Source organism: Scyliorhinus canicula, chromosome 4 (assembly GCF_902713615.1).
Source record: "Scyliorhinus canicula chromosome 4, sScyCan1.1, whole genome shotgun sequence".
Lineage (NCBI taxonomy): Eukaryota > Metazoa > Chordata > Chondrichthyes > Carcharhiniformes > Scyliorhinidae > Scyliorhinus > Scyliorhinus canicula.
Window position 1 is genome coordinate 152,097,692 of NC_052149.1, and position 121,896 is coordinate 152,219,587.

General features: G+C 44.8%; 2 protein-coding genes and 1 non-coding gene across 5 annotated transcripts; 1 reads left to right on the top strand and 2 right to left on the bottom strand.

The window, feature by feature from the left end:
* The first annotated feature begins 6,695 nt into the window (after nt 1–6,695).
* Nucleotides 6,696–39,147, top strand: cdc23 (CDC23 (cell division cycle 23, yeast, homolog)). Its single transcript, XM_038795361.1, has 16 exons — nt 6,696–6,853; nt 10,980–11,052; nt 11,569–11,706; nt 13,280–13,322; nt 16,082–16,187; nt 22,739–22,871; nt 24,134–24,311; nt 26,750–26,847; nt 30,648–30,729; nt 31,803–31,956; nt 34,730–34,849; nt 34,956–35,031; nt 35,541–35,602; nt 35,945–36,023; nt 37,942–38,061; nt 38,829–39,147. Exons 1-16 carry the CDS (start codon nt 6,735–6,737, stop codon nt 38,994–38,996), a joined length of 1,749 nt encoding a protein of 582 aa, XP_038651289.1. The 5' UTR covers nt 6,696–6,734; the 3' UTR covers nt 38,997–39,147.
* A 1,450-nt stretch (nt 39,148–40,597) lies between these two features.
* On the bottom strand, nt 40,598–99,890 carry kif20a (kinesin family member 20A). 3 transcript variants are annotated; one of them, XM_038795364.1, is made up of 18 exons: nt 99,758–99,890; nt 93,319–93,603; nt 89,939–90,058; nt 84,043–84,181; nt 83,752–83,936; nt 79,081–79,198; nt 78,278–78,475; nt 74,629–74,740; nt 73,980–74,048; nt 67,850–67,993; nt 67,220–67,385; nt 60,524–60,703; nt 59,285–59,424; nt 54,644–54,794; nt 50,952–51,150; nt 47,821–47,912; nt 44,209–44,346; nt 40,598–42,302 (listed from the first exon to the last, which is right to left on the bottom strand). In XM_038795364.1, the coding sequence occupies exons 2-18, from the start codon at nt 93,577–93,579 to the stop codon at nt 41,994–41,996; spliced, it is 2,721 nt and encodes a 906-aa protein (XP_038651292.1). In that variant the 5' UTR covers nt 93,580–93,603; nt 99,758–99,890; the 3' UTR covers nt 40,598–41,993. The 3 variants fall into 3 exon arrangements, with proteins under 3 accessions (XP_038651292.1, XP_038651293.1, XP_038651290.1); XM_038795365.1 differs by lacking the exon at nt 99,758–99,890 and adding an exon at nt 96,830–96,847; XM_038795362.1 differs by lacking the exon at nt 99,758–99,890 and adding an exon at nt 95,118–95,137.
* A 10,931-nt stretch (nt 99,891–110,821) lies between these two features.
* Nucleotides 110,822–110,894, bottom strand: trnaa-agc. The gene has a single exon. It is a non-coding gene; the product is annotated as a tRNA-Ala (tRNA).
* Between the last annotated feature and the right edge of the window lie 11,002 nt (nt 110,895–121,896).

Here is a 121,896-nt window from a genome sequence, read left to right on the forward strand (position 1 = left end):
AAAGTCAGCCGGCATGGTCGCGAAGGTCAGCTGGCATGAGTCACGAAGGTCAGCTGGCATGGGTCACGAAGGTCAGCTGGCATGGGTCGCGAAAGTCAGCCGGCATGGTCGCGAAAGTCAGCCGGCATGGTCGCGAAGGTCAGCCGGCGTGGGTCGCGAAGGTCAGCCGGCATGGGTCACGAAGGTCAGCCGGCATGGGTCACGAAAGTCAGCCGGCATGGTCGCGAAGGTTGGCTGACAGCGTGGATCCCGACGGATGACCAGTTGGTAAAAATGGGTCCAGGCAACAAAGTTTGAAAAACACTGGAATGGAAAAACTGACTTAAAGTAAAAGCTGAAGGAGTTTTGGATTGGCATAAATGAACGCTAGGGAAAAGAAATACGTAATAAGAATTAATAGATAGGTAAGGTGAAGGGAGCTTGAGAATCTTTTAGGTCTATGCAATTATACTGCAATTATGTGGTATCACAGCTTTATATGCAATTATACTGTTTCAATTATATTTAAAAATTAGTTGTCAGAAGTGGGGCATGACGGATAAGGAGGTTAACTACCTTGGGCTAAACGGAGGTGAGGTGAGAAGAGGGCTAGTTAGCAGGTTTCGATGGGCCTAGGAGGCGAGCGGTGGGGCGGGGGGAGGGATTGATACTGGGAGATGTTTTTTCGAGAGGAAATGTAGGGTGTGTTTTTGGGAGTGGGGGTAAGGGGTTCAATGTTAATAATGGATAGCAGCGGGTCAGGCTCATGGGGCAGGTCCCGGTGGTATGATGATGGTGGATGAGAAGGGTGGGGGGGTGGGTGAGAAGGCTGGGGTTCAGTTAAGACAGTCACGTGGAACGTGAGGGGGTTAGGAGGTCCGGTCAAGAGATCAAGAGTGCTTGCGCATCTTAAAAGTTTGAAAGCTGATGTAGCAATGCTGCAGGAGACTCACTTGAGGGTGAAGGACCAAGTGAGGCTTAAAAAGGGTTGTGAGTCAGGTGTCTCATTCTAGATTTGACGGAAGGGCTCGAGGGGTAGCGGTAATGGTCAGCAAAAGAGTACGGTTCCAGATGGAGAAGGTGAGGGAAAATCAGAGGGGTAGATATGTGATTGTGACAGGGGCGCTGGAGGGGAGGTTAGTAGCGCTGTTTAGTGGATACGGTCCCAATTGGAATGATGTGGGATTCGCAAAGAAGGTGTTTGGGGCCATCCCCGACTTGGACACACACGAACCGATAGCGGGGGAGGGACTGGAACTTGGTGCAGGAGCCAAGGTTGGGCAGGTCATGGCCGTGCTCACTGGTCCCATCAAGGGGGGTGGGGGGTGGGGGCGAAGGCGTTGGCTGGGCTGGGTTAATGGTAGAAATGGGAGGGGAGGACCCTTGGAGGTTTCTGCATCCGAGGGAACAGCAGTACTCGCTTTTCTCAGCAGTCCATAAGATATACTCGCGGATCGACTTTTTCGTGGTGGGGAAGGCTTTGCTGGCTCGGTTTCAGGGGTCGGAATACTTGGCAATTGCAGTGTCCGCTCATGCTCCGCATTGGGTGGATATGGTACTGGAGAAGGGGGTAGCACAGAGGCCGGGGTGGAAATTAGATGTGGGACTTTTGGGGAACCAAGGGTTCTGTGACAAAATTGAAAAGGTAATTGAGGAATATCTAGGTTTCAACTGTACGGTGAGGTGTCAAAGGCAATTGTCTGGGAGGCTCTCAAGGCGGTGGTGAGGGGTGAGGTGATTTTGTTTAAGGCCAAGGTGGACAAAGAGGAAAGGTTGGAGCGGCAGAGGGTAATAGATGAGATGTTGGAGGTAGATAGGAGTTATGCAGAAGATGCGGACCCAGCAAAGCTGGAAAAGAGGAAGGAACTACAGGCGAGCTTCGACCGACTGTCCACCAGGAAGGCGGTGCGCCAACTGAGATGAGCAAGGGTTGCAGTTAATGAACATGGAGATAAGGTGGGGCATATGTTAGCAGGTCGGTTCCGGAGGGAGGCAGCGGTTGTAGTGATATGCATCACTGTATATACACAAGGGGTTAATGTAAATACACTACAACTAAGTAACCACTAGAGGGAGCACCAGAGATGTCATGACATGCAGACACGCAACCAATGGGTCATTAGAACTGGACACAACCAATGGGTAATCAGGACACGCAGAGGTAGCATTACCACAAGGGGGCACTACACGACCCATATAAAAAGGACAAGGCACACAGGCTCTACCTCTTCCACCGGCAGAAACCAAGAGAGCAGGACAGGGTTGATTATCAACAACATCACATCCTAGCACGTGGTCGAGAGCAAGCTTGTATAGATAGCAGAATAGACTGAGTTACGAGAGGCAGATTAGTAGAGTGTCGAACTCATTTAAGAATATTGTTAATCATTCAATAAATACGTTAAACTTATCTCCGAGTCTGGAGCATCTTTCAGCAGAGCCTACATCAAGTGGCAGCTTATGTTAGTAGCAATAACATAACACAACAGCGGTAAGGGAAATTGTTCAGGTGAGGGATAGGGCAAGGAGGTTGGTGGTGTCTCTGGATCTGATTAACAAGGTTTTTGAGGAATTTTATGAGAGGTTGTACAGGTCAGAGCCACCAGGGGGAGACCGTGAATTGCAGGAATTTCTAGATGGCTTGAAGTACCCGAGGTTAGGGGAGGAGGATAGGGCTGCATTAGAACGAGCGATAGTGGAGCAGAAGATAAAGGATGCAATTGGGAGGATGCAGCCGGGGAAGGTGGCGAGGCCGGATGGGTTTCCAGTGGAATATTACAAAAATTCAAGGATAAGCTGCACCCCTGATGGTGGAGATGTTTGAAGAGGCGATAGGGAGGGGGGTGTTGCCACAAACTTTGGGGCAGGCATCGATTTCCCTGTTGCTAAAAAAAGAAAAGGTTTTGACGGAATGTGGATCGTATAGGCCCATTTCACTTCTGAATGTGGACGCAAAAGTATTGGTGAAGGTACTGGCAGGTAGGCTGGAGGAGTGCCTCCCGAAGGTGATAGGTGAAGATCAGATGAGGTTCATGAGAGGGAGGCAGCTCTTTTCAAATGTTAGAAGGGTATTGAACGTCGCTATGGCACCGACAGAGGGGACGGAAACAGAGGTGGTTGTGGCATTGGATGCTGAGAAGGCGTTTGACCGGGTAGAATGGGGGTACTTGACTGGAGCGGTTTGGGATTGGCCCAAGATTTGTGAACTGGGTAAAGCTACAATATTAGGAGCCGAGGGCAAGTGTCCGCACAAACAACATCATCTCGAGATACTTTTCTCTCCACTGTGGGACTAGGCAGGGATGTCCTATATCCCCTCCCCCCCCCCCCCCCCCCCCCCCCCCCCCGCTGTTTGCACTTGCGATTGAGCTGTTGGCCATCGCATTAAGAAAGGAATAGTGCGGAGAGTGATAGAGCGGAGGGTGATAGAGCACAGGGTGTCCTTCTATGCCGATGACTTGCTGTTATACAAGTCGGAACCGAGTGTATCGATAGGGGGAAATTGGAGCTGCTTCGAGTGTTTGGGTCTTTCTCGGGGTACAACCTAAATCTAGACAAGAGTGAGTATTTTGTGGTGTGTCGGCCGGGGGAGGGGGCAGGGGTGGGGGGGGGCTGCCATTCCGTAGGGCAGGGACTCACTTTAGGTACCTGGGAGTGCAGGTTGCCAGGGAGTGCGGGGGTGCTCCACAGGTACAGCATTTCTAGTTTGGTGGGGAGCGTGAAAGCTGATCTGGCAAGGTGGGATGGTCTCCCTCTGTCACTGGCGGGTTGGGTACAGGCGGTTAAAATGAACGTGTTGCCGCGATTTCTGTTTATTTTTCAATGCCTGCCAATTTTCTGCCAAAGGCATTTTTCAGAGAGATTGAGGGAAGGATTACTTTGTTCATATGGGGAGGGAAGGTGGCCAAAGTTAGAAAGGTGCTGCTACAGAGGGGAAGGCAGGCAGGGGGTTTGGGTCTTCCCAAGAGGTGGAATGCCTCCACCTCGTGCGCGAGGTTGGGGCTGATACAGCTGAAGGTGGTATACAGAGCACACCTCACGAGGGCGAGGATGAGCCAATTCTTTGAAGGAGCAGAAGATGTGTGTGAACGTTGTGGCGGGAGGGCCCTGCTAATCACGTTCATATGTTTTGGTCCTGTCCAAAGCTAGAGGATTACTGGAAGAAGGTTTTTAGGGTAATTTCTAAAGTGGTGCACGTGAGACTGGACCCGGGCCCCAGGGAGACCATATTCAAGGTGTCGGACCAGCCAGGGTTGGAAACGGGTGTGGAGGCAGATGTTGTAGCCTTTGCCTTGTTGATTGCCCGAAGTCGGATCCTAATAACTTGGAGAGCATCCTCTCCACCCTGTGCCCTGGCGTGGCAGGGGGGACCTGTTGAAATTCTTGACTCTTGAGAAGGTTGGGCACGATTCTCCCAGCCCCGCGCCAGGCCGGAGAATTGCCGCAACCGCACCACGCTGCACCGACGCTGGCGCGCAATTCTCCGAGATGCAGAGAATCGGTGCCATTCGCGCCGGCGCATTTGACGAGGCGCTGGACACGGGCCGCTGTACGAGACTGGGCCACCGATTCTCCAGCCCCGATGGGCCGAGTGGTCGTGCGGAAAAAGCAGAGTCCCACCAGCGCCATCCACACCTGGTCGCTGCCAGCGGGAAGGATGCACGAAGGGTCGGAGGGTGGCCTGTGGGGGGAGGGGGGGCTCCGTCCCGGTGGGGGGAGGGGGGCTCCGTCCCGGTGGGGGGGGGAGGGCCTCCGATGGGGTCTGGTCCGCGATTGGGGTCCACCAATCGGCGGGCTGGCCTCTCCCCCCCCCCCCCCCGGCCCCAGAAACCCCATGCCATGTTGTGTCAGGGCCGGCTCGTTCTGTAAAGCCACCGCGCATGTGCGGGTTGGCACGTCGCCACTGCTCATGCGCAGGTTGGCGTCGCCCCCAGTACGTGCCAGTGAGGCTGAAGCGGCGTGAACCGCTCCAGCGCCGTGCTGGTCCCCTGTGTGGGGGCAAGAATCGCTAGTGCGCGCACCCGTTTCGCACCATCGTGAAAAGCGATGGCATTCATGACAGTTTTCACTCTGTCCCGCGATTGGAGATTCGCGCCCGTTAAGGTTGAACTGAGGGGAAGGATGGAGGAGTTCTACAATTCATGGGCATTATTCATTATGCACTTTCAAGAACTGGATAACATCAAACATTAGTTGGGGCGTGTGGGTTGGGGGGGAGGCGGGCTGGGTGTGTTAATGGCGACTATGGGTGATCCCTAATTCTTTTTTGTCATTTGTTTGTGAACATGCGGGCTAATGTTTGGGGTTTGGTGGGAGGATGGGATCGTTGTTATTGATATGGGGATTGACATATTTGTTACTGATTATTGTTTAGTGTTGGTGGGTGTAAATTTGGGAGAAATGTGAAAAAGGAGAATAAAAATATTTTTTAAAACTATCTTGGGCTAGCCAAGGGCCTGAAAGAGGAAATAAATGAAGTTAGTAGAAGGGGGATGAATCTAATAGGCATGCATTAGTGTAAAATCACATCACAGTCAAATGCTCCAACTTGAGGTACAAATATCAGCAGAACTTGCCAGCAAGGTTGTTTTCTTGTTTGAAAAAACAGACAGTTCCTAGCTTGAAGATAATAAACAAGTTTTGGGTGAAGGTTTAATAATCAACCTATGTAAGCAAGATCAGAATTGAAAGTAATGTTCTTTGTAGCGTCTAATTGTGTGACAGTCTGTATCTGTGACTTAGAGTGAGAAGATATACTAGAATGCTCTCCCTGTAATAATAATGATGTGAAGATGCCAGCGTTGGACTGGGGTGAGCACGGTAAGAACGGTGAATCCTGAGGAAGGAGCAGTGCTCCAAAAGCTAGTGATTTGAAACAAACCTGTTGGACTTTAACCTGGTGTTGTAAGACTTCTTACTGTAATAATAATTGTCACAAGTAGGCTTACATTAACACTGCAATGAAGTTACTGTGAAAAGCCCCGAGTCACCACATTCTGGCCCCTGTTCGGGTACACAGAGGGAGAATTCAGAATGTCCAATTCACCTCACAAGCACGTCTTACGGGAGGAACCCCCACAGACACAGGGAGAACGTGCAGACTCCACACAGTGACCCAAGCCGGGAATCGAACCTGGGACCCTGGAGCTGTGAAGCAACTGTGCTACCCCTGCTGTGATTGTGGTATTAGAGCAGAGAGCTGCATTAGAAAGCTCTGTCTGTGACTTGTCCCTGGGTCTGGTTAGTTGTAAGAAGTCCTCTACAACACCCTTTCATATAATTATCGCCATATCTGTCTGATGAATAATAACGAGACGTTTCTTCGTAACTTCCCACAAAAATCACCGTTCACACGATAGACATCCAGAACGGTAAGAATTCTGTCCAACCCGCTGAACGGATGTGAAGGATACAGCACTCTGATTGGCTTTAACCGTTGCGGTGCTTTGGTTGGTCTGGAGTATGACCATATTCCGATTGGTCAAGTAAGACTCTACGCTGATTGGCGGCGAATGCGGCGTCCATGCGAACGGCTGTCAAGCAGGCCAAACTGTGATTGGCTGGGAGTTCACCGATGCACGATTGGCTGAGAGTGGGTCGGCGTTGTGATTGGCTGGGACTGACCTGGCCATGTGACTGACTGATTAGAAGAGCTTCACTGATTGGCTACCAAGACAGCCGAACTGTGATTGATCTGAAATGAGGCGGCGTGTTGATTGGCTGCACAGAGGAGCGTGTTCCGATTGGCTGTGAGGATGAGCGGGAGGAAGATGGCGGGGCTGAGTGAGTTCCCAGAGCTGAAGGAGGTGAAACGGGGCCTGATGGCGGTGAGCGTCCTGTGCAGGGAGCGCGGCCTGCTTCAGAGTGCCAAGTGGTGAGTGAGAGAGCCGGCGGGAGGGAGGGAGCTGAGACCAACAACAGCAGCAGGAGGCCAAGCCGAGAGCTGAAATTGCAAATACAGCACAATGTGTTTCAGTCTATTTCCATCACACACTGTTAAAGATGATCAACCTCACTTCAAACATCCCTCTCCCTGCGCTTTAAACTCCTATTACCTGTTGTTATCTATTCTTCAGTAATCATGATTGGTGGAAACCACATCCGTACATCAGTCTTCAATCTGGATCTGTTAGAGCAGTTTACACACCTCCACCTGATGCCAATGTGTGCACATAGACCACAGATTGGTTTACTATGTATGGATATGTAAAGTGTAACTGGTTCAGTATGAGGGTAGAGTTAGAAATACCTCAGAATTACTACAGAAGGAGGCCAATCGGCCCATTGTGTCTGCACCAAACTAGTGATTCACTTTATGCTATTTTCCCACCTGCATGTTCCCGTAGCCTGCATGTTTTTCCTTTTCAATTAACAGTCTAATTCCCTTTCGAATATCTTTTTTTTTTTTAAACTTAGAGTACCCAATTAATTTTTTCCAATTAAGGGGCAATTTAGCATGGCCAATTCACCTAGCCTGCACATCTTTGGGTTGTGGGGGCGAAACCCACGCAAATATGGGGAGAATGTGCAAACTCCACACAGAGTAGCCCAGAGCTGGGATTGAACATGGGACCTCGGCGCCATGAGGCAGAAGTGCTAACCACTGCACCACCGTGCTGCCCCCCTTTCGAATATCTTGATTGAACCTGCTTTCACCACACTTTCAGGCAGTGCATTTCAGACCTTACCTCGAGCTGTGTAAAAACAAATTCTTATGTCACTTTTTCTTCTTTTGCCAATTACTTTAAATCTGCGCCCTCTTGATCTTTTCACAAGTGGGGACAGTTTCTCCCTATCTACTCTGTTCAGACTCCTCATAGTTTAGAATACCTCTGTCAGATTTCCCCTCAACCTTCTCTGTATTATTTCCAATGTCTTCCCATCCTTCACAAAGTCCAGCAGCTAGAACTGGGCACAATATTTCAGCTGAGGCCAACCTAATGTCTTATACAAGTTCAGCATAATCTGTTTACTCTTATCCTCTATGTCCCTATTAATAAACCCTAGGGCACTTTATGTTTTACGAAGCACGCTCTCAGTGTGTATTGCCACCTTCAATTACTTATGCACATATGCACCCAGATCCCTCTATTTCTGTAGCCCCTTTAGAGTTGTTTCCTTTATTTTATATTGTCTGTGGAAGGAATCACATTTTGGAAGTGATTCCTTCCAAAATGAATCACTTCACATTTCTCTGCATCTTCATCTGCCACCTTTCCACCATCTTGCCCATAATCCCTTTGAAGATTTAGACTATCCTCCTCAGAGTTCACAGTGCTTCCCAAGTTTTGAATCATCTGCAAATTTTGAGATTGTGCCCTGGTTTAGGTCAGTCACAAATATCAGGCAAAGCAAAGGTCCCAACAGTGACCCCTGGAGAGCTCCACTACAAATCTTCTTCCAGCCCATTAACCACTACTCTGTTTCCTGTCACAAAACCAATTTTGTACCCATGTTGCTCCTGAACCCTTTATTCCATGAGCTATAACTTTGTTCACCAGTCCCTTATCCTGCACTGTGCCAAGTGCCTTTTGGAAGTCCATGTACACTACAGCAAAACCCTCATCGAACCTTCTGTTGCCTCACCAAAAAGCCCCAGCAAGTTAGTTAAACATGAGTTTCCCTTCCGAAATCCATGCTGATTTTCCTTAATTATCCATGTGACTTAATTTTATCACAATTATTGTTTGGAGAAGTTTTCCCCACTTGAGAGTAAACTGACTGTAGTTGCTTTTATTATTTAGCTGTAGTTACTTGTTTTTATTTACAAATTTCTTTTTTCAACTCTGAATGACTATCTGTTTAAGCTTATCAGCTTCCAGACTTTATTGATTATTACCTTTATAAAGTTGCAGTGATAGTGTTGACTATTATTTTTTTGATGTACAGAATTTTAAAAAATTTAAAGTACCCAGGGTGGGATTCTGCAGCCCCCCCAGGCAATTCTCTGCGCTCGACGGGCCAAATGCCCGGCAAGTTCGGCTGAGTCCCGCCGGCGTCGTTCGCGTGTGGTCCTACCCGGTGGGACCTTGGCGTACATGCTGCGGGGGCCGTTCTGGTATGGGGGAGGGGGGATCTGACTCCGGGAGGGGGGGGGCTCCATGGTGGCCAGGCCAGCGATCGGGGCCTACCGATTGGCGGCCGGGCTTTTCTTTGGGGGGGGGGGCGCTATGTTCCTCCACGCCGGACCCCTGTTGGGCTCCGCCATGTTGCCCAGGTGCTGCCGCAGAGAAGGCAACCTGCGCGAATTCACGCTGGCCGTGGTGCGCATGCGCGAACTTGGCGTGAAGCACTTCAATGCCATGCTGGCCCCCTGTGCAGCGCAGGACCGCTTCTCCTAGGGTCCCAATGACGCCGTCGTAAAACGCTCTGGCGTTTACAACGGCGTCAACACTTCGCCCCATTATTGGAGATCCCGCCCCCAATTTTTTTTTCCCCCAATTAAGGGCCAATTTTAGCATGGCCAATCCACCTACCTGCACATCTTTGGGTTGTGGGGGTGACAAATTTGATTGAATTTTTGGAGCATGTGACCAGGTGTGTAGATGAGGGTGGTGCAGTTGATGTAGTTAATATGGATTTCAGCAAAGCCTTTGGCAAGGTCCCACATGGGAGATTATAAAAAAGGCATGTGCACATGGGATACAGAGTAACTTGATAAGGTGGATTCAAAATTGGCTTATCTGTAGGAGACAGAGGGTGATGACAGATGGCTGCTTTAGTGACTGGAAGCGTACCACAGGGATCTGTGCTGGGTCCCCTATTATTTGTCATTTATGAAAATGACATATATGACTAAAGAGGGGATAGGATTAGCAAGTTTGCGGGTGACACAAAGATTGGCCGAGTGGTTAACAGTGAGGTTGAGTGTCCTGGGTTAAAGGAAGATTTAGACGGGTTGGTCAAATGGGCTGATAAGTGGCAGATGGAATTTAACCCTGAAAAGTGTGAGATGATACACTTTGGAAGGAGTAATGTGACAAGGAAGTATTCAATGAATGGCCTGACACTCAGTAGTTCTGGGGAACAAAGGGACTGTGGAATGTTTGTCCCTAGATCTCTGAATTCGAACAACACCAAATTAAAGTCCAACAGGTTTATTTGGAATCAGGAGCTTTTGGAGCATAACTGCTTCATCAGATGAGCTCTCCAAAAGCTTGTGATTCCAAATAAATCAGTGCCCACCCCAGTCCAATGCCGGCATCTCCACATCATGGCTTTATCACTCGAGGCATAGATTACAAAAGCAGGGAAGCCATGTTGGAGTTGAATAAAACTTTGGTGAGGCCACAGCTGGAGTACTGTGTGCAATTCTGATCACCACAGTGGGTGGAAGGAGTGCAGGGGCGATTCACCAGGATGTTGCCTGGGATGGAACATTTTAAGTTATGAACAGAGGTTGGATAACCTTGGGTTGTTTTCACTGGAGCAGAGAAGACTGAGGGGTGACTTGATCGAGGTGTACAAGATTGTGAGGGGCATGGACAGGGTGGATAGGGAGCAGCTGTTCCCCTTAGTTGAAGTGTCAGTCACAAGGGGTCGCAAATTCAAGGTGAAGGGCAGGGGGAGATTTGAGGAAAGACTTCTTTACCGAGAGGGTGGTGACGGTCTGGAATGTACTGCCTGGGAGGGTGGCCGGGTATGGGGCGTTTGCCTCACATCCTTTAAAAAGTACCTGGATGTGCACTTGCCACATTATAGCATTCAAGGCTATGGGCCAAGTGCTGGCAAATGGGATTAGGTGGGCTGGCATGCAGAGGTGCAGACTCGATGGGCTGAAGAGCCTCTTCTGCATTTTCATTCTCTAATTCTGTGATGGCAAAGGTTGGTATCATGACCGGTACAGGCTTGGAGGGCCGAAGGGCCTGTTCCTGTGCTGTATTGTTCTATGTTTTCTTCTTCGTTTGATCGTGTAAAGAGCTATTCTGATGGGTTTGCCTATATTACATGGAATTTGGGGAGAGGTCTGGATTAAGGTTGATTCTTTCTACTATGCACAGGGCTTCAGAGTTGGCCTTCTCCCTGGATCCTCTTCCTAAAGATGAGCTGCCACCTGCCCCTACACTGACAGAGGTATGCCATTTCTTTATTTCAAACAGTACACATGTTCCACTCTTTTTAAACAGCAGCTATATAGATGCAGTTCTGAAATGGAGTTGCCTCCGTTTTAGAAGGTCTGAAACCATTGGAACTGATGCTTTGTTTTTCAGTTTTCTACTAGGTTGAGTTTAGAAAAAGTATGAAAGGGATGTTGCATTGATCCTCTTCCCGGTTGTTGCTATTGAAAAGGAGAGACACAGCTTTAATAGAGCAGGGTGTGCCTGGGTAAGCTCATAATGCATCAGGATGTAATTTATACTTCTCTATCCTGATGCTTGCTTTGGGTGGGGGTGGGTGGGGAATGAATGAGGAACTGAAATCCCTTTTCATTCTGTCCTGTCCATTAACAAAATCCTGATAACTGTGCAAAGGAAATCAGCTGCATTGCAGTTCAGTGTCCAGAATAGGGGCTGTGTCTGCATTTCGCGAGAGATCTACTTTTGAGTAATTGATTGATTTTTATATTTGTAAAAATGTGTTTCTGTTTAGGAAGACCTGGTGGATTTGGATGCCTACACTTTGGCCAAGTCATACTTTGACTTGAAGGAATATGACCGAGCAGCGTATTTTCTGAAAGGCTGTCAGAGTCAGAAGGCTTATTTCCTGTATATGTACTCCAGATACCTGGTAAGAGAACACTCATTAATGGTAAACATGCAGCGACCGATCAGATGCATTTCTGGGTGACTTTCATCCTGGAGCTTGTTTTAAATTCAACCTAGACTAATGGGATTAAATCATATTCTGCCATCTTTGCTGGACAGTCAAATGTTGACAGGGAACCTTGCTCCAGTCGATTGATGACACAACACCTTTAACTTTGAATCAAATCACTTCTTTATTAAACACAATATAGAAATCCCAATGTTTATCATTACTACAAGAAAGGTTCTATCATACTCTGTATCAAAAGCACACAAATGATTCTCCCTTCCTGTACTACCACTATAAATTCATGAGCATATGTTAGACCGTTAATACTTATCTAATGACTTTTAGTGGACCTATGGAGACCTCACCACCCAATTGCACTGACCAGGCACAAGCGGGGTTCAGACTCCGTCTTCAGGCTAGAGACTGAGATTTATTTCTGCGATTGTTCTTCTTCAAGGTTTTGAATACCGTGGTCACTTCTGCATTGATATTTACATCTTTCTTGGGACTGTGTGCCTGATTGACTACATGCATTTCTACACAACCGATGACCACCTCCCCTTTCGTTGGACAGGACACAGCTAATGTTTATGACCCTCCATATTTCACACCTGCATTTCTCTCATCCTTCCTCCTTCCGGGTGATCATAGAAACATAGAAAATAGGTGCAGGAGTAGGCCATTCGGCCCTTTGAGCCTCCACCACCATTCAATATGATCATGGCTGATCATGCAAATTCTGTATCCCACTTCCACTTTCTCTCCATTCCCTTTGACCCCTTTAGCCGCAAGGACCACGTTCAGCTCCCTCCTGAATATATCAAACGAACTGGCCCCAGACCTTGTTTCTATCTCTCGCCTCTGGCATCTTTTGTCGATAATGATCAATCTCACAGTCAGGGCCGTCAACTGCTGTCCTATTTCAGAATCTGTACTCTCAGCTCTTAATGCCTCTTTTGCTTCTTCAACGTCCCTGTTACTTGGCCACATTTCCCAGCAGGCTTAGCGTCCCTTTCACTTGACCATATTTCCTAGTTAGTTTTGGGCAAGGGCCACACATACTATACACCATTTTCTGAGATCTGATAGAAACTTCTGTGTGAAGAATCCTTCTCCTATCCAGTGAACAAAGCAAGTTGGTAAAAAACAAAAATCTTCAAATTCCATCTGCCAAGGTCACAATCCAGGACTTGAGCCCAAATATCAAGGCTGACATCCAGTGCAACACTGAGGGAGTGCTGCACTATCTGAGGTGCTGTGTTTTGGATAAGATGTTAAAAGGGCCCATCTGCCTGCTCGAGTGATGTAAAAGATCCCATGTCACTGTTTCGAAGGAGAGGAGTTACCCCAGTGTCTTGGGCCAATATCATCAGGGGAGGTGGGGTTGGTGAGGACAGATAAATGATTTAAAGGAATACGGATAATGTAAAGATCATCCCAGTTACTGACTCTGTTATGTTCTACTTATGATTCTACGCTGTAATGCTCTGATTCTAATAGGGTGAAGTTATTTTAAATGTTTAGTGACTGTATTTTGGTATTCTAGTCTGGGGAAAAGAAGAAGGATGATGAAACAGTGGACAGTTTGGGTAAGTCAGTCTGCCAATCGAGTTTCGTATTAGAATAGTAAAAAAAATGAATATTTTAAAGTTTTTTTTAAGTCAGTGGATGCTGGAATCTGAAACCAAAGAGGAAAGGCTGGAAAATCTCAGCAGGTCTGGCAGCATCTGTAAGAAGAGAAAAGAGCTACCGTTCGAGTCCAGGTGACCCTTTGTCAAAGCCTATAGTAGTACATGCACTGGTCACCCTGCCTTTATTCATGTATAACCCTGGGCTGTGTGAGAAACATGGGGCGGGATTCTCTAATAATGGGGCTATGTCCCCACGCCAGCGTGAAAACCGGCGCCAACCACTCCGGTGTCAATGGCCCCCAAAAGTGAGGAATTGTCCCCTTTCTAGGGGGCCAGGATGGTGCCGGAATGGGCCCAGCAGCTCCATCCGGCACGGAACGGCCGTGCAAGCTCGCGTGTGTGCGGAACGGGCAGCGGATTTCCACGCATACGCGGGGCAATATGGCAGAGCGCTACAGGGCCCATCGCGGAGAAATGTAGGCCCCCACGGAACCAGCCCGCCTGCCGATCGTGGGCCAGGCCACTGTACCCCCCACCAGGGTCGGATCCCCGCCACCCCCTCCAGGACGGCCGCCGCACGCACACCTTCCAGGTCCCGCCGTGCACCAACCTCGTCAGCCCATCGGGGCACAGAAAATCGCCAGGGGGGCCGCTGTCAACGGACCCCGACCGGTGTGGCGCTGATCCCGCGGGCACCCGACAAACGGCGTTGGAGAATGGGGAAGCCGGCGTCGGGGCGTGACTCCCGGCCCAAATATTTGAATGCTAGTTAGATATCATAGATGTCAAGTGCAATCCTGTTCTCATTTTACAGCCACACTTATGTATTCAGCAAAGCTGTGTGTGTGGGGATGGGGGGAGAGCGTGATGGGGGGCTGCAGCCAGCAGAAACAGAGTTTTTAAAAATTATTTTTTTTAAATAAATTAAGTCAATTTAGCGTGGCCAATCTACCTAACCTTTCAGGTTGTGGGGCCGAAACCCATGCAGACACTGGGAGAATGTGCAAACTCCACATGGACAGCACGGCAGCACAAGTGGATAGCACAGTGGCTTCACAGCGCCAGGGTCCCAGGTTCGATTCTCCGCTGGGTCACTGTCTGTGCAGAGTCTGCACGTTCACCCCGTGTCTGCGTGGGTATCCTCCGGATGCTCCGGCTTCCTCCCACAGTCCAAAGACGTGCAAGTTAAGTGGATTGGCCACGCTAAATTGCCCTTAGTGTCCAAAACGGTAAGGAGGGGTTATTGGGTTACGGGGTTAGGATGCAAGTGAGAGTTTAATGTGGATCGATGCAGACTCGATGGGCCAAATTACCTCCTTCTGCACTGTATGTTCTATGACAGGGACCCAGAGACGGGATTGAACCCGTACCCTCAGCAGTGCTAACCACTGCGCAACCATGCTGCCCAGCAGAAAAAGAGTTCATGTTTTGAGTCCATAGACTTTGTCACAACAGAAAGGAGGAAGAATGTAGAAACTGCAACAAAAGGTAGCAATATGCAGAACAAAAGACAGACGGCCTGGTGTGAGAGGTGGAGGGGGTGTTTGCACTGAAGCAGTGCGTGTATGGAATATCTTTTTTTAAAAGGAGGGTTGAAGATAGAGTAGAAAGGTCATAAATCTAAAGATGCTGCACTCAGTGTTGAGTCCCGAGGGCTGCAGATGATATATCATCTGAGATGATGTGTTCTTCCGACACTCCGTTCCTAACTCAAGTGTACTGCAGCCAACAGTAATACCCCGCTGCCAACCTGATTGAGATCAGCTAACACAGATTAGGCCAGTGATCAAACATGGACACTTCTGATCTGTGTGACTTATGTCCTCATTGGGTCAATTGGCTAAATCAGTGGGGGATTTGAACTTAATGAAATACAATATTATTGAACATATGGTGTGGTAATTGAAAACAACTCCCTTATTTTATGCTATATTTCTCTGCAGACTGCCTTTAGTAGAGAAACAGTGTAGCACAGTGGTTAGCACTGTCACTTCACTGCGCCAGGGACCGGGGTTCGATTCCCAGCTTGGGTCACTGACTGTGCGGAGTCTGCACGTTCTCCCTGTGTCTGCGTGGGTTTCCTCCGGGTGCTCCGGTTTCCTCCCTCAAGTTCCGAAAGACATGCTGTTAGATGAATTGGACATTCTGAACTCTCCCTCAGTGTACCTGAACAGGTGCCGTAGTGTGACAATTAGGGGCTTTTCAAATTACCTTCATTGCAGTGTTAACGTAAGCCAAATTGTGACACTAATAAAGATTATTATTAGTAGTATTTGATGTCTACTGTCCTTATCAGCTAGCCTGTTGGGAGGGCCACACAGATTTATCCATCATCCTTAAGTTCCATTAAAATGAATATTATGCATCATTTTGTATTTGAAGTTTTAATTCATTAATTTGTATTTGAAGTAAGATGGCGACTACAATGTTTTTATTGACCTGCGTTATTAGTGGCATCTATGTTTTATTAAATGTATGAGAATCTGTTACGGGAGGCTAAACTGTTGAAAAGATGCTTTAAGTCTATATTTCGTTGGTCTATTGTTTAAGTTTATAAAGGCTTGTAGTCGCATTACATTTTAGTATTGAAAGACCATGAAGAGAACAAAGAGGCTCCTGCATTATTGGTCTGCTAAACTGTGATCTGTGACTCCAAGCTACATTGGGGTTGCCCTCGGCCTGTATGTGTGAAGGTTTATTTTCTATCTGCTTGACAGGACCCTTGGAGAAAGGACAAGTGAAGAATGAGTCTCTGAGGGAATTGCGAGTTGAACTGAGCAAAAAACACAAAGCCAGGGAATTGGATGGTTTTGGGCTATACTTGTATGTACCACTTTATGTGATTGTTTAACTGTCTTTTACCCCAAATTGTGCTGAATGAGATAGCTGACAATCCTGGGAAAGTGACTTTACTGAATTTCCCCACAACTACGTATATGGGAAAAAGGTGTTGGTGGGAATGGGAGGGTGTTATCTGTGCACTGTGCTCCATATTTCAATCATTCTTTGTTGCAATGTGTTGTACTTGGGAAATGCTAAAAGGCAGCCTGAAAACTAACCATTTAGTTAGACGCCATTCCATTGTGAAGCTGTACTCCATGACATTGTGACCAGGGATAATGAGCTATTGGAATATTAATGTTGGGTTAAGTTACAAGGAGAGATTACACAAATGAGGCCTGTTTCACTGGAATTTAGAAGGTTAAGGGGTGATCTGATCAAAGTTTTTAAGATATTGACAAGGAAAGACAAGGTAGATAAAGATAAACTATTTCAACTGGTTGGACATTCTAAAACTAGGAGGTATAGTCTAAAAATTAGGGCTGGACCATTCAGGGGAGATGTTAGGAAGAACTTCTTCACTCAAAGGGTGGTAGAGGTTTGGAACTCTCTCCCACAAACAGCAGTTCAAGCTCGAGCTGGTGTTAATTTTAAATCTGAGATAGATAGATTTTTGTTAAGCAAAGATATTAAGGGATATGGGCCAAAGGCAGGTATGTGGAGTTAGGTCACAGACCAGCCATGATCTCATTAAGTGATGGGACAGGCTCGAGGGGCTGAATGGCCTACTCCTGTTCCTGTGTTCTTATTTCTGTTATTTTTGCAATTTCCCAAACCAAGGAGAACGCTCTGTCTAAAGTGCAGAACTTAGTGTAAACAATAGATTGCCAGCCCGAGAGAGTCCTGAAAACAACCTTCCGCCCTTTGATCAGACCATACCTTGAGAAAAGTTCAGCAGAGCTGGCAGCATCTGTGGAGAGAGAAACAGAGTTAATGTTTCAGGTTAGTGACCTTTTATCAGAGCTGGTTCTGACCAACAGCCGGAAACATTAACTGACTTTCTTTCCACAGATGCTGCCAGCTCTGCTGAGTAGCTCCAGATTTTTCGGTTTTTATTTCCGATTCCCAGCAGATGCAATAATTTGCTTTTGTCCATGAGTAGCGTGCTCCGTTCTGCTCACCAAAGCGTTCAGCACCTTGGGAGTGATGGATAGAAGACTTGCAAGACAGAGGTTCCAGTGGACTGAGTTGTGAGGAAAGGCTGGAGGAACTTGTGGTTTTCAGCCCCGAAAGGTGACTTTGTAAAGCTGAATGAGGATAGTAAATGGTACAAAAGAAGTAAATTCGAACACTAATTCAAACCAAATCATAAGGCACGAGCAAGGGGCCTCAAATATAAAGTAGTGAAAAGCAAACTTAGGATTGATGTTAGGAAGTCCCTCTTCATTCTACGGGTGTGAAATCAATTTGAAATGGATTTCAAGGGAGGGAATTGGGTGAAAAGTCTGGAATTATCGAAGAAACAGGAGAGCTGAAGGGTGTTTTTGGATGAATGATCTGGTGAGCTAACTGAAAATTCCTTTCAGAATTGTGATACGGCAGGGCTTCCCAAACTGGGTTCCATGGAACCCTGGGGTTTCTTTGGATGCATTCAGGGATTCTGCAATGGTCAGGCTGACTGTATAAAAAATTGGAAAATAACGTGATGCTGCTTGTCCAATCAGAGGCTTGTCTGTGTGTGTGTGTGTCTGTGTGCGTGTGTGTCTGTGTGCGTGTGTGTCTGTGTGCGTGTGGGTCTGTGTGCGTGTGGGTCTGTGTGCGTGTGGGTCTGTGTGCGTGTGGGTCTGTGTGCGTGTGGGTCTGTGTGCGTGTGGGTCTGTGTGCGTGTGGGTCTGTGTGCGTGTGGGTCTGTGTGCGTGTGGGTCTGTGTGCGTGTGGGTCTGTGTGCGTGTGGGTCTGTGTGCGTGTGGGTCTGTGTGCGTGTGTGTGGGTCTGTGTGCGTGTGTGGGGGTCTGTGTGCGTGTGTGGGGGTCTGTGTGTGTGTGTGTGGGGGTCTGTGTGTGTGCGTGGGGGTCTCTGTGTGTGTGCGTGGGGGTCTGTGTGTGTGTGCGGGGGGGTCTGTGTGTGTGTGCGGGGGGGTCTGTGTGTGTGTGTGTGGGGGGGGTCTGTGTGTATGTGTGGGGGGGTCTGTGTGTATGTGTGGGGGGGTCTGTGTGTATGTGTGGGGGGGTGTGTGTATGTGTGTGGGGGGGTGTGTGTATGTGTGTGGGGGGGTCTGTGTGTGTGTGGGGGGGGTCTGTGTGTGTGTGGGGGGTCTGTGTGTGTGTGTGTGGGGGTCTGTGTGTGTGTGTGGGGGTCTGTGTGTGTGTGTGTGGGGGGGGGTCTGTGTGTGTGTGTGTGGGGGTCTGTGTGTGTGTGGGGGGGGGTCTGTGTGTGTGTGTGGGGGGGTCTGTGTGTGTGTGGGGGGGTCTGTGTCTGTCTGTGAGTGTGTCTATGCATGTGTGGTGCGAGGGAGAGTGTTTGTGTCTGACATGAGAATCCGGTTCTCTGTGTGAAATATTAAACTCCAATATTAAACTTGTGAGTAAAAGAAGCAGCATCACTTCTCCCATTAAAAATGACAAAGAGAAAGTAACACTTAAATATTTTATTGATTAAGATAACTTTTTAATTATAAAATTGTATACATATAAGAAATGGAAAAGACTTCTATAAATATGTTTTTGTATGTTGATACTTGTATTTTGGGCCAGGTGCTAAACAGAGAACCCCAAAGTGTATCATGGAGTTCACCTGTGTTTAAACAAAGGAGATTACAAGGGGGTGAGAGAAGAACTAGCTAAGGTAGACTGGGAGCTAAGACTTTATGGTGGAACAGTTGAGGAACAGTGGAGAACCTTCCAAGCGATTTTTCACAGTGCTCAGCAAAGGTTTATACCAACAAAAAGGAAGGACGGAAGAAAGAGGGAAAATCGACCGTGGATATCTAAGGAAATAAGGGAGAGTATCAAATTGAAGGAAAAAGCATATAAAGTGGCAAAGATTGCTGGGAGATTAGAGGACTGGGAAATCTTTAGGGGGCAACAGAAAGCTACTAAAAAAGCTATAAAGAAGAGTAAGATAGAGTATGAGAGTAAACTTGCTCAGAATATAAAAACAGACAGTAAAAGTTTTTACAAATATATAAGACAAAAAAGAGTGGCTAAGGTAAATATTGGTCCTTTAGAGGATGAGAAGGGAGTTTTAATAATGGGAAATGAGGAAATGGCTGAGGAACTGAACAGGTTTTTTGGGTCGGTCTTCACAGTGGAAGACACAAATAACATGCCAGTGACTGATAGAAATGAGGCTATGACAGGTGAGGACCTTGAGACGATTGTTATCACTAAGGAGGGAGTGATGGGCAAGCTAATGGGGCTAAAGGTAGACAAGTCTCCTGGCCCTGATGGAATGCATCCCAGAGTGCTAAAAGAGATGGCTAGGGAAATTGCAGATGCACTAGTGATAATTTACCGAAATTCACCAGACTCTGGGGTGGTCCCGGTGGATTGGAAATTAGCAAACGTGACGCCACTGTTTAAAAAAGGAGGTAGGCAGAAAGCAGGAAATTATAGGCCAGTGAGTTTAACTTCGGTAATAGGGAAGATGCTGGAATCTATCATCAAGGAAGAAATTGCGAGGCATCTGGATAGAAATTGTCCCATTGGGCAGACGCAGCATGGGTTCGTAAAAGGCAGGTCGTGCCTAACTAATTTAGTGGAATTTTTTGAGGACATTACCAGTGCAGTAGATAACGGGGAGCCGATGGATGTGGTATATCTGGATTTCCAGAAAGCCTTTGACAAGGTGCCACACAAAAGGTTGCTGCATAAGATAAAGATGCATGGCATTAAGGGTAAAGTAGTAGCATGGATAGAGGATTGGTTAATTAATAGAAAGCAAAGAGTTGGGATAAATGGGTGTTTCTCTGGTTGGCAATCAGTAGCTAGTGGTGTCCCTCAGGGATCCGTGTTGGGCCCACAATTGTTCACAATTTACATTGATGATTTGGAGTTGGGGACCAAGGGCAATGTGTCCAAGTTTGCAGATGACACTAAGATGAGTGGTAAAGCGAAAAGTGCAGAGGATACTGGAAGTCTGCAGAGGGATTTGGATAGGTTAAGTGAATGGGCTCGGGTCTGGCAGATGGAATACAATGTTGACAAATGTGAGGTTATCCATTTTGGTAGGAATAACAGCAAACGGGATTATTATTTAAACGATAAAATATTAAAGCATGCCGCTGTTCAGAGAGACTTGGATGTGCTAGTGCATGAGTCACAGAAGGCTGGTTTACAAGTGCAACGGGTGATTAAGAAGGCAAATGGAATTTTGTCCTTCATTGCTAGAGGGATGGAGTTTAAGACTAGGGAGGTTATGTTGCAATTGTATAAGGTGTTAGTGCGGCCACACCTGGAGTATTGTGTTCAGTTTTGGTCTCCTTACTTGAGAAAGGACGTACTGGCGCTGGAGGGTGTGCAGAGGAGATTCACTAGGTTAATCCCAGAGCTGAAGGGGTTGGATTATGAGGAGAGGTTGAGTAGACTGGGACTGTACTCGTTGGAATTTAGAAGGATGAGGGGGGATCTTATAGAAACATTTAAAATTATGAAGGGAATAGATAGGATAGATGCGGGCAGGTTGTTTCCACTGGCGGGTGACAGCAGAACTAGGGGGCATAGCCTCAAAATAAGGGGAAGTAGATTTAGAACTGAGTTTAGGAGGAACTTCTTCACCCAAAGGGTTGTGAATCTATGGAATTCCTTGCCCAGTGAAGCAGTTGAGGCTCCTTCATTACATGTTTTTAAGGTAAAGATAGATAGTTTTTTGAAGAATAAAGGGATTAAGGGTTATGGTGTTCGGGCCGGAAAGTGGAGCTGAGTCCACAAAAGATCAGCCATGATCTCATTGAATGGCGGAGCAGGCTCGAGGGGCCAGATGGCCTACTCCTGCTCCTAGTTCTTATGTTCTTATGTTCTTATAACGTTTAATAGATTTTGGTTATGGGGAGCACAGGAGCTCACTCTACAGGTGTGATGCAACAGAGATCTAAAGTACTTTTAAAACAAAACAATGTTCATTATATGAATCCAGTTAACATTTTACAAACACACAGTAAATATCTTAGCAACTATCAATTCAAATACTTCCCCCAAAGAATACAGTACTCTATAAGTAACCCTTAATCTTTCCTGGCAACATCCATAAGACAAATACCCTCTTTAACAAAGACATCAGGTTTAAATTCTCTACTGTTTGCATTTATCACTTTTAACTTAGCAAGTGATCTGAAGACATTATTTTCACACAGAGAGAGATCAAAATTACACCTTCTTTGGTTGGATGCAGCTCCAACTCTAAAAATGGAACTAAACACGCACGGTAGCTGCCAGCTCAAAAACGAAAGTAAAAGCACACGGGCAGCCCAGCTCCACCCACATTCTGACATCACTGCAGCTATTTGATAAACACCCATTTCTTAAGGGTACTCTCACATGACACTTATTACACAAAACAATCATTATTTGTTGTTTAACTCCTCAACATAATAAGAATGTTTCTCAGGGGTTCTGTCGGTACTCTTTGGGGTTCAAAAGGTTTATGTGGCTGGAAATGTTTGGGAAACCCTGATAAGAGGATGAGTGAAAGACATTAAAACATCTCCCTTTGTAACACTTGAAGAGTGTTACAATTCAGTAGAATATATTCTAACATTGTCAATGGTTAGCGCAGTTATTTGGAAATGCTTGTATTTATTGTCAGCCTAATAAAATAAATAAGTTTTCCTTTTGGGGACAAAATTTAATGGGCAGCATGGTGGCGCAGTGATCATCACTGCCGCCTCACATCGCCAGGGGCCCAGGTTCAATTCCGGCCTTGAGTGACTGTGTGGAGTTTGCACTTTCTCCTTGTGTCTGTGTGGGTTTCCTCCAGGTTCTCTGGTTTCCTCCCACAGTCCAAAGATGTGCACGCGAGATGGATTGGCCACACTAAATTGCCTCTTGGTGTCCAAAGATGTGTAGGTTAGGTTAAAGGATTATTGGGATAAAGCAGTGCAGTGGGCTTGGGTGAAATGCTCTTTCAGAGGGTCAGTGCAGACTCAATCGGCCAAATGGCCTCCTTTTGCACTGTAGTGCTTCTATGATTCTATTCTATGAAAATACAACAGTACAGAATGGGTAATGTCTCCCAATTGTGGGGGCATTAACAGGATAGTTTCAGTGATTAAATGCACACTTGGGCTATGTGCCAGACGGTTGAGGCTTTGTGTAATGGTACGTAAACAAGTCAGCACCGGGTGGCAGAACCCTGTATTTATTTTTTTGAGAGACGTCAAAGCTTGCAGTGTGAACTTAGGAATTAGATGACTTAAACTGGCCACCATCGTTTCTCAGGGCACAAGCTAGTTCAACCTCAGTTTAATTTATTTCTTTGCAACTAGCTGCCTACCTGTTTTGCATTGCATTTCGAGTTTAACCTTGAATTATCAAAGTATAGATCAGTTTAATTATATATCCATGTAAACTGAAGTTCATTCGGGGTCTGTATATTAGGTACGGAGTAGTCCTGCGGAAACTGGACCTGGTTAAAGAAGCTATTGACGTGTTTGTGGAAGCCACGCACAGTCTGCCTCTGCATTGGGGAGCTTGGCTTGAACTCTGCAACCTCATTACTGACAAGGAGATGGTAAGTTACTCATTTATTAATTCCCTGGGTGTTTCTCTCATGGATGATAACTTAGTGAATGCATTTGTTTCTCTTCAACTGAGTAGCAACTCAAAACATTGCAAGGGCATAATAAAAATCATGAAATGTTATTGGATATAAGTGACTTAAAGTGCTGCTGGTCCAAAAGTGAATGAAAAAGGAATAAAACCCTGACACTGGACATATAAATCAATGAAATTCCCCTTGAGTGTAGTTCTGTAATAAGAAAAAAGGAAACCCCATTTTCAAATATCAATTTATCTTGAGGTAACTGATCTTCGCCAACTGACCTTGTCCAACAGTTTTTTGATCCTTAGCTTGTTCACTGTTCTGGGAAAAGGTAGACTGAGATAGAGAGAGAGAGACACTTTACTCTTCCATAGCACCTCGTGTTAAATAAGGGGCTCAGTTAATGATGGTGACACCAGAGGGGGAGCTCATATTTTATTGCTAAGAGAGTGCTACTTTGCCAGAGGTGTCAACTTATTTGTCCATTCCGGAGTAAAAGATGCACTGGCAGTAGTTGAAGAAAAGTAAGGAGTTCATTGTGTCCTGGCCAATATTCCTCCACAAACAATAGATTAGCTAGTTATTGAATCTCATTACTGCCACTGAGACCTTGCTGAACCACATTTGCCTGCTTTAGAGTGAATGCACTTCAAATCAATCACTATATGAAGTACTATGACATCTTTGAGAGATATGATGGGACACTATAAATACAAGGCCATTTTTCTTCTAATTATGGTGCAAACGTTATACCAAATAAAAATTGAAAAAGGAATGTGGTACAGCAGCTTAACTCACATTTCCAACAGATCTTGATGGGTTTTGTTCACTTGCTCCATGGTCTCTCTAATGTAAATGTTGGATCTATTCCTGATTGAGTTTGGTTTTTCAAGCCAGGCACTCGCTTATGCCTCATTTTAAAACTGTTTAATCTGGCCCATTTAAAGCCAGTTTGGAGGTCCCCCATGTAGGATACCATAATAGACCCACCGTTCAAGGAGATCATGATGCTTGCAGATGAGGAAACCTGGTTTAATAATTTATCTAGAATAATCTTACTCTTGCTTATTGCATTATTAAATTGTTCCTTAAATGATTCCAGAGTGTCTGCCTCGACTGCTTTGTCTGGAATTTCAAGGGTCTCCCCAGGCACTTGGACTCTGATCATAGTGACTTTAATCTTGGCTTGTACACACTACTGATACCTGGTGTCCTTTGCATTCCTCTTCCAGCTGAAGCCCATGGTACTACCCAGTACATGGATGAAAGAGTTCTTCCTAGCTCACATCTACACAGAACTGCAGCTGATTGAGGAGGCACTGCAAAAATACCAGAACCTAATTGATGCTGGCATCTCCAAAAGCACTTATATCATCTCCCAAATTGCTGTGGCTTATCACAATGTTCGAGGTCAGTGTTAGGGTTTGTTTGAGATCTCATCATTTTAGTGTTTCAAAATCAAATTGGGATGGTCCCAGATTTTCTGTGTAATTTTTATTTGTAGAATGCAGTCTTTCGGCCTCCTTTCCTGCCAGTCAACATTTCCGGAGTTTAGGAATGTTTGCAGTAAAAACCTTCTCTCAGCAGTGACTCCTAAGTTTAGCTGGAACCAAGCCTGGATCCAACCCGGTTCCCATCAAATCCTTAAAATAAAAGTACAATACTGAGGATGCTGCAAATCTGAAATAAAACAGAAAATGCTGGAAAAATTCAGGGAAGCTTCTGTGGAGAGAGATCCAGAGTTAAGAAGAGTCATACAGACTCAAAACTGTAACTGTACCTCTCTCCACAGATGCTGCCAGGCGTGCTGAGTTTCTCCAACATTTTCTGTTTTTAATCCCACCAATTCCTTCACTTAATTGGGGTCGGTTAACTCAGTTGGCTGGACGTCTGGTTCATGATGCGGAACGTTGCCAACAGCACAAGTTCAATTCCCATACTGGCTGAGTTCATCCATAAAGGCCCCGCCTTCTCAACCTTTGTCTGAGGTGTGGTGACCCTCAGGTTCAACCCGTCAGCCGTCTCACAAAAGGCAACACAGTAGCACAGTGGTTAGCACTGTTGCTTCAGAGCTCCAGGTTCCTAGGTTCGATTCCCGGCTTGGATCACTGTCTGTGCGGAGTCTGCGTGTTCTCCCTGTGGTTGCGTGGATTTCCTCCGGGTGCTCCTGATTCCTCCCACAAGTCCCGAAAGACATGCTGTTGGGCGAATTTAACATTCTGAATTCTCCCTCTGTGAACCCGAACAGGCGCCAGAATGTGGCAACTAGGGGTTTTTCACAGTAACTTCATTGCAGCGTTAATGTAAGCCTACTTGTGTCCCCGGACAGGCGCCGGAATGTGGCGACTAGGGGCTTTTCACAGTAACTTCATTGAAGCCTACTCGTGACAATAAGCGATTTTCATTTCATTTCAATAAAGAGGAGAGCAACCTATGGCCCTCGGGGACTATGGAAACTTTCACTTCATTTCATAATTTTCAAATTCAGATGCAGGACTTGGCCATTGTATAGTTGGGACTGCCACCCTGCAGACCTAGCACTTAACACTAGGTATCTAGATACCAACGTGAATCCCTGCCTCCACTTAATGTGGCATCATAGCATCTGTGGTCCTGGTGCCAGGATAACGAGTACCTTCTGATCCATGGGAAAAAAAATGCTTCAGAAAATTTTCCTTGATGTATTCACTTGTTGAAAATGACTTTAACACAAATGCAAAGCTGTTTTCCATTTAGATTTGTATGCAAACACCAGTTCTTTAATAAATTAAAATAACAAGCATCTAAAATCTTTTATAATATGCCTATTAGTGTCCTTATGCCCAAAAGACTCAACTTGATTTTGGAACCTCCGAGAAGGCCTGCAAGCAAATTTGGTTAGCGGAAACTCCCAATGGCGATCAGTTTGCCCTTCTGGGTAGGCAGTTTTGTGGATGGGATTTGCTTCTAGTGGAATTTTTTTTTTTAACTGGCAGAAGACATCATGGAAACCCGGATTGCACTGAACACAATCAGCGTTTAAAATTCTGCCATTTTATTTCTACCGGTCCTGTCCAGTTCAGGTCAATTACATTGGAAAATCCAGAGCTGTCAAGTGGAAAATCCAGGCCAGAGCCTCCTTATCAATCCCCGTTTTAACAACATTTTAAAGAAAGGAAATCAGGCTAACTTCTCTTGGATGAAATAGACTGTGCCAACCACGTGTGTTAACACTTGAAATGGAACCCATGGCAGTATTTTTCTTGCTAGATTTAAGTTTGACATGTCGCTTGATTGACAGTTTTTGTTGCTGCAGGACATTTGTTTAATTGTATCCTGGGGTCCCTGTTTTACACAGCAGTTCTGCGGGCTGTAAGTTTGAGCTTTTAAAAATTGTGACTCTGAATTTGTTCAAATCATTTTCTTTGGGTCACCTAAGAAAATAGGAGGATTTCCTACTGTGCATTGAAAAATAGTGTTTTAATGGTATTGTCTGTGAGAGAAGCTGAGAGATGAAGGCTGCCTCATACAATATCATTAGATTTTACTTTTTGTACAAATAAAACCACCTGATTAGGAACGGAGTGCCTCTCTATTAACTTTTGAATAAAAGTCTAATTTTTTTCTTATTCCTGCTACGCACTGATGTGTTTTAAAATTAAGATATATATCTTTCCAGGTCTACTGTTGTGAGATTATTTTAAGAGCTGAGTGTGTTATTGCTGAATGATATGTGCTGGATTATGTTATCCTATGTTTAGTAGACAATGACCACTTTCAATTTACTGTGTTCGTTTGTAGTTATCTGGTACTGTCGTGTATATAGGGAAATGTTGAACTATTTTTCCTTCTTTTTCCCTGATCTTTAGACATTGATAGAGCTTTAACCCTTTTCAATGAGTTACGGAATCAGGACCCATATAGGATAGAGAATATGGACACATTATCCAATCTGCTGTATGTTCGGGTAAGGCTGGCTATACTGGTTTATGGGCTTGTGCAGGTTTAAGGACACATGGAGCTGATGTATTAATCCATAATAATAATCTTTATTAGTGTCACAAGTAGGCTTACATTAACACTGCAATGAAGCTACTGTGAAAATTCTGTTCCAATAAACTCCATATTAATATAGTTATCCTTTGTATTTTTGATTAGAAATAAATGTTTTCATTTATTCCACTGTACCTGAATCAGTGACACATTCTGTTAACAATGTTGTAAATAATACCAAGGCATCTGGAGTGCTGATACCTATTGTGTTTATTTATTGGTATCAGTCATGTAAAATCGAAGCCTCCAGCTCCCCTGTAATTCTCTGGTAAAGACACTGTGCAATATAGCACTAAACTATTTAGAAAAGTGGGTCCCAGGTTACGTTCCAGGATTTGTTTTGAGTTAATTAGGTTTCTGTCCTGGCAATATAATTTATATAATGGTTTATTAATTATAATTAATCTGTATCATTTGTCTCAGTACCTCTGGATTACTTACTTACTATTCACGTAGACCCTGCTAGAAAGTGCATGTGTGAACACAGGGCAAAGGTTTGACATGCATATTCGAAGGGCTGAATTGCCTACTTCCGTTCCTAATTCCTATGTTCCTATGTTTTGCCAGAGACAAGAGGGTGTTCCGCACCCATATCCCACTTGGGGTTACTGCCTTCTGAAAGGTTCAAATAACTCAGACCTGTCACAATTATTTTAATTCTACAAATCTAACAATAATTTACCAGAACGCTTTGAGGAATGAGGCATTTTAGCTACAAGAAGCTGGCATTGCTCTCCTTGCCGACGGGTGGGGGGTTATACCAACAATTACTTCCTCACATCATTCAAAGCTATCTAACTTTTGCTGAAGATTGCACCCTATTTGTCAAATTTGATATATTGGGTGTCTGCAATATTATAGTCTCCAGTGCTCTCCCATCTTGATCTTCCCCATTACTGTCAAAGTACAATTACATTTTGTTTCAATTCTTCATTTGTTCATTTCTCATCCAACCTTATTCAGCAACAACCATCTCCTGCCTTGATGGAACTCTTGAGCCATCCTTCATCTATTGACATACTTGTTATTGGTCGGAGCTCCGATATCTTCATTGGAAGGGCTCACTTCACAGATGGGTTTCTTATCTCATGGCAAATACTTTTTTTTCTCTCGACCACAAGTCTGTGCAAGACTGAATGGTGCCTCTGAAGCAGGAAAAACACAACCCATAGTTGAAATGGGGAGACGGGCGGTTATTGTCTTGGGAGGAATGGCTGAACTGGCTGAGTCTGTATCCACTGGAGTTTAGAAATTTGAGAGGTGATCTTATTTAAACATGCAAGGTCCTGAGGAGACTTGACGGGGAGAATGCCAAAAGTATGTTATCCCTTGTGGGAAAGACTAGAGCTAGGGGCCACAGTTTCAAAATAAAGGGTCTTCCATTTAAGATGGAGATGAGAAGGATTCTTTCCTCTTTAGGGTCGTGAATTTTCGCAACCCTCTGCCCCAGAGAGCAGTGGAGGCAGGTGCCATTGAACATGTTTAAGGTAGAGGTAGATAGTTTCTTGACCGACAAGGAAGTTAAAGGTTATCTGAGGGGGATCGAATCAAAAGTTTGAGCCACAATCAGATCAGCCATGATCTTATTGAATGGGGGAGCAGGCATTGAGGGGCCAAATGGCCTACTCCTAATTTGTTTGCTTGTAAAGCAGGAGAGGCCCTCTCCTGCTTTATTTCACTTCTGGTCAAGATACTAGAAAAAGCTTGTCACCTGATGCATAGCCTTTCCTCATCTCCATTTCACCCAGTCAGGTTTTTATCTATTTGTAGAATAATTTATTCCTGCTTGGTTCCAAACACTTGCAAAGTTGAGGTGACGGCTTTTTGTTTGCCAGGTTGGAGGAGTTAACGTTTGGACGAGTTAGGCATTATTTTCATGACTCTACTGTAGGAGTAGTGTCTATTAATTAGATGACCCATCAGCTGCACAGAGATGAGGAACAACCCGTACCACATTGCAGAAAGCATTAATCCATCATCCACTTGCAATGATTGATAACAAAAATGCTCCTGTTTCTGGCCTTAGACCATAAGACATAGGAGCGGAAGTAAGGCCATTCAGCCCATCAAGTCCACTCCACCATTCAATCATGGTTGATTTCAACTCCATTTACCCGCGCTCTCCCCATAGCCCTTAATTCCTCGAGAAATCAAGAATTTATCAATTTCTGTCTTAAAGACACTCAATGTCCCGGCCTCCACCGCCCTCTGTGGCAATGAATTCCACAGACCTACCACTCTCTGGCTGAAGAAATTTCTCCTCATCTCTGTTCTAAAGTGACTCCCTTTTATTCTAAGGCTGTGCCCCCGCGTCCTAGTCTCCCCTGCTAATGGAAACAACTTCCCTACGTCCATCCTATCCAAGCCATTCATTATCTTGTACGTTTCTATTAGATCTCCCCTCAACCTCGCTGTGTGACTGTAGGGAACTGCTAAACTTCTGTACAAGAGAGAGGGAAAGTCTGAGAGTTTGACTCTGCTGGCTTGCCACGTCATTGATGTGAGAAATGGGCATAAGTTATTCTTGTACAATGCTTGGGAGATTACAAATGGCTAATGAAAAAAAAAAAGAATTTTCCTTGGATACCGCTATGATACTGGATTTAAGTAGTGAATGAATCAAATAATATAAGGTGCTGATGCCCACTTTAAGGTATTGTTGATAGATTTTATTTGGCTTGGGATTTATCTTCATTTAGGAGAATAAAAACACTGCATTGATGTGAGGGAAAGATTTTTAGGGATGGGAGGTGAGAAGTTGATGATTGAGTTAGCGCAAGCAGTAAGGCAAGAAAACTAAAATATGCCTCCTTCATTTTGGGAGTTGGAGTAGAGCTTGTCAAGATAAGAAAGCAGGAGATGGAGATAAATAGGATTTGATGAGAGTTAATGTTGAATGTTTAAATTAGAAGAAACTTGTTTGAATTTTGAATTGTCCCTGGACCTGTATGTGGCTTATTTATATGAGTAATTTTCAAACCTATGTGGGAGGGGCCACGCTGCAAATATTGAATTGTGTTCTAAATTTCAAAATAATGTCAGCTGCCAAAGGATAAATAAGTGCTAATGTTGCAGAAGGTTTGAGAAAAGAAGAGAAAATATTTCTGCCTGTATGCAATGTCTATATTTTCAACAGACAAAATGCACATTCACTTGAAGGACAAATTATGTGCTTTGGGTATCTTTGGGTATGTTTCTTTCACCCATAAGGTACGAAAGTCAGGTAAATTTTTTTCTAAACCCATGTGTATCAGATTGTCCTCCTTTTAAATTCTCTTTGAAGTACAAGTTCACAACCTGCTCATGAACATCTGAAGTTGATTTATCAGCCTGCTTGATTTAAGCAACTTTGAATCAAGAAGAGTAGACCGTCATTTTAGTTGAGCTCTAGGATAAAAGCGAATTACTGCGGACGCTGGACTCTGAAACAAAAACAGAAATGCTGGACAATCTCAGCAGGTCTGACAGCATCTGTGCAGAGTGGAAACAGAGCTAACATTTCCGAGCCTGGGTGACTTTGTCAAGGCTCAAGAGAACTGCAAAGAGTCATCCGGACTCTTGAAATGTCAGCTCTGTTCTCTCTCCACAGATGCTGTCAGACCTGCTGAGATTTTCCAGCATTTTCTGTTTTTATCCGAGCTACGCAATTTTCTTAACGGTAGTTTCGGAAATTTGTGTTTTATAAATCCATTCCCATTTTAATTTTTCTGTCAGAACATGAAGCCTGAGCTGAGCTACCTGGCTCATAATCTCTGTGAAATTGACAAGTATCGAGTAGAAACCTGTTGTGTGATTGGTGAGTACAATTTGTTTTCACCAGGAGACTGCCTTTTCAATTGATCAACTCAAAACTAAAGCATGCTTTCTGGTTTGCAGTCACTGGGCATTTAACCTATTATTAATTGGTGCACCCAATGTGACTTCTGTGTTATAGTTTTAGCTCGTTTTCTTCGATTTTATCAATCTTCTGCATGAGTTGCTTTTTCCATTGCCTCTCTGAAACCAGGTTAATTCTTTGATATTTTCTATCTCGCCTTCCTCCTCTCCCTATGGAACTTGCCCGTTGATCTTTCCTATATCCGTGATTGAAAAGTCTATGCAAAGGCTCACAAGTCCACTGCATTATCCATCGTCCTGTGGCACAGCACATTAAGGCTCTATTCTGCTACTTTAGTTCTTTAGAAGGGTTTCTTTGAGGTCAGTTGAAGGTTCACAATGGAACAGCTACATTCTTTCTCTGTCTTCTGCCCATACTCCTTCTCCAGAACATAGCAGGGAAATCAACAAGAAAAAATGTTCCACTTGCTACCAGGATGTTGAATGGAATTGAGATCTGTCCCTGTCATAAGACCAGCAGGAATTGGATGCATCAAGGAGCTTGCTGTGTGAGGAATTGCAAGTGCACGGATTTGTTCTTCTACCTTGTAGTGCTAGACGTTGATTCTGTGCTGCACAACATGGCTGAATGGAGCAATGCTAAACTATTGAGGTTTAGTCATCTCCACTGGAGTTGAAAAGTTTAACGGTGACGTCTCCATTTATAAGTTGTCTACATTTTATCCCCTCCTGGTGTCCAGACGTGGCTCCACAAGTGCTAGAATTTGACCAAGTAAGCACTTCACATGTGAAAAATATTCTGCTCATCAACTATGGTGCACATGCATTTTCTAGTTGTTGTTGATGGAAATGTAACTATTCCACTTCCCTGGCTAAGGATCCTCAAGCTGATTGTAACACCCCAACTGCTGCCTTGCACAAGGCGCCTGACTAAGTGCAGATCAGTATTTCATCCTTGGACCTTCAGATCTGTTTGGTTTAGAGCTGCTGTATCTGGATTCTGAATCCAATATTCTTTCTCTTCTCATCAAGGCAATTACTACAGTTTAAGGTCTCAACACGAAAAAGCAGCCCTGTACTTCCAACGAGCACTGAAGTTAAATCCTCGCTACCTTGGTGCCTGGACACTAATGGGTCATGAGTACATGGAAATGAAGAATATATCAGCAGCTATTCAGGCCTACAGGTATACAAACCAATTGACTGGTCACCTAAAAAATCTCTTTGAACTGATACTGTAGCCTTTTTCTATTTATTCACAAGAAACTAAATTTCACTGAATAATGCATCAGTTCCCATCCTGAGGTACAGATTTGGTCCTGAGGGAGAACCAAGCTAATGTAAGATCTAGTATCTGCCTTTGTTTGACATGTGTCACTGAGAGCATCTAATAGCTTTTGCATTTACATGTCCTTGGCACCATAGACTCATAGAATGGTTATACCACCGATGGCCATTTGGCCTGTTGGGCCTCGCCGGCTCTCTATAGGATCAATCCAGTTAGTCCCACTTCTCTTTGCTGGTATTATTTCTGTTTCACTTCCCCTTCAAACCTTTCATATTCTGCTTTGTTCTCACTTGTATAATCAACCTGAAATCTGAGGCCCTTTTTCTGCTTCATCTTTCTCGCTCTCAGCATTCAGGGAGCTCTGGCTTCGGTTGTCTGCCCTTTCCCCATAGTGGGAATGAACCTCGACTATACCCGGACCATCTCTTTAAAGGCAGCCATTGTTCAATTACAGTTTTGCCTGACAGTTCTAAATTCTAATTTATTTGGGCAAGGTTCACTCTCATCCCATTGAAATTGCAACCCCCACCCCTCAATTAATCACTTTTACTCTGGATTGCTCGTTACTCTTTTGCCTATCCCACTTAAACTTTGTGATACTATGATCATTGTCCCACAAATGTTCTCCTACTGACACTTGATCCAGTTGACCCATCTCACCTCCCCAGATCGAGCAATGTTTCCTTGTTTGTTGGACCGAGAATACATTGATGCAAAAATTCTCCTGAACATAGTTCATGAACTCGTGTCCCCCTCCTTTCCTTATACACTATGACTAGCCCAGCCTACATTAGGTTATTAAAGCCCCCATTATAAGTCCATTATGTTTTTGCGTCTCTGTAATTTCCTGGCCAATTTATTTATCTTTCTTTTCCCATCAATTGGTGGCATATGGAATGCACCCAGTAATGTATGAGGGAATGTAATAAGGCCTAAATCAGGTTTACTGTGCATATCTGTGACTGCACAGAATGTCATAAATAAGGTTGGTTAACTGCAAGCACAGTACCTACATAAGAATATGATGTTGTGGTGATAATGGAGACCTGGACATGGCACTAAATATTCCTTCCTGGATGCAAAGTAGTCAAGAAAGTTAGGAAAAGAAAGAAAGGACAGTGGAATGCAACGTTGGTTAATGAGAATATTAGTGCTAGGAGAGAGAGAGAGAGAAGCGAAGTGTCAAGCATGCCTCTGTCTGTGTAAATGGTGCTGAGGTGGAGCTGATTGACAGCTTCAAATTCCTAGGTGTGAACATCACCAACAATCTGTCCTGGTCAACCCACATTGACACTGCGACCAAGAAAGCACAACAGCGCCTATACTTCCTCACGAAATTAAAGAAATTCGGCATGTCCACAATGACTCTTAACAATTTCTATAGATGTACCATAGAAAGCATCCTATCTGGCTGGATCACAGCTTGATATGGCAACTGCTCAGCCTAAGACCGTAAGAAACTACAGAGAGACGTGAACAAAGCCCAGTCCATCACGGGAGCCAGCCTCCCATCCACTGACTCAGTTTACACCTCCTGCTGCCTTGGGAAAGCGGGCAGCATATTCGAAGACCCATCCCACCTGGGTTATTCTCTCTTCCAACCTCTTCCATCGGGCAAAAGGTACAAAAATTTGAGAACGTGCACCAATAGATTCAAAAACAGCTTCTTCCCTGCTGTTACCAGACTCCATAATGACTGAACTGATCTTTCTACACATCTTCTCTATAATTGTAGCACTATATACCGTATACTATGCTGTCTATGTTTATGTATTTTCATTATGTATCTTCATGTATTTATCGTATGTTCTATGTTTTCATGTATGGAGCAATCTGTCTGGACTGTACTCAGAACAATACTTTTCACTCTACCTCGATGCATGTGCAATAAATCTAAATCTAGAGAACGTCCAAGTTTAGAATCTATTTAGTTAGAGTTAAGAAGCAATAGCGATATTATTACACCACTGATTGGAGGCAGCCTTGATTATATGGGTCATTATTGTGCAGACGAAGCAGGTTAGCTAGCGTATCAGGTTCTGACAGTGCCTTTAACCAGAGTGCTAAAGTAAATACTGAATTCTTAGGACTGTAGGAACAAGAGTGGCCATTCAGCCCCTTGAACTAAATCCAACATTTGTTTAAATCGAGGCTGGTCTATACCTCAGTTTATTTTATATCCTTTCATATCTGTTGACCTGAAGTCATGAAAATGTAACTTGACTCCACATCCAGTCTTTTGTGGAATACATTCTACATTTTCACTACTATTTCTGGGGAAAATGTGCTTCCGGATTTCAAGCCATAGTTAGCTTTAATCTGAAGATTTTGTCACCTTATTCAGGGCTCCACCACCAGAAAAAAGGCTTCTCTCTGTATGAATGAAATCCTTTCAACATTTTAAAGCCTTAATTAGGTCACTCCCATCAACCTAAGCTGCATTGGGAACAAGCCAAATTTATGCAACCAGTAGTCATAATTGAACCCTTTAAGCACTGGTATAATTTTGGTGAATCTGTACCTGCTCTGAGGCCAGTACATCCTTCCTGAGCCCAAAACCGATGCTGTACTCCAGATGGAGTCTGACCTAAGTTCTGGGGAAAATGTCTTTAGTTTGCGGTGTTTCCCGCCAAGGAACAGTGTGAGCCAATTATTCTTTGTGTTTCTGCAGACATGCCATTGAGGTGAACAAACGAGATTACAGGGCTTGGTACGGACTGGGACAGACCTACGAGATTCTTAAGATGCCATTTTACTGTTTGTATTATTACAGACGAGCCCATCAGCTGAGGTAAGCCACTGATGAGAACAAGGCTGCAGCTGAACTAAAATTCTTATTAGCATGTGCCATCTGTAATTTGAGAAGGTTTGGCATCAATGTGACTTTTCCCCCACAGACCCAATGACTCTCGAATGCTCATCGCCTTGGGTGAATGTTATGAAAAGCTGAATCAGCTGTCTGAAGCCAAGAAGGTACTTTTCACCTTGTTTGTATTTAGAAGTTTGACTTTTTAAGTGGCACTGCAAGCAATGGCAGCATATTACAGCTTCAGTGGAGAAATGTGAGCAGAGGTTTGAAATCGTTTGATTGATCACAATGAAGCAGAATGAAACCGTAGACACTGCAAGTCCAATTTTGTTCTCTGATAAAAATCTCTGGTAAAAGTGAACATTCTGTCCGAAATGCTGGTATGATCCCCAACTGAGGTCAGCATAACACCGGTGGTTATCCCCAATTTACTGGAAGACAAGTTGAAGCTAGGGTGAGCAGGTTTTTTTCCATGTTCTAGACATTTGTTCAGATCAGTGGACCAAATTGTGACAGTCCCAGCGTGTGTTTAACAACCTAACCTCATAGTCAAGAGTGTGTTTTAAGAGGCCTAACTCCTGCAGCTGTAGCACACCCTGCTCTCCAGCCAATTCACCAGAGACTCCTGAAATTAAATTGATTACTTGCCTTCCTTTCTGTTTTTCATTGGCAGTGTTACTGGAGAGCATTTTCTGTTGGAGATGTGGAGAAAATGGCTTTGGTGAAACTAGCAAAGTAAGTACTTTTGGAGAGTTCTTGCCCCCAATGTGAATAATATGGTAAAATCCTGTCAAACAGGTATACATTTCAACCAGACTTTCAAGTTTTTTTAACCACCATCTCCCTGAACCATTTATATCCCACTGACTTGCCGTCAACTGCCAATTCCATTCTGAACCTATGGAATTGGGGGAGGGAGACAAACTGGAAACAGACAATTGGGAAGAATCTTCAGTTATTTGAAGTTTTGCATGGTGTGGACTATAATGCATCCAGCATTGTGAGTGCAGGACCCAGAGCTTTGTGCTTGGTTGGTGCACATTGATCTAATGTCCGTTTCTTTCTACAATGTTGCAGAATCCACGAGCAGTTAGGTGAATCAGATCAAGCAGCACAGTGCTACATCAAATATGTCCAAGACATCTGTGACTGTGGGGTAAGTCTCTTCAGGGTTCATGTGAATCTGGCACAGGCAAGAAAAAAATCAGCACAGATCATATTGCTTCTGCTGCCTTGGGTCCAGAGAAGTGTTTATAGTATTAGTATTTCATTTGCAACAAAGTTTAATAGCAAAACTTCAGACATCACCATCCAATATTACCCATGTACTATATCTTCCCCCCCCCCAAACTTCACACATGGTGACAATAAACTCAGAGTTGAAACAAGCAATTAATAGCTGTTAGTGAACATGGGACAGGAGGAGGCCCTTTATTCCCTTGACTCTGTTCAGCCATTGAATGGGATCATGGTTAATCTGTGACCTAACTAAATTTACCCACTTTGTCCGAAATCCCAGAGTATCTTTTGACTAATAAAAATCTGTCAGTCTCAGATTTAAAATTAACAATTGACCTAGCACCAATTCCTGCTTGCGGAAGAGCCAAACTTCCAACACCCCTTTCCGCATAGATGTGTTCCTAACTTCTCTCATGAAAGACCTGGCTATGATTTTTAGACTGTGCACCACAGTCCTAGACTCCGCCAATGGCAAAAATAACTTATGTTTCCTTTACTTTCTTAAACTCTGATCAAATCACCCCTTAACTAATATTCAGGGAATACAACCCTATTTTGTGTAATTTCTCCTGGTAACCCTTGGGGCCCAGGTAGCATTCTGGTAAATCTACATTCCATTCCATCCAAGGCCAATATAAAGTGTGGTGCCCAGACCTATTCTCAGGATTCCATGAGTGGTCCAACCAGGGTTTTGTCACCCTGAAGCATGACTTCTATCCCTTTGTACTCTAGTCCTCTAAATATCAAGGTCAGCATTCCGTTAGTCTTCTGATTAAAATGGCTTGAATAGGTCAGTAAATAATGATTTTATGTACCTGGACTTCAAAATCGCAGCACTATTCTTTTCAGGTCACGTTTGGATCCATCAACCACTTCCATCCTTGCAAAATTTTATTTTTTTATATCTTTAATTTCACACTTCAATCTGCCCCAAGATAATCCAGTGCTTTAATTTAGGTCTTTGTTCCTGGCACCCTCCTACAGAACCTTTTTGTCTTCCTTACGTTGTTAGCCCTAACGTGGATCACAGTGACTTGATCCTTCACCTCCAATTTCTTGCTCTCATGCTGTCCCTCACACCATACAGTGCAACCGCACCCCCCACTTTGGACAGTATCTTGCTCCAAAGTACACTGTCTTCATTCTGGCTTCCCATTCCAATTGTCATTTTCCTTGTAGGTAGCAAGTACATCATATTTATTGGGTCAGTTTCTAAAGATCCTTATTCTCCATCTCATCTGTCTTGCCTGTACTCAGAATGAGGTAGGTGTGACCAACACCTATGCAGAATCTGAACTTCCCAAGAGGTGGTAACCAAGATTTGGAGTGAACTGTGTGCAGATACATCTTCCCCCTCCTCCTCATTGACTCTGACCCCATTTCATGCAGATGTTTGCTTAGGACAGTCCCACTGTCCACAAATTCCTCTTGGCTGCTTGGATTGGAGGAATCAGATTCTGGATTGTATTCCTGCAATTTGAATTTGATTGTGTGTTTGTATAAAGTGCAATGCAGAATAATCTTACCACCAGGAGAGAGATGAAATCACTTTCATTCTGGTAACTGAAGCCACGAGGGCAAAGAGAAGAGCAACTTTCTACTAGTTTCAAAAATACATGTCTTCAGATGTCAAAGAAAGAATTATTTTTGGAGCTGTAACTGTTGAAGTGAATATTTAGCTACTTATTAGTCAGGTTGTAAGTGGATATGTTTTGCACTGTGGCTTCACATTTAGAACTGTAGAGAAAATTATTCCAAATGTATATAAAATGAAAAGCAGTGTAAATTTCTTTTGGTCATTCCCTGGACTAAGTAATTTTTGTTCAAATCTTTAGGAAATTCTGGAGCATCATGAAATGAGCACTGCATTTCGAGCTCTGGCACAGTATTATTTTAAATGTAAGCGGTGGGATGAAGCATCAGTCTGCGCACAGAAGTGTTGTGATTACAATGATGTAAGTCTTAACCAAATGTCTGATGGCCATTTGAGTTGCTGCATGTGCAAAGTGGGCACAATGGAACTAGTTTTTTTCCCCCACAGTAATCCAGCAGATTTACTAGTTTTAGCCTTGTAGGAGTTACAAGAATGCAATGGGGTAAATCTCTATTTTAACAGGAATATTTTTCCAAGATTAACTCATTTTGATGAGACTTTCTCAGAGCCTGTGAACTCCAAAAAGAGCACGGTCAACGTTTTAGCCCTCAACCAATACTTAGTAGAAAATCTCTGGTCATTTATTTAATTGCTAGGGCAGCACGGTGGCCTAGTGGTTAGCACAACCGCCTCACGGCGCTGAGGTCCCAGGTTCGATCCTGGCTCTGGGTCACTGTCCGTGTGGAGTTTGCACGTTCTCCCCGTGTCTGCGTGGGTTTCGCCCCCACAACCCAAAAATGTGCAGAGTAGGTGGATTGGCCACGCTAAATTGCCCCTTAATTGGAAAAAATAATTGGCTAATCTAAATTTTTTTAAATAAAAAAAAAATGTATTTAATTGCTGCGTTCGATAAATGTTATTCTTGTAATATCGCTATTGCATTAGCTATGTACAGCGATTTTAAATGCCCCATGATAGAATAATAAACATAGAACATTACAGCGCAGTACAGGCCCATAGTGGGATTATTCTGAATTTTGTTGTACAAAATGAGCGGGCAAGTTAACCTTCAATAAAATACGTATTCTTTTGGACTTAAAATATTGATTTTTTTTTTCTCTCCTCCAGACTAGAGAAGAAGGAAAAGCTCTGCTTCGACAGATTTCACAGCTTCGTAGCCAGGGTGACATGACAGCAACACCCATGTCTGCCGATGCATCACGGACATTTGTCCCTGGAGTCAACACTCCCTCTGCAAAACTGCCGCCACTCAACCTATCTTCCATCACACCATGAAAACGCCAGTGCTGCTTTCAGAAAGCAATGTGACACTCTACTCCATTACAACCACAATAACTGTTGGCAACTCTTTGCGGAAGTATGGATGTTATATTCATGGAAGCACAATATCTGCATGTGTAAATATTAAATATGTTTATAAAAAAAATACACTTCTACCTTGTTTTACTTCAATGAGGGGTCACGGATACTGCAATTGTGGGGTTGGGGGGGGCTCCATAGTGACCAGGCCCACAATCGGGGGTAACTGATCGGCGGGTAGGCTCATGGGAGGGGGCGCGCTATGTTCCTCCCTGTAGGGCTCCACTACGTTGCCCACAGGCTGCCGCAGACAGCCGTGGCACGCATGCACGGTGGATCGCCAGCTTTCAGCGCTAGAGCAGTGGACAGCACTCCAGCGCCGTTCTAGCCCCCTAGGAAGGGGTGAATGCCTGGGCCTGGAGGCCCATTGATGCCGGTGTTAACACTTGGCTGGGATTTCAGAGAATCCCAGCCAACCTCTTTCCATCACCCCCACATTTTGCTTTTGCCTAAGGATTAAGAGTTAGTTGAACAGGTACTCCAGTCAATCCTGCAGAATTTAAGTCACCTTTCAGTTTCACTTGGCAGTGAACACCTACAGGCTATCAAACAATTGCACTAACTTGTTGCATTCATCTGTTTAAAAGTAAAAATTCAACTATAGCCATTATCCATCAGTATTCAGAACCACACAAGTGGTGGCAATTCCTCCTAACTCCCCAACCTCTCCACAATCTAAAAGGCACAAGTTAGGAGTGAGATGGAATACTCCCCACTTGCCTCGATGGGTGCAGCTCCAACAGCACTGAAGCTCAACAACATTCAGGACAAAACAGCCCTCTTGATTCACACCCCACCACAAACATGCCTTCCTCCCTCCACCACAGTTGCAGTAGCAGCAATATGCATCAAGAAGCACCGCAGGAATTCACCAAGGCTCCTTAAACAGTACCTTCCAAACCCAGTTTCTGCTAACATCTAGAAGTACAAGGGCAGCAGACATATGGGAACACCACCACCTGTAAATTCCCATTCACATCTCATCACCATCCTGACTTGGAAATATAATCACCGTTCCTCATTGTCACTGGGGAAAAAATCCTGGAAGTCCCCCGACAGCACGTGGATGTACCTACATCACAGACTGCAGCGGCTCACCACCACCCTCAAGGGCAATTATGGACGGGCAATAAATACTGGGATTAGCCAGCAAAGTCCACATCCTTCAACTGAATGAAAAATGTAAAATAGGCAGCTTTGAACCTAGAACAAAAGAGGTATTGGAAACCCAAACTCAGTACTTCACAAAGCAGCAGCATCTCAAATCTCACCCTTCAAAGTTACAAAGCTAATGCGCAGAGTGGACAGGGCAAACCTCAATCCATCTCATTGCTCCAAAAAACAATTCAAATTCAACCCAATTCATGGCCTCCACAAGAGAGAAGATCCAAGCTGACCAGAAAAGGCATTGCACCTCATCTTGGACTTGACCTGATGCTTGATCTTAGTCAAAAAGCAAAGAAGCAATGTGTATGTCAGTGAATGGATTTTCTTTCATAAAAACAATTACAAATGACTTTGTGGGCAAAATTCAGTTTAATTTCACAGGCATATAGTAAGATACAAGAGTGTAAGAGTAAATATTTCAATAGACAGATTTGAATAGCTATACCAGTACAATAATGTTCAAAATACAAGAGTGGTGATCTTTTAAAAAAGGCACATTTAAAATAACCTTTATTATGTTGGCTTCCGTTGACGTCGTTCTGCAGCAAGTGTTTTGTTAATGATAAAACGGGAATAACTCAACATTTAAACAAACATTTCATTTTTTTGGTAATCAGGCACAAAGACCCATGCAGCTCAATGATTACATACACAGTATGAATCAGTTTGAGAGGCTGCTTAAATCAAAACTGGGGAAAAAATACTCCCAGCAGAATGATATACACAGCAAGTACTGTACGGTCTTAAAATTTCTTGTGGTTGCACACTTCTGATCATTTTGATACTATGATCAAATGAGCTTTAACAATAGCACCTTTACTGAATTGACAACAACTCTAGTTTTGTGGCACTCTACATCATTTCTGTAAAATCTCTACTAGTTGCATTAGTGTGAATGCCACTCGTGTTTAACCATTAAACCATACAGGGAGAAACAAAGCATTTTGCAATATATAAAAAGGCACCAACAGAACTGCTTAAACTTCCAGGTAAAGAATGTGGAAGCTCACAAAATCAAATGGACGCAGATTGAATTTACATTATTTTGGTTCAACCTTCTGCTCAAATGAATATCTTTGGAATATACAGAAAGGATACCACACACAAATATGGCTTATTTGAAATCATGGGCTATATATACACAGTTCAACAAAGTGACATAAAAAGTGTAAATGGCTAAATAGCTTGCTTATTTCCAAGAAGGAGTTGCAAAAATAACAAAGATCCAAAGCGTTATCCAAACAAAATCTTCCCAAAACTTCTATACGATTCATATTAGGCCAAACAAAAGGAAATTCTAAATGCTAATACTTTTTTTAGTTTTCAACTTAATATCTGTCAGGATATTGAAGATAGTCTCTACCCATACTTAACCCGTACACACTATTCCCTACAAAACATCCAATGCATTAATCATTTCCTATTTCCTAATTCTTTGTTTACTTAGGTGGTATAGAACATTGAACAACATTTGAACAAATACTGGCCGGACACAAAATAAAATGGGTTGAAGAATGGATTCTTCGAGCAGCATAATATACAAAATACTTAAAAGTAAACAGTGATCATTTAACTTCGGGCACAAATCTCCAGCATACCATTCCCAGTTACGCACAAATCTTTGCCAAACAGTTATAATAAAAAGAGCAAACACCGTTATAGTGGAATCATTACAATGTAAATACTTTTTAATTAGACCTAATTTCCAAATAAAATGTGAAAAGTTAACAGTCTACTATGACTTCCCTAATAGTTTACTTGATATTGTGCCTTTGTCTGTTGAAGTCTGGCTCTAGATCGTAGAATACAATTGGAAGGAGTGTTACTGCGCTGCTGCTGAGCAAGCCTCAGTGGGGTCAGGAGACCAGTTAGGAATGGTTTTTTCCCTGGGGGTGGTTGATTTTCAATATTGCCAGCACAACGACGTTTATTGCAGCCTGGACCTGCCTGAAGCTGACGAACTGTCTGATACTGCTCCGCAATGCAGGCATTTTTCTTCTTCAGGTCCAATTTTATCAAGATCATCAGTTTCTGGAGATCCTCCAAAGTTTGATCCTGTGAGAAAGAAAAAAACTCTTCGATAAGGAGTTCTGTGCAGCAAGGCTCTAAATATATTTACACCAAATGAAAGGACAATACAATTTTAAGTTATTTTTTTTAATTGTCCTCTCGTTGTACACATTCTCAGCCACAAGCATAGAAAAACCTATTCAGTTTCCTATTAGATCCATTCTAAAATTGCAATATGCACCTTTATCCCAGGGATAACTCTTTGCTGACTGTGGAAGTGTTCGGTCTTTGTTGAACACCTTCCCATTATATTGTAATGTCTTTGGGACCAGGACATACAAACATATGAAAAAGCAGGAGTAGGCCCTAGACCCCTCGAACCTGCTCCACCATCAATATCTTGGCTGATCGGTTAGTGTTGAGCTCAACTTTCACACCTACCCTTGATTCCATTGCCCAACAAGAATCTATCCACCTCCATCTGAAATATATTAATTGATTCCACCTCCACTCTCTGAGGCAATTCCAAAAATCGCACAACCCTCTGTCCTAAAAGGATGACCTCCTAGTTCTGGACTCACCCACAAGAAACATTATAAATGAAAGGCCTAGTTGGTAAAGGCATAGTACCAAACCTTTCAGACAGACTCTGGTTTTGATTTCTGGTCTGTGCTGACTTAATTCATTTCAGCTCAGACAGCAGTTAAAGCGCATTTAGACTCAACGCCCTTGAGGAGAAAGTCAGTTGCAAATCATAAATTAACCAGTGGATCCTGCTGGCAAAAGGAACATGTATGGATATGAAGCAACAACTGGCTTGCTGGTGATGCCCATTAATGATCAGATTAATGATCTGCTGAGATTAAGTATGGTCTTTTTATCACAGGCTGGGAGCACTCCGAATTGGACCTATTAGAATCAACACCTTTTGAAGATATCATCCCGAGGCCTAGATGTGAACACAGATTCCTGCATAACATTTGTGCAAGTCACGCAAGGCAGCATGCTGTATAAGCCATTATGCAGTTGAAATACTATGGAATTGACACAAGATAGATAGGTCCCTCAAAACATTAATCAGCTTTATGCTCAATCTTTCCAGCTGAACCAACCAAGTTAGGGAGTGCTGTCTACAGGGGTAGGCCTAGAACGGATAGTTATTAATAAACTGGAATCACAGCGGAAGAAATTCTCAATCCAGATTACAGCAAGAAGTCTTACACCAGTCCAACAGGTTTATTTGGAATCACTAGTTTGCGGCGTGCAGCTCCTTCAACAAGTGAGTGATGGCCAGATTAAGTAGCAAGAGGACAGCAGTGGGGGGGGGGGGGGGGGGGAGAGAAAGAGAGAGAGAGAGAGAGAGAGAGAAACTCAATGACAGTTTCACCAATTAAAGTTGCACATGATCTTAGATACAAATACAGGCAGATATTACAAATGCATACAATATGTAAATATTAAACCCGCAGTTTTGTAATACCCGAATGGTCTCAGCATGATTCTTGCGCCTGATGGATCAATTTGCATTTAATGTAATCAGCAGTCCCTGGTTATACACAGTGGTAGTTGTCTACTAGCACCATCTCAAACTTAAAGCTGGGAAAAACAAGTGAAATAATTTTGAACTATTGAACCCAGCAAAATTGGTTACATAAAAAACAAAGAAGCAGATTTGCAAAAGAGAGCTGCAAGTAGTAATTAAGCAGAATGCAGGTGTTTTCTTTTAACACAAAAAAATTAAGCAATGAATAAAATTTATTTTATGATGTCTACCCTCAAAATTCTACCCTTCTTACCAAACTTTTCCTGGAAAAAAATGCTTTGAAACTTTATCCAAGGTTGCAAGTTTCCCCACTTCGCTACACAAGTTTAAAAATCTGTGCACTGAGCCAAGATCAATGTGACGCATGACTGTCACTGACTTGTAGTTCAAGGACAAGCGATAACATACCTGTTTTACCATGAGATCTTCACATTTGGCTAGAGTACGGCGTAGGTTCTCTGCTCCAGTGTTATGGCAACATGCTCTTTCCGATGCCTGCAGAGCCTGGCCTAATTTCTGTAATTCTATCTGCAGGGCCTTTGCATTCTGAAAATTAATGGAGATCATTACCAAAGAGAGAGAGGAGCTCAGGGAATGCGTGTTAAAAGGCTTTTTAGGATAGAGAGAATGTTCCAGCAGAAGCAGCAGTGCAAGAATAATTTACAATAGTGGTTAACGGAGAGGCTGATAAATTAGAATTACACAGCACGTGACCATCCAACTTTACATGTTTAATTTATTTTTGTTTGATGCACTAGCGCTGAATCTGAAAGCAATAATAATTAGTTTTGTACCCTGGCTTTCCCCCCATAGTTTGCAATTTTTTCACTTCAACAGATATCTAATCCCATTCAGAAGTTATTATTGAATCTGCTTCCATCACTCCTTCAGGCAGTGCTTTCTAGATCATAACTTGCTAAGAGAATTCTCATTTCCCTGCCAGCTTTTTATTTGCCAATCATTGAAAACAACATCTCATTAACTTGATCAAAACTCCCAACTTGATCAAAACCCCCAAAATCTCTTTTAACCTTTGTTGCCTTAAAGAGGACAATCCCAGTTTCTCTCATCTCTGCACAACTGAATTTCCTCCTCCTTGGTACCATTCTGGTGGATCGCCACTACATCCTTTCCAAGGCCTGGTCTTCCTTTCTTCAAAGTACAGATTCCAGAATTGCACACAATACCGTAGCCAAATCTTAACCAATGATTTAAAGGCATGCCACAACTACCAACTTTTGTACTCCATGCCTCCATTTAGAAAGCTCATCAACTGGTCTTACCATCACAGTCAAATGAATGGAGAATGTGAACCCACTTATTGTATGTTTAGTCTGTACTCTGACTCAATTTTGTAAGAAAACCATGCTTTCTTAGGGTATTGAACCAGTTAATTAAATTCTGCAGCTTTAGCACATGTCGGTATAACCTCAAGTACCTTAGTTCAGATTCCAAGTGTACGTCTGCAACCTTAGCTTCATATTTGTGTGAAATTCAACTGAAGTGACAACCAGTACACCAGATAAGGATCTGGATGTGAGAGAATTTTCTAAATTAGAAATGTTTAGATACAGGTACCGATTAAAGATCAATTACGTGCTCTGATAATTGGTTCAAATGGTTTGTAAAAGAGGGGAATATTTAACTGTTTAGGGGAAAAGAAAGGAGGTGGAAACCATGTTCACTGCAGTGGAGGAAAGAAAGATCCAAAGGGAAGGGATTGCCCCTACCTGGGATCAGAGATCTAAAGAAGACTTGACCAGATTTCCACGGTCTGAAGAAACCACAAAATTCCGAAAAGTCTACAAAATGAGTGCAGTCTGGGTTTTTGCACACTGTTGCCCATTGCCGAAACAGGAAGTATAACCGTTTAGGCTGGTCAATTGCTGCTTAGTTGGGAAATCATATTTTATGCTTTCCACTTTGCTACAATTTGACAGTGTTCACAATCAAGGCCTACAGTATAGCACACAGGGAGTGTTGCACTGTCTGAAGTGCCATATAAATCGGCCTTTTCGAGTGGATGTAAAAGATCCCATGGCACTATTGCGAAGAACATGGTAGTTATCCTGGTCAATGTCAGATTACAGTCTGTGGGAGTTTACGTGTGTAACTTGGCTGCAGCATTTCCAACATTGATAATACTACAAATGTATTTTGTTGGCTACTGACCTGGATGAACTCCTACATTGCAAAAGTAAACAATTCCTATTCTATTTATTGTTGCTCCTTTACAAATAGCAGAGAGGATAGTTCATGTTTCAAAGTGTTTGGAAAACAAAGGGAGTTGTATAGTTTTAAGGGATTTGGAATTGTATACATTATAAATATGGTATAGCTTTAAGTGGGTTTAATTTAACATTTCTGCGCCTAGAAGGGTAAACCTGTAGCTAGATTCATGCTGGATAAAGGTGGTGTTTGTATGTATGAGAGTGTTTGTATGTATGGGGGGTTGGTTAAGTTCCAACTGTGTTTCTATTGTGCTTCGTGGGGCTATGATGAAAGAATAAATAAAAAGGCACAGGTATGTGGGTGTTGCTTAGCAACTTGAGGCCCTAGGTAGAGAAGCTTTTAAGTTTTAGTTTAACTAATTTGTTTGGAGTTGGAGAGAGAAGACCACTCCTAGAAGTAACTAGTTTAGAAGGCTAGAGGGGAACATCTCTCAACTTTGCTGCAGTAAAGAAAACAAGTGCAGAGATCTGAATAGCAGCTAGTTAAGGAGACTAGAGAAATAAAGAGAAGTTTCCAAGAAGTCGGAGGTTAAAGGTACCAGATCAGAGAACTGTTCGGTAAAGACAGAACAAAGCCGAAAATGTGGCTAAGGTGACACAAATATGTCTGACATGATTTTTGAGAGACTTTACGACAGCCTGTGGGACGCAAGTTGAAATAACCATGGAAATTGGTGGTTGGATCTCAAGAGTTTGTGTAAAAACAGTTATCACAAAGGAAATCTAAAAGTGGGTGGTGTAAAATACTGGCCTGGATTTGCTGCTCAAAGTAGAGCAGAAACTTAGATTGAATCATTTGTAAAACCTGGATTAGATTTTGAAAGGCAAACCGCTAAGGAAAAGCATTATTATGAGAGAAGATTGTGAAGCGGGTTTTTGGGAGTGGAGTTTGGAACTCTCATGTGATCATCATCTGGGGGATTCGGAGGAGAAATCCACAGATCCTAACTTGGTTTCAGAGTGGTGTACGTCTATTTGACCACAGTCATTTTGTGTCTTAAGGGACTTGTGTATCAATGAGACCATTGTAGTTTAAAATGGAGTTTGTAATCGGTGTTAATCTTAAAATCGGAGTTTAATTGTTAAGCTAAGGAGGAGTAAAGGAGTACTGTATAAATCATCCAATTTTACATGTTTAATTTATTTTTGTTTGTTGATAAAACTAATTAGGAGGCCCTGTGATTCTGTTCTCCCACTTTTATATATTAAAAAAGTTACGGTCTTTTGAACCAGGGTACCATTCTGGAATCTTCCCGACAATTTATAACATCAACTGGGATCATAACAAAAGTCACCAGGATACTAAACACAATATACAGATTAGGTGTGAAATTAGAGGCTGGTTTACCACAGGGCTAAAGAGCTGGCTTTTAAAGCAGACCAAGGCAGGCCAGCAGCACAGTTCAGTTCCCGTACCAGCCTCCCTGAACAGGCGGCGGAATGTGGCGACTAGGGGCTTTTTAATATAACTTCACTTGAAGCCTACTTGTGACAATAAGTCATTTTCATTTCATTTCAATTGTGCTAAATGATTGGGAGACAACCATCTCATCCAGAGGTTTCTCAATAATTTGTTCCTATGCCAGACTTTAATCATTACATCGCAGCTTCACATTCCAGTTAAACTCTCGACCCAAGAGTATTGCTCAGATGGATGCATCATAGTGCCTCCGTGGTGCCATAATGCAGCTGCATGGTAACAGTCTCTCCAAGCAATCTATCGGCTACAAAATGTCAAAGGTAAATCCCACTGTATTAGATTAGCCCAAGAGGGAAATGCATGACCCACCTTCTGTCCTGCCTCTAGTTTACGATCTGCATCAACTGTGAGATACTTCATTCCAGCTGGAAGCTCAATAGTGTCCCTGTATCGCTTCAATTCTGCAATATGGCAGAGAAACAATCCGTATCAGAAACTGTTAATTTTTTTAGAAAGCCACAACCAAACATATTAAGTCTGAATGACTGTCAGCAAATTCTAACGGCATATGTCTTAGTGAAATTTTTATTGAAAAAGTTCCACAAATCTGGATGCCAAACATTCAAATTATTAGGATATTATTAATAGGGGAAATCCACTTGTGACATTTAGTGGGTGGATAGGAGAATAGAGATTGCTTTTCAAGACAGTAGACAAAAACTGAGTTACAAAAGCAGTTAATTGCAACTTGCAGAACAAGTGCAGAAATTGGACTAAAACTTCAATCCCAGTTAGGTTGTCTACACCGCCATAGGAGTCGGAACACCCGGGACTCAACAGTTGAACTGTGAAGTAGGGCTTGCAATAAACAGGATCTGTTCCCCATTAAAATTGCTGTTCAAGTGGAAAAATAAGAATTAGTCAGGAATATTCATTTCATTGAAGACTATAGTGAACAAAATAATAGGAGCAGGAGTAGGCCATGCAGCCCATAGAGCCTGCTCCGCCATTCAGTGTGATCATGACTGATCCTCCATCTCAATGTCATACTCACATTCTCTCCCATACCCTTTGGTGCCTTAGCGTCTATAAATCAATTTCATTTTTATTTTTTTTATTTTAAGAGTACCCAATTCTTTTTTTCCCAATTAAGGGGTGATTTACTGTGGCCAATCCACCTACCCTGCACATCTTTTGAGTTGTGGGGGCGAAACCCATGCAAATATGGGGAGAATGTGCAAACTCCACACGGATATAGTGACCCAGGAGCCAGGATCGAATCTGGGACCTCGGCGCCGTGAGGCAGCAGGGCTAACCCACTGCGCCACCGTGCTGCCCTAAATCTATTTCATTCTTAAATGTATTCAGTGGCTTGGCCTCCACAGATTTCTATGGTCGAGAATTCTACAGCATCGCCACCCTCTGAGTGAGGAAACTTCTCATCCCAATTCTAAATGGCCTATTCTGTATCGCAAGACTGTGAGCCCTTGTTTAGATCCAACTGCCAGAGGAAACAACATCTGTCCAGTCTGTACCAGCCCTGTCAGAATTTTAAAGGTTTTATTTTCAACAAGTTCTATGTAATTGGCATCAGGCAACAAGACACACTTCCAGGAGGGACAGATGTTTTTAAAAAAAAGTGTTAAACTACAAGTTTAATAAACTAGCATTAGTTTCTAAAAACATACAGGAAAAACAGTTTTGTTGCAGCAAGTTTTCAAATGGTATTCAATGTTGGTGTAATGAAAAAGTGGCAATTCTATAATTGACTGCAATTACAATTTCTTAGATTTTTGAACTAAAAAGCTAGTTAATCACCAATGTCAATTCATCTGTGTATAGTGTGCATCTGTTGAATGGAATTGAATTCCAGCTAAAGCAAACACGAGTAAGGCTTTGCAAACTGCTGAGGACCCAGGCTAATGTTTGGAGGACACCGGTTCAAATCCCACTAAAGCAATTATTGGAATTTAAATTCAATTACATTGAATTGAAAGCTGAGCTCAGTAATGGTGATCAGGAAACTATCATTGATTGTTGTAAAATTCATCTGGTTCACACAAGGCTCTTTAGGGAAGGAAGTCTGCCATCCTCATCAGGTTTGGCTTTGGATGGGATTCCAGACTCATGTAGTTGACTTTTAACTGCTCTCAAGAGCAATTAGAGATAGGCAACAAATGTCAGCTTTGCCAGCGATGTCCACATCCCATGAACAAATATTTTAGATTATTTTTGTGGGGAAAAGAGAAAGGACAGCTCTCCCGGAATGCAAGAAGGTACAAAGAGTAGCAATGCAGCTATGATGGAGGAGTTCAAAACTGGAGATTGATTGTTGTGCTACATTCATTCAGACGTGGTACCCCCTACAATGACAGCCATAAGCAGGACCTGACAGCTGGTATGTAGGTCAGTGTCCGCTCTATGCCATCATACAGCTATGTAAATAATAAAGCCAACACGTCTGAGCCAAGGGGCTGCAGATCTATCCAGTATGTAGATACAAAACCACAGTTTCAACTTTAAATCTTGAAGGGGTGGACATTGAGCAAGTGACTGAACAAGTGACTGAAGACATGTTTTCGTAAAGTTTAGCTCATTCAGCTCAACTCTTTTTAAAATCCCATACCTCCCCTGCCCCCACCCCTGACTTTACATTTCTCCCCCCAGACTTTAGATGATGTTCAAAATAAAAACTAAATTAAAACTGATTTTTGCAACATCAGGTGTGCATTTCATGGCTTTAGGCTAGACTGGGGGTCCATGTGGGTGCCAGGGTAGTTACTATAGGATAAAAGGTCTACAGCAATGTTTTTTTTTAATTTAGAGCATCCAATTATTTTTTTCTCAATTAAGTGGCAATTTAGTATTACCAATCCACCTAATCTGCACAGTGGACACAGGAAGAATGTGCAAACTCCACAAGGACAGTGACCCAGGGCTAGGATTGAATCTAGATCCTCAGTGCTGTAGGCAGCAGTGCTAACCACTGGGCCACCGTGCCGCCCTAGATTTACACCAATGGTGACCCTCATTGCCACTAGACATCCCGTGTAGATACTGAAAATTGCCATTGTACAGTTGGTGCACCCCTTCTGTACGGCCTGCCCAATCAGTCAGAGCTTCCTCATCCACTACATCCATACAATTGATACTGTTCAGCAGGTCTGCTAGCCCAGGCGGTACCTGCTTCCACTAATGACATTCTCTAGGTAAGAAATTCTTGTTCAGTTGTTGAGAGTTTGAAATCCTTTCATCTCTTAGTCTTACTGAATATTTAGTTTCAATAGTTGGGCATCCTTGAATGCTGCAATTATTGGTTGTCAATTAACACTGTCCCAATTAAAATGTTCCACATCACAATTGCTTTGAAAAATATTTTTGAACAGAGGAAACACTAAGAACAGCAATAACCACAAATAAAATATATTTTGGGTTGAGCTCCCTTCATTTCTCTCAATCTATTATCTGCAGAGATCATGCCAGTCCCAAGGAGCACTCACCTTCTGCACTGGTCGCTGCTTCTACTTTGATTTGCTCCAGCTCAGTTTTTACATTTACCAGTTCCAGTTTCAGATTGTGCAGTTCATCACTGAGTTTTGTGTTGGCCAAGCGAGCAGACTGTCGTGTTGGCCGGCCAGTAGACTTTCTCTCAGCCTTCAACTGCTGAATAGTTGTCTCCAGTTCTCGGATTTTCTGTGACTTGGAGCAGGAAAAAACAAATCTCTCAAAATAAAAGGTTGAACCAAGGAGCCAAGAGAGTGTTCTTCCAAGAGTATAAAAACAGGCATCCCAACTGGGAATGCAGAATTGGTCAAGAGATCTCCTGTTTCTGATAAAGAAACGGAATTGTTCGATCTTAATTTCAGAGCAGAATTTCTTGGGATTTTTTAAAACTAAGTTATAAAAATGTTCACTTGCCAAGAATTATGTTTCGACCCATTTTTATTGGAAAGAATTAATTTGAGGAGAAAAGTCTAGCTCACTCGAGCACTTAACTATGAAGGTCAGGCACAATTTCAAAATCGCAGGTGGACTGTGCGAGGTATAGTGATAATAGACGGGAAGAGAAAAGGGTACAAAGAAACTTCTGCAGTTTCCAATGGGGCCTGTTCGATGAAAACAAAGGAGCAGCGGGAGAATAAAAACAGTTGTGGTGATTGTAAAATTGTAAATGTCACCACAGTCCCAGAGGACCAGAGGCTGCTCTCCCCTTTGAGAGCTGACTAGCAGGGATTTAACTGGAGGATCACCACACCACAGGTTGAGAAGGCAGGGGCTTCATGAATAACCTCAGCTGGTTCGGGAATTAGAAATTGCTCCGCACCATGAAATAGCCGTCCAGCCAACTGAGCTCATACCACCTGGCTGCCATTATACTGGGAGTCTTCCACCGAGCAGCCCCCACCCACCCATTGTGCAGCAGGATGTCAGTTTCCTACATGCAACTTGCTGGTGGCATGTTAATGATGTCAGTCTCAAAACAGACCTACCAACCAGCCAAGCAATTAATTAAAATCTGCCAAGTAGTTTCAGTTGGTACACTGAGCAGTCACACTGATGAGTCGCATATAAACACACTCAATAGAAGTAGACCATTCAGCCCCTCAAGCCATCTCCATCATTCAATAAAATCACGGCTGCTCCATTTGGCTTTTGAGATCTATATTCCTATCTACCGCAGATAACCTTTGATTCCCTTGCCCAACAGGAATCTATTTACCTCTGCCTTAAACATATTCAGTGATCCCACTTCCACAGTCTTTTGAGGCAGTGTTCCAAAGTCACACAAACTTCAAAGAGAAAAAAAGGTTTCTTCATCGGTCCTAAAATGGTGATCCCTAATTTTAACAGAGTGCCCCTTAGTTCTGGACTCACCCACAAGAGGAGACATAATTTCTAAATCTATCCTGTCAATGCTGTTCAGGATCTTACATACTATCAAGTCACTGCTCACTCTTCTCGACTCCAGTGGAAACAAATCCAGCCTGTCCAATCTTTCCATACAAGACAACCCACTCATTCAAAGTATCTATCTAGTAAATATCTTCTGAATCGCTTCTAATACATTTACATCCTTCCTCAACCAGGGAGATCAAAACTGCACACAGTATTTGAGATGCAGTCTCACTAAAGTCCTGTTCATAGAATCAGAATGTACAATGCATGACGCCATTCGGTCAATCGAGTCTGCACCAGCCCTTGGAAAGAGCACCCTACTTAAGCCTACACCTCCACCCTATCCCCGTAATCCAGTAACCCTACCTCACCTTTTTCGACACTATGGGGAATTTAGCATGGCCAATCCATCTAACCAGCACATCCCTTGACCGCGGGAGGAAACCGGAGCAAACCCATGCTGTACTGAAGCATAACATCCTTACTTTTATGTCCCATTCCTTTCAGAATAAAGGATAGTATTCCATTCACCTTTTTGATTACATGCTGATCCTGCACTCTAACATTTTGTGGCTCATGCACAAGAACACCTAGATCCCTCCACCTCAGAATTCTGCAGTCATCCTCCATTTAAGTATCACTGCTTTTTATTCTTCCTGCCAAAGTGAACAACTTCACACTTTCCCCATTATATTCCATCTGCCAGATCGAAGTCATCAATGTAAATTATAAAAAAGGTGAGGCCCATAACAGACTCCTGTGGGACCCGACTCTACACACCCTACCAATCAGACAAAGACCCATTTATGCATATTCTGTTTAAGGCCAACAAGCCAATCTTCTGTCCAGATTAATATTGTAGGGGGTAGCATAGGAGTTTTTATTTTCAACGTTTACCTTTGATTTTTAATCAAATGCCTCCTGGAAATCCAAGTACATTATGTCTACAGGCTCCCCTTTATCCACAACACGTTACTCCTTAAAAGAACTCTAATTAATTGGTTAAATATGGTTTCTCTTTAACAAAACAATGCTAACCCTTTCCGATTGAGTTTTAACGTGCCCAGCTAGAAACTCTTTTCTTTTTTTAAATTCAGAGTACTCAACTCATTTTTCCAATTAAGAGGCAATTTAGCGTGGCCAATCAACCTAGCCTGCATATATCTTTTAGTTGTGGGGGCGAAACCTATGCAAACACGGGGAGAATGTGCAAACGCCACACAGACAGTGACCCAGAGCTGGGATCGAACCTGGGACCATGGCACGTGAAGCAGCAGTGTTAACCACTGCGCCACCGTGCTGCCCTAGCTATAAAGTCTTTAATGATTGACTCTAACACCATCAAGCTAACTGGCCTATTGATTCCGGTTTTCTACCTCCATCCCTTCTTGAATTGAGGAGTTATATTTGCTGCCAGTCTGATGCATGCTTTCCAGAATCTAGGGAATTTGGGAAAATTATCAAAGCATCTACTATTTAATGAGCCATCTCATCCTATGATGGAGTCCACCTGGACCCAGAGACGTATCAGCTCAGAGCTATCAGAGTTTGTTCAGAATCACTTCCCTCGTGATTCTAATTTTACCAAGTTCCTCTCTCATCTCTACCTCTGATTTACCGCTATTACAGGAATTCTTTTGTATCCTCTTATAGTGACGACAGAAGCAAAATTTGTTAATTTCATGCACTATTTCCTTATTCTATTATTAACTCCCCATTCTGGCTCTCTAGAGGGCCAACACTCTTACTTTTCCCGCTTTAGAGGCTGGTTTAGCACAGTGGGCTAAACAGCTGGCTTGTAATGCAGAACAATGCCAGCAGCGCGGTTCAATTCCCGTACTGGCCTCTCCGAACAGGCGCCAGAACATGGCGACTAGGGGCTTTTCACAGTAACTTCATTGAAGCCTACTCGTGACAATAAGCGATTATTATTAAATACTTGTAGAAACAAATTAATGCAAACTTCCAGTTTTTCCTTAATGGTACCCATCCACACAAATGGAATACACTTTTCTATATATCTTCTACGAAAAGAAATATAGCTACACAGGCTTCCCCAAGGGAAGCCTCCCTCTAAAAAGTGCTAATATATTGGGAACATTGCAAGACTGGCCATCAGTTGAAGATATTCTGGGATTGTAAGCCCTGTAAACAACCTAATCAATTCCAAGTCTGTACATTTATTGTTTTCCTTTTGCCTGTTTCCTCATTGCTGCACAAATCAAAATGGGATCTTTTGCTTCTCAGGATTATTCGAAACATCATAATATTAGGAATTAAAAGAGATATTTCTTACCATTGCTTTACCATCACACATTTCATCACCAGAATCATCAGAATCCTCCTCGGAGGATAGTTGATAATAGATTTTCACGTACTCTTGATAGTTTTTCATCTTTGCTTCAAAGGCATCTTCTAGACTATCCTTTTGTTCCTCAAGCTGCTCTCTGAGAAGTAAGCAAACAGTTGAATTTCACCCCATTTCCACAAGGACACTGCCTTCCCTCCTCAGAAACTGGAACATAAAACTGAAAGCTACAACATTTTTTTCCTTTTTTCCTCCATTATATTAATTTTGGTGGTCAGGGGAAGAGGGATTTTCATTGCAAAAATTCAAGGGCTGCTTGAAAACAGTAGATAGATGGTGATTGGAATCCTAAAACAATCCATTGCAATACAAGCTACTGAAAAACAGTAGCCTAAATAAAAAGCCCCCTTGACTTGCATAACAAATATCCAATACCGTTAAGGAATGAATGGCCTGTACATGCTGGACCACAGTTAAATAGTATGTAAAATTATGTTTTTTAAATTTAGAGTACCCAATTGATTTTTTCCAATTAATGGGCAATTTAGCGTAGCCAATCCGCCTACCCTGCACATCTTTGAGTTGTAGGGGTGAAACCCACACAAACACGGGGAGAATGTGCAAACTCCACATGGACAGCGACCCAGAGCCAGGACTTGGTACCTTGGCACCGTGAGGCAGTAATGCTCACCACGGTGCCATCGCGCCGCCCAATATGTAAAATGTAAGGAGGTTCAAGAATGCGGTCTTTAGTATTTCAGGAATATTGCTAAAAAGAGGCCATTGGCTGAAGCTTTGTCTTGAACTCATCAGGATAAACACAAGAATGCTAAATTTGAAGTGATCACCGTAATTTATACTACAGGGGAAAAGGTTGCCGAGTGGCTGCAGCATTGCTATGGGGACAGCGGGAATTATAGGCTCCCCAAGATCTGGGATAATCCAAAAAAGGCACGATGCTTGAACATATTCCTTTTGTTTACAGAGAATGGGTCCTTGTGTAGAAGGTATGTTGCTTCCGGCAAGTGTAAATGAACTACATAACAAGCTCAATTGATTATTTTTAATTGTTTGTTTAGCATAGCTATTAGCACACACAGGATAGTTCACCAATCACACAATCATCTCTAACAGTAGATGTTTTGTTTTGGGCTTTGCAAGTTCAGGCTTGGATGAGTACAATCTGTACTCTGCCTATTATGAACTACTGAAGGAACCTGCCTATTATGAACTACAGAAGGAACCTGCTGTTTGATTTGATCAGCCTATCACTGTGACATACAGACTACGTATCTGGCATCACATCAGCACTGAAATCAACATTTGCATTGTTTTGTTACATTACGACAAAATGACGACAATATGACGTGTAACCATTTCCGGAATCTGCATGCACTGAACTTGTCAACTTAGCAACTCGTGCAGTAGACTTCAGTTTTCATGTCACCACATATGCACAAACAGATGTAATCATAAGTACATTGTGAGAAAAAGTTTGACGGAATGGTCCCTTTATCACCTATACCATGCATATCTCCAATATGTAGGGCAGCACGGTAGCATAGTGGATAGCACAAATGCTTCACAGCTCCAGGGTCCCAGGTTCGATTCCCGGCTTGGGTCACTGTCTGTGTGGAGTCTGCACGTTCTCCCCGTGTGTGCGTGGGTTTCCTCCGGGTGCTCCGGTTTCCTCCCACAGTCCAAAGATGTGCAGGTTAGGCGAATTGGCCAGGCTAAATTGCCCTTAAGGTCCAAATTGCCCTTAGTGTTAGGTGGGGTTACTGTGTTATGGGGATAGGGTGGAGGTATGGGGTTGGGTAGGGTGCTCTTTCCAGGAGCCGGTGCAGACTCGATGGGCCGAATGGCCTCCTTCTGCACTGTAAATTCTATGAAATTGTATGAAATCTATGTAGATCGGTTCGCATCTTTAAATCTGCAGCCACTCCATACAGCACTCCCAATTCACGAGATGCAGCAGTTTAACACCCTCAGTTTCCTCAATGTGCTAGTTGAGAAACCCACCAATGGATTCTCCATCTTTATCTACCTTCACCGGTAAATGTACACATTGGGATTCACCACATACTGTAGGATTGGCCTCATCAACAATCTTGTAAATAGGGTCCTAACCATTTGCAAGTTTGACATAGAAATAGAGTTCATCAAAGCGATCCTGCGGGGCAACAGCTATCCTGATAAGATTATTGTATATTGTGCAAACTCACAAATGGGCTAAAGTCTACCTCAAATTACCCTGAAAACCCAAAGTATTCAAATAAATCTGAACACGCCAAGCAAGTTGTTTCACATTGCTCCAATGCAGCGGCCATCCAAGTGGTATGTTCCACCAACAGGATGCTGCCATCAGTCCAAGAATACTTCCTGCCTATCACACAATTAAGCATGGTTGTCCATGAATTTGAGTCCTAGCGGTGCCAGGTAGGCCGTTCTTCAATGATTGGCTGATCTAAGCAACAACATATTCCTTTGGTTGTGCCTAGTAGGCAGAATGCAGACTGTACTCAACGAGCCCAGGCTTGCAAAACCCAAAATTAAATGTCTACTGTTAGATGTGATTCTGCGATTGGGTAACACTAGCTGAACAATCCAGATTGTGCCAATAGCTACACTAACAACCAATTTAAGATAATTAGTAGAGCCTGTAACATGATCTATTTAAACTTGGTAGGTGTGACACACATTCATACACAGGGGCCTGGGACGAGATTCTCTGATCCCGCGCCGGGTTGGAGAATCACATGGGGGGGTGGGCAATCCCGCTACGCCGCTCAGACGCCGGGCCGCCGATTCTCCGGCAACTGGAGAATCGGCGGCAATGCGATTGCGACAGAGCCAGTCAGGTGTCGTTCAACGGCCCGCCCCGCCGGCGATTCTCCACGCTCGACGGGCCAAATGCCGACCGGGTTCGGCCGAGTTCCGCCGGCGCCGTTTGCGTTTGGTTCTACCCGCGGGACCTCACCGTTCTGGCTGCAGGGGCCATCCTGGTTTGGGAGGGGAGGCCTCCACGGTGGCCAGGCTAGGGCTCTGCCATGTTGCCCAGACCCGCGCCCGCCGTATCGGCAGCTGGAGCTGCGTTAAGCACTCCATTGCCCTGCTAGCCCTCTGTGCGGCGCGGGATTCCTGCTCCTAGCAGCCAGATGACACAGTTGTAAAACACTCCAGCATTTACGACGGCGTCACCACTTAGCCCCATTATTAAAGAATTCGCCCCTGACCTCTGCAAACAAAAGGAATATGTAAGTTTAGAATCCCTATGGTGCAGGAGGCCATTTTGGCCCATCAAATCTGCAACCCCCCACCCCACTCCACACGAAAGAGCACCCTACTCCCCTGCCTTTTCCCCACAACCCCACCTAACCTGCACATCTTAAGACACTGATAATTTAGTGTGGCCAATCCACCTAACCTGCACTTCTTTGGACTGTGGGAGGAAAGTGGAGCACCCAGGGGAAACGCATGCATACACGGGGAGAGAGAGAGCGAGCGAGCGCGAGAGCAAACTCCACACAGTCACCCAAGGCCGGATTTGAACATGGATCCCTGATGTTGTGAGGCAGCAGTGCAAACCACTTTGCCATCACAACATGCTTTGCGCCTTTTTTGATTTTCCCGAGAACTTAGACAGCCGATAGTCCCCCATTGCTTTTTCCAGGGAAATGCCTAAAGTCAGAGATGACCTACCAATCAGCACACCCCTCTCCTGTAGTATAAATTGTGAAATTTGGCATTCTTGCATTTGCCCTTTTGAGTGCAAATGAAGCACTTCAGCAACACGTTTCCTTTTTCAGCAATATTAAACTTTATACTAAGTGACTATTTCATGAATCTACAGAATCAGGGGCAGCAGTGGTTAGCACTGCTGGCTCATGACGCCGGGGCTCTGGTTTCGATCCCATCGCCGGGTTACTGTCAGTGTGGAGTTTTCACATTCTTCCGTGTCCATGTGGGTCTCACCCCCTAACCCAAAGATATGCAGGGTAGGTGGATTTTGGGGGGGGAAAAAAAAAAGAATTGGGCTCTTCTAAATCTAAAAAAAAAATCTACAGAAACACGAGGGTAGATTCAAACTTGAATTTGAACCTTCTGCAGCAATAAAAAGTAGCTAACTAAAATCTACACCCAGGATTTAGAAAATCAAATTTTGAACATTAAATTTGGCTCCGTGGTTAGCTCAGAGTTAGGTTGCATGTTCAAGTCCCACTCCAGGACTGGTGACATTTAGCCCACACTTCTTCTGGAGGACATGTTAAACCAAAGCCTTCTGCCTGTTCCATTGGAATGCAAGATTTCCCGTGACACTTTTCAAAGGAGCAGCAAGGAGCTTGTTCAGTACTTTGGTCAACAATCACCACAAAAACAAATCAGTTTTTCATTCAATTTTTGTTTGTGGATAAACAAAAGCAAATGTCTTTACTTATCACACCATATGAAGTGCTTCATAAACAATTCGCTCTTTGACACAATCATGATTCTCCAGTTGACAGGTTTGCACAAATTTAGACAAGTCCAGTAAAACATAGCTTCATACTGGAGGCAATCCTTGGTACTATTTTACAATCCTAATGACAACAGGCAATAATGTCACACTCTAAATCTAGCAACATCTACCTCCAGTGTCTCTCCATGGTGTTGTATTGTTCTATCATCTCACCGACAACATTTTGCCTGATCTCACTTTCCATTAAGAACTTTTCCTGCTTCTCCTTAAGCAGGTGTCGCTGCAGGCCCTCGATAATTTTCTGCAATGACTGAGGAATAAACTCATGGTCAGTTAAAAAATAAAGAGCAAGATAGAGAAAAAAAAAAATTTTTTAAATCAGAAATAAAAGTCAACTTTTTGCAAACAGTCATCCCATTTAAACCTAGAGCAATAAAAGCTTTATAAAATCAAGAAGCAAGTGAACATGAAATTGGGCTAGGTTTTGTCAGAATAAATAGTGAGATTAAAAGGCACTGTTATTTCTTTGCGTAAATATTACAGAAACTTCAGATGTTTGGCAGTTGCACAGTTAAACAAGAATGCCTAAAAGTTACTGAGTTATGCTGCTCCACTGTCTGTGTTGCAAAATCTGCATCTCATTATCTTCCTCGCCATTGAAATCTATTGAAGTTATGAAGATGGTACATTGGCACAGTAGAACAGAAACTAAACACCTCACAGAAAAGTTTTAAGTCTTGTCATTCAAGTGTCTTTTAAAATAATAACTATTGCTAGTAAATTTCTCTGGCACTGAAAATTGCTACAATGGGAGGCTCATTCCTCCAGATAATCAAGTGTTGTTGGAAATTTACAATGCAACATTTTAAATATTTAATGTAAAAAAACATTTTGTTTTTTTCAATCTTTATCCAATCTGTCGGTCTCTTTCTTAATCTTTATCCAATCATTGTTTCTGTCCCTTTCTCTTTCCATACCAGATTTAACATGGAATTCATCCAATTTATTTTCCACTTCCTTTTCAGCCTGTGGGCTATTTATTTTACAATTACTTTATTTGATTGGCTGCTTCCTTATATTCTCGGGTGCCAGATTCCAGGTTTCTCTCATTAAAGCATTAACAGCTTCTACTTTTATTAACTTATGCAAAAAAATCTAAACACCCAGAGGGAGGTTTTACTAACAGCAAACCCTGTTAGATACTCAACAACATTTGAGCCAAAACACATTTTGTAATACTGTTGACCTCGAATTGAATGATTTCCTGTCTTAGCTCCCCACTACATAAACCAGAGCTGTGCAGCCAAGACTCTACAATATTAGCACACATGGGAAGATTAAGAGACACCAAAGACCAAGGGTCACATGACAGAGATTCACTGCTGTATGCTAGTGTGCAATGAGCCTACCTCTTTATCCAATATGCTGATATCAGTCTCATCTTCATCCTCATCCTCCTCGTCATCATCATCATTCAATTCTTCCTGTTCTTCAAGAGGTTCTTGAGCATTGCAGTTGCTCCAGCCATCATGCTCTCGGAGTAGCGACCGGAAAGAAGGAAACAGCTTTGATGACGGTGCCTGTATCAGCTACAATGGATGGAATAGCAAGTCAGATATTTCCCATTTGTGATATATAGCAAGAGCGGATTCAAGCACAAACACCTATATGCTTGACCTCCTGATAACAAGCAATGGGAACAATGCAGAGATGTTATCATTGATTATATTAAGCAATAATCTAATTGTCATGGTTTGCCCTACTTTGTCAAAATGGTGAAAAAGGAGTCTTAGTAGCCATAATAATATTTTTTAAAAGGAAATAAAGTTAGAATATATCCTACAATATAACATTCCTTCACGTTTTTTCTCCACGTGCCATCACTCCTTCAGGCAGTGCGTTCTTGATCATAACTTGCTATGTTAAAAAAAAAAGGAATTCTCATTTCCCTCCAGCTTTTTACTTGCCAATTTAAGTTGTCTGTTTAAGTTAGTGACCCGATCAGTGAAAACAACACCTCATCTACTCTATCAAAATCCCTGATATTTTGAACACCTCCACAAAATCTCTTTTAACCTTCATTGCTTTAAAGGAGGACAATCCCAGTTAATCTCATCTCTCTACATAACTGAATTTCCTCCTTCCTGGTAAAGGCCTGGATTTCCTTCTGCAACAGTGCCCAGAATTGTACACGATAGTCTACTCCATACCTCCATTTATAAAGCTTATCAACTGGTCCCATCATCACAGTGAAATGAATGGAGGTTGTGAACCCACAAATGTCGTTGTTCCTCCACCCACTCATTGAATGTTTAGTCTGTACTCTGACTCAATTTATAAGAAAACCATGCTTTAGAATTATGCTTTCTAAGGGAATTTAACCATTTTATTTAAATTCTGCAGCTTTAGCACATGCTGGTATAACCTCAAGTATCTTACTTCAGATTAGAACAGTACAGCACAGAACAGGCCCTTCATGTTGTGCCGAGCCATGATCACCCTACTCAAACCCACGCATCCACCCTATACCCGTAACCCAACAACCCCCCCCCCCTTAACCTTACTTTTTTTAGGACACTACGGGCAATTTAGCATGGCCAATCCACCTAACCCGCACATCTTTGGACTGTGGGAGGAAACCGGAGCATTCTAAGTGAATGTTTGCAACCGTAGCTTCATATTTGCATGGAATTCGGCTGAACTAGTGACAACCATTACACCATGGATAAGGATCCGGATGTGTGAGAATTTTCTAAATTATGAATGTTTAGATGCAGGTACCGATTAAAGCAATTACGTTCTCTGATAATTGGCTCAAATGGTTTGTAAAAGAGGAGAATATTTAACTGTTTAGGGGGAAAGAAAGGAGATTAAAACCATGTTTGCTGCAGTTGAGGAAAGAAAGATCCAAAGGGAAGGGATTGCCCCTACCTGGGATCAGGGATCTAAAGAAGACTGTTGATTTCCAAGGTCTGAAGAAACTACAAAATTCTGGGAAGTCTACAGAATGAGTGCAGTCTGGACTTTTACATGTTCTATTGCCCATAGCCGAAACAGGAAGTATAACCGGCTAGGCTGGTTAATTACTGCTTAGTTTGGTAAATCATATTTACGCTTAAGCTTTCTACGTTGCTACAATTTGACTTATCACAATCACGGTCTACACTATAGCACACAGCGGGGGTGGGGGGCGGGCTGCACTATAATCTTACTGCTCGAGTGATGCAAAAGATCCCACAGCAGTATTTTGAAGAACAGGGGAGTTAGAAGATCTCTCAGTGTTCTTAGAAGAAAAGCCATACCATGGAGTAATGGTTAAGAAAACAATTGCAGAGATCCGAATAGCAACTAGTTAAGGGGACTAGAGAAATTAAGAGAAGTTTCCAAGAAGTTGAAGGTTAAAAAGGTACTAGAACAGAGAACTGTTCAGTAAAGACAGAAAGAGCTGAGAATGCGGCCGAATTGACAGGAAGATATCTGAAGTGAATTTCAGGTTTGACAGACTTTACGACAGCCTGTAGGACGGGAATTGAAAGAACTATGGAAATCGGTGGCTGGATCTCGGAGTTTGTGTAAAAACATTTAAGACAAAAGGAAACCTAAAAGGGGATGGTGTAAAATCCTGGACTGGATTCGCTGTTAAAAATAGAGCAATATGGTTTAGATTCAGAGCCATTTGTAAACTTGGACTGGATTTTGAAACCGCTATTGGAAAGCATTATTATCAGAGAAGATTTTAAACGCAGATTTTTGAGCGTATGGAAACTCTCATGTAATCATCATTTGGGGGTTCAGAGAGCAGTGCGTGTAAGTGGAGTGCGTGTATTTGACCAGTCAGTGTGTGCCTATGGGACTTGGATGTGTCAACGAGTCCATTGTAGTTTACATGTACTTTGTAGTCTGTGTTCTGTTAATCTTAAAATCTGTGTGAATCGTCAAACCTTGGAAGGCGGGGTGGAGTATTGAATAATCCAACTGTTCATGCTAACGTTTTTTTTGCTTGTTGTCAAAACTAAATTAGCAGCCCTGTGACTCTGTTCCCCACATTTTTAGATCCTATATAAAAAGAACTCCGTATTAACAGTGCAGAAGATGCTTGTATCACAATTACGAGCGCAAAATCAAACCAAGTATACACAGAACCCAACTATGACTAAATGGGATTCTAATAGTATTTTGCACTCACTTCAAAATACCGCAAACTGCCGGCCCAAAGTGGAGAGGATCTCCAGGACGATCACGCATATAGACACTGACATTATGTTTCTACAAAGATGCAAGAAAGCAGACAAGATCCCGAAAGGGCTACAGATCACAAACCCACTCAAGTCGACCTACAACACAGACTATGCTGAGAGACTCTGCCGTCGCACCTTTCTCACACTCCTCAACCACCTTGTACACCAGCACTACAGCAGACGACGCAACCTAGAAACCAAGATAGAGGCCATGTTCTCAACTTGCGCTCAGGGCGCAGCAGATCAGATGCGGAACACCGCCAAACAGATGAGACAACGATATATGCACACCAAGAACATGAAGCTTGAGAAATTCGGCATCACCACTAGCAGCAACCAAGCCTCCCCTGGTACTACAGTAGAAACGCGGCAGACACGGAGGCATTCATCAGGCGAATGAGGCTCCAGGAATTCTTCCACAGACCCCAAGAGGCCAACAGCGAACCCAAGGAGACGACCAATGAACCGGAACAGCAGACCGAGAGATCTGGGATGCGGCAACCGAAGAGGAAAGAGTTGAATTGGACCGCTCCGGAAGGCCGCTGCCCTAGACTCGACATGTATGCTCAAGCCGTCAGGAGTCGTGTCAATGCCAGATTCATCAGTCGCATTCACAAGACAGCCCCGAACGTCACCCAAGCACAACACAACGCCATCCGCGCTCTCAAGACCAACCCCAACATAATCATCAAACCAGCAGACAAAAGGAGGGGCCACCGTCATACTGAACAGAACGGACTACTGCAAAGAAGTATACCGACAACTCAACATCCAGGAACACTACAGACAGTTACCCGCAGATCCAACCAAGGAACACATCCACCAACACAGACTGATCAAGACCTTGGATCCAGACCTTCAGAGCACCCTACGTGCTCTCATCCGACGTACTCCCCGCATTGGAGATCTCTACTGCCTCCCGAAAATACACAAGGCCAACACACCAGGCCGTCCTATTGTTTCAGGCAATGGGACCCTGTGTGAGAACCTCTCTGGCTACATCGAGGGCATCTTGAAACCCATCGTGCAACTTCTGTCGCAACACGACGGACTTCCTACAGAAACTCAGCACCCATGGACCAGTTGAACCAGGAACATTCCTCGTCAGCACCCATGGACCAGTTGAACCAGGAACATTCCTCGTCACAATGGACGTCTCTGTACTCTACACCAGCATCCCCCATGACGACGGCATTGCGGCAACAGCCTCAGTACTAACACCAACGACTGCCAATCTCCAGATGCGATTCTGCACCTCATCCGCTTCATTCTGGGTCACAACGTCTTCACCTTCGACAACAAGTTCTTCATCCAGACGCACGGAACAGCTATGGGGACCAAATTTGCACCTCAATATGCCAACAACTTCATGCACAAGTTTGAACAAGACATCCTCACCGCACAGGACCTTCAACCGACGTTATACACCAGATACATCAATGACATTTTTTTCCTTTGGACCCACGGCAAAGAGTCACTGAAACGACTACACGATGACATCAATAAGTTCCATCTCCCATGCAGGTGAACCAGTTGATCATTCTAACTTTGAGTTGACGCAGTATTTTTATATACTAAAAAAGAAAAATCAGTGCAGTTTCTCATCAATTTACATTTCGGAGAATATAAATGTAATGACTATACCAAAACTCACTGCAGCTGATCTCTGTTCTTTGGTTAACATGGGTGTGTTTCTTCTAGAACTGAGAGTGAAATTCTAAAACCTGTGCTGCTTCATTTTGGTTTAAGCTTTATTGCGGTTGTCGATTCTCTTGAGCACTTTTGTTGAACGAGGGAAAAGGAAATGAAGTTTGGTGCAAGATGTAAAAACAGGTCATCTAATATTGTGTAGAACTAGATACTGACAGGTTTGACAATATCCGATGCAAAATGAGTTTCTATTTTTTACTGTTGATTCTGTAACTATGTCTATGCAATGGAAAAGTCTAAGGAACCTTATTTCCTTCACTGTCCATTACTTTTGATGCATATCGTGTATGAGCCATGAGGGAGATATGGGGGTGGTCGGCGGCAGAGCAGATGCTTATTTTGTTGATGATTTAGTCGAGCACTTTGTTCCAGAGCAAAGCATTACCAAGTTCATAAACTGATGAACAGTGGCCACTGGTTCACGGTGCCTGTTAAGTTCTGTGACTTTCTTTCCTCCCACCATGTGTTCTAAGAATCTCTTGTCCATAAGTCCTAAAGCAGTAGCCATAACAAACTCTCTGAAATGTCGTTTTGGAGACCACTTTACTAATTTTCTTTCACAGATTTTGTGTGTGTGTGATTGAGTGACTGAGAAACGGGCATTACTTATCTGCAGCGTTGTGATGAGGAACAAGGTTTTTTTTTAAAATGTAATTGTGCCAGTCAAGTTGTATTTTTGTGAACTGTTTCTTTTGTGTGGTTGCTTCAAGAGTACCTGGTTCAAAGTGTTTATTATTCACTGCATTTTGATTTCCATGTGGAGCAGTGAAAGCTGCCACAGTGGCCAATGAATAAAATAAAATTCTAGTATTTCACAATTTAAAAAAAAAGTTCCATCTCACCATCAGACTCACCATGGACTACTCTCCAAAATCACACTTCTTGGACACACTCATCTCCAACAAGGACGGTCACCTCAGCACTTCACTTTACCGCAAGCCCACAGATAACCTCACGAAGCTCCACTTCTCCAGCTTCCACCCTAAACACATTAAAGATGCCATCCCCTATGGACAAGCCCTCCGTATACACAGGCTCTGCTCAGACGAGGAGGAGCGTAACAGACATCTACAGACGCTGAAAGATGCCCTCGTGCAAACGGGATATGGCGCTCGACTCATTGATCAACAGTTCCAACCAGCCACAGCAAAAAAAACACCACATCGCTCCAACCTCCTCAGAAGACAAACACGGGACACAACCGACAGAGTACCCTTCGTCATCCAGTACTTTCCTGGAGCAGAGAAACTACGACATCTTCTTCACAGCCTTCAACACATCATCGATGAAGATGAACATCTTGCCACGGTCATCCCCACACCCCCACTACTTGCCTTCAAACAACCACGCAACCTCAAACAAACCATTGTTTGCAGCAAACTACCCAGCCTTCAGAACACCGACCACAACACCACAAAACCCTGCCATGGCAATCTCTGCAAGATGTGCCAGGTCATCGACATGGATATCACCATTACACGTGGTAACACCACCCACCAGGTACGCGGCACATACTCGTGCGACTCGGCCAACGTTGTCTACCTTATACGCTGCAGGAAAGGATGTCCCGAAGCGTGGTACGTTGGCGAGACCATGCAGACGCTGCGACAACGAATGAACGGGCATCGCACGACAATCACCAGGCAGGAATGTTCCCTTCCAGTCAGGGAACACTTCAGCAGTCAAGGGCATTCAGCCTCTGATCTCCTGGTAAATGTTCTCCAAGGCGGCCTTCAGGACGCGCGACAACGCAGAATCGCCAAGCAGAAACCTATAGCCAAGTTCCGCACACGAGTGCGGCCTCAACCGGGACCTGTGATTCATGACGCATCACATTCACCCCCCCACCATCTGGCCTGGGCTTGCGAAATCCTTCCAACTGTCGTGGCTTGAGACACACCTCTTTAACCTGGGGTTACCCCCATCTCTGGATCAGTAAAGACTTGATTACCTGCAAATGCTCGCATTCTAAACATTGTCTGGCAGCTTTGACTTTGTCTATATATATGTTTCTGGAACATACCTCTTCATTCACCTGAGGAAGGAGCAGTGCTCCGAAAGCTAGTGTTTGAAACAAACCTGTTGGACTTTAACCTGGTGTTGTAAGACTTCTTACTGTGTTCAAAATAAGCATTACAAGAACTTTGGATTTCTTACCTGGCTGGCAATAGCAGAGAATTTCATGACTTGCAATGTCTCATCATACATAGATGCACACTGATTAATGTTTACGATCATACAGGACTTCCCATGCTTAGAGAAAAACCCTTGGAACACACGAGTCAATTTGCTGTCCCTGAAGGGCACCATATTAGCCTTTGACCTGGAAAGACAGTACAGAAATTTAGGAATCTGGTCACTCAGAATAAACCCGAATCAAAAGGAGTGCCAGACGACGGTACTTAGTTGCAAGACACTCTCGTATTCAAATTCCCACATTGAATCAGAGACACTCACTCATTAACACAGCCAAGCATTATGTTTCTTCGTAATAGAAAGGGAGTCAACCATCTCAAGTAAATATGAAATTCTCACTTTTCTCAATCAATCTCTATATTCTTCTCTGTTGTGGCTGTCTTTTTAAAAGATAAATATTTTTCCCTTGAATTATGCACAAGATTGAATACCTTTATTCTAAATTTTCCACTTCCTCGGTTTAGTCAACCCACACCTTATCCTTGCTGCTCCAGTGGCCATGACACATGTTTGAATATCTCAAAGAGCTGGAGCATTGAAATGAAGTGGATGCAACAAGCTAGCCAAAGAACAAGATCATGGCATACGTACTTGATCTGCTGGTTCTGGCGCAGGACACTGATGCATCTGCCTAGTGTGTGCAGGGAGGTGTTGATGTTAGTTGCCTCCTTCATCCTTTCACCACACTTCTGTTCTTTACAGCGTTCTGAGCCCGCCAGGTCACAAAAAGTTAGTCTGGAGTAAAGAAAAGGAATCAATTTGCCCAGGTTGCAGCAAATTCTGGATTACAAGAAACAAAATCTTAAAAATGGGTGTGTTTTCCCATCAACAACATTGAGAAGTTAATGTTCCTCAGCCCACCACCCCAACAGTCTATCCAGCCCTCTCAAAACAGTGCTTTTGTTTAGAGTGCTCTTCTAAAACAGAAGGACAAATGGACAACACTGCAGAAAACACTGTACCCAACACTGCCAACAGCTAGAGTTACTGGACAATAGAAAGCTCAATACCAATACAATTCATCTCAGTTTTCATCATAAAAAGCTGCTATTCTTAAAAATTCTTTCATTGGATGTGGGCGTGGCCGGCAAGGCCAACATGTTGCTCACCCCCAACCCTTGAACTGGCAAGCTTGCCAGGCTACTTCAGAGGGTAGTCAAGAGTCAACAAAATAGAGAGTCTGCAACCTCATGTCGGCCAGACCAGGTAAGGATTTCCTCCTTGAGAGGATACAAGTGAAACAGAGGATACAAGTGAAACAGATAGGAACACAGGAATTAGGAGCAGAAATAGGCAATTGAGCCCTTTGAGCCTGCTCCACCATTCAATCAAATCGTGGCTGATCTATTTCTGGTCTCAAATCCACCTCCCTACCCGTTTCCCACATCCCTTTAACCAGTTACCTCCTTGAAACCATTTAATAACTCAGATTCCACCGCACTATGGGTAGCGAGCTCCACAAAGTAGTTCCTCCTCTTCTCAGTTCCAAATTTACTACCTCTCAACCTACATCTGTGTCCTCTCATTCTGGATTGCCCTGCAAGAGGAAACATTTGGTCTATGTTCACTTTATCAATCCCTTTTATATACCGCGATCAGATACCCTCTCATCCTTCTAAACCCCAGCGAGCACAAGTCCAAACTTTATAATCTCTCCTCATACGTTAACCCCATCCATGGAATCAATCTGTTGAACCTCCTCCAAGCTGCCTCCAATGCCACCACATCCTTCCTCAAATAAAGGAGATCAAAACTAGACACAATACTTCAGATGTGGTCCCACCAACACTATACAATTGCAACACTTCTCTACGGTTATACTCCAGTCCTTTTGCAATAAATGCCAACATTCCATTTTCCTTTTTAATTATATGATGTACCTGCATACCAACCTTCTGTGATTCATGAACAAAGACACCCAGATCCCTCTGCCCAGACGCATTTTGAATTTGCTTTCCATTTAGATAATACTTGGCCTTTCTATTTTTCCGGCCAAAATGGATAACCTCACAGTTATCGACATTAAACTTCTTCTGCCAAATTTTGGCCCAATCTCCAGCATATCTATATCCGTCTGTAAAATCTTTTATCTCCTCTTCACTGCCTTCTTTCCCACCTATTTTAGTATCATCCGCAAATTTGCAGATCATTATTATAGATTGTAACCAATTGAGGTCCGAGGAACGACCCCTGCGATGGGTTTTTACAGCAATCGATGATCATGGGTCACCGAGACGAGCCATTAATTTCAGATTTTTATTAATTGATCAAATTTTTAAAATTAACAGGCTGCTGTAGTGAGATTTGAACACGTACTGCCTAAACAGTAGCCTGGACATCTGGATTACTAGCTCATTGATATTATCACAATGCCTTCAATTCCCCGACTTCTTAAAAAAAATAATGGTTCTGGCAGTGAGACAAGGAGTAAAGAAATTCACACCTGAAAATTACCTGGATCTTGTAGTCCATTTATCAAGTATTAAATGTCTCCACTCCATATGACTCTACTTCAGAGCTCTGAAGAAGTGTCACAGACTTGAAACATTAACTCTTTTGCATGTCAGGAATTGGAGGAAGTTTTAAATAGTCTATATTGGTATTTGTGGATATTAGAAACGGGGTGGGGGGGGGGGGGGTTGGTGGTCCTCGATCACAGGCCAGACCCCATCGAAGCCCAACTCCTCCCCCACAGGCCGCCCCCGACCCTTCGCGCAGAGTTCCCGCCGGCAGCGACCAGGTGTGGACGGCGCCAGTGGGACTCCGCTTTTTCCGCAGAGCTGCTCGGCCCATCCGGGTCGTAGAATCGGCGGCCCCGCATTCACCTCGGAGAATCGCACGCCAGCGTCGGTGCGGCGCGGTTGCGGCGATTCTCCGGCCTTCGCAACCAGGGGCTCAAACAGAAAAATCCTTTAGCACTTGTAGTTCAGTTGGAACCCAGTACCCGAGAAGAAAGCAGCTCTCACAGAAACTGCCAGCAGATAGGCAAGACAATGGAGTACGGGGCAGAAAGCAAGCCCTAAAAACCAAGGGGGTGGGGGAGGGGAAGAGAAGAGAGAGAAAGAAGTCCCAGGAAGACAGAAGTCAAAATAGACATAAGGGGCGGGATTCTCCGACCCCCCCGCCGGTCAGAGAATCGCCCGGGGCCGATGTCAATCCCGCCCCGCCGTGTCCCGAATTCTCCACCCCCAAGATTCGACAGGCGGCGGAAATTGCACCTCACCGGGCTCCCCGCGGCGATATCCAGCCCGTGATGGGCCGAAGTCCCGCCGCTGACAGGCCTCTCCCGCTGGCGTGGATTAAACCACCTACTTGACCGGCCGGATTGGCGGCGCGGTCAGGCGCCGGGTTTGGGGGGGGGTGTGTGCTCCCACGGTGGGCGCGATCGGGTCCCACCGATCGGCCGGCGGGCCTGTGACATGGGGGCGCCGGTATGACATCAGCAGCCGCTGAAGCGAGCGCATGCGCGGACTTACACCGGCCGAAGTCCTTTCGGCCCCAGCTGGCGTGGCACTAAAGGCCGTCCACGCCAGCCGGCGGAGCGCCAACCACTCCGGCGCGGGCCTAGCCCCTCAATGTGAGGGCTTGGCCCCTAAAGGTGCGGATTCCGCACCTTTGGGGCGGCCCGAAGCCGGAGTGGTTCACGCCACTCCAACACGCTGGGACCCCCCTGCCCCGCCGGGTAGGGGAGAATCCTGGCCAAGGAATCTGAACAAGGTACAGTTCACTGAAGTTTAAGGGGCCGAGAGAGGCTCCTAGTTAAAGACAGAGCTGAAAGATGCAGACCTAATGATGTTGGCTGGTGCGAAGCCAGATATTTGAATTAATCACACGGTTGGTGACACCTTAATACAGTCTGTGAAACAGTAGTGTTCTGTTGGTATGGTTGGTTATCTAAGAGATCATGTGGAAACTTGAATGCATGTAACAATCCAGAAAAGACAGACTGAAATCTGGGTAGTGGATCCTTGCTGAAGGCATTCCAAGAGAAAGCTTGTTTCAGAGAAGATTCTAAAGTGTGTTTTTCCGAGAGAAGAGCTTGGGAAACACTCATGTGGAAATAGAGTTGCAGTGAGACCCGTTGGCTCACAATATGATAAGCATCTGGGGGTGGTTTGGATGAGAAAAGCACAGAGGTTCAATTCCATGGCATCTGTCATTTGGTTTCAGAGTGTGGTGTGTCTGGCCACAGCTGACCTGTGGATTTACATGCTCTGTATACTTATTGAGAGCATTACAAGTTACAAAATATATCTTGTACTGTGTTATCCTTAAAAATGTGTGTGTGTGTGTGTACATCTGTGAAGGTATAGGGGCTGGTTTAGCATAGTGGGCTGAACAGCTGGCTTGTAATGCAGAACAAGGCCAGCAGCGCAGGTTCAATTCCTATACCGGCTTCCCCGAACAGACGCCAGAATGTGGCGACTAGAGGCTTTTCACAGTAACTTCATTGAAGCCTACTTGTGACAATAAGCAATTATTATTATTATTATTATGTGAATATTATTGTATTATGGTCAATCTTTTCATGTTTAATAAGTGTTTTATTCCATAGAACCCTACAGTGCAGGAGGCCATTCGGTCAATCAGTTCTGCACCGACCCTCCGCCCTATCCCTTAATCACAGGTAACCTGCACATCTTTGAACATTATGGGGCAATTGAGCATGGCCAATCCATCTAACCTACACATCTTTGGACTGCGACGTTGTTACAAATCAAAGGGGAGTCCGGTGACTCATTGTATCTGCGTCTCTAAACAAAAAATTAAAAAAAGTTACGGCCTATCGAGCCTGGTTTCCATTTTGAGACCTGACCATTCAGGAGTGACATCAGCTGGGATCATAACATTGTCTCCTCTAGCTTTTTCTATTTTTATTTCAGCTTTCCAGCATCTGCAGTATTGTGCTTTCATTATTTGGCATGACAACATCAGATATGCAAGTTCATTTTTACAAAGTAAAATTTGGATTCACTAAAAACAGGGAGATACATATCCCGATGGTCAGGAAACATGCTTGCTAGAATCAGCTATCCATTCTTACCGTCACAGACTCCAATTGAGGGGTAATTTAGCACAACCAATATACCTAGACTGCACATCTTTGGGTTATTGGGGGGTGGGGGGGGGGGGGGGGGGGGGGGATGAGACAGAAGGTGCAAACTCCACACGAAGTGACCTGGGGCCAGGATTGAACTTGGGTCCTCTGTGCCATGAGGCAGCAGTGCTAGCCACTGTGCCGCCCTGTTTGTGGTGTATAAATGATTTAGACATAAATGCAAGGAGCATGATTAGGAGATTTGCAAATAACAAAAAAATTAAACGTCTGATAGTTAGGAAAAAAGTTGTAATATTAATGCTCTGGTCAGGTGGACAGAAAAATGGCAAATGCAGTTTACTCTGGAAATATGAGAGATTATGCAGTTGGGGAGGGTAAATAAGGCAAGGCAATACACAATAAATGGCCTGAAATTAAGAAGTGTAACAGAACAATTTCACTGGAAAGACGGAGGCTGAGGGGAGACCCAATAGAGGTCTACAAAATTATAAGTATAGACTGGGTGGATAGTCAGAGGCTTTTTCCAAGGGTGGAAGTGTCAATTACAAGAGGAGAAAAGTTTGAAGATGCGCGGGGTAAGTTTTTCATGCAGGAAGTGGTGGGATGTACAGCCTGGAACATGCTGCCAGAGCATGTGGTGGAAGCAGGCACATAAGCAACATTTTATGAGGCAGCTGGATGGGTAGATTAATAGGGAGGAAATAGAGGGATACAGACAGAGTAAGGGCAGAAGGTTTTTTTTAAATGTTAGGGCAACATGATAGACACAGGGTTGGAGGGCTGAAGGGCCTTTTCCTACGCTGTACTTTTGGAACGGAAACAGATGGGTGGATGGACGGAGTGGTTAAGGCGGCAAAAGAGATGCGTTCCTTTAATGGCCGAGACATAGAACACAAGAGATTGTGGTTACGCTAGGGCTACATAGAACACTAGTTTGACCACATCCAGAGCATGGTGTATAATTCTGGTTACCAATTACAGGAAGGATGTGACCACACTAGAGTGGATACAGAGGTGAGGCTGTTGCCAGGAATCGAGAATTTTAATTATGAGGAAATACTGGGAATGCTGGGGTTGTTTCCTTTGAAACAGAGGCTGAGCTGAGATTTAATTGATATGGCATTATGACGGTCTAGAATCAGATAAGATTGGATTACAAGGATCTATTTCTGTTAGTAGAGAGATCATTAACCACAGCAGAAATTTAAAGTTATTGGCAAAAGGATTAGAAGGAAGTCAATGAAAACAATTTCTTCACCCAGGAGGTTGCAGGCAGACAGGAGTATGCCTGAAGTGTGGCAGAATCAGGAATCTTCATTGCATTAATAAAAAAAAGAAATTGGATATGCACTTAAAACGTACAGGGCTATAGACCATTAGCCGGAAAGTGGGATTAGGGTGCATAGCTATTTATTGGTTGGCGCAGTCACAATTGTCTGAATGGCCATAGATTTACTATGGGGTAAATTTTCTGATCCCACCCCCCACAGGAATCGATTCTGGCGGGACAGACAATTTGACGGATGATTGAAAGGCCCGTTGACCGATGGGAATTTTGCTCCCAGGGCAGGTAGGACCAGAAATCCCACCCTATGTTTCTGTCAAATACTGCAATGGATTGTCAGGATAAAAAGCATAACATTTACTTAGATCAATACTTACTCGCTCGTTTTAAGAACAGATTTCCAGTCTTCAGACACATGCAGGATCCGAATAGAGAAGATACTGTGACTACAAACAAGATGGGGTGGGGAGGGGGAGAGAGATAGAGTCAGGAGCAGTAAAAAAAGCAAAATACTGAATATTTTGTTTCTCCGACACGATAATCACAGTATATCAGAATACAACAAAAACATTACTGCCTAACTGCATTAAGTAGCTTGATCGTACAAGAAATGGCTACTTTCACTTTAAAATTTAAACGAACAAAAACAGGAGCTCAGATTTAAAATTCTATAAGGATTTAGGCTGTGAACAGCTCTTGGAATTAACAATCAAGATTAAGGGTGCCATTTTCACTTATTCAAAACCCATACGCGACATAGAGTTCAAATTGAGGTCTGAAAACGTCAGTGATGTCATTTGTTACCACAAATAACCAGCTCTGTGCAAAATTAATTTTGAGGAAGGTTTAGGAGTGGTAAATCCAATGCTTTTGAACAATCAGGAATGAATGTTTTTATTGTGGGAAAAATGTACTTAATGATCTTGGGTATTTTATTCACCCTACAGCGTCTGGTACAATGCGCTGGACTTAATGATCACCTATTAAAAGGGGGAATTAGCAAAATCCGAAATGAAAATAAATTACCTCCTGCTGGAGTTTTGGTTGATGTGAGTGCTGGCCATGCTTTGGTTTTTCCGGCCAATTTTCAGAATTTTCCAGGCTTCTTCTGCTTCTATCACATTGACCCATGTCAGTTCTGAATAGAGCAAATAAGACCAAAATTTAGAATTGGTCAAAGACACCATTAACATTGCTTCATTAACTGGAATGCTGTAATCAATAACGAAACACAAATGTTTTAAAATTCTTTAACAGGGAGTGGGTATCACTGGTTACACGTGCATTTATTGGCCAATTGCGCTCGAGAAGGTGGTGGCGGTGATCCACTTTCTCGAACTGCTGCAGTACATGTGGTATAGGAACCCCCACAGCGAGGATACACCCAGCAAGAGTGAAGGAACTGTGATATGGCTCCAAGTTGGATGGTTTGTGATTTGGAGGAGGGGAACTTGAAGGTGTTGCATTCCCATACACCTGTCACCTTCATCCTTCTAGGTGGAAGAGGTCATGGGTTTGGAAGGTGCTAATCGGAGCAGCCTTAGTGAGTTGATGAAGAACATGTTTTAAATGGTACACACTGTTGCCACTGTACATGGGTGGCGGAGGGGTAGCAATCCAGCAGCTGCTTTGTTCTGGATGCTGTTGAACTGGAGTCTTGTTGAGAGTTGCACTCATCCATGCAAATGGGGAGTATTTCATTAAACTCTTAACTAGTGCCTTGTAGATAAGTGGCCAGGCTTTGGTGGGCCAGGAGGAGAGTTATTTGCCACATAATTCTCAGTCTTTGACCTGCTCTTGTAGCCACATTATTTATATGGCTGGTCCAGTTCAGCTTGTGGTAAATGATAACCCCCAGGATGTTGATACCCCCAGGATGTTTTAGTGGGGGTTTCAGTGATGGTAATGCTATTGAACGTCTAGGGATGATAGTTAGATTCTCTCTTGTTGGAGATGGTCATTTCCTGGAAATTGTGTAGCACAAATTTTATTTGCCACTTAAGTCAGAACGTTGCCCAGGTCTTGCTGAATAATGGACACAGAATGGCGCAATATCAGAGGAGTTGCGAATGATACTCAACAAGTGAACATCCCATTTCTAGCCAGCAATTACCGAGGCAATTATCCCACCACATGGTCAGGTATTTGTTAGTGTTGTAGCTGTACTGGTCAGCTTGGCTAGAGGGTGTGGCTAGTTCTGGAGCACACAGTTGCCGGAATGTTGTCAGGGCCCATAGCCGTTGCAGTTCCCAGTGCCTTCAGTCAGTTCTTAATATCATCTGGACAGAAGCAGTTGGCTGAATACTGGCATCATTATGCTGGGGTCCTCAGGGAGGAGGTTGGAATGGATTATTCACTTGGTATTCTAGCAGATGATTGCAAATGCTTCAGCCTTGCCTTTTGCATCGATGTGCTGGGCTCTCCCATCATGGAGGATGAATTGTGTAGCCTCCACCTCTGGTTAATTATTTAATTGGCCACCGTGCCGGTGGATGTGGCAAGACTGCAAAGCTTTGATTGGATCAGTTGGTTGTGCGATTGTTTGCAGTCCGATATTGTAGCTTCACCAGGTTGACACTGGAATTTTAAATATGCCTGGTGCTTCTCTTGGCATGCTTTCCTGCACTCTTCTTTGAATCATGGTTGTAATGGTAAAGGGAAGGATATGTCAAACGATAAGATTAAAACTTTTGAATATAATTCTGCTGTTGCTGATGGCCCACACATACTTCGTGAATGTCCAGTTGAGTTCCTAGACTGGTTCTAAATCAATTCCATTTAGCACAGTGGAAGTACCACACAGTATGATAGAGATATCCTTGATGTGAAGATGGGATTTTGTCTCCTAAAAAAGGAGCACGTGTTGATCACTCTTACCAATACTGCCATGGACAGATTTTTATGTTAAAACAAACTTTAAATAAAACACAGAATTAACCACATTAACAACAGAGAAATAGCTTTACAATTAGCAGTTTAAACAGTTCTTAAGTAAAACAGAAACTTTAACCTGCCTCGCGATTCCAATTAAGCAAACCAACATGATTCTCAATACCAGTCATGATTCAAGTTAACAACCAGGTTTCTACTTGCATTTCTCTGTGCAGAACCCTTCAGGATCAAAACTGAAACATCTCTGTTCAGATTAAAATCCGAGGAAGAACTAACTTTGCAGATAGACGTGACTCCCGCACTTAATTAATCATCTGTACCCCAAGTTTTTCTTGTCACCTCCCACAAGATGTCCCATGAATGGTTTAGCCAGAATCAAACACAATAACCCATAAATTATCTATACCCCAGTATTCTATTAATCAGAAAACAACATTCTATTAGTCGAACACTTAAATCTGCAAAATCAATGATTCCCTCCCTTTTACAACCCCTTAAATCACAGCTTTAGCAGACATGGGGCACGATTCTCCGGCCTCACAGCGCTCTCACTCAAAAGGAAATAAGGCCGGTGAATAGCGGGTGGGGCCAAAAACGAGAACCGCACCAGGCATCAAACAGTTTGCAATGCAACCGGCCAGCTCCCAGAGGCAAAAATCGGAATCTCGCCGTAGCGTGGAGAGAAACCAATTATCACCACTCAAACACTATTTCTAACCAATTAATGGGAGCCACCCCATATCCAATGGTCTCCTGTCTTTTATTAGGCTCTCCAGCAAGTGGTCACACTGGCGCCAATTAGTACTCCTCTTTAAAAATGTGAACCTGGCGGTTCTCCACAGATTAGTACTACACTCCGAAAGGCCGTATGCTTCACCCGATGCCTGTGTCTATGTATTTATATTGTGTACTTATGTCCTATGTTTTTATGTATGGAATGATCCGTCTGGAACATCAGTTTTCACTGTACCCCGGTACAGGTGACAATAAAACAAATCCAAATCCACTGGGTGCAAGATATGATTTGGTGAATATGGGTATGTCAGACTGTTGCCCGACGTATCCATGGGAGAGGTCACCCAATCTTCGGACAAAACCCCAGTGCCAATAAGGAAGATCAATGGCACAGGGTTCATAATTTAGTTCGTGTGTGTCAAAAACCTGGGGCTGGATTCTCCGATGCGCCGGCAGTCCGGGATGCCCACAATGGGAAACCCCATTGGTTGGTTGGCAAGACGGAGAATCCTGGCGGCGGGACAGAATCGGACCCCTAGTTCCTGCATCAACTTCAACCTTTTGCAGAAGAAATTCAGAAGTCAAATTACAGCACAGAATACATCATATATAAGCATTTAAAAAAAAAAGAATACAGAAATCACAACACCGGTTACAATATGACCATGCTGTGAGGGTTCATACGGCATATATAAAAATCAGGCTAGGTTTTGGAAAGTCCTTCGCCAAAATCCATCAAATAAAATACCCAAATTGACAATATAAGAATGTACAATAGCACATACAAGTAGAATAAACTAATAAACTAGTCGAGTGTAGAACACCATTACAAAATAGTACAATTCAATTGTTTTCTAAGCAAGTCAACGCCAAACCCAAGGACAGAATTATGAACTGATCAGCACATGGTACTTATTCTTTTTCCCTCTCACCTTACTAAACTATAGCACAATCTCTATTTTCAGGATGCAAAACACAAGACTACCAGAATAAACATTATTCTTCCAAAACTGCAGGCAAAGAGCCATTTGCAGAATAGGGCTAGTACCTTTAACATAGGAATTTCCATTCTTATCCTCACACAGTTTTAAGGTTTGTCGTTTGCGGTTTGTCGCAGGAACAGAGTCCAGCAAGTCATAGGCGAGTTCATTGTAAATCTCAAAGAAGGAGACCCAAATGGAGTAATGTGTGTGCTGTTCCTGGCGGAGAACAACTGTATCATGATCAGCCCAGCGGGATGCAGACTCTGAGAGGGCAAGGGAAAAAAGAAGAAAGATGGCAGAAACCAGTGAAACCTTAAGCAAACAAATTGCAACATAATGCATGCATAGGCAGGAGATAAAGCAAAGATACAACACAATTGATCAGTTGATCTATATTCAAGTCCAAAATTGTTCCTTTCGCGAATCTCCATTGGTGGGTTTCAACAGTTTTGAAAGTTTCCATTAAGCAAAATGATATTCAATTGATTTTTGCACAGCACCACACAAAAGTAATTTCAAGCATACAGACATTTTAAGCAATACAAAATATTCTATTATCTCAGTTAACCACTTTGAAAGACCTGTACTGAAAAATATTTAAAATTTAAACAAACATATGCTGTAACTGACCCAGACATTGGTAACTGAGAAAATGTTCCCAGTGTTCTAGTCAATATTAATTCCTGTATCACCAAACTCAATTAATCAGTCATTTATTTATTTCATTGCTCTGTGGTTTCAAATTGAAAACTTTACAGACACATTGTAAAGTAGTCATGAGAACAAAGACAAAAATAAGTGAAATTGCTCCAGAATTGATCACCTGGTCACAATTTGAGCACAATACCCAAATGAATGATAACCTTACCTTCCAAGTTACTGACAGAGGACATGCTGCCAACGCCACTATCAGAATCACAGCTAAGATATGCCCTGGATATAAACTCTGTGCTCTTGTTTTTCTTCATTGGAGTTTGCAGATCCTCCTATTTTAAGTCAATAATAGAGGAATATGATTAATACAACAAATAAAAGTGCTCAGCTCAGCACTTTATGTTTGGCCATTTCAGCTCTAGTATGTTAGTGGGAAAAAAAGTGAGCAGTATTTTACCTGGTTTAAGGAAAGCTTACATAGTACATTGAAATCAGATTCATCAGAGATTGCAAGGGTTCAACATGGGAGTCTTACCAGCACCTTTGGTTGAGCAATAAATGCTAACCTTGCTAACAGCATCAACATCTCATATACAAACAAAACAGTTGCAATGTAATGGATGCATCGGCAGGAAAGGGAGAGAAAGCAAAAAGGTACAACACATAGCTGATCTGTATATAAGTGAATCTCCAGCTATGGATAAACAGTGCACATCAACTTTTAACCAGAAGGTGTAAAAGTAGAGTTAAAAGTAATCTTTTCAGGAATATATGCATCTTTATTTCTGCTACCCCACAAAATGGTGCAATTTTACAGCCATGTGGAGCTTGAGCGAGAGCGTGACGCGGCCGTTAAGATTGCGGGAGACCAAGATAGAGGACCATGCTGGGCACCCCTCGGTCTGTAATCTATCAACCCGCACCCGTTGGCAAAATAAAAGATCCTGCCATGGTGCAAAACCAATAATCACTATTTAAGGCCAATCTCCATACTATAAAGGGAACGATTCCCTATGTAATGCCCTCCCAAGCAAGTGGTCATATGGGCACCGATTAGTACATCTTTGGCTGCTGCACGGATCCAAGGAGGCAAGTAATCCATCAACCCGGATATGGAGGGTCCCAGGGTGGAAGACACCTTTGGTTGTCAGTCTCTCATCCTTGTTGATTCCTCACAGATAATACCAGGATGGACAATATGTTGGGCCTCGCGGAGGCTGCCTCGCTGTGATGCTAGCAGGCCCAGCCGTCAGCGAAGGCAGCTGCTGCAGCGTCGACAGAGACTTCTGGGGGCGGGGGGGGGGGGGGGGGGGGGGGGGGGGGGGGGGGGGCAGCAGCAATGGCCCAAGATACAGGCATCACTGGTCTTTCGAACAGATGATAGACAGCATGTGGCGCAGGAGGCTCTGCCTCAACAAGGGAACGGTGCAGCACCTGTGCCATGTCCTTGTGGACTTGGCACCACGTGGAGGAGGAGGACGACATCTGTTAATGAGCACAGTAAGAAGTCTTACAACACCAGGTTAAAGTCCAACAGGTTTGTTTCAAACACGAGTTTTCGGAGCACTGCTCCTTCCTCAGGTGAATGGAGAGGTATGTTCCAGAAACATTTATATAGACAAAGTCAGAGATGCCGGACAATGCTTGGAATGAGAGCATTTGCGGGTAATCAAATCATTACAGATCCAGAGATAGGGGGTGATCCCAGGTTAATGAGGTGTGAATTGTCTCAAGCCAGGACAGTTGGTAGGATTTGGCAAGTCCAGGCCAGGTGGTGGGGGGTGAATGTAATGAGACATGAATCCAAGATCCCGGTTGAGGCCGCACTCATGCGTGCGGAACTTAGCTACAAGTTTTTGCTCGGCAATTCTGCGTTGTCGCATGTCCTGAAGACCGCATTGGAGAACGCTTACCCGGAGATCAGAGGCTGAATGCCCTTGACTGGAAGGGAACATTCCTGCCTGGTGATTGTCGCACGATGCCCGTTCATTCGTTGTCGCAGTGTCTGCATGGTCTCGCCAATGTACCACGCTTCGGGGCATCCTTTCCTGCAGCGTATGAGGTAGACTACATTGGTCGAGGCACACGAGTATGTGCCACGTATCTGGTGGGTGGTGTTTCCACGTGTAATGGTGGTATCCATGTCGATGATCTGGCATGTCTTGCAGAGATTGCCCTGGCAGCGTTGTGTGGTGTCGCGGTCGTTGTTCTGAAGGCTGGGTAATTTGCTGCAAACAATGGTTTGTTTGAGGTTGTGCGGTTGTTTGAAGGCAAACATAAGACAAACACGGGACACAACTGACAGAGTACCCTTTGTCGTCCAGTACTTTCCTGGGGCGGAGAAACTACAACATCTTCTTCGCAGCCTTCAACACATCACCAATGAAGATGAACATCTTGCCAAGGTCATCCCCACACCCCCGCTACTTGCCTTCAAACAACCCAGCAACCTGGAAGTGGACGAACATGCGGCCACCTTGGAGGATGAGGATGTGCCAGACCAGGAGGGGCTGGAGGACGAACCTTGGGATGACCTGCAGGACCACCAGGAGTATGGTGGACAAGCGGCAGCGGCGAAGGTCTCGCAAGTCCAGAGAGCCAGGGAGGCCCTCATCCTTACCCTCTTCATATAGAACGTTTTTTTTGTCTGTCATCTCACCTCCGCTCCCCCTTCCTCCCCTCATCCTCCCCCCACCACCCTGTTCTACCCTCCCAGGGTCTGTGTAACATCACTCCAGGGTGATGGGACTGTGTCGGCACTGTAGGTGGGTCACTGTCAAGGGTGTGGGCAATGAAAACCCGCTGGGAGCCAATGGCAGGCATTCTCTGGGGGCCCTGGGGCCGGATGGTCCCGACTCACTTGCTGGCAGCACATGCTCCTGTGCTACCCTGTTCCGGGTGCTGAGTCCGAGACGCACCATTGTCAGCGGATGGAACTTGCAATGTGCCCAGAGAATCGTCCCATTGTCTTTTTGGTGTTTTCCTGGAGACCACCCAGATCTGTAGACCAAAATTCATTACCTCCAGCCAGTTAGTTCTAATCACATGACCAATATTGGTTATCACCCAACCAAAATGGTTTGGATTCACTCGGTAATTCCAGAGCACGAACTATGAAGGAATTGCACAGGAAGTTTGGATTGGATTCAAATAGGCAATTCCCTGCATCTGGAATCACCAAATTTGGAGTTCAGAGTCGAAAACTTTGGATGGTTCAGGTTTACTTACCTGGGTATAGTCATCTAAGAACTGTTAAACGGCTGATAAACCATTCCAATTCCAGGGTAACTATGCATAATTAATCATACCAGCCGACCTCCCCCACCCACTCCCTGACATCCCTCAATCCACTGTACCCCATCACCCACCTTACCTTCTCTCCATTGCTTTTCAAAGTGGCTTTAGGACCTTTAAACTCTCTGCTTACTGGAATATGGCAGCTAGTACAATAGAAAGGGGTTCTACAATGATTCTCTCCACTGCTCTCTGCGTGGATTACTGCTCTGTGCAAGTTTGGCAGAATCCCAATGCAGACGATAGTACTGAAAAACCGTAGGAAAGCATGTTTTTGTTTGATTAGAGTTGGAAATAGGGTTTCCAACCAAAGATTCGGGCCATTAGAGTCTGGAGGTCCACTGAATCATTGTTTGGAGTAAACTTTGAATAATGGCAGGTATGAATTTCCCAAAGGGGTGTTGTCTAGGCATGTCCATTCAAGGGGAAGTCCCCCACCCGGGTTATTCAGCCTCATGGAAACTTAGATAGTCCACTTCTGCGGAGAGTAAGCAATGGTCACCTCTTAGCCACCTTTGAGAGTGCCCATTTTAAAACACAGACTATTTCATTAACACGTTCATGTTTGAAGTTATGAACAAGACATGCCTCCAATGGGCATGACAGATGTGCATCTTTTAATACACACGAATCTTTAAAATAAATTCTCCTGGAAGTCAACTAGCTTTTACAAACCATTAAAAAAAATAAAAGATTTTTCTCTATCAAGCATCATTGTTCCACAAATCTGTGGCTCGTCAAATAACAATTGTTAAAACATCTCAAGTTTAACACAAAACAGAAACTGCTAGAAAATCTCAGCAGGTCTGACAGCATCTGTAGGAGAGAAAAGAGCTAAAGTTGAGAGTCCAGGTGACACTTTGTCAGAGCATTTTTTCTTTTGTTTCACATTTCAGCATCCGCAGTAATTTGCTTTTATCAAGTTTAACACATCTCTTTTCACCGAGCAAAATTAATCATTTTCATTGAAAGCACCAGTCCGTCAACATTTCAGATTAGGTGCTTGAAGAAAAGAGGGACAGGCCATGCAGTCAGAGAAGACACGTGGGATTAGGACTATTGCTCATATGGAGAATGGACATGGTAATCCTATTATCAAAGCTTCACAAATACAAAGATCAGTTCAATCTACTTCATAAAATACATGAATAACATTAGAATACAAAGAGGTCTCTTGATCTAAACACAAGTAATGGAAAACTAGGTGGGCTACAAAAGAAGCGAATATACATTCAGCATAATAAACAAATACAATGCTTTAGATGTTTTGATGGTAGCGTAACACCATGAAAGACGAAAGGCTGAATACAGTTTCTAGTACAATATTTTCTGTATTTATGTAATCATAGAGCATCATTGATACTAGTGAGTCTGAATGTGGGGTGGGATTCTCCGTCCCACCAGCCGGCCAATGGGGGTTTCCCCTTGTGGGCAGCCGCATGTCATCGGGAAATCCCTGGGCATGAGTGCACTGGCGGCACAACTGAAAATCCCACCAGCGGAGAATCCAGTCCAATGTCTAACATGGAATATTGGAATATTCACATCTGAGGCACCATAATCACGTTTTCAGTAGAAATTCAGCACTGACCTCTCTGATAACACCCAGTAATGAAAGTTTCTTCAGTTCTTCTTGTCTCACCATTTTGTTGTCCAGCTTAATGACATCATTACAGAGGTTAGGCTTCAGGTCCATCCTGGGATATAGTTTGCCCTGAATGCTGCTGAATACCACTGCCAATGATCGTGGGAGAATTCCATTGTCACGCCTGCTGCCTACAAATGAAAAATGATCCAATAAATCATGCCCTTTGTGCAGTGCACCAAGCATATTAGTAAGATAAACCAAGTATAGTAAAGCAGACACTAATTTGTATTTGACCTTGAATAGTATAGGTTTTTCCAGAGTTTGATACACCGTAGGTATAAACTAAGCAATTCTGTCCCTCAAGTGCTTCCTTTACTAAGCTCTTCATGCCAACATCAAAGACCACTTTCTGGCTCGTCTCGGGGCCAAATATCTGAAGGAACAAACAAAATATATATGTTAATCAGAACAACAGCAAGATTTTTTTTCCCCAAATGATTCACAGTTACTGTATGTTATATTACTATTATGCACAACTTGTGTTGATAGATTCTCATCTCATCAGGATTTCTTAAAGTAGCTTGCATTAGATTTTCTTCATATGGTAACATTTTAAGATAGAGACCTGACAGTATAGCATGCTTGGGAGGAACATGAGATTGTGAACCTATGGTTTTCAAGGTCTCCCACCTCACTTGGAGGAATCTTTTTCTTTTAAATAATTTTAATTCAAATTTTCACATTTTCACAAAAAAGAAAACAATAACAGAAAATTCTAAGAACAAATAAAAACAGACCCCCCCCCCCCCCCCGGTCGCCCAGGCCTCCACGCTTGGGGGCCTCGCATCCTTCCACTAAAGAATCCTCCGCTGGGCTACTAGGGATGCAAAGGCCAGAACACCGGCCTCTTTCGCCTGCTGCACGCCTGGCTCCACTGCAACCCCAAATATTGCGAGTCCCCAGCCTGGATTGACCCTGGATCCTACCACCCTCGATACCATCCTTGCTACACCCTTCCAAAATTCCCCCAGCGCTGGGCATGCCCAGAACATGTGGACATGGTTTGCTGGGCTCCCTGAGCACCTAATACACCTGTCCTCAGTCCCAAAAAACCGGCTCATCCTTGTCCCGGTCATTTGAGCCCTATGCAGCACCTTAAACTGTATGAGGCTAAGCCTCGCACACGAATAGGAGGAGTTCACCATTTCTAGGACATCCGCCCACGTCCCCTCCTCAATCTCCTCCTCCCATTTATCTTTCAGATCCTCCACCGAGGCCTCGTCTACCTCCTGCATCACCTGGTACACTTCCGAGATCCTCCCCTCTCCAACCCATACCCCCGAGAGCACCCTTTCCTGGACCCCACGCGGCGGCAGCAGGGGGAACCCCGCCACCTGCCGCCTGACAAACGCCCTTACTTGCATGTACCTAAAGGTGTTCCCCAGGGGGAGCCTGAACTTCCCTTCCAGCTCACCCAGGATCGCAAACTTCCCGTCTATGAACAGGTCCCCCAGCCTCCTGACACCTGCCCTGTGCCAACTCAGGAACCCGCCATCAATTCTCCCCGGAACAAACCGGTGGTTCCCCCGAATCGGGGACCCCATCGAGGCCGCCACCTCCCCCCTGTGCCGCCTCCATTGCCCCCAAATCTTGAGGGTAGCTGCCACCACTGGGCTCGTGGTATACCTCGTCGGAGGGAGTGGCAGCGGCGCCATTGCAAGCACTTCCAGGCTCGTACCCACACAGGATGGCATCTTCAGCCTCTTCCATGCCGCCCCCTCCCCGTCCATTACCCACCATCGCTGTGTTGGCAGCCCAATAAGACCTACAGAGGTTGGGCAACGCCAGCCCCCCCCCCCCCCCCCATGCCCCGCTCCAAGAACACCCATCTCACCCTTGGGAGTCCCGTGTACCCACACAAACCCCGTAATGCTCCGGTCACTTGGAGGAATCTAACAATGTACACCTCTCATACTTGTCCTAAGTCATTGGGCTGCGAAGAGCAAAGCTGTTAATAATTAGATCCAGCGCACACACATACAGAAACAAGAGTACTATCAATGACTTTATAAATGAGGTGGCGAGAAGAATCAGGCTCTTTGACAACATTCTTGGAATTTCTAATTATGGGAGTTTTACCAATGAACTAGTGAAAGGCAAATGTGATGTCAATATAATAAAAGTGATGTATGGATATGCTAAGGTACAATAGACCTGCAAGTTTGAAAATAAATCTATAGGACAAAAGGACATAATGCAAATGAGAAAAAATGAATTCATGGCAAATATACAAGCAGGCAATTACAAAGGCTTTATCATAAGAGAGTTTGAGTGTAGGAATAGCAAAGTCTTGCTACAATTGTATAGAACCAGGAGTACTGTGCAGTTTTGGTCCCCTTACATTAGGACGGATATTATTGTCGTAGAGGAAGGGCAGCAAAAGTTCACCAGACTGATCCCCAGGATGGCAGGACTGTCCTATGAAGAGAGATTGGGGGGAACTCTCCAGAGTTTTGAAGAATGTGAGGTGATTGACAGATTTCTAAATACCAAAAGGCAAAGAGATATGGGGATAATGTGGGATAAGGCATCAAAGTGGATGATCAGGCATAATCATATTGAGTAGCAGAAAAGGCTCAATGGGCTGACTGGCCTAATCCTGTTCCTATCAAGTGGAAGAAATTATAAAAATGTTAGTGGCGTGGAGAAAAGTGCTCGATAGACAGGGCGAATTAGAAAGTAATATCAGAAGTAAAATGAGCCAGTTGGAAATGGTCATTTTTAATACAGCATAGACCTATCCCCAGGGAAATGGAGGGGGCAGCAATCAGATAAAACCACAGGTTATTCAAGAATGTCCAATGAAGTGCGATGGGTAATCATGATTCCCTCGCTTCCTGGATTATTATAGGAAGATTGCCTCAGAACTTTTCCCCTCCTACCCTCCCCAACAGTTAGGCAAGGTAGTCCACAAGCTATAGAAGAACAAATGGGAGCAGAAGGTCATCCAGTCACTTGATGGGCAAACTTCTATATTTTGATGAAATCACTATTTTTTTGTTGGTATGTTCTGCAAGTTAGCAGCTGTGGAGTGTGACAATTCATTGACTGGAGATTGTAACATTTAAAGCACTGGTTGATACATCAGATTCTGCCCGGCATTTTAAATAGGTCACTCAGATCAGTTCAAAGGTAAGTGAACAGCAGTTAGGCAAAGAGTCAGGAGCAGTTGAGACGGTGCTGGCTAACTCTTTACAGCTGAAGTGCTGTGGTTAGTGGAAATTAGTTGGGGGCTCAGAAAAGCCCCAGGAGCCGCTTGGCACCTCCGTACTGTTGGGGCTTCAGGAAGCCCAAAGGGAGCTGAGAAAGCCGCTCAAAGTCGCTGGTCTGTGCTGCAGGGCAGTTGGGGAAGGATCTGTTACAACTATCAGCTCAGTGGAATCAAAAGGAAGATGTTTATAGAGAGCTGGCAGTTGGGCAAGGAAAAGCCTGTAAGCAGTGTTAGAGTCCCTCCTTTTAATTTCCCTTTGTTCCAGTTTTTAAAAAATTTATGTTTGGTACGTGGACCTATAATTGGGATTTGCATTTAAGCAGTGGACTCAAACTGAAGCAGCCTGCTAATCAGGACAGTATGTTTCAGGTTTTGTATTTTGGAGAGGAGAAAACAGGCTCATTGGTGCTGAAGAACCAGCTTTGGAGGAAGTTAGTTCGATTGGTTGGCTGGCAACCTGTGGGTATGCCAGGGACAGTGTTCTGCCTGACAACAGTCAGTGAGTTAAAATGATCTTGAATTGACAAAGAAAGTAGACAACCTTGCCAGAGAAAACCATCTCAATCCGAGAAGTGAGAAATATATGTACATAAATAATAGTGAGGCGAATGGTTTTTTTGGGAAAAGGGGCATGAGGAGTCAGTTACATTTTATCAGTTTAATTATATTTGTGTTAACGTTACAAACCTGGTGACTGCAGTTTAATTGGGCTTAGCCAAGGTCCTCGGGTATTTTCAAATAAATAGCACGATTTAGCTGGAAAAACAGAGTTCCATTTTGCACGTTTTTAGCAAGGCGTCTGTTTTGGGTGCGTTTAGCAGGGCACTTCTCACAGGACATTTCTTTTTTGCCTCAACAGGGAACGCCCGGCCAAAGTTGCACTTACCTTCATTTCCTGCATTGATGAGCTCAGCTCATCAGTATAGGAAGAGTTCGGCGCTATTTTTAAATGCCGCCCCAATCTCTGGATTCCACCACAGGGAGGCTGCAACCAGGCGCCAATCAGTGCTGCATAGGGTGCTGGGGAGGCCACACCTAGAGTACTGTGGTTTTGGTCTCCTTACTCGAGAAAGGATGTACTGGCACTGGAGGTGGTGCAGAGGAGATTCACTAGAAACTAGAACTAGGGGGCATAGCCTCAAAATAAGGGGTAGCAGATTTAGGACTGAGTTGAGGAGGAAGTTCTTCACTCAAAGGGTTATGAATCTGTGAATTCCCTGTCCTGTGAAGCAGTTAAGGCTACCTCATTGAATGTTTTTTAAGGCAAAGATAGATAGATTTTTGAACAGTAAAGGAATAAGGGTTATGGCGAGCAGGCGGGTAAGTGGAGCTGAGTCCACAAAAAGATCAGCCATGATCTTACTGAATGGCAGAGCAGGCTCAAGGAGTCAGGTGGCCTACTCCTGCTCCTAGTTCATATGTTCATTGCCTGGCACTTATGTGGCACAAATGTAACTTGCCCCCTTGTCAGTCCCAGCCTGGATTTTATCCAGATCATGCTGTATTTGGACATGGACTGCTTCAGTATCTGAGGAGTCACAAATGGTGCTGAACATCCCCACTTCTGATCTTACGATTGAAGGAAGGTCATTGATGAAGCAGCTGAAGATGGTTGGGTCTAGGACACTACCCCAAGGAAGTTCTGCAGTGATGTGCTGGAGCCAAGATGATTGGCCTCCAACCACCACAACCATCTTCCTTTGTGCCAGGTATGACTTCAGCAGCAGAGACTTTTCCCCCTGATTCCAGCTTAGGCTTGATGCCATACTCGGTCAATTGCTGCCTTGATGTCAAGGACAGTCACTCTCACCTCACCTCTGGAGTTCAGCTCTTTTGTGCACATTTGAACCAAGGTTGTAGTGAGGTCAGGAGCCGAGTGACCCTGGCGGAACCCAACTGAGCATCCATGAGCAGGTTATTGCTGAATCAATGCTACTTGATAGCACTGTTGACGACCCCTTCCATCACTTTGCCGATGATGGAAAGTACAATGATAGGGAGGTAATTGGCTGGGTTAGATTTATCCTGTGTCTTGTGTACAGGACACCCTGGGCAATTTTTCACATTGCCAGGTAGATGCCAGCGTTGTAACTGTACTGGACCAGCTTGGGCGCAGCAAGTTCTGGAGCACAAAGTCTTCAGTACTATTACTGGGATATTGTCAGGGCCCATAGCTGTTGCATCTTCAGCTGTTCTTGATGTCACATGGAGTGAATCGTAGTGGCTAAAGATTGGCACGTGATGCTGGGGACCTCCGGAGGAGACCAAGATGGATCATTCACTCGGCACTTCTAACTGAAGATTGTTGTGAATGCCTCAGCCTGGTCTTTTGCACAGATGTGCTGGGCTCCTCCATCATTAAGGATGGGATAGTTGTGGAGCCTCCTCCTCCAGTGAGTTGTTTACTCATTCACCACTATTTTTTTTTAAATCAAATATGGATGGAGCTTTTGAACAGGATTGAAAATCAGCCCTTTGCAAAGTGATTTACTCTGTCGGTGGGATTTATTGAAGGGAAACGGAGTATACTTGGTCTTTGGGTTGGGATGAATGGCAATTGTATTAGAGGAACCGGCTCTTTGTCCCTTGTCAACTGGAAAGACACTACCAACAACATTTTGAGACAGTTTAATTGCTCACTCTAGGGAGGTAAGCACACAGTGATGATACAGATGATAATCTGCTTCAGGAATGAATACAGTACAGTAACCTGCTTCACTTAAACTCCCACATTGGCCTAATACTTTGACTCCCCCACCATGTTGTCTTAAATGAGATTCCCTTGTATCAAAAACAGAAGACGGGGAAAGAAAAAGGGAACATGCAGTTAATCTCAATTTAAATGCAGCAACCTACGGGAAACAAAGATTGGCTCACTTCTGGCACAGCTGATTAAAATATCTAATTTCCATTTCAAACCTGAGAAACGGTGAATTTATGCGCAGCTTGGCCAATCCCCCGCTCAGAGCTCCGCATGGCAAATGAGTCCTTAGGAGCTCGCAGCACAAGTGTCTCAGAATCCTCAATGCGAACACAATCCTGTGGGGAATTCAGAAATATTCACAATTATGCGACTGTTTCCAGAATTTAAAGCTTGGAGTGTTAAAAGATTAAATTAGATTTGTGTTCATGTTTCATTATCCCAACTCAACGGACATTCAGGGCAATCTGAAAGAGTGGGAAGGAAAGAACTGATTCAGTTCCAATTGGTTTCCCTTAGGATAACAATGTTCCATTTATATAGCTTAGGGCTACGGTAAGCATTGACCTTCATGCTTCACATTTGATGAAATAATTCAGTAATGCCAGATATCATGACACTCCAAGGAAAAGCTACTGTGCACAAATAGAGCCTCATTAAGGGCAGCATAGTGGCGCAGTGGGCTAGCCCTGCAGCGTCACGGCTCTGGGTTACTGTCAGTGTGGAGTTTGCACATTTTCCCCGTGTTTGCGTGGGGTTTGCCCCCACAACCCAAAAGATGTGCAGGGTAGATGGACTGGCCACGCTAAATTGCCCCTTAATTGGAAAAAATGAATTGGGTATTTATTTTTTTTAAAGTGACTCATTAACAGTACAATGAATGGAATATACAACTTACATGGAACTAGACCCAAAACTATGTACAATGGGAATAATTACCGTATATACTCACGTATCCTTCGATCTCGCGTATCATGCGACCCCTAAATTTTCGTCCACAAAACATGATTTTATGGTATACCTCATGTATCATGCGAGTGACTTTTTTGGAAATTAATTTTGGAAACTAAAACTTCCAAATGGTATCATTGTGTGTGGTTTCTGCAGAGTTGATTCTGCTGTGAAAGCTGTTCGCGATTCGAACAGCTTTCCAGCTGGCTTTACTAGCGTCGTTCAGCCACTTGCCGTTTCCATTCAGAAAAACATGAGAATGCTGTGGTCAAAATCTGAAGAGTAGTATTCTGATGGGAAGATGTTCAGCCACTTGACGTTTCCATTCATGTTTTTATGAATGGAAACGGCAAGTGGCTGAACGACGCTAGTAAAGCCAGCTGGAAAGCGGTTCGAATCGCGAACAGCTTTCACAGCAGAATCCACTCTTCCCATCTTCCCATCAGAATACTACTCTTCAAATTTTGACCACAGCATTCTGGTGGGAAGATGTTCAGCCACTTGACGTTTCCATTCATGTTTTTATGAATGGAAACGGCAAGTGGCTGAACGACACTAGTAAAGCCAGCTGGATGCTATGTGACTTATCTTGGCCAGCATTTCACACCCGCGATTTTTGTACCTCGCGTATCATGCGACCCCCGAAATTTAGGCTTCAAATTAGGTGCTCAAAAGTCGCATGTTACGCGAGTATATACGGTATTTGTGGATCAGAAAGACAATGAACTGCCTACAGGTTTGTCAAAGTATAGCTAGCTGCATGCTGCAAGGTCACTCGCACGGGTACCTGGCTACTCAATGTATAAAGAATTATCGTACTTAGTGGCAAGCTCAGAGACTGACAAAGAGGCTGGTTGTCAATGGCAAATGATTTTGAGGCTATTAAAACTGACCCAGCCACAAACTTGCAGAGAACAAAAGATGAGCATGGGAGTTGGGATTTTAGATCAGACATACCAAGCTCATTTAGATAAATTGGCAGAATGAGCCCATACATGGCAGAGGTCCCATTAACACAGATTTCTTTCTGGAAGATGAAATGCAGAGGCTCCTGTTAGGGAATACAGAGCAGGGCAGTAACCTGAAGGCCGGAGCTGATTAAATAATTGAGGTGCTCAACAAGTATGACGAATCTATCCGGAAAACAAGAGTTTGGGGTTATACTGCTAAGACAATTTAACATAAAACCTGAAGCACTTTAGGCAGCACGGGTGGCACAGTGGTTAACACTGCTGCCTCACAGCTCCAGGGACCGGGGCTCAATTTCAGCCTCGGGTGATAGCCTGTGTGGACTTAGTGCATTCACCCTATGTCTGCGTGGATTTCTTCTGGGTGTTCCCGTTTCTTCCCACAGTCCAAAGAAATGTAAGTTAGACGGATTGGTCATGCTAAATTGCCCCTTAGCGTCCAAAAGGTTAGGTGAGGTTATTGGCATAGGGTGGAGGCGTGGGCTTAAGTAGGGTACTCTTTCCAAGGGCCGGTGCAGACTCGATGGGCCAAATGACCTCCTTCTGCTGTAGGGATTCTATTCTAGGATATGCTTATACTGCACAACAACCTTGTACAGCCACACTTAGAATATTAGAAAGAACTTTACAGCAGGCCAGTTGACAATTGCTTTACGCTGATGTTCAGGTTCCACATTAGCTTCCTCCCATCTCACTTCATTTTATTCCATCAATGTATCCTTCTATTTGTTTCTCAAAGTGCTTCAATCATTCCATTGGGTGGCATAGATTCACCACTGAGTATACATTCCTTGCTCATCCCATGCATGGAAGGGGATGATGAAGGCTTTGGAAATGTATATAGAGGTTTGCGGTTTTTAAAACTATCCGGATGTGGTAATTAAGTTAGAGATGTCTTATTAGAAAAATAAAGAATTAGAGAAATAGGAGATTTTTAAGTGATAATAGGATTTAGAATTTAATTCTATGGGAGAACCAGGGAGCATGCGTATGGATTTCTAAATGCCCGTGGGGATTTCTTTTCAAATTAAAAAGTAGTGAGATATTCATGGGTTTGGTGGTCTCCCAAGGCTACATGGCCTTTGGAATCAACATTTTGTTCTTTGTAAGTTACATATATGATTGCACAGAACAGCAACCAAGAGGTACCAAGCAGGACACTCAAGTTGTCCCCTTCAAATTACTGTGTTTGCATGGCTGCACAAAATATTTAAAGTTACAACATTCAAACGAACAGGCCATGCACACTGGAAAACAGACAGCACGTTGGTCAGAGAAGAATTTCCCAGCATTTTTCCCCAAATTGGCCTACAGTTATCGGTCTCTTGAAGGAACTTCCAAGACTACCTGGAGAGTGGGTGGTGTACACTGTTGCACTATATCTGGATGGTACAGGAGAAGTGGAATGGTTTGTATGATTCAATACTCTTTCATGGGATGAAGGCATCGCTGGCAATGGCAGCATTTGTTGCCCATCTCTAATCACTCTTGAGACCATTTCAGAGGGCAGTTAAGAGTCAACCACACTGCTGGGGAGTCTGGGGTCACATGAAGACCAGATAAGGCAAGGACAGCAGATTTCCTTTATTGGACATTAGTGAACCAGATGGGCTTCCTGACAATCAATCAATGAAATTGAAAAGAATGTTATAAATGAAACCTTTTAATCTGCCACTGACCTGTGATTCTCCTTTCTCAAGCTCGGTCTCAGTGAATGGTCTAACCCGGAGGTAAACCTTCATTCTATCTTCTGGAGAGGTCTCCACAAGAGTTTGCCCCGCATCACGGCAATTTGGTACGCTGGTTCCGGGTGAGATGACAGAGAGTTCTGGCAACAATTGCTTGTTCACAACGTTGACCACATCGACAGCAGTCGATTCCCAAACGCCAACCTCCTCCTCATCAGAGAGCCCATTCAGAGAAATTAGTCCTGTGGCCATTTCAATTGCAGCTTTGTCTCTGTACTAAAATACAAATCGTACAATTAAAGTCTTGCCTCACAGCATTTCATGCTTTCTCTTATTGAGTCAGGGGATGCAGAAAATATCAATAGATTTGCAAAATGTAACTTTCATTCTTGAAGAATGGATTACCAAGTATCTTTGTGCAATATTGGATTCATTCACAGGATGTGGATGTCACTAGCAAAACCAGTACTTATTCCCAATCCCTGTACAACTGAGTGGCTAGCTAGACCATTTCAGAACACATATACAAATCTGGTGTCACATATGGCAAACACGGTAGATGGTCTTCCCCAAAACAAAATAAATGAACCAGATGAGTTTTTAAACAACCTGGTAGCTCAGTCACCGTTTGTGATAAATTTGCTTCTTTTTTATTCCAGATTTATTTAATTCACCACATGCAAATTCCTCAGCTACTATGGTGCTATTTGAACTCACTTCTCTGAAGTATTAGTCCAGACATTTTGATTATAATCTTTTATTATTGTCACAAGTAGGCTTACATTAACACTGCAATGAAGTTACTGTGGAAATCCCTTAGTAGCCACACTCTAGCACCTGTTCGGATACATAGAACATAGAAAAACAGCACAGAACAGGCCCTTCAGCCCACGATGTTGTGCCGAACTTTTGTCCTAGATTAAGAACAAATTAATCTACACTCCATCATTCTACGGTAATCCATGTACCTTATAAACCAAGCCAGGAATCAAACCTGCGACCCTGGCACTGAGAAGCAAAAGTGCTAGCCACTGTGCTACCCTACTGGCCCAGTAACATAATCATTATACTGCCATACCCCCAAAAATGGTGAGAGGGAGAGGAAATGACAGAGGTACTGCACCAGCCTCCGCCAATGAAGTTAACGCCATCGTCAGAAGAGCAGCTTTGGATAGGATAAAAATAGATAAAGGAGGCGCTGAAGAGCTTGACATTTTGCTCAAAGTTAACAAATCATCTAGTCAAGATGGAATGCATCCTAGATTGTGAAGAAAAGCATTATCAGAAACTCTGATCACAATTTTTCAATCCACATATCAATGGTTTTGGGGGGTTCTGCCAGAGGGCAGGACTTGAAAATGTTCCATCCCCATATAGAGACAGTTTCCACAGGAACCTCAAAAGGCAGGGCTGTGAGGGAGAAAGCAAGGTTGTGGGACTAAACTAGGCAGCACTTTAGAAGTAACACAGGCACAACAGGCTGAATACTTAAGATGCTATATTAATTGTAAACACAGGATGGAGCTTAGCGATGGTGGTGTCAATCATCCACTGTCTGATTCACAAGAAAAATAATGAGTTACTAGAGGGCTGCTGGCATCTGTGGAATCGTAATCACATAGATCGGCACCTACAGCGAGGCAGGAAAAAATCCAGGGGGAGGGGAACTGGAAATCAGACTGCTGTGCAATGTTAACAAAGGACACTTCAAAAGTCTGAGTAATACCAAAGATTGCAAGAGTTAAGCACAAAATCTAAACCCACTCAATCTCACTTCCTGCTCCACTCACCATTCCAAACACAATGTCCAATTATTGCAAAAAGTAGTTACATTAAAGTGCAAGAGGGGTCAGCAATAATTAGCAAATGATTTTCAGATATGCTTGTTGAAACTTTACAGTTCTCAACCAGAATGAGAAAAAGAAAACCAATGGAACTGACGTCAGTTGGTATGAATTGAATTTGCATCCTTCATAAACACATGTAACTGACCCAGCAAATTTAAAAGGGGGCTGGACCAGCTTCCCATTTGCCAGTAATCCAAACAATCAAATTCAAAATTTCTAGCCACACAAAAAAAATACTCCCATTCACTCCAGATGTTAAATATAGTGACTTCAAGACCAACAGTCTTTAGAGTGAAACCAGATGGGTTCTTTGATTTAGGTTTAGATCAATCATCACACTACATAAGGGGTAAGGACCAGGCTCCAGACAACAGCTAGCTGATATACTGAACACTGTTCCAGCAAGAAGCCCCCGTCACAAGTTGTGCTTAATCCACAAAGGGGAAGCAGTAATTTGATGTTATGCAAAGAGATCATTAGGAGAATTCAGTCACCAGGGCATCTAAAATGGCCTGCTACGGTTACACAGAAATAAAATCTTTGGACGTTTGAAATTTTGCCCCTTTGTGCACAGTGCAGGATAGTCATTAACTTCCAGCTAATGATCTCTCCAATGCAGCAAGGGCTGCTCCAGTTAACAAGTAAACTTTGACACTGGTTTTAACTTATGCTAAGGCTATAGAACAAGAGATATGTTTCCACAAGAAAACAGATCACGCACAACTGACAAATAACTATGCTTTCTCAGCTAGAACTAAAAATACATGTGAAATAAAAACAAAAATTACTAAAACATCCTTTAAGGCAGTGCTTCTCAAAGTGTGGTACGCGTACCGGTGCCGGTACGCGAGCCATCGTCTGCCGGTACTTGGAGTGTTTCCAGAAAAGAAAGAGACAGTAATCCTGGATTGGCTTGTTTCGCTCACCGGTCCCTGGCACATTGAAAAAAAAAACTGCCGGCTTGCCACATCAGATAGTTTGAGATGCACTGCTTTAAGGGTTTGTAACCCAGTGGAATCTCATTATCCAAATCACCATTATCCTTACTTATCTCCATTTGAGTTTATTTCACATGATTAATATTTTAACATTTTCTCATTGAAAGCTTAATTTATATTTATACCAATAACTGTGCAAGCTTCCTCTTCCTCAAATGTCACAATGCTTCGCAAGCAATGCATTTGTTTTTTTTCCCCAAATAAAACCACTATTGTTGAGTGGTGAGTTACAGCAAGATCCCACAAACACCACAAATTTAGAAATAGAAAATGCAGGAAACACTCAAAGTGGAGAGAAAAATAGGGTTAATGTTCCAGGTCAATGCCGAACTGCCAAAATAATAAGCCAACTGAATGATCAGTTCATGGGCAGGATTTACTAACCAATCCGCCGCTTGTTTTTCAGCAGCAAAGGCAGTCCGCCAGTGGGATTTACTGGTCCCGCCGTTGTCAACGGAATTTCCCGTCGACTGCACCCCTTGTTCCCAGGACCCGTGCATTGTCCCACCGAGATGAACAGCCGGTAAATCCCGTCCAATGTATTTAACATATTGCTTGAGGGAGGGATGGTGAGAAAGACAGGAAATATCCTGCTCATCTTTAATTCGTGCCATTCAGAAGCAATAATTTACATTCAGCCGAGTTCCCAAAACTTACACTCAGTCTCACTAATAGCTAATGCCTAGATTGTGAGTCCTAGAATTCAGAAGTCTAGTCAGGTGAACCAACAATGAAGGCATTCTGATACCCTTGGAAATGTAGCTGAAATCTAGAACGCTTTCCTCCAAAAAACTGAGATTGATAGATTTTTATTAAAGGAAATGGAACGTCTGGCAAATTGAGTCAAAATACGGAACAATTGCAATCTAATTAAATGATGGAAAAGTTCAAGGGGCTAAATGGGTTACCCCCATTGCATCACGAGTTCCATGTGCATTGCTGGGATCTCACCGAATGATTCCTCTTTGTTCTCATAAGACATTCAAATACACAAAAGGGATCAACCAGGAGAGGGAATTCTAGCTCTTTTTTTCCTTCTGACCTGTCCTAAACTAGGGACACCGAAGCCAATTACATGCCTGTACAGTCACCCCAGCTGAGTTTAGTCTACTCAACAGACTTGGGATTTTTCTGAGCTGCATTGCTCAGTTGTTCACTGGGTAAATTCAGAGAAAATTTAACAGTACAAATATTTTAAAAATAGATTCAAGCTAATAATCATTAAATTAAACCATCCGGAATGAATCTCATCAGCTCCTGGAGATAAATGTGAGCTAGTCTTCCCTTCTTCGAAAAGCAACACGTGTCTTGGCAGGTACGGAATGCATTAACATCGTTTGCAAACTGACTTTTGGTTGCCCTCTCCTTGGCAAACATTGCTGCTAGATTGCACATTCCTGACAGACATGAAAGCCATAACAGGAAAATACAAAGTTCCAAAAAGGATATCAGAGTATAAATCAGCAATATTCTGAATCTACGTTTAGCTGCATACAAACTGGATTTGCACATAAAATAAATACCTACAAAATTCATTACTGGTAGACTGGTGTGGCTTGCTTGCATTCTTGAAAATAAAACATTGTACATAAAGAATTTGTATGTGACTGATTTTGATTTAATAATAATTGCTGCACATCAGATCAGTGATATCTGGTAAACTCTCCAATTTTAGTTTGAAAAATCCCATAGATTTAAACTCTTTTAAGAAATGTCAGAAAATTGACCTCCATGTGTCTTCCTGCCCTTTTTAAAAAAAAAGATGGACATCAGATGCCAGTCTCTCTCATGCACATGGTCCCAGTTACACAAGAGACACATAAGTGCATAGAAATGCAGCAGACCAACTTCATGTACTTGCTAGAAGGGGATCTTCATTTAAACAGCATATTAGTTGATTCACCCTACAGGTTCTGTAGTCACCTGAACCCCTCTTCTGCAAGAGCATCATTTGGATGCCAGGACTAAAGTTATTTTGCTGTGTGATCAGACACAGAAAAGGAGCACATTTTTAACAAGTCAACATTATCAGCACAAACGATCAATTGTATATCACACAAAAAAAACTGTAGGCATGCTGCCCATAATTTTCCACACAATTAATATTTAGAAAACCACAGGCAGCATGTCCAAGATTTGCCAATAGGGTTAGGGTTAGCCAGCAGGCAAAGCTCTCTGTGAGGAACACACATTCAAGTGCCTCTTTGTATTTTAACACAAACAAAAGCACTGCTCCGGGGCAGAATGGTTAAACTCAAGTGAATTTTATTATAGATTGCTTCCTTTCCTTTTTCCTGTGGTGGCCCCTGTCAAATTGTTTCCATATGGTCTGCTTTGAGAGATCACCTCCAGTGGGGTTTGCAGTTACTAATTTTGACAGTTTTAAAACTAGAATCCCCGAAACTATCTCCAACAATAAAATAGATTTTTTTAAATATCCTAAACAGCACTGCTCCAATGGTCAAGCACCCTATCAAACCATACAGGGTACACTAACACATTGTATTACTGGACTGGTGAACTGAACTCCCAGGTCTTAATGGATTTCTTCTGGGTGCTCCAATTTCCTCCCACAGTCCAAAGATTTTCAGGTTAGGTGGATTGGCCCTGCTAAGTTGCCCCTTAGTGTCGAAAGATTAGGTGGGGTTGTAGGAATGGGGCAGGATGTGCTCTTTCAGAGGACCCATGCAGGTTCAAGGGCCAAATGGCCTCCTTCAGCACTGGAGGGATTCTATGGAGTGCAAGACTGCTAATCAACAGGATGGAAGGCCAAATTCCACCATGCCAGGTTAAGGTTTGACTTTAGCTTTTAAAAACTGGAAACAATATGAGCAATCAAATTGTCAGCTGGGTTGAGAATGTCTTTTAGGAAGCCTGCTGCCTTCACCTTGTCTGGCTTACATATGACTCCAGTCTTACAGCAACACAGTTGGTTAACTACTCTCAGAAGGGAACTAGCTTGGCACCTAGTCAAATCAAAACACCTACCTGGTGTTCACTCAGAAAATTGTCTGGCATCTTTGAATTTGTCTATATGTATGTTTCTGGAACATACCTCTTCATTCACCCAAGGAAGGAACAGCACTCCAAAAGCTAGTGTTTGAAACAAACTTGTTGGACTTTAACCTGGTGTTTCAAGACGTCTTACTGCACTCAGAAAATAGGCATGGGCATAAAAGCCAACCTTGCCCTCATCTCATAAACACACAAGGTCCCAGCCCTCACCTAACTGGCCAGCAAATTGATGCCCCAATGTAAATATGCAGGAACCCCAAGGTGGGTGATCACAAACTCTCCCAAAGGAAACACATTCTGCCTGTCGATATTGACGGAGCTGCTCTTTTCCTGGAAGGTTGCTGGCATCTACTTTTCTCCTCAGGAGGGAGGGGGGAATGCTGTGCTAGACCACGCTGTGAGCCTGCAGCACACTGGCTGCCAGCTCTATGAGGGTGGACAGGGCCCAGGCTGACCCGCTGCTTCACGGCTGAAACAGCAAACCGGCCGGAGCCTGAGGCAGATCGGAATCCGCGCGGGAGGGGGCTGCCTATTCCGGTTAATGCCGCCGCCGTCGTTGCTGGCACTGACCTGGGAGCCGCAGCCTCTTTGAATTGTTGAGGATTATTCGCGATTACCTCGCCTTCACCCCGCGCACCAACGACTCCCTCTTTTTCAAATAGCGCGCCGCTGACAGCTTCCAATGGCATTCCAAGCGCCAGTGACCTCATTCACGCATGCGTGCCGCCGGGCTGTGACCATTTGAGAATGGCAGGGTCGCCATATTTCATTAGGGCAGAAAGTGGTGTGCGGAGAAGATTTCTGCGACTGCGCGGTTCCGCCGCTCGTTATCCAGAAGCTGCGGCTCCGTTCCTCGTAGCTGTGCGCATGCCCATGCGTCAGGATGCGTGCCCGCACTTGCCGCATGCGCAGTTCCAGCACCAGGCATTTTCATTGTAAGAACAGAATGCTGCAAAGGGTAGATTGGGGAAGGATGTTTACCCTGGCTGGGGGGGATCTAGAATGGGCACACAGACTTAGGATAAGGGATAGGCCTTTAGGACTGAAATGAGGATGAATTTCTTCACTCAGAGGGTGGTGAATCTTTGGAAGTCAGAGATTCATAGATGTCTACAAATTAAACATATTAAGGATGTAGGAAAATGGTGTTGGAAGTTGCAATGAGCCATGATCTTATTGAATGGTGGAGTGAGGTCAAAGGGCTGAATGGCTCTTTGTGCCCCTGTTACATTATTTTCATTTTGTCTCTTATAAAGTCATAGAGTTTTTATAGCCCACCGTGTCCATGACAGCCATCAAGCACAATCTACTCTGATCCCATCTTCCAGCACTTGGTCCATGGCCTTGTATGCTGTGGCATTTCAATTGCTCACCTAAATGATTCTTAAATATTGTGAGAATTCCGCTCTCTACCACCCTTTCAAGCAATGAGTTCCAGATTCCAACTCACATCCTCTCTAAAACTCCTGCCCCTTACTTAAAATCTGTGCCCCCTAGTTATTGGCTCCTATCCACTCTATCCAAGCCCCTCATAATTTTGTACACTATCTTTCAGTTTAACAGTCTACCAGACTCCTGAATGACCCACTGATGGACTGAACTGATCTCTCCGCGCATCTCCTCTACTGTGTAGCACTACACTCCGTACGCTTCACCCTATGTCTAGATCTGTATTTACATTGTATATTTATTGTGTGTCCTTTGTTTTTCATGTATGGAATGATTGCCTGGATTGTACACAGAACAATACTTTTTGGTACACGTGGCAATAAATCTAAATCAAATTAACAGGCAATGGATTCATTAGCTGATCCATTGATGCAAACAATCATTTTCAGGTTGACAACACTGACATATTATTTCCGTCTCTACCAGCCTTTCAAGTAGTGAGTTCCAGCTTCAATCAGGTCCCCCTTGGTCTTATCTACTGCAAGGAAAACAACCCCAGTCTATCCAGCCTCTATTCACAATCTATTTGGCCACGTTACAAACACACCTTCCTAGGCTATAAAGTACTGGGGTGAGACTCAAACCTGGAGCTTCTGGCTCGCAGGCAGGGCCGCTACCCACTACATCACAAGACCTCCTGCTCCTTCGCTACTGTCTCCTAATTATACATTAATTGTGTTTAATAGCATGCAGTGCTGAACATTAATTGCTGATTCACTTTTGCCCCTATGAATGGGCAGAGACTGAAATGTATTTGGTGGGTTAGGTGGTGCATGCTTTTAATGTGTATTTTTGTAAATAAATGCTTATAAGAGTGTAAAGATTTGCTCCAGTTTTATCCTTCACCAAGTGGCATTTTGAATTCTCATACTGCCCCTCTGACCATAAGACAGAGGAGCAGAATTAGGTCATTCGCCTCATCAAGTCTGCTCCACCATTCAATCATGGCTGTTATGTTTCTCATCCCCATTCTCCTCATAACTCCTGATCCAATTATTAAACAAGAACATATCTATCTTTGTCCTAAAGACACTCAGTGATTTGGCCCTTCAATCTAAGGCTGTGCCCTCAGGTTCTAGTTTTACCTACTAGTGGAAACATCCTCTCCATGTCCACTCTATCTAGGCCTCTCAGTTATCACGTAAGTTTCAATAAGAACCCCTCATCCTTCTAAGCTCCAACAAGTACAGATCCAAAGTCCTAAACCGCTTCTATATGACAAGCACAAGCTCTTAATTCAGGGCAGCACGGTAGAACAGTGGTTAGCTCAGTTGCTTCACAGCTCCAAGATTCTAGGTTTGATTCCTGGCTTGGGTCACTGTCTCTGTGGAGTCTGCACGTTCTCCCTGTGTCTGCATGGGTTTCCTTCGGGTGCTCCGGTTTCCTCCCACAGTCCCATGCCTCTATCCTATCCCTGTAACCCCATAACCCAGTAACCCCACCCAACCTTTTTGGACACTAAGGGCAATTTAGCATGGCCAATCCACCTATCCTGCACATCTTTGGGTTGTGGGCGTGAGACCCATGCAGATATGGGGAGAATGTGCAAACTCTACACAGACAGTGACCCGGATCAAACCCAGGTCCTCGGCGTCACGAGGCAGCAGTGCTAACCACTGCGCCACCATACAGCCTAACCCTTGCAGAATTGATTAGCCTAATGTCCTGGCTAGCCTCACATCCTCTAGACCTAGACGTCAACTAAGTTTCAATACAAACCTACAGACTCTCACAGCTACCTTGACTACACTTCCTCACACCCTGTTTCCTGTCCTGTAAGAAGTTAATTCCATTTTCCCAGTTTCTCCATCTCCATCGCATCTGTTCTGACAATGCAAGCTTTCTCACCAATGCTGCTTGATGTCTTCCTTTTCCTCAAGTGAAGTTTCCGTGATTAACAGGGCTGTTCTACCGTGTCTGATGCATTTTGCACATTTCTGCTCTCAACTGCACACCCCCAACCACCTCCCAGAACAATGATAGGGTTCCCCTCTTCCTCACGTTCCACCCCACCAGCTCCGTATTCAATGAATCATCCTCCACCATTTTTGCCAGCTCTGGCATGATGCCACCAACAAACACATCTTCCCCTCCTCTTTCAACATGCTGAAGGGACGGTTTCCTCTTCAATACCTGATGTACCATCGATTGTACGCGAGGCGAGTGATTTACCAAAGTCTGGGTTTAATTGACTAGAACACAGCTCTGCGATCGTCTACAGTGGAAAGGGACGATCGTCAGGCGTCTGAGCATTTATACCTCGTTAATAGAGGCGTGGTTAACTCAGCCTCTCGGCCAATCGGTCGAGAGGCACATGACCGACTAGGGCCAATGGTAAGCCGACGTTCTGGCCCAATGGCAGACGAGTATGCAGATCATATCACCACAATACCCTGCTACACGCTTCAGTTACCTTCACCCCATCCCTTCCCCACAGCACCTTGCCATGCAAGTGTAGGCGATGCACATCTATCCTTTCACCTCCTCCCTTTTCAAATCCAAGACCCTAAACTCTCCTTCCAAGTGAAACAACAATTTACTTGTACTTCTTTCAATTTAGTGTACCGTATTCTCCTCTACATTAGGGAGATCGAACGTAGACTGGGTAACCGCTTTGCGGAATGCCTCTGTTCAGTCTGGAAGTATAACCCTAAGTTTCCTGTTTCTTTCACTTTAATTCTCCACATTGCTTCCACTCTGACCTTTCTGTCCATCGCCCTGCTACAGTCTTTCAATGAAGTTCAACACAAGCTAGAGGAACAGCATATCCATCATCTTTCGCCTTGGTGCTTTTCAGCCTTCTGGACTTGAACTCAACATTTTGAGTTCAACTACTTTAGATCAGAAGCTCTGCTTGTATCATCTTCTATGTGTTTTCTGAAGTTTCTTTGCTGAGTAATTTTTTTCTTTTTCCATTCCTGAGGCCAGAATTAGGGGGATGTCGATATCTTGGAGGGTTATGTAACTTGAAGAGATTACAGATAGGGAAGGACAAAAGGAGACAGAAAGGAGGGAAGGAGGGGGAGAGGTAAGGGTACAGAGGTTGGGAGTGGTGCTCTAGGGGCACAAGGGATACTGGGGCTGGAAGTAGCCTTCAGAAATGAGAGTTCAAGCATGAACAAAGACAGAGATCGGACTATTTCAGCATTAACTAAGAAGGGGAAGGCAAGTCCGAGCATGAACTGGGGAAGAATGCGGTGTAGGAGGGGAAGTGTCAGCACAAAACGTGTTGAGATTGAAAGATCATGGGCGGAATTCTCCGCTCCCGGGAAAAATCGGGAGGGCCGTCGTGAACTCGGCTGAGTTTCACGACGGCCTCGGAGGCCGCTCCTCGCCCCCTATTCACCCCTCCCAGCGGGGCTAGGAGCGGCGCTCCGTAAATATCGGCCGCGGGGGCGTCGTGCCGAGAATGACGTGGCCGACGTGCCTAATGGCGTCAGCCGCGCATGCACAGCTGACATCACGACGCTGACAGCTCGAACCCGCGCATGCGCAGTAGCCGTCTTTCCCCTCAGCCGCCCCGCAAGACATGATGGCGGCATGATCTTGCGGGGCGGCGGAGAGGAAATAGTGTGTCCAATTGAGACGCCGGCCCGACGATCGGTGGGGCCTGTCCCCTCCCGAGCACAGTCGTGGTGCTCATTCCCCACCAGGCCCCCTACAAGCCCCAAACAGGGATCTCCACACCCATTTCACGACGGCAGCAACCAGGTGTGGTTGCCGCCATCATGAAACGGTCGTGAACGGCAGGCTGCTCGGCCCATCCGGGTCGGAGAATCGCTGTTCGCCATGAAAAATGGCGAGCGGCGATTCTTCAGCGCGGGGAGGGGGGGGGGGGGGGGGGGGGGGGCGAGCGGAGAATCACGGGGGGCGCGAGGAGGGCGTGAAATTTGTCAGGGGGCCCTCCCACGATTCTCCCACGCGGCGTAGGGAGCAGAGAATCGCGCCCCATGTTCAACTAAGGAGCGTGGATGGGACAAAATGCACCGGTTTAAACTGGGCAGGAGTGGGGAGGAAGAAGAGACTGTGTGGAGGAGCATGGTAAGAGCAATGTGAGTTAGGTTCATAGCATCTGAAGAGGTAGAGTATCTTATGAATTGTGTCTGGAACAGTGGATGTTGTATGTTTTGTAACTTTCACACTCACAAACCTGAAAATTGTGAATTAGAAAAAAGCTTAAAGTTAACCAAAATATCTTTTTTTAAAATAAATATAAAAACATTTCAAGGGGATGTTGGTGGATGAGTGTTGGTGAGGGGGGTGGTTGGGGGTGGAAGCTATGTCCCACCTATAAATGCACCACCAATTTTGTACCCTATCACGATTGGATTTGCCCCAGCATGATTTATCTGCTTTGTTTTGCTGCAGCATAATAAAGGAATGGCAACTGTCATAATACACACCAGTATATCATGGTGCAGACACACACTGATGGACACACACATGGACCAATCAACATGTACAAACACAGCAGCCAATCACCAGTTAGAATACACACACTATAAAGGCAGAGGGCACCATGGTTCCTGCTCATTCTGGGTGCTGCCTCTCAGTGTAACAAGAGCTCATCCAGCCCAGCACAGATTACACCACGTGGTGAGAGAATCAACTGGTTCGGACAAGGCTTAGGTCTCTAGTTTAAGTTAGCATCATTTAGACCCACAGTCATCGTGTGTTAGTTAGTTCGAATTGGTTAATAAAATTGAGTTGAACCTTCATTAGTGTTGGAAGTGCCTGTTCATCTCTCAGGTCTACACTAGCCAACACTTCATGATACCAGGAGTTGAGGAATGCTCGCACTTCTGAGACCTATCTTTCAGTGATCTGCCATCCACCAGTCTCGTGCCATCCTACAGAATGGACTCTATTCACCCGCCACCGTCTCTTCGCATTGCAGGGAATCTCGGCTCAAACTGGAAACTTTTTGAACAGCGCTTCCAGCTGTACCTCGAAGCCAGGGACCTGGAAGCTGCCTCAGACGCACGGAAGATTGCTCTCTTCCTCTTCACAGCCGGTGACCATGCTCTGCACATTTACAACTCGCACACCTTCGATGAGGGGGAGGACAAATTGAAGTTCAAGACCATAATTCTGAAGTTCAATAGCTACTGCGTGGTCAAGGTCCATGAGAGCTTCGAGAGATACATGTTTCAGCAGCGAACTCAGGGTAAGGACGAGCCTTTCCAGTCCTTTATTACCCACCTCTGCGTCCTTGCGCAGTCCTGCAACTACGGGTCCACCTCTGACTCCATGCTCCGTGAACAGATTGTTTTTGGTGTTCAATCTGAGCCCCTGCGCCAGCAGCTACTAAAAGTAAAGCAGCTCACTCTCTCCACAGCCATTGAGACCTGTGTACTTCATGAACATGCCTCCATGCGCTACTCATGCATCCAGGCTGCTGAAACAGCACAGCAAGCCCCTTACGAGGCAGAATGGGTCCAAATGATTAAATCTTTTCAGGCTCTGGATCTGAACGATGGCGGCCATTTCACGTGCTTTTTGCAGTGTCCCGCGCTTACACGCAGCGAGCGTGCTGACGTCACAGACCGCTTCATGCAGGTGTGCGCTACGCTGGATCTCCTGCGCATGCGCGGGGGAGCGACAAACGTCCCGACGCTCCGTCGTGCGGCAACTGCGGCTCCGCCCACTTATAGCGGCAATGTCCCGATGCTACCTGCAGTGTGGCAAACGAGGCCACTACGCTGCAATGTGCAGATCTTCCATGCCTGCTGTTTTTCGAAGGTCCACCCAGCCCCACAGAGACGTCAGGGCTATCCAGCCTGCCATCAATGAACCTACTCTAGAACTTGATTCGACTGTGTCTGCAATGACCCACAGGTCCCGTTCCAAATCGGCGTTGTTACTACAAACAGGATGTCCCCCAAGTGTGGCACTGAACCTGTCCACGTCCACAGCGTCAGCCAGGATGATCAGTGGTGTGCCACCCTTATGGTCAACCGGTCCCCTGTCAGATTCCGCCTGGGCACTGGCCCTTCTGCCAATCTCATCGCATCGTCTGATTTTCGCAAGCTCTGCGTACAGCCTGCTGTCCTGCCATCTGCATGTAAATTGCTGGACTACAATGGCAATGCCATCGCCGCCAGCGGCTCCTGCCGCCTTGAGGTGACACATCGTGCTCACACAGTCATTCTCCCGTTCGTGATTGTTGCTGCCTCAAAAGCCTCCCTGCTTGGTGCGCAGGCATGCAAGCTGCTCCACTTATTGCAGAGAGTATACTCTCTCTTCAAGCGATGTGTCTGCATCCTCTGACACAGACTTCAAGGCGCAACTCGACTCCATCATTCAGCAATACCATGATGTTTTCGAAGGCATGGGCACGCTCCCCTACACGTACAAAATCTTACTCAAGCCCAACGCCACGCCTGTTGTCCACGCACCTCGCAGAGTCCCAGCGCCCCTCAAGGACAGCCTCAAGCAATAGCTCCAGGACCTCCAGGACCAAGGAGTCATTTCTAGGGTCACGGAACCCACAGACTGGGTAAGCTCCATGGTCTGTATCAAGAAGCCGTCCGGCGAGCTGCGGATCTGTATTGATCCTAAAGATCTGAATCAGAATATCATGCGGGAGCACCACCCGATTCCGAAACATGAGGAGCTCACGTCCGAGATGCCCACACCAAACTATTCTCAAAACTGGATGCCTCGAAGGGTTTCTGGCAGATCCAATTAGATGAGTCAAGCAGGAAGCTGTGTACGTTCAACACACCCTTTGGCAGGTTCTGCTACAACCAGATGCCATTCGGCATCATCTCTGCGTCCGAAGTTTTTCACCGGATCATGGAGCAGATGATGGAGGGGATCGACGGCGTCCGGGTATATGTCGATGACATTATTATCTGGTCAACCAGAGTTCGTCGCCCACCTCAGAGACTGAATTTATGAACTCTTCACACATGTGGACTCTCTGAAATGTTTTTTTTCTCCTATATCCTTTATTGTTGCATTCGTTATCCAGTAATTTGTAAATAGATTCATTGGTTCTTCCAGTTCATGGTAGTCATCTGCACCAGGCACCTTCCTCTGTAAATAGTCTTGTTCCCTGGATATAGCTTTGTACATATGTCTTCGCACCTCACACGTAGCTAGGTACATTCTCCACACACCCACACTATTTATTATCACATGCCTATATCAACATTTTTTTAATAAAAGGGGGGATGTCATAATATACACCAGTATATCATGGTGCAGACACACACTGATGGACACACACAGGGACCAATCAACATGTACAAACACCGCAGCCAATCACCAGTTAGAATACACATACTATAAAGGCAGAGGGCACCATGGTTCCCGCTCATTCTGGGTGCTGCCTCTCAGTGTAACAAGAACTCATCCAGCCCAGCACGGACTCACACCACGTGCTGAGAGAATCAACTGGTTCGGACAAGGCTTAGGTCTCTAGTTTAAGTTAGCATCATTTAGACCCACAGTCATCGTGTGTTAGTTAGTTAGAAGTAGTTAATAAAATTGAGTTGAACTTTCATCAGTGTTGGAAGTGTCTGTTCATCTCTCAAGTCTACATTAGCCAACACTTCAGCAGCATTATTGTAACATCATGAACTTGCATATATCAAAGTGTTCTTGATATACCGGGGCCAGATTTTCCGATTCTGAGGCTAAGTGCAGAGGATCCGTGGTGTTTTATGTGGAAACAATCGATGGCGCCCCCTCACTGGTGAGGGGCTAGCAGCCGCACCACATAAAACTCCTCGCCTCCACAAAATAAACTGGCCAGAGAATGGCCGAGTCCGTGGCCGTGCAAGCGCACGGTGACGACCCGCAGCGGTCACACCGTAAAACATGGCGCCGACCGTGCGCAGACCCGATCTTCCAGGTGGTGCCTGTCATGATATGCAGACACACACATAATGATATACAGGCAGGCACAGACAAGCAGCTAATGGACAGAGAGAACAGTATATGACCAATAAGCAGGCAGGACACTCAGGGGCGGGATCTGACTATAAAAGATACGAGGCACTCACACTCTGCCTCTTTCCACTGATGAACATCTAGAGCAGGGGTGGGCAAACTTTTCCGTGCAAGGGCCACATTCAGAAATTCACAATTTTAAAGGGCCGCATAGTATATTAAGTAAAATAATTACTTCACCCGGTTATGATTCTGGGCGCCTCATATAGAACATAGAACAGTACAGCACAGAACAGGCCCTTCGGCCCTCGATGTTGTGCCGAGCAATGATCACCCTACTCAAGTCAACGTATCCACCCTAACCAGTAAGTAACCCAACAGCCACCCCCCCCCCCCCCATTAACCTTAAAAAAAATGTTTACCCCCCAACCCCCTGGCCAGCAGCACAGCTCCCGCCCAACTGTGGCGGCGCTGGGCACAGTCCGCAGCTGCCACGCCAGGTTCCTGCATGGCTGGGATCAAAAGTCAACCATGCCATTGTCATAGAAGAGTCCCTTTCAGAAATGTGCGTTTCTCAAATGGCAGCAGTGATGTCAGAGTGTGTCTTTCACTTTCATTTTAAGCTGAAAAGCTGCTTTGTGGCTCTGTTTTAGTTTTGTTTTAGATTTGGAGAAGCTGCAGTCACAGAAAGATGTGTATGAATCTCTGCAAGCTAAAGAATGTTCCTTTGGTGATTTCAAAGTGGTAACTGCTCTCAGTAGAGAATTTAAACCTGGCGTCCTTCTGTAAAAAGGGTTTTTGTCTTATGGATGTCTTATAGAGTACTGATATTCTTTGGGGAGTGTATTTGAATTGATGGTTGCTAAGATGTTTACTGTATGTTTATAAAATGTTAACTGGGTTCATAGAATAAACATTATTTTTGTTTAAAATATTTTTGTTTCAAACAGGCGCCGCCCCCGATTTCGGCGTAAAAAGGGATTCTCTGCCCGATCGGCGTTGGGGAACGGAGAATCTCGCCACTGATTTTTGGAAGTTAGTGATCAGCATATTTTAATTTTCCACTTGCCATCACATAGGTACACAGTGAAAGTGGTGGATAGAGCAAGAACAGCCATTATCGAGGATAACTAGCACATCTACAAGCAGGAGATATGTTGATTACATACGCTCTGTATCAAAACCTTAGCCTGAGAGATATCTTAAAACCTTCCATTAAATAGTGTTTAAAATACCTAGGGCGGGACTCTCCATTCCCCGAAGCCAATTTCGTAATCGGCGATCAGGCGGAGAATCCCGTTTTATGATGGAATGAGGGCAGCACCTGTTTTCGTGTGCTCCGCTCCCTCCAAAACAGCATCATCGAGACGTTACCTGAAGGCCCTCCCCCAATCCTCCGCCCCCCGATGGGCTGAGTTCCCGACCGCACGGAGGACGTATGGTCTCAGTGGTTGGGAACACAGCGTGGCGGCTGCGAACTTTGTCTAGCGCCGCCACAGTTGGCCGGGAGCTGTGCTGCTAGCCGGGGGGGGGGGGGGGGGGGGGGGGGCTTTGGCGAAGGCTGGGGGGACTGGTGGGGGGTGGCAAGTGGTGGCGAGTGGGTGTCCAGGGGTGCACTATCTGGCAAATCAGGTCCGCGCATGGGCAGCGTCATGTTGTACGGTGCGACTGCTGCAGGTCGTACCCGGCAATTCTCCGACCGTTTATTTCGTGAAGGCCGGGCGTTTTATGTGACACGGCTGCTAGCCCCTCACCGGTCAGAAGATCAGTGCTGGGGTGACGCAGATTGTTTTGACGTAAAACGCCACGGATCCTCCGGACATAGCCTGGAAATCGGAGAATCCAGCACCCAATATTGCACTGCTATTTAGCATTAACCTCCAGAAAAGCCCGTCAGCTACACCTAGTGATGCATGAAGCAATTCCCTTAGTGCCATTCTCCCACCTCTCCCCTGAACCCCTTTTCAGATAACTGTTTAATTCTCTTTAGAATGCATCTGTCTCACCACACTCTCAGTCAGTGCTGATTTATAGATGTTAAATGGAATGAAAAGTTTACGCATTCTCCCAGTGGCTGCGTGGGTCTCACCTCCACAACCCATAAAATGTGAAGAGTAGGTGAATTGGCCATGCTAAATTGCTCCTTAATTAGGGGGGAAAAAGGAATTGGGTACTCTAAAATAAAAAGGAAAATATAAACAAATGATATAAGTTTTTTTTAAAGTATATTTCTCAAAAGCAGGTGGTAGCATTAATTTTACGTTAACCTTCACAAAAAGACATCATTGGAGAATGCGGGCATCGATCCCGCTACCTCTCGCATGCTAAGCGAGCGCTCTACCATTTGAGCTAATTCCCCTACATGTGTAGGTGTCTTCCGCTCCTCGTTTTGTAATACGATTGGTTTACCAGGGCCGTGCTAGCGTATCATTCTTGGTGATTGACAGGTGAATAGACCAATAGCAGCCTGCCTTCGGGGGCAGGGCTGCTCATGTAAACCAATCAGAGGTGGAGGCAGGCGATAGGATCCTTACAACTTTTTATTCTGATGAGTGCACCCTGCCAGTTAGTGCAAACAGGGCCGACCAGCAAGGGTACACCCAGCCGCCCGCGATTAAATATCCAGTGCTGCACTATCGGCGCAGCGGGGTGGATCGTGGACATTATATTAAGTCCAGTGCGGTCACTCGTGTTTCTCTCCACGAAATGCAATTTATTTCACTGCAGGATGTGAACCCATGAGGCTAAACACAGACCCAGTCACACCCATTGCAGTAAAGCTAGCGGTTTTTTAAAATTGAAAGTTTTTTTTTAAATACTCGTTTTGATGTTTCTCACTCCCAAGTCAACTTTATTTGAAATAAATTATCACCAGCGCCGCCCTAAATCCCAAATTGCGAGGTCTGACTGCACAATTAAAAGATTCACAGAATTGGCACAGCACAGAAGGAGCCCATTCGGCCCCTCGGACGCAGGAATACCCTGTACATGTTCCTTGGTCTGAATGTGTTGGCTCAAATTTCTCAGAAGACAAGACTCCTCGCTCCACTGTCTGGCACCATTTCCCGTTGCTCTCCCCAGTTATTTTTTCAGTGGCATTTTGGTTGCTCACAACCCCACGGATGGACACACACACACACCATGTGAAATGACCCGTGTTTTCAGTGCTCTTTACACGTACCCTGCAAACCCTGGTTAATTCCGCGTGAATTTCATTTACTCTCCCCGCATATTTTCACAAGGGTGCCAATCCCGATTGAAGCAGCTCTTAAAAATGGGTCACAAAACACATTTTTCTCTCAGCCTGTTTCTCTACTGCTTCTGGGCCTTTTGATAACTTCCATCATTGTCACCAGTTTGGGTGACTGCGGAATCTGCACCTTCTCCCTGTGTCTGTGTGGATTTCCTCCGGGTGCTCTAGTTTCATCCCACAAGATGTGCTGTAAGGCAACTTGGGCATTCTGAATTCTCCCTCTGTACCTGTGGTGAATTATAAACACTAATAATCCACACTGTATTGTACATGTGTTGAGCCTGTACCTTGAACTAAATCATGTGTAGTTGTACTCAGGGCCGGCTCAAGGCACCGACAACTCGGGCTGTCGCCCGGGGCGCCATGTGCTAGGGGGCGCCAGACTCGGGTCCCGCGCATGCGCAGTTGGGCCGGCGCCAACCAGCGCATGCGCGGTGGCCACACTCCCCCAGTGTGGCCGCACTCCCCCAGGGCGCCCCCCCCCCCCCGGTCCGTCCCCCCGCTCGGTCTGCTCCCCCCCCCCCGCCTCGGGTCCGTCCCCCCGCCCCCCCCCTCGGGTCCGCCCACCCCGCCCCTCCCTCGGTTCCGCCCCCCCCCCTCGGGTCCGCTCCCCCCCCCGCCTCGGGTCCGTCCCCCCGCCCCCCCCTCAGGTCCGCCCGCCCCGCCCCCCCCTCGGTTCCGCCCCCCCCCCCCCCGCCCCCCCCCCCTCGGGTCCGCTCCCCCCCCCGCCTCGGGTCCGTCCCCCCGCCCCCCCCTCGGGTCCGCCCGCTCCCCCCTCGGTTCCGCCCGCCCCGCCCCCCCTCGGTTCCGCCCCCCCCCCCTCGGGTCCGCTCCGCCGCCCCCCCCCCCCCCCGGGTCCGCCCCGCCCCCCCCCCGGGTCCGCCCCCCCGGGTCTGCCCCCCCCTCTCGGCCCCGCCCCCCCTCTCGGCCCCACCCCCCCTCTCGGCCCCCCCCTCTCGGCCCCACCCCTCCTCCCGCCCCGCGGCCCCCCTCAGCCCCCCCCCCCCTCGGCCCCCCCCCCCCCCCCCCCCAAGGCCGCCGAAGTTCAGCTTGCCCGGGGCGCCAGCAACCCTAGGGCCGGCGCTGGTTGTACTGGGCTCCGCCCATGGCTCCTCCCCCTAACCAGAAGTATAAAGGTTGCTGTTGTGAGCCTGCCTGCCAGTTCATCTAGAGTTCATCTTGTCACAGGCAGGCTCTGTTGTAAAATGATTACAACCACTGTTCGCTTCGAACCACGTGTCACGTGAATTGATGGTCTCATCAGTACCCAAACAGGTGCCGGAGTGTGGCGACTAGGGGATTTTCACAGTAACTTCATTGCAGTGTTAATGGTAAGCCTACTTGTGACAATAAAGATTATTATTTTATTTCTGCATAGAGACTATATTCCCAGTTGGATCTTCTCAATCCTAATATCTGTCTTGCTGCTGCGTTTTGCATGTCTGCAGGCAAGCTTTTCCATTCTGATGTCAGCTGAACTTATCTGCCCTGGGTTCTGCTCGACTTCAGACCTTCTCTCTGTCGCTTTCTGCACTTCTGCTGGCCACTGTGTCAATAACTTTGATATTTCCAATAGCCCTTTTCCGATCGTATGTGCTGAATTGACCAGATTAGGCAGTTTGAGCGCACAACCGAACATTATAAAGGGTCCCCACAAAGCAAATGCTCAAATTCCACCCACTTAAAGCATTGTTTAGTCAGAAAGGTCGGTCTGCAGTTACGCCAATCTACATCTGTAAATGGTCAATTATCAACCTCAAACAGATGACCCAGATTTTCACTAAAATAAAAGCAAAATACTTCTGGAATCTGAAAGAAAAACAGAAAATTATGGGGAAACTCAGCAGGTCTGGCAGCATCTGGTAGACTTCCAGAATTTTTGTGTTTTTAAAATATTTTTATTCTCATTTTCTCCCAAATTTACACCCAACAATAAACAGTGATCAGTAACGAATGTAATGTCAATCCCCATAGCAATAACAACGATCCCATCCCCCCACCAAACTCCAAACATTAGCCCGCATGTCAACATAAACAGATGACACAGAAGAATCAGGAATCACCCGTAGTTACCATTAACACATACAGTCCCCCTCCTCCCAACCCTCCCAGCGTCCCCCCCTAACGTTCGATGTAATCCAATTCTCGAAAGTGGATAATGAATAACGCCCATGAATTGGAGAATCCCTCCATCCTTCCCCTCAGTTCAAATTTGACCTTTTCAACTGTCAAGAATTCAGTTTTCTGTTTTTGCTACAGATTTTGCAATGGTGAAACTGTCAGCGTTCACTGTGATTACTCCTCTGAAATTGTCAGTAACTTTTGGAGCCCACACATGCAAAGTTAAACATAGAAATCCAGAGGTTGCTGTCAGTGATTCTCTGCTGCCCCATTGGGTGCACCATTGAACTCACTCCCCACCCCCAGTCAGAAATCAAGGAGAAATCACTGAACTGACGAGAGATTGCCCTGTTATGGAGCTGGTGTTGCATTAAATACCCTATAAAACTCCTATTGGTTGAAGTGTAACTAGGTTTTTTAACAGTGAATAATTTTCATAACTACTGCTTGAAAAAATCTCTCTGAATCTGGAAAACAAGGTTTATATCTGGAATGTCAAATTCTCTATAATTATAAGCATAATCACAATTTCAAATTAATTTTTAAAAATATGACATTTTAGCTTCAAGCTTAATCCCTTTCCAATCATTTATTTTGCTTTCTGTAAAAGTGAATTAAAAGTGAAGGGTTATCAGTGCATTTTACCGCCTGCTTTTGGTGACTGAGAGAACTCTTCAATATGATTGGCTGCTTACTCTGCTTGATGACATCACTGGTGCTGGATGACTGGAGATCCCTCTAACTTGGTGCCAGATTAAAACTGACATCTGAAAAGGGGAAATTGACAAAATGGAAATAGCTAGTTCCTTGTGGGCAATTTTCTTTGAGGTCAGTGGCAAGCTCTATCGCTGCATTGAGTGCACAATTCTGGCCAAAATAACACAATAGTCTGAAGAAGTCATCGAGGCTTGAAACGTTAATTCTGTTTCTCTCTTCACAGATGCTGCCAGGTTTTTTAAATTCATTTATTTTACGGGATGTGGGCTTCGCAGGCTAGGCCAACATTTGTTGCCCATCCCTAATTGTCCTTGAGAAGGTGGTGGTGAGCTGCCTTCTTGAAACTTTGCAGTCCATGTGGTGTAGGTACGGCTACAGTGCTGTTAGGGAGGGAGTTCCAGGATTTTGTCCCAACGACAATGAAGGAACGATGATATATTTCCAAGTCAGGATGGTGAGTGACTTGGAGGGGAACTTCCAAGTGGTGTTCCCATGTATCTGCTGCCCTTGTCCTAGATGGTAGTGGTCTTGGACTTGGAAAGTGCTGCCTAAGGAGCCTTGGTGTGTTCCTGCAGTGCATCTTGTAGATGGTACACACTGCCGCTACTGTGCGTTGGTGGTGGAAGGAGTGAATAGTTTGGGAAGGAGTGTCAATCAGGTGGACTGATTTGTCCTGGATGGTGTTGAGCTTCTTTTTTTAAAATATAAATTTAGAGTATCCAATTCATTTTTTCCAATTAAGGGGCAATTTAGTGTGGCCAATCTACCTAGCCTGCACATCTTTTGGTTGTGGGGGCGAAAACCACGCAAACACGGGGAGAATGTGCAAACTCCACACAGACAGTGGCCCAGAGCTGGGATCGAACCTGGGACCTCGGCGCCGTGCGGCTGCAGGGCTAACCCACTGCGCCACCGTTCTGCCCTGTGTTGAGCTTCTTGAGTGTTGTTGAAGCTGCACTCATCGAGGCAATTGGGGAGTATTTCATCACACACCTGACTTGTGCCTTGTAGGTGGTGGACAGGCTTTGGGGAGTCAAGAGGTGAGTTACTCGCCACAGGGTTCCTAGCCTCTGATCTGCTTTTGTAGACACAGTATTTATATGGCTAGTCCAGTATAGCTTCTGATCAATGATAACCCCCAGGATGTCGGTCGTGGGGGATTCAGCGTTGGTTGTGGCCTTAAATGTCAACGGGCGTTGGTTTGATTCACTCTTATTGGAGATGGTCATTGCCTGGCACTTATGTGGTGCGAATGTTACTTGCCACTTGACAGCTCAAGCCTGGATATTGTCCAGATCTTGCTGCATTTGCACGTGGACTGCTTCGGTGTCTGAGGAGTTGCGAATGGTACTGAATTTTGTGCAAACATCAGTGAACAACCCACATCTGACCTTTTGTTGGAAGGAATTGATGAAGCAGCTGAAGATGGTTGGGCCTAGGACACTATCATGAGAAACACCTGCAGTGATGTCCAGGGACTGAGATGATTGACCTCCAATAACCAAAACCATCTTTCTTTGTACCAGGTATGACTCCAACCAGCAGAGATTTTCCCCCCGATTCCCGTTGACTCTGGTTTTGCTCGGGCTCCTAGATGCCATACTCAGTCAAATGCTGCCTAGGTGTCAAGAGCAGTCACTCTCACCTCACCTCTGGAGTTCAGTTCTTTTGTCCATGTTCAAACCAAGTCTGTAATGTCTTTATTTCAGATTTCCAGCATCCGCAGTATTTCACTTTTATTACAACTAACTGTGTTTCTCCCCTCACCAACATTGACCGACTTGTTGAGTATTTTCTGTTAGATTAGTAATCTCTTAGATTATCTTTTCATTTTTAAAAATTCACTAGAATCATCTTTTTTGCGACTTAATAAATTTTACATATTTACAACATGGAAACATAAGATTTGAACTTTTGGGTTTTTAATTTTTTTATTGAAAAGATTTTTATTGGTATTTCAAATGACAATTACAGAATAAACAAGAAAAGAAGAAAAAAAAAAACTATGTTTCGCACATTAAATAACGTGCAATGACATTGGTTTGAACGGCCAGCCTCGGGCCCCTCTTTGGCACCATAGCAGTGACTGGGTTCTAATGCTGGATGGTAATTACATTTGTACAACAACGTTCGTTTTTCAGAACAGTCCGGGTTCCTGTCGGTTAGCGGTAGGAGTCGTTTCTCATTTCCCCTTTCTGTATCCTGGGTGTGTTTGTGGTTTCCCCTCTCGTTTGTCTGTAGCCTTCATTCCGTTGGTGGAGGGAGAGGGAGTCCCCCTCCTCCCTTGGTCTTTATGCCTTCGAGAGGGGTGGGTCTGCTTGTTACCCCTGTTGCTCCTCATTTAGGTGAAGCATGTGCTCCCTCCAGTAGATGGCCTTCTTCCTCTTCCCTTCGCTATTCTTCTTTAGCTCTCCTCTCTCTGGGCGGCTGCCCCAATCCCCCCATTCCTGATCCACCCTCCCTTCCCTCCTTTCCCCTCTATGCTCCCTTCCCCCCCTAGCTAGCTTCCTCACCACTGCCTCCAGCAAACCCCCCCCCCCCCCCCCCCCCCCCCCTCCGACTGGCTGCTGGTTGAAAACAGGTCTGTGAATAAGTTTGTGAACCTGCTCCACGTGGCGTGGAACCTCTGTTCGGACCCTGTTATTTTTCCCAGCCTAAGGAATTCGGCCAGGACAGGGAGCCATTCTGAGGCCCGGGACGGTGCTGCCGACTTCCATCCTAGCAGAAGCCTTCGCCTGGCTATCAGTGAGGCACAGGTCAAGGTGTCCATCTCTTTCCCTGTCCAGCGCTCTGGGTGCTCCGATACCCCGAACACTGCCACAGATGGGCTCGGCTTCATCTCGACCCCCACCAACATGGACATAGCCTCGAAGAAGGTCGACCAGAATTCCCTGAGGCATGAGCAGCACATGTGGGTGTGGTTGGTCAGACCGCTCTGGCACCCTCACACTTGTCCTCCACCTCCGGGAAGAACCTGCTCATTCCCGTCTTGGTAAGGTATGCTCTGTTCACCACCTTGAGCTGTATCAGGCTTAGCACAGTGCGGAGGAGGTGAAATTGATCCTGTGCAGCGCCTCGATCCAGAGTCCTCCCCCTATCTCCGTGCTCAGTTCCTCTCCCCACTTTTGTTGTTTTCATCCAGTGGAGTTCTAACCTTTTCCATGAGCTTCCTGTATATATCCAGCCCTACCATCGTGTCCAGGAGTATGTGCGTGGGCCTTTGGGGAACTCTTTCATCTCCTTGCTGAGAAAGTTAGGTAGCTGCAGATATCTTAGCTTGTTCCCTTCCGGGAATGTGGAACTTTTCTGTGAGCTCCCCCAGGGTCACAAGTCCACGTACATGCCCTCTACCATCAGTGTTCCTCTGTCTCCTCCCCACATCCCAAAGGTGCAAACTTGTGGTTATTGCAGGTGGGGCCCCCGTGGACATCTAGCTCAGTTCAAAATGGGATCTGAACTGGTTCCACGTCCAAAGGGTGGCTATTACCCCCAGGCTCCTGGTGTATGTGTGTGGTGTGTCAGCCACTCACTCGGAGAGAGGATCCCATGCAGGAGGCCTTCTCCATTCGGATCCAATCTGCCTCTGGCTCCCTTAACCACTGCCTCACCCTCTCCACGTTGGCCGCCTATAGGTAGAACAGAAGATTTGGTAGGGGCCAGGCCCCACCACATGCCACCCCCGTTGTAAAATGAACTTCCGTGTTCTCGGTACTCTTCCATCCCAGACAAAGGCCATGATTAGTTTGTCAACTTTGATGAAGAAGGATTTGGAGATGAAGATTGGGAGCAATCTAAATATGAAGAGGAACCTAGATAAATTGTTCATATTGACCATCTATATCCTCCCGGCTAGCACAAGAGGGAGTGAGTTCCATCTTTACAGGTTCCATCCATCAGGCTGGAGAGGTTCCATTTGTGGAGTCTCCTCCAGGTGTAGGCCACTTGGATCCCCAGGTACCTGAACTTAGTTTGCGTTACATTAACAATAGTTTCAGCCCCGCTCCCTCTTGGGGGTTTACCAAGAAGATTTCACTCATACCCAGGTTCAGTTTGTAACCTGAGAAGGCATTGAACTCCCTGAAGAGTCTGGTTATCTTGCCCATATTAGCCAGGGGGTTTGACACATAGAGGAGCCGGTCATCAACATAGAATGAAACTCTATGCTCTCTGTCCCCTCTCCGAATGCCCATCCACCAATCTGCTGATCTAAGGTCTGTAGCCAGTGGTTCAATTGCTAGTGTGTACAGGAGCAGGAATAACAGGCACCCCTGCCTCGTTCCGTTGTGCATCCAAAGGTGTTCGGAGATATAAATGTTTGTCCGAACGTTCGCCACAGGAGCGCTGTACAGGAGTTTCCCCCACCTTGTGAATCCCTCTTCAAACCCAAACCGTTCAAGCACCTCCATGAGGTACCTTCATTCTACTCAATCAAAGGCTTTCTCCGTGCCCAGGGAGATGATCACCTCTGGTGTCCTCTCCCCAGGTGAGGTCATTACTATGTTCAGCAGGCCTCTGACGTTCGCTGTTAGTTGTCTTCCTTTAACAAACCCGGTCCGATCTTCCGTGATCACATCTGGCAGGCAGCTCTCCAGTCGCCTCGCCAGAGCTTTCGCCAGGATTTTCACGTCAGTGTTTATGAGAGAGATGGGTTTATATGATCCACACTCTGTTGGGTCTTTGTCCTTTTTGGGGATCGATGAGATGGAGGCCTGGGCCAGTGTGGGCAGCAGGGCCCCCTTCATAATGGCCTTATTGACATTGTTTGGGTCCACTACTATCCACCCATTACTGTCCCTGATCTGACCTTACGCGGCTGCCTGTTTTCTTAGCTGGTGTGCCAGCATGCAGCTGGCTTTGTCTCCATGTTCATTAAAGCCCCCCCCCCCCCCCCCCCCCCCCCAATGCCTGGAGGAGTTCATAGACTGTTTTCGTGTGCAGGTCAAATTCCATCTGCAGCTTTTTTTCCGCCTATAGTTGGGGTGGTGGGGTACCGCTGATCCACTTCCAGTCTGGGGTTAATCAGTCACTGCTTGGTTTCCCTTTCCTTCCTGTCCCTAAGGGCCCTATAACCTATAATCCCCCCCCCCCCCCCTCCCCCTGATCGCTGCCTTCAGTGCCTCCCAGAGCTTGGAGGGTGAGACCTCCCTGTCTGGTTGCAGGATACACAATCGTCGCTGGCTTGGGATATTTTAGTGCAGAATTCCTTATTGGCGAGGAGGGCTGCATCCAGCCTTCATGGGGAGCATTGGGCCCGTCCCTTTTCCAACCACACGTCGATGTAGTGCAGCGCTTGGTTGGAGATTACAATCCCGAGTGTTCTGCCCTTGTTACTCCTGGAAGCACCCTCTTCCCTATCACAAAAATGTCCATCCGTGAGTAGGCCTTATGCACGTGAGAGAAGAACTCTTTTTTCTTCTGGCTGGTGGACCTTCCAAGGGTCTACCAACCCCCCCCCCCCCTCTCCCCCCCCCCCCCCCCCGCCACGGCCTGAATCGCTCCCCTGGGTCCGTCGCTGTGCTCGTTGCCGTAAATTAAACTCTCCTGATATTTAATATGGCCACCCCCTTCATCCTGGTATCGAAATACGATGAAACATTTGTCCCATCCAGCCCTTCCTTAACCGCTGTTGGTCTCTCTCCCTCAGGTGTGTTTCCTGCAGGAAGGCTGCGTACACCCTCAGATTCTAAAAATGAGCAACGATTCTGCATCTCTTCACCAGCCCGTTGAGGCCTCTCACGTTCCATGCAACAATGCGGATGAGGCGGAGGGCTGTCCCACTCCCCACCACCCCTCCTCCTGTGGGGATAGCCATATCCACCTTGTGGACCTGGCCATGTCCGATTGGGCCTGCCCTCATTCTCAGGCCATTTAAGATGCCCACCAACTACTTCCCTTTTCTCGTCATCTCCACGTGTAGCTAATTGCAACCAGTGCTCTCCCCAGACCAATCCCCCCCATTTTTGTTCCCCACCTCCCTCTTTGCCCTTGTGTTTCCCCCTCCTAGTTCACCCCCCTTGGCTCTAACACCTCCTCCCCTCCATACCCCTGACCCCCCTTCTTTTGCCCTTTGTTTCCCCTGAATTCCATGTTTCTCCTTGCTCCTGCCAGGCGCCCCCTCTCTCCTGGGTACTCCCGTGCACCAACTTACTTGCTAGTGTAGCGACTCTCTTCTCTATCTGGTTCCCCTGTTTAACCCCTGTCTGCCTTTCTCCCCCCTACCCCCACCCTCTTCCCCTCTCTGCCTGTATTATTTCCTATCTTTCTTTCCCTTGGCCTTCATACTCTGCCTTTTCAGCCATGTGCACTCTTACTGTCTGCATGTTGTTGTCCTGGACAAATTTGTTGGCCTTCTCAGTGGTATCGAAGTAATACTCCTTTGCCTGGTATGTGACTCATACCCTGGCAGGGTAGAGCATGCCAAACCGCATTCCGTTCTTGTAGAGGGCAGAATTGGCGCTGTGAAATTCGGCCCGGCGCTTGGCCAGGTCCGCCCCAATGTCCTGGTACAACCAGATGGGATGCCCCTTCCACATGCACCCTCTCGCATGATTCGCCAATCCCAGGAACCGTTCCTTATCTTGATACTTGTGGAACTTCCCAATCAGTCCCCGTGGAGGTTCCCCAGCGCTGGGCTGCTGTCGTAGCAACCTATATGGTGTGGTCCACTTCCGGGGGCTTGGCAAAGCCCTCTTTGCTGACCAGTTTCCCAAATATCTCTGAGAGGTATTCCGTGGGGTTTCTTCCCTCCTTCCCCTCCGGCAGCCCCACGATTCTCAAACTTTAGCGGCGAGACCTATATTCTTGGCCGTCGATTTTCTCCCTCAGGCCCTTCTGAGTCTTGATCAAGCTTGCCAGTTGGGTCTCAAGGTCCGCAATCTAGTCTCCTTGGTTGTGGCAACCTTCTCCGGGTCTCTTGTCTTCGATTCCTGGGCATCTAGCTGTTGCTCCATTTTGGCCATCGCATCCCTCATTGCCCGTGTCTCTTTGGCCTCTATGAAGGTCTTTTTTCTGCTCTTCTCTGTGCCTCTGGAGCTCGGCGATAATGAAGCCCATGAGCTTGTCCATCTGCGCCTGGGTCTGTGCTGAGAACTCCGTGGGGTCGCCTTCCTGTTTCCATGCCACTTTGTGTGGCTGCTGGCTCCGAGGTCGAGGTTTCCCTTCCTTCGTCCTTGTTGGCCTTCTTGGTGGGTGGCTGCCTCATTCACATTTTTCTTTTTTCGGGTTTCGCTTCGACGTGGTCTGCTGAGTTTCGGCTGGGGGGCTGTGGATA

What these genes read in the sequence shown, in the direction of transcription:
- kif20a (XM_038795362.1), bottom strand. An exon ending in TACTGGGTGTTATCAGAGAG is followed by an intron (nt 79,199 to 83,751) that starts GTCAGTGCTGAA and finishes GACTTAAAATAG; the next exon opens with GAGGATCTGCAAACTCCAAT. An exon ending in TGGAAATTCCTATGTTAAAG is followed by an intron (nt 74,741 to 78,277) that starts GTACTAGCCCTA and finishes TGCTCTATTCAG; the next exon opens with AACTGACATGGGTCAATGTG.
- cdc23 (XM_038795361.1), top strand. Translation starts at nt 6,735, where the DNA reads ATGAGCGGGAGGAAGATGGCGGGGCTGAGTGAGTTCCCAGAGCTGAAG. An exon ending in GGCTTATCACAATGTTCGAG is followed by an intron (nt 24,312 to 26,749) that starts GTCAGTGTTAGG and finishes CCTGATCTTTAG; the next exon opens with ACATTGATAGAGCTTTAACC. An exon ending in AAGACATCTGTGACTGTGGG is followed by an intron (nt 36,024 to 37,941) that starts GTAAGTCTCTTC and finishes TCAAATCTTTAG; the next exon opens with GAAATTCTGGAGCATCATGA.